The sequence below is a fragment of the Chaetodon auriga genome, chromosome 3 (assembly GCF_051107435.1).
Source record: "Chaetodon auriga isolate fChaAug3 chromosome 3, fChaAug3.hap1, whole genome shotgun sequence".
Taxonomy (NCBI): Eukaryota; Metazoa; Chordata; class Actinopteri; order Chaetodontiformes; family Chaetodontidae; genus Chaetodon; species Chaetodon auriga.
In genome coordinates this window covers 587,135-731,313 of record NC_135076.1, presented here as the reverse complement: position 1 = coordinate 731,313, position 144,179 = coordinate 587,135, and the positions used below count along the sequence as shown (strand labels likewise).

General features: G+C 41.5%; 4 protein-coding genes across 5 annotated transcripts; 2 read left to right on the top strand and 2 right to left on the bottom strand.

Annotated features, from left to right (window-relative positions):
• Nucleotides 1-20,189: 20,189 nt before the first annotated feature.
• LOC143318717 (uncharacterized) lies at nt 20,190-36,735 on the bottom strand. Its single transcript, XM_076727182.1, has 22 exons — nt 36,211-36,735; nt 35,950-36,063; nt 35,787-35,856; nt 35,461-35,564; nt 35,097-35,369; nt 34,829-34,922; nt 34,592-34,659; nt 34,239-34,457; nt 34,065-34,130; nt 33,823-33,951; nt 33,558-33,635; nt 33,350-33,430; nt 32,988-33,065; nt 32,814-32,891; nt 32,649-32,732; nt 32,338-32,424; nt 21,448-21,515; nt 21,302-21,374; nt 20,807-21,201; nt 20,637-20,710; nt 20,436-20,500; nt 20,190-20,322 (listed from the first exon to the last, which is right to left on the bottom strand). Exons 1-19 carry the CDS (start codon nt 36,301-36,303, stop codon nt 21,142-21,144), a joined length of 1,917 nt encoding a protein of 638 aa, XP_076583297.1. The 5' UTR covers nt 36,304-36,735; the 3' UTR covers nt 20,190-20,322; nt 20,436-20,500; nt 20,637-20,710; nt 20,807-21,141.
• A 35,964-nt stretch (nt 36,736-72,699) lies between these two features.
• On the bottom strand, nt 72,700-102,581 carry ctns (cystinosin, lysosomal cystine transporter). 2 transcript variants are annotated; one of them, XM_076727305.1, is made up of 12 exons: nt 102,450-102,581; nt 100,825-100,882; nt 95,831-95,939; nt 95,317-95,395; nt 93,280-93,370; nt 92,095-92,198; nt 89,770-89,907; nt 84,917-85,016; nt 78,785-78,904; nt 78,191-78,361; nt 77,483-77,600; nt 72,700-75,691 (listed from the first exon to the last, which is right to left on the bottom strand). In XM_076727305.1, exons 3-12 carry the CDS (start codon nt 95,910-95,912, stop codon nt 75,543-75,545), a joined length of 1,152 nt encoding a protein of 383 aa, XP_076583420.1. In that variant the 5' UTR covers nt 95,913-95,939; nt 100,825-100,882; nt 102,450-102,581; the 3' UTR covers nt 72,700-75,542. The 2 variants fall into 2 exon arrangements, with proteins under 2 accessions (XP_076583420.1, XP_076583421.1); XM_076727306.1 differs by having other exon boundaries at nt 75,250-75,691; nt 95,837-95,939.
• Nucleotides 102,582-114,017: 11,436 nt separating this feature from the next.
• On the top strand, nt 114,018-117,576 carry mrpl55 (mitochondrial ribosomal protein L55). The gene is made up of 3 exons (XM_076721517.1): nt 114,018-114,158; nt 114,488-114,710; nt 116,173-117,576. The coding sequence occupies exons 1-3, from the start codon at nt 114,106-114,108 to the stop codon at nt 116,320-116,322; spliced, it is 426 nt and encodes a 141-aa protein (XP_076577632.1). The 5' UTR covers nt 114,018-114,105; the 3' UTR covers nt 116,323-117,576.
• Nucleotides 117,577-128,978: 11,402 nt separating this feature from the next.
• ndufa11 (NADH:ubiquinone oxidoreductase subunit A11) lies at nt 128,979-138,447 on the top strand. Its single transcript, XM_076727238.1, has 4 exons — nt 128,979-129,126; nt 131,825-131,917; nt 132,845-132,967; nt 138,255-138,447. The coding sequence occupies exons 1-4, from the start codon at nt 129,048-129,050 to the stop codon at nt 138,365-138,367; spliced, it is 408 nt and encodes a 135-aa protein (XP_076583353.1). The 5' UTR covers nt 128,979-129,047; the 3' UTR covers nt 138,368-138,447.
• Nucleotides 138,448-144,179: the final 5,732 nt, after the last annotated feature.

Genomic DNA, 144,179 nt, shown 5'->3' with positions numbered 1-144,179 from the left:
ACAGGTGCACAGGCAGCTCAGCGGAGCAGACACACAGGCATTCAGACGGAGAAACACAGCGATTTGCTGCCCCTGCGCTGGTCTCACATTTAAACTGATTCTGACAAAACGGTAGCTCCTATCAGAAAAATACACCGACCATCATCGCTCTAAGGACTTCCTGAACAATTCGGCGTTAGTTCGGCGTTTCTACACCAAATATTTCGTCGACACTTGCAAGTTAAAAACAGGAGTCCGGTTCCAGTTCACAGACACCAGGATGAACGAGTTCAAAATAACGTGCATCAGCGCGTTCAATTCACGTTCGTCTAAAATATGAACGACTTCACGAAGTATCGTACAGTGAACGACCATACACACACACACACACACACACACACACTGACACGGGTGCACAGGCAGCTCAGCGGAGCAGACACACAGGCATTCAGACGGAGAAACACAGCGATTTGCTGCCCCTGCGCTGGTCTCACATATGAACTGATTCTGACAAAACGGTAGCTCCTATCAGAAAAATACACCGACCATCATCGCTCTAAGGACTTCCTGAACAATTCGGCGTTAGTTCGGCGTTTCTACACCAAATATATCGTCGACACTTGCGAGTTAAAAACAGGAGTCCGGTCCGCTTGTCTCAGAAAATCTTTGTATTGGAGTTAATGGGGAGAACAGACAGACGTGGCCGCACTTCGACGCTGCTAATTCAACTTCGGTAAATCTCTCACATTTTTCAAGCACATTGTGAGAGACAGAACACATGTGTCTACAACTGTGGAAAAAATCATGCGCGTAGAGTGTAAACTGCGGCTGGGAGGAGTGTGGAAAGAGCGAAAATCTGAAAGGTTTTTCGTCTCTCTCCCACTCTAACAGATGACGTCATCCGCTCAAGCTGAAACGATCGATGCCATACACACTCATTGGACGGTCGAAAAACACCATAAAACTTAAAAAATGATATCTCGGAAACTATGACAAATACCTACACGATGTTTACAACCTTTAAAGTAGCACTTGTTGTGAGCCATTTAAAGGTTGAATGAAATTTGTAGCTCAAATTATGAAGGAGTAGTTAGAGTTCAAAGAGGGCTGGGTTGGAGCTTTTCCAAACGGCTCTCTCATTGACTGCCATTCAAAAAATATTGTGGATAAAAATTAATTATTGGAAAAGTACAAACGATATCACAAAGTTGAATTGTGGAAATATTTTACGAGGTAAGGGGAACATGAAAAAAATTACTTGAGCTTTCTGGCAAGAATTATGAACGAGTTAAAAATGTTAAACCATTACTGATTTTTCAAACTTCATCCAATTCATTTTCCATAGAGAAAAAGTCGGAATAAACTTGAATAATTCCAAACCTATTCCAGATACCACCACCAACAGCAATAGCAACTTACCGGAAAGAAAGTTCCATTTTTTAACGTTTGAATTAAATTTTTAGGTTAAGAACTGTAGGAGGAGATAGGTTCCAAAAAAGGCATCGGAATAATAATAATAATAATAATAATAAGAATAATAAATAGTGGGAAGAACATAAGTGTGCAAGCTTCAGCTTGCCCACTAATAATAATAACTAGACAATTTCCCTGCGGGAAATTTTGAAAGGGCCACGGGGTCTACTGCCCGACCGCGTACATATACATTACATTATATGCCCATTATGGCTCATTGTGTGTGAGGGAGCATGAGAGAGAAGTGCTCACAGAGGTACTGAGCCTCAGAGGTTGCCACAGCAACTTCAGAGCCCCTCCCAATCATGCTCTATGAGACCCAGCTGCGCACGCACACACACGCCCCCTCTCAGCACTCAGGCACACATGCACTCAGAGAGAGAAAAAGAGACAGAGACAGACATGGCCGGGCTTAGAGGCCTCTAATTCAAATTCTGTAAGTCTCACACATTTTTCCAGCACATTGTGAGAGAGAGGACAAGGTTGTCTGCAACTGTGGAAAAAATCATGCCTGTAGTGTGTAAACTGTGGCCGGGAGGAGCGTGGAAAGACAGAAAATCTGGAGTTAAAAAAAGGCTCTCTGCCACTCTGACTACTTAGGCTCAGAGGTTGTCATGGCAACTTAAGCCGGTTGCCGTTGACGACAGGGGCAGACAGAGAGGGGCAGACAGAAACGCGGAGAAAACGAGCGATTTTCTGCCTCTGCACTCCTCTCACGTTTGGGCTTCTCCTGAGAGAACGGTAGCTCCTATCAGAAAAACAAAAACACCGTGGGCGCCTTGAGGACTTCCTGAACGATTTGGTGTAATTTTGTGTTTCTACAGCAAATATTGTGGACACAGTCGCGAGTTGAAAACGGGGCTCCTTTCTGCTTCTCTCCGAAAATCTTTGTATTGGAGTGCATGGGGAGCAGAGACAGACATGGCCGCGCTTAGAGGCTGCTAATTCAAATTCTGTAACTCTCACAGATTTTTCCAGCACATTGTGAGAGAGAGGACAAGTTTGTCTACAACTGTGGAAAAAATCATGCCTGTAGAGTGTAAACTGTGGCCGGGAGGAGCGTGGAAAGAGCAAAAACCTAGACGTTTTTAATCGGCTCTCTCCCACTCTAGCGATGATGTCACCCACTCTAGCCTCTAACTGTCCGCGCAATACACACCCATTGAAATCAGAGAATTTCTCCAAAAACGCTCATGATCATTGATGAGGGATTATTCAAAAACTACATGAGTTATCAAAACGTGGCTTAAGACACTAATAGACAAGACTTGTGTCTACAATTTAAAGTTTAAATGGAGTCTCTAGGTGAAAGTATGCCGGAGCAGTAGCCAGTAGAAAAAGTGCGACAATTTTTACCGCCTCCCATTCATTTCTTATGGGAAATTTATCGCAGTTTTTCGCGACTTACGTCGCGAAAAACTGCGATAAATCCAAGAAAAGTAATAGCACGCCGATCCCGATCAAGACGCACGTTTTGATATATCATTTGCGTGGGTGCTCCCAAAACTGTAGGAGGAGTAGCGAATCGAAATTTGACACGGAAGAGGAAGAATAACTAGACAATTTCCCTGCGGGAAATTTTGAAAGGGCCACGGGGTCTACTGCCCGACCGCGTACATATACATTACATTATATGCCCATATGTCTGTTTATTTCCATGTGGGAGCATGAGAGAGAAGTGCTCACAGAGGTACTGAGCCTCAGAGGTTGCCACAGCAACTTCAGAGCCCCTCCCAATCATGCTCTATGAGACCCAGCTGCGCACGCACACACACGCCCCCTCTCAGCACTCAGGCACACATGCACTCAGAGAGAGAAAAAGAGACAGAGACAGACATGGCTGGGCTTAGAGGCCTCAAATTCAAATTCTGTAAGTCTCACACATTTCTCCAGCACATTGTGAGAGAGAGGACAAGTTTGTCTGCAACTGTGGAAAAAATCATGCCTGTAGTGTGTAAACTGTGGCCGGGAGGAGCGTGGAAAGACAGAAAATCTGGAGTTAAAAAAAGGCTCTCTGCCACTCTGACTACTTAGGCTCAGAGGTTGTCACGGCAACTTAAGCCGGTTGCCGTTGACGACAGGGGCAGACAGACTGGGGCAGACAGAAAAGCGGAGAAAACGAGCGATTTTCTGCCTCTGCACTCCTCTCACGTTTGGGCTTCTCCTGAGAGAACGGTAGCTCCTATCAGAAAAACAAAAACACCGTGGGCGCCTTGAGGACTTCCTGAACGATTTGGTGTAATTTTGTGTTTCTACAGCAAATATTGTGGACACAGTCGCGAGTTGAAAACGGGGCTCCTTTCTGCTTCTCTCAGAACATCTTTGTATTGGAGTGCATGGGGAGCAGAGACAGACGTGGCCGCGCTTAGAGGCTGCTAACTCAAATTCTGTAAGTCTCACAGATTTTTCGAGCACATTGTGAGAGAGAGGACAAGTTTGTCTACAACTGTGGAAAAAATCACGCCTGTAGAGCGTAAACTGTGGCCAGGAGGAGCGTGGAAAGAGCAAAAATCTAGGCGTTTTTTTCGGCTCTCTCCCACTCTAGCGATGATGTCACCCACTCTAGCCTCTAACTGTCCGCGCAATACACACCCATTGAAATCTGAGAATTTCTCCAAAAACGCTCATGGTCATTGATGAGGGATTATTCAAAAACTACACGAGTTATCAAAACGTGGCTAAATACAGCAATAGACAAGACTTGTGTCTACAATTTAAAGTTTAAATGGAGTCTCTAGGTGAAAGTATGCCGGAGCAGTAGCCATTAGAAAAAGGGAAAAAAAATTTTCGTTTTTCGAGCTCCTCCCATTCATTTCTTATGGGAAACGAAAACGCGTTTTTCGCGACTTACGTCGCGAAAAACGCGTATTCTGTAGAGAAAAATAATAGCACGCCGATCCCGATCGAGACGCACGTTTTGATATAACATTTGCGTGGGTGCTCCCAAAACTGTAGGAGGAGTAGCGGTCCAAAATTTGACACGGAAGAGGAAGAATAATAACTAGAAAGATTGCATTTCCTGAAGAAAATGCGTGGGCAAGCTGAAGAAAGCAGAAAATTTCAGCCAGAAGCCGCAGCAACACAGAGTCCTCAGTTGGCACAAACACAGTGAACTCACTCAACTACTGTGTCACAAAGGGGGAACTCCACCTGGTGGCGAAAACAGAGAACAGACTTCACAAGGATTAGACCGTTGGACATATGAAAGCAATGCAACACTGTGCCTCGTCGCCTCAAAAGACATACCGGCTCCGCACCGTAATAAATGATTGGCTTCACACAAGTCGATCATCATTGTCTGGATGTCAGCAATTATTTGATCAGTTTTACCACTGTAACTACACGTCAGATTTCATCTTCATATTCAAGTTTGAATTCTTATCCAACCATGATTTACAGTAGCATTGAGGGGAAAACATTTCCCCATTGCAGCTTTAAATGTTGAATACCATGCAGTCCACACTATTAACAGCTGCAGCTTTCACCCCATGTGACGCACGCGGGGCAGTGTCAATTACATAATTCATTTTTATTTGATTAGTTTTACCACTGTAACTATGCGTCAGATTTCATCTTCATCTTCACGTTTGAATTCTTATCCAACCATGATTTACAATAACATTTAGGGGACAACATGTCCTCATTGCTGCTTTAAATGCTGCTGTCCTATCAGTCCACATTACTAACAGCTGCAGCTTTCACCCCATATGACGCACGCGGCTGGTGGTGAGAGATAAAGTATTTTTTTCGCTTCACATTAAGGCCAGTTTACGCTGTGTTTTTGCCGGCCACTCGCCTGGAAAGCGCGATAGAAATCTGGCACGCTATTGAACGGACTTACACTGTAGCGCGCAGTTCACAGACACCAGAATGAACGAGTTCATAGTAACTTGCATCAGCGCGGTCAATTCACGTTCATCTAAAATATGAACGCCTTCACGAACTATCGTTCTATCAACGCGTTCAGGCACAACACTGACCTTGTCATAAAACTCGCTGAAATGATCATACGACGCCTCCTTGTTGCTCTGTCGGCTCCGCGCTGCTGTCGTATTTTGTTTTCATGACGCGCGCGGCGGTGCCAAGCTGATTGCTGGTGTTGAGAAATAGGGTGTGTTTATCGCTACACATTAAGGCCCGTTTACGCTGTGGTTTTGCCGGCTTCTCGGCTGACAAGCGCTATAGAAATCTGGCACGCTATAGAACGAAGTTAAACTAAAACAGCGCGCAGTTCACAGACACCAGAATAAACGAGTTCATAATAACGCGCATGAGCGCGTTCAATTGACGTTCGTCTAAAATATGAACGCCTTCACGAACTATCGTTCTATCAACGCGTTCAGGCACAACACTGACCTTGTCATAAAACTCGCTGAAATGATCATACGACGCCTCCTTGTTGCTCTGTCGGCTCCGCGCTGCTGTCGTATTCTGTTTTCATGACGCGCGCGGCGGTGCCAAGCTGATTGCTGGTGTTGAGAAATAGGGTGTGTTTATCGCTACACATTAAGCCCCGTTTACGCTGTAGTTTTGCCAGCTTCTCGCCTGACAGGCGCTATAGAAATCTGGCACGCTATTGAACGAAGTTAAACTGAAACAGCGCGCTGTTCACAGACACCAGAATGAACGAGTTCAAAATAACGTGCATCAGCGCGTTCAATTCACGTTCGTCTAAAATATGAACGACTTCACGAAATATTGTACAGTGAACGACCACACACACACACACACACACACACACACACACACACACACTGAAACAGGTGCACAGGCAGCTCAGCGGAGCAGACACACAGGCATTCAGACGGAGAAACACGGCGCTTTGCTGCCCCTGCGCTGGTCTCACATTTAAACGGATTCTGACAAAACGGTAGCTCCTATCAGAAAAATACACCGACCAGCATCGCTCTAAGGACTTCCTGAACAATTCGGCGTTAGTTCGGCGTTTCTACACCAAATATTTCGTCGACACTTGCGAGTTAAAAACAGGAGTCCGGTCCGCTTGTCTCAGAAAATCTTTGTATTGGAGTTAATGGGGAGAAGAGACAGACGTGGCCGCACTTCGACGCTGCTAATTCAACTTCGGTAAATCTCTCACATTTTTCAAGCACATTGTGAGAGACAGAACACATGTGTCTACAACTGTGGAAAAAATCATGCGCGTAGAGTGTAAACTGCGGCTGGGAGGAGTGTGGAAAGAGCGAAAATCTGAAAGGTTTTTCGTCTCTCTCCCACTCTAACAGATGACGTCATCCGCTCAAGCTGAAACGATCGATGCCATACACACTCATTGGACGGTCGAAAAACACCATAAAACTTAAAAAATGATATCTCGGAAACTATGACAAATACCTACACGATGTTTACAACCTTTACAGTAGCACTTGTTGTGAGCCATTTAAAGGTTGAATGAAATTTGTAGCTCAAATTATGAAGGAGTACTTAGAGTTCAAAGAGGGCTGGGTTGGAGCTTTTCCAAACGGCTCTCTCATTGACTGCCATTCAAAAAATATTGTAGATAAAAATTAATTATTGAAAAAGTACAAACGATATCACAAAGTTGAATTGTGGAAATATTTTGCGAGGTAAGGGGAACATTAAAAAAATTATTTGAGGTTTCTGGCAAGAATTATGAACGAGTTAAAAATGTTGGACCATTACTGATTTTTCAAACTTCATCCAATTCATTTTCCATAGAGAAAAAGTCGGAATAAACTTGAATAATTCCAAACCTATTCCAGATACCACCACCAAAAGTAATAGCAACTTACCGGAAAGAAAGTTCCATTTTTTAATGTTTGAATTAAATTTTTAGGTTAAAAACTGTAGGAGGAGATAGGTTCCAAAAAAGGCATCGGAATAATAATAATAACTAGAAAGATTGCATTTTCTGAAGAAAATGCGTGGGCAAGCTGAAGAAAGCAGAAAATTTCAGCCAAAAGCCGCAGCAACACAGAGTCCTCAGTTGGCACAGACACAGTGAACTCACTCAACTCCCGGCTCACAAGGGGAAGCTCCACCTTGTGGCGAAAACAGAGAACAGATGTCACAAGGATTAGACCGTTGGACATATGAAGTCAATGTAACACTGCGCCTCGTCGACTCAAAAGACATACCGGCTCTGCACCGTAATAAATGATTGGCTTCACGCAAGTCGATCATCATTGTCTGGATTTCAGACAAGCGGATTTCATATGTACAACGGTTTCATAGTGCAGAACGGGCGACGGCCTGACAAACATCTCTGATTGTGCTGTAATAGCGATCCAGAATATTCTCCTCTCTGGGCGGGCGTTTAATAAGCGGTGTGTATTTAGGGAGAGCGTGGGTGAGATTACCTTTGTTAAAGTCCCCAAAGACAATAACTCAAGAGTCCGGGTTTGTGTGCTCCACACACAGTATCTGCTCTTTCTGGAATGTCAAACAATTAATACTAGTGACATTATGACATTATACACAAGGAGCCAGTGTTGGGAAAGTTCACTGTCTACATGAACTACTGCACAGTTCAGTTCACACATTGCAAAATGAAGTAGTTCAGTTCATCATGCATAAGTCAACATTTTCAACTAAGTTCACCGTTGTACAAATGAATTAATTCCTAGTTAATTTTTTTCCATATGTTGCTGTGAGCTATTATTTTTTCAAAATGATTGACACAGTCTATAGAACCACACACAGCAATTATTTGATAAGTTTTAACACTGCAACTACGCGTCAAATTTCATCTTCATATTCTAGTTTGAAGTCTTATCCAACCATGATTTACAGTAGCATTGAGGGGAATACATTTCCCCATTGCAGCTTTGAATACTGCTGTCCATTCAGTCCACACTATTAACAGCTGCAGCTTTCACCCTGTGTGACGCACGCGGTGGCAGTGTTAATTAAATAATAAATTTGTATTTGATCAGTTTTACCACTGTAACTATGCGTCAGATTTCATCTTCATCTTCACGTTTGAATTCTTATCCAATCATGATTTACAATAACATTTAAGGGACAACATGTCCTCATTGCTGCTTTAAATGTTTCTGTCCATTCAGTCCACATTACTAACAGCTGCAGCTTTCACCCCATGTGACGCACGCGGCTGGTGCTGAGAGATAAAGTATTTTTTTCGCTTCACATTAAGACCAGTTTACGCTGTGCTTTTGCCGGCTTCTCGCCTGGAAAGCGCTATAGAAATCTGGCACGCTATAGATCGAAATTAAACTGAAACAGCGCGCAGTTCACAGACACCGCAATGAACGAGTTCATAGGAACGTGCATTAGCGCGGCCAATTCACGTTCATCTAAAATATGAACGCCTCCACGAACTATCGTTCTATGTACGCGTTCAGGCACAACACTGACCTTGTCATAAAACTCGCTGAAATGATGATACGCCGCCTCCTTGTTGCTCTGTCGGCTCCGTGCTGCTGTCGTATTCTGTTTTCATGACGCATGCGGCGGTGCCACGCTGATTGCTGGTGTTGAGAAATAGGGTGTGTTTATCGCTACACATTAAGCCCCGTTTACGCTGTGGTTTTGCCAGCTTCTCGCCTGACAGGCGCTATAGAAATCTGGCACGCTATTGAACGAAGTTAAACTGAAACAGCGCGCAGTTCACAGACACCAGGATGAACGAGTTCAAAATAACGTGCATCAGCGCGTTCAATTCACGTTCGTATAAAATATGAACGACTTCACGAAGTATCGTACAGTGAACGACCATACACACACACACACACACACACACACACTGAAACAGGTGCACAGGCAGCTCAGCGGAGCAGACACACAGGCATTCAGACGGAGAAACACAGCGATTTGCTGCCCCTGCGCTGGTCTCACATTTAAACTGATTCTGACAAAACGGTAGCTCCTATCAGAAAAATACACCGACCATCATCGCTCTAAGGACTTCCTGAACAATTCGGCGTTAGTTCGGCGTTTCTACACCAAATATTTCGTCGACACTTGCGAGTTAAAAACAGGAGTCCGGTTCCAGTTCACAGACACCAGGATGAACGAGTTCAAAATAACGTGCATCAGCGCGTTCAATTCACGTTCGTCTAAAATATGAACGACTTCACGAAGTATCGTACAGTGAACGACCATACACACACACACACACACACACTGAAACGGGTGCACAGGCAGCTCAGCGGAGCAGACACACAGGCATTCAGACGGAGAAACACAGCGCTTTGCTGCCCCTGCGCTGGTCTCACATTTAAACTGATTCTGACAAAACGGTAGCTCCTATCAGAAAAATACACCGACCATCATCGCTCTAAGGACTTCCTGAACAATTCGGCGTTAGTTCGGCGTTTCTACACCAAATATTTCGTCGACACTTGCGAGTTAAAAACAGGAGTCCGGTCCGCTTGTCTCAGAAAATCTTTGTATTGGAGTTAATGGGGAGAAGAGACAGACGTGGCCGCACTTCGACGCTGCTAATTCAACTTCGGTAAATCTCTCACATTTTTCAAGCACATTGTGAGAGACAGAACACATGTGTCTACAACTGTGGAAAAAATCATTCGCGTAGAGTGTAAACTGCGGCTGGGAGGAGTGTGGAAAGAGCGAAAATCTGAAAGCTTTTTCGTCTCTCTCCCACTCTAACAGATGACGTCACCCGCTCAAGCTGAAACGATCGATGCCATACACACTCATTGGACGGTCGAAAAACAGGATAAAACTTAAAAAATGATATCTCGGAAACTATGACACATACCTACACGATGTTTACAACCTTTAAAGTAGCACTTGTTGTGAGCCATTTAAAGGTTGAATGAAATTTGTAGCTCAAATTATGAAGGAGTAGTTAGAGTTCAAAGAGGGCTGGGTTGGAGCTTTTCCAAACGGCTTTCTCATTGACTGCCATTCAAAAAATATTGTGGATAAAAATTAATTATTGAAAAAGTGCAAACGATATCACAAAGTCGAATTGTGGAAATATTTTGCGAGGTAAGCGGAACATTAAAAAAATTACTTGAGGTTTCTGGCAAGAATTATGAACGAGTTAACAATGTTGGACCATTACTGATTTTTCAAACTTCATCCAATTCATTTTCCATAGAGAAAAAGTCGGAATAAACTTGAATAATTCCAATACTATTCCAGATACCACCACCAAAAGTAATAGCAACTTACCGGAAAGAAAGTTCCATTTTTTAACGCTTGAATTAAATTTTTAGGTTAAGAACTGTAGGAGGAGATAGGTTCCAAAAAAGCAGCGGTATAATAATAATAATAATAATAATAATAATAAGAATAATAAATAGTGGGAAGAACATAAGTGTGCAAGCTTCAGCTTGCCCACTAATAATAATAATAAGAATAACTAGAAAGATTGCATTTCCTGAAGAAAATGCGTGGGCAAGCTGAAGAAAGCAGAAAATTTCAGCCAAAAGCCGCAGCAACACAGAGTCCTCAGTTGGCACACACACACAGTGAACTCACTCAACTCCCGTCTCACAAGGGGAAGCTCCACCTTGTGGCGAAAACAGAGAACAGATGTCACAAGGATTAGACCGTTGGACATATGAAGTCAATGCAACACTGCGCCTCGTCGCCTCAAAAGACATACCGGCTCTGTACCGTCATAAGTGATTGTCTTAACGCAAGGCGATCATCATTTTCTGGATGTCAGACAAGCCGATTTCATATGTACAACGGTTTGATAGTGCAGCACGGGGGACGGTGTGACAAACATCTCTGATTGTGCTGTAACAGCGATCCAGAATATTCTCCTCACTGGGCGGGCGTTTAATAAGCGGTGTGTATTTTGGAATTGCGTTGGAGAGATTACCTTTGTTAAAGTCCCCAAGGACAATAACCAAAGAGTCCGGGTTGGTCCGCTCCACACACAGTATCTGCTCTTTCTGGAATGTCAAATAATTAATACTAGTGACATTATGACATTATACACAAGGAGCCAGTGTTGGGAAAGTTCACTGTCTACATGAACTACTGCACAGTTCAGTTCACACATTGCAAAATGAAGTAGTTCAGTTCATCATGGATAAGTCAACATTTTCAACTAAGTTCACCGTTGTACAAATGAATTAATTCCTAGTTATTTTTTTTCCATATGTTGCTGTGAGCTATTATTTTTTCAAAATGATTGACACAGTCTATAGAACCACACACAGCAATTATTTGATCAGATTTAACACTGTAACTACGCGTCAGATTTCATCTTCATCTTCACGTTTGAATTCTTATCCAATCATGATTTACAATAACATTTAAGGGACAACATGTCCTCATTGCTGCTTTAAATGCTTCTGTCCATTCAGTCCACATTACTAACAGCTGCAGCTTTCACCCCATGTGACGCACGCGGCTGGTGCTGAGAGATAAAGTATTTTTTTCGCTTCACATTAAGGCCAGTTGACGCTGTGCTTTTGCCGGCTTCTCGCCTGGAAAGCGCTATAGAAATCTGGCACGCTATAGATCGAAATTAAACTGAAACAGCGCGCAGTTCACAGACACCGCAATGAACGAGTTCATAGGAACGTGCATCAGCGCGGCCAATTCACGTTCATCTAAAATATGAACGCCTTCACGAACTATCGTTCTATCAACGCGTTCAGGCACAACACTGACCTTGTCATAAAACTCGCTGAAATGATGATACGCCGCCTCCTTGTTGCTCTGTCGGCTCCGTGCTGCTGTCGTATTCTCTTTTCATGACGCATGCGGCGGTGCCACGCTGATTGCTGGTGTTGAGAAATAGGGTGTGTTTATCGCTACACATTAAGCCCCGTTTACGCTGTGGTTTTGCCAGCTTCTCGCCTGACAGGCGCTATAGAAATCTGGCACGCTATTGAACGAAGTTAAACTGAAACAGCGCGCAGTTCACAGACACCAGGATGAACGAGTTCAAAATAACGTGCATCAGCGCGTTCAATTCACGTTCGTCTAAAATATGAACGACTTCACGAAGTATCGTACAGTGAACGACCATACACACACACACACACACACACACACACACACACACACACACTGAAACAGGTGCACAGGCAGCTCAGCGGAGCAGACACACAGGCATTCAGACGGAGAAACACAGCGATTTGCTGCCCCTGCGCTGGTCTCACATTTAAACTGATTCTGACAAAACGGTAGCTCCTATCAGAAAAATACACCGACCATCATCGCTCTAAGGACTTCCTGAACAATTCGGCGTTAGTTCGGCGTTTCTACACCAAATATTTCGTCGACACTTGCAAGTTAAAAACAGGAGTCCGGTTCCAGTTCACAGACACCAGGATGAACGAGTTCAAAATAACGTGCATCAGCGCGTTCAATTCACGTTCGTCTAAAATATGAACGACTTCACGAAGTATCGTACAGTGAACGACCATACACACACACACACACACACACACACACTGACACGGGTGCACAGGCAGCTCAGCGGAGCAGACACACAGGCATTCAGACGGAGAAACACAGCGATTTGCTGCCCCTGCGCTGGTCTCACATATGAACTGATTCTGACAAAACGGTAGCTCCTATCAGAAAAATACACCGACCATCATCGCTCTAAGGACTTCCTGAACAATTCGGCGTTAGTTCGGCGTTTCTACACCAAATATATCGTCGACACTTGCGAGTTAAAAACAGGAGTCCGGTCCGCTTGTCTCAGAAAATCTTTGTATTGGAGTTAATGGGGAGAACAGACAGACGTGGCCGCACTTCGACGCTGCTAATTCAACTTCGGTAAATCTCTCACATTTTTCAAGCACATTGTGAGAGACAGAACACATGTGTCTACAACTGTGGAAAAAATCATGCGCGTAGAGTGTAAACTGCGGCTGGGAGGAGTGTGGAAAGAGCGAAAATCTGAAAGGTTTTTCGTCTCTCTCCCACTCTAACAGATGACGTCATCCGCTCAAGCTGAAACGATCGATGCCATACACACTCATTGGACGGTCGAAAAACACCATAAAACTTAAAAAATGATATCTCGGAAACTATGACAAATACCTACACGATGTTTACAACCTTTAAAGTAGCACTTGTTGTGAGCCATTTAAAGGTTGAATGAAATTTGTAGCTCAAATTATGAAGGAGTAGTTAGAGTTCAAAGAGGGCTGGGTTGGAGCTTTTCCAAACGGCTCTCTCATTGACTGCCATTCAAAAAATATTGTGGATAAAAATTAATTATTGGAAAAGTACAAACGATATCACAAAGTTGAATTGTGGAAATATTTTACGAGGTAAGGGGAACATGAAAAAAATTACTTGAGCTTTCTGGCAAGAATTATGAACGAGTTAAAAATGTTAAACCATTACTGATTTTTCAAACTTCATCCAATTCATTTTCCATAGAGAAAAAGTCGGAATAAACTTGAATAATTCCAAACCTATTCCAGATACCACCACCAACAGCAATAGCAACTTACCGGAAAGAAAGTTCCATTTTTTAACGTTTGAATTAAATTTTTAGGTTAAGAACTGTAGGAGGAGATAGGTTCCAAAAAAGGCATCGGAATAATAATAATAATAATAATAATAAGAATAATAAATAGTGGGAAGAACATAAGTGTGCAAGCTTCAGCTTGCCCACTAATAAATAGTGGGAAGAACATAAGTGTGCAAGCTTCAGCTTGCCCACTAATAACTAGACAATTTCCCTGCGGGAAATTTTGAAAGGGCCACGGGGTCTACTGCCCGACCGCGTACATATACATTACATTATATGCCCATTATGGCTCATTGTGTGTGAGGGAGCATGAGAGAGAAGTGCTCACAGAGGTACTGAGCCTCAGAGGTTGCCACAGCAACTTCAGAGCCCCTCCCAATCATGCTCTATGAGACCCAGCTGCGCACGCACACACACGCCCCCTGTCAGCACTCAGGCACACATGCACTCAGAGAGAGAAAAAGAGACAAAGACAGACATGGCCGGGCTTAGAGGCCTCTAATTCAAATTCTGTAAGTCTCACACATTTTTCCAGCACATTGTGAGAGAGAGGACAAGTTTGTCTGCAACTGTGGAAAAAATCATGCCTGTAGTGTGTAAACTGTGGCCGGGAGGAGCCTGGAAAGACAACAAATCTGGAGTTAAAAAACGGCTCTCTGCCACTCTGAGCACTGAGGCTCAGTGGTTGTCACGGCAACTTGAGCTGGTTGCCCATGACGATAAGGGCAGACAGACAGGGGCGACAGAAAAGCGGAGAAAACGAGCCATTTTCTGCCTCTGCACTCCTCTCACATTTGGGCTTCTCCTGAGAGAACGGAAGCTCCTATCAGAAAAACAAAGACACCGTGAGCGCCTTGAGGACTTCCTGAACGTTTTGGTGTAATTTTGTGTTTCTACAGAATATTTTGTGGACACAGTCGCGAGTTGAAAACAGGGCTCCTTTCTGCTCTCTCCGAAAATCTTTGTATTGGAGTGCATGGAGAGCAGAGACAGACGTGGCCGCGCTTAGAGGCTGCTAATTCAAATTCTGTTTGTCTCACAGATTTTTCGAGCACATTGTGAGAGAGAGGACAAGTTTGTCTACAACTGTGGAAAAAATCATGCCTGTAGAGTGTAAACTGTGGCCGGGAGGAGCGTGGAAAGAGCAAAAACCTAGTCGTTTTTAATCGGCTCTCTCCCACTCTAGCGATGATGTCACCCACTCTAGCCTCTAACTGTCCGCGCAATACACACCCATTGAAATCTGAGAATTTCTCCAAAAACGCTCATGGTCATTGATGAGGGATTATTCAAAAACTACATGAGTTATCAAAACGTGGCTTAATACAGCAATAGACAAGACTTGTGTCTACAATTTAAAGTTTAAATGGAGTCTCTAGGTGAAAGTATGCCGGAGCAGTAGCCAGTAGAAAAAGTGCGACAATTTTTACGGCCTCCCATTCATTTCTTATGGGAAATTTATCGCAGTTTTTCGCGACTTACGTCGCGAAAAACTGCGATAAATTTAAGAAAAATAATAGCATAGCGATCCCGATCAAGACGCACGTTTTGATATAACATTTGCGTGGGTGCTCCCAAAACTGTAGGAGGAGTAGCGAATCGAAAAAAGCACGGAAGAGGAAGAATAATAATAACTAGACAATTTCCCTGCGGGAAATTTTGAAAGGGCCACGGGGTCTACTGCCCGACCGCGTACATATACATTACATTATATGCCCATATGTCTGTTTATTTCCATGTGGGAGCATGAGAGAGAAGTGCTCACAGAGGTATTGAGCCTCAGAGGTTGCCACAGCAACTTCAGAGCCCCTCCCAATCATGCTCTATGAGACCCAGCTGCGCACGCACACACACGCCCCCTCTCAGCACTCAGGCACACATGCACTCAGAGAGGGAAAAAGAGACAGAGACAGACATGGCCGGGCTTAGAGGCCTCTAATTCAAATTCTGTAAGTCTCACACATTTTTCCAGCACATTGTGAGAGAGAGGACAAGTTTGTCTGCAACTGTGGAAAAAATCATGCCTGTAGTGTGTAAACTGTGGCCGGGAGGAGCGTGGAAAGACAGAAAATCTGGAGTTAAAAAAAGGCTCTCTGCCACTGAGGCTCAGTGGTTGTCACGGCAATTTGGCTTGGTTGCCCATGACGATAGGGGCAGACAGAGAGGGGCGACAGAAAAGCGGAGAAAACGAGCGATTTTCTGCCTCTGCACTCCTCTCACATTTGGGCTTCTCCTGAGAGAACGGAAGCTCCTATCAGAAAAACAAAGACACCGTGAGCGCCTTGAGGACTTCCTGAACGTTTTGGTGTAATTTTGTGTTTCTACAGAATATGTTGCGGACACAGTCGCGAGTTGAAAACAGGGCTCCTTTCTGCTCTCTCCGAAAATCTTTGTATTGGAGTGCATGGAGAGCAGAGACAGACTTGGCCGCGCTTAGAGGCTGCTAATTCAAATTCTGTAACTCTCACAGATTTTTCGAGCACATTGTGAGAGAGAGGACAAGTTTGTCTACAACTGTGGAAAAAATCATGCCTGTAGAGTGTAAACTGTGGCCGGGAGGAGCGTGGAAAGAGCAAAAACCTAGACGTTTTTAATCGGCTCTCTCCCACTCTAGCGATGATGTCACCCACTCTAGCCTCTAACTGTCCGCGCAATACACACCCATTGAAATCTGAGAATTTCTCCAAAAACGCTCATGGTCATTGATGAGGGATTATTCAAAAACTACATGAGTTATCAAAACGTGGCTTAATACACTAATAGACAAGACTTGTGTCTACAATTTAAAGTTTAAATGGAGTCTCTAGGTGAAAGTATGCCGGAGCAGTAGCCAGTAGAAGAAGTGCGACAATTTTTACCGCCTCCCATTCATTTCTTATGGGAAATTTATCGCAGTTTTTCGCGACTTACGTCGCGAAAAACTGCGATAAATTCAAGAAAAATAATAGCACACCGATCCCGATCGAGACGCACGTTTTGATATAACATTTGCGTGGGTGCTCCCAAAACTGTAGGAGGAGTAGCGAATCGAAATTTGACACGGAAGAGGAAGAATAATAACTAGACAATTTCCCTGCGGGAAATTTTGAAAGGGCCACGGGGTCTACTGCCCGACCGCGTACATATACATTACATTATATGCCCATATGTCTGTTTATTTCCATGTGGGAGCATGAGAGAGAAGTGCTCACAGAGGTACTGAGCCTCAGAGGTTGCCACAGCAACTTCAGAGCCCCTCCCAATCATGCTCTATGAGACCCAGCTGCGCACGCACACACACGCCCCCTCTCAGCACTCAGGCACACATGCACTCAGAGAGAGAAAAAGAGACAGTGGCCGGGCTTAGAGGCGTCTAATTCAAATTCTGTAAGTCTCACACATTTTTCCAGCACATTGTGAGAGAGAGGACAAGTTTGTCTGCAACTGTGGAAAAAATCATGCCTGTAGTGTGTAAACTGTGGCCGGGAGGAGCCTGGAAAGACAGAAAATCTGGAGTTAAAAAAAGGCTCTCTGCCACTGAGGCTCAGTGGTTGTCACGGCAATTTGGCTTGGTTGCCCATGACGATAAGGGCAGACAGAGAGGGGCGACAGAAAAGCGGAGAAAACGAGCGATTTTCTGCCTCTGCACTCCTCTCACATTTGGGCTTCTCCTGAGAGAACGGAAGCTCCTATCAGAAAAACAAAGACACCGTGAGCGCCTTGAGGACTTCCTGAACGTTTTGGTGTAATTTTGTGTTTCTACAGAATATTTTGTGGACACAGTCGCGAGTTGAAAACAGGGCTCCTTTCTGCTCTCTCCGAAAATCTTTGTATTGGAGTGCATGGAGAGCAGAGACAGACGTGGCCGCGCTTAGAGGCTGCTAATTCAAATTCTGTTCATCTCACAGATTTTTCGAGCACATTGTGAGAGAGAGGACAAGTTTGTCTACAACTGTGGAAAAAATCATGCCTGTAGAGTGTAAACTGTGGCCGGGAGGAGCGTGGAAAGAGCAAAAACCTAGTCGTTTTTAATCGGCTCTCTCCCACTCTAGCGATGATGTCACCCACTCTAGCCTCTAACTGTCCGCGCAATACACACCCATTGAAATCTGAGAATTTCTCCAAAAACGCTCATGGTCATTGATGAGGGATTATTCAAAAACTACATGAGTTATCAAAACGTGGCTTAATACATTAATAGACAAGACTTGTGTCTACAATTTAAAGTTTAAATGGAGTCTCTAGGTGAAAGTATGCCGGAGCAGTAGCCAGTAGAAAAAGTGGAATGATTTTTACGTCCTCCCATTCATTTCTTATGGGAAATTTATCGCAGTTTTTCGCGACTTACGTCGCGAAAAACTGCGATAAATTTCCCAAAAATAATAGCACGCCGATCCCGATCGAGACGCACGTTTTGATATAACTTTTGCGTGGGTGCTCCCAAAACTGTAGGAGGAGTAGCGAATCGAAATTTGACACGGAAGAGGAAGAATAATAATAATAATAATAATAACTAGACAATTTCCCTGCGGGAAATTTTGAAAGGGCCACGGGGTCTACTGCCCGACCGCGTACATATACATTACATTATATGCCCATATGTCTGTTTATTTGTGGAAGGGAGCATGAGAGAGAAGTGCTCACAGAGGTACTGAGCCTCAGAGGTTGCCACAGCAACTTCAGAGCCCCTCCCAATCATGCTCTATGAGACCCAGCTGCGCACGCACACACACGCCCCCTCTCAGCACTCAGGCACACATGCACTCAGAGAGAGAAAAAGAGACAGAGACAGACATGGCCGGGCTTAGAGGCCTCTAATTCAAATTCTGTAAGTCTCACACATTTTTCCAGCACATTGTGAGAGAGAGGACAAGTTTGTCTGCAACTGTGGAAAAAATCATGCCTGTAGTGTGTAAACTGTGGCCGGGAGGAGCCTGGAAAGACAGAAAATCTGGAGGTTTTTTTAGGCTCTCTGCCACTGAGGCTCAGTGGTTGTCATGGCAATTTGGCTTGGTTGCCCATGACGATAGGGGCAGACAGAGAGGGGCGACAGAAAAGCGGAGAAAACGAGCCATTTTCTGCCTCTGCACTCCTCTCACATTTGGGCTTCTCCTGAGAGAACGGAAGCTCCTATCAGAAAAACAAAGACACCGTGAGCGCCTTGAGGACTTCCTGAACGTTTTGGTGTAATTTTGTGTTTCTACAGAATATTTTGTGGACACAGTCGCGAGTTGAAAACAGGGCTCCTTTCTGCTCTCTCCGAAAATCTTTGTATTGGAGTGCATGGAGAGCAGAGACAGAAGTGGCCGCGCTTAGAGGCTGCTAATTCAAATTCTGTTTGTCTCACAGATTTTTCGAGCACATTGTGAGAGAGAGGACAAGTTTGTCTACAACTGTGGAAAAAATCATGCCTGTAGAGTGTAAACTGTGGCCGGGAGGAGCGTGGAAAGAGCAAAAACCTAGTCGTTTTTAATCGGCTCTCTCCCACTCTAGCGATGATGTCACCCACTCTAGCCTCTAACTGTCCGCGCAATACACACCCATTGAAATCTGAGAATTTCTCCAAAAACGCTCATGGTCATTGATGAGGGATTATTCAAAAACTACATGAGTTATCAAAACGTGGCTTAATACAGCAATAGACAAGACTTGTGTCTACAATTTAAAGTTTAAATGGAGTCTCTAGGTGAAAGTATGCCGGAGCAGTAGCCAGTAGAAAAAGTGCGACAATTTTTACGGCCTCCCATTCATTTCTTATGGAAAATTTATCGCAGTTTTTCGCGACTTACGTCGCGAAAAACTGCGATAAATTTAAGAAAAATAATAGCATAGCGATCCCGATCGAGACGCACGTTTTGATATAACATTTGCGTGGGTGCTCCCAAAACTGTAGGAGGAGTAGCGAATCGAAAAACGTCCGGAAGAGGAAGAATAATAATAATAATAATAATAATAATAAGAAAAAACCCGCAGGATAACAATAGTGCTCGGGGCTTCGCCCCGAGCACTACTGTCTACAGCTTTGCTGTAGGCAGTAGTGCTCGTGGCTTGCCCCGTGGCCCTAATAAGAAGAAAAAACACGCAGGATAACAATAGTGCTCGGGGCTTCGCCCCGAGCACTACTGTCTACAGCTTTGCTGTAGGCAGTAGTGCTCGTGGCTGCCCCGTGGCCCTAACTAGAAAATTTCCTCTGGGGAAATTTTGAAAGGGCCACGGGGGCTACTGCCGGAATGTATACATTATGATGACATTCTTCAGACATTTCAAACAATTAATACTAGTAACATTATGACATTATATACAAGGAGCACACCTACAACAAACGTTCCTTTTTCAAGTATTTATTTAAACAGCAACCTATGCCCTTTCAACCTCAAATGTGTGGGAGACAGTCACAAAAAACTTATGAAAAGGGGTGCAGGCAGAGTACAGTTAAGCGAGAGGGCAGTGACGATCTTCCATGTTGTCTGCAAATACACACACACAAAAAAAACATCTGTCAGACACCAACATGAATCAAGTCAAGTTAAAGTCATCAAGATACAGTACAGTTATGTACTCATGGGTAAATGTGTCTTACTTTTCTTCTGCTGGCTTGATGTCTTGATATTTGGTCCTCGTTTCCAAGATCTGTTGTCATCCTTCCTAAAATATTTAACACATTGTTCAGTAACAGTTATCGAAGTGTTTAAGCATTTATTCACCTAGATACACAGACACAACCTACATGTACCTACATTGTCATGAAATCAATGACAATGCACGGGTAAATGTCTCTTACTTGTCGTCTGTTGGGTCGCTGTCTTTAGCTTTGGTCCTCTGGAGGTCTTCTTCCTGGATCTGTTGTCATCCTCTCTAGATTAATAAAGCACAAGTTGCGGTTAAATCAAATCTTGCTTGAGCATTTGATCACACTACAGTCAGTAAAACACACTGTAAAGTGTTGCTCACTCATCATCTGTTGGGATGTTTTATCCTCTGTGGAGTCCTCTGGAAATTTGCTGTGGTCCTCTTGCAATCTTCTGCCTGGATCTTTTGTTACTCTTACAGGAACATAAAAGGCAAAGGCATTAATAAGTTACAGGTTTCAAAACATCTTGTAAATATTTGATCACAAACTGTACAAAAAAAATTGCAGTCAATTGAAACAAAATAATGAAATATCCCTCCCTTGTTGTTGTTGAGTTGTTGTTAGTGGTGAGAGATCCTCTGCAGTCCTCTGGAGGTCTTCTTCCTGGATCAGCTGTCATCTTTGGCATCTGCAGCTTCATTGTTATGGCTTCCCCTCAGACATGCAGGCAGATGTGGCAGGAGGAGGTGTGGCAATAGTACAGGGCATTAAATACCTGAGTATTCATAAAGACAAAAACAAAATTACTATAACAGACAATATTACATTGGACATTGTTACAGTGGTTTTGTCACACAGTGGTAAAGACTACTCACTTGTCTGCTGGGTAGCACTGTCCTCAGCTGCGGTCCTCTGGAGGTCTTCCTTCTCGGTCTGTGGTCATCGTTCCTTGATAGACAAACATCATTAAGTTACTTTGCATTTTAATCGTTTTAAGAGAGACATAAAGAGAGAGACTTACTTTCTGATGGAGGAGGTTGGCACCAGCAGCTTGGTCTGCATCTTCACAGTGGGAACTGATGTCATCCACTTGGGGGAAAAAAAAAATGCAATTGGTCTAGTGCAAGTTGGTCAACATTAACTTCATGTTTCACATCAAACTTAATCTTGTGTTTCCCTTTACCTGGTCCTCGGCCCTCCTCCACTGCTGTCCCTATTCAGTCTGCATCTTCTAGCTTTGAGGAAACCTGCTGCAGCTGCAGCTTCCTGTCTTGAGCTCCCTGTCTTACATTTGAATACACTGGCACTGTCCTTCTCATCATCTCAATGTCTCAGATATTGCTGACCCCATATAAAAAAATAAATAAATAAATACATACTTAAATAGATGAATAAATAGTTACATAAATAGTTGAATAAATAGATATAAACAGATACATTCATACATAAATAGATATATAAATACATTAATATATACACTTGACTTGAACTTGATTCGAATGAGCATAATCATATGACCTGACGATGTCCAGCCAACACATAACACCATGATCAGTGTGTAGAGTAACTTAAATTTGATACACTTAACAATTAAAATGAAGACAGCATGCACCCATGGACCCTGCTCGATGGGAACATGCTTAGACACAACATGTATGTCAAAACAATTACACAAGCCATGAAACAAAATGCACCCAGATATATACAAGTGATTAGATTAAAAAAAACATCCCCAGAACAATGACACTTTCGGTAATTCATATAGATTGATGATTGTGACAAGTTAAATAAATAAATAAATAAACAAGTTGAACACATATGCACCCAGAGATAGATTGTACAAATTGATGAAATGAACATGCACCCAGAGATAGATTTTACAGACAGACTAAATGAAATGCACCCAGAATGATGACAGCATTGTTATGCACCCAGAGACAGTAGATATAATGAAATAAAAGCCAGAACTTGACTGGAAATAATAACATTAAATAAATTTAAAAATGCACCCAATGAGCAATCACAGCATGATATGCGATTGATAAGTAAATAAATAATATTAAATAAATAAAGTTAAAATGCACCAAATGTGCAATCACAGCATAACTCCTGATAGATAAATAACATGAAATAAATAAAGTTAAAATGCACCAAATGTGCAATCACAGCATAACTCCTGATAGATAAATAACATGAAATAAATAAAGTTAAAATGCACCAAATGTGCAATCACAGCATAACTCCTGATAGATAAATAACATGAAATAAATAAAGTTAAAATGCACCAAAAGTGCAATCACAGCATAACTCCTGATAGATAAATAACATGAAATAAATAATGTGCAATCACAACATGATTTGTGATTGACACATAAGTAAATAAATAAATAAATAAGTAAATACATAGTTTAAATAGAACATGCACCCAGAGATTGATTTTTTCCGACAGACTAAATGAAATGCACCCAGAATGATGACAGCATTGTTATGCACCCAGAGACAGCCATTTTTTGTACCCAGAGCCTGTAGATATAGTGAAATAAAAGCCAGAACTTGACAAGAAACAATAACATTAAATAAAGTTAAAATGCACCCAATGTGCAATCACACATAATATGTGATTGATAAATAAATAAATAAATAAAGAACAGCAAATAAATAAAGTTAAAATGCACTAAATGTGCAATCACAGCATAACTCCTGATAGATAAATAACATGAAATAAATAAAGTTAAAATGCACCCAATGAGCAATCACAGCACGATTTGTGATAGATAAATAACATGAAATAAATAAAGCTAAAATGCACCCAATGTGCAATCACAGCATAACTCCTGATAGATAAATAACATGAAATAAATAAAGTTAAAATGCACCCAATGTGCAATCACAGCACAATTTGTGATTGACACATAAATAAATAAATAAATACATACATACATACATACATACATACATAAATAGTTTAAATAGAACATGCACCCAGAGATTGATTTTTTCTGACAGACTAAATGAAATGCACCCAGAATGATGACAGCATTGTTATGCACCCAGAGACAGCCATTTTTTTGTACCCAGAGCCAGTAGATATAGTGAAATAAAAGCCAGACCTTGACTAGAAACAATAACATTAAATAAAGTTAAAATGCACCCAATGTGCAATCACAGCATGATATGTGATTGATAAATAAATAAATAACATCAAATAAATAAAGTTTAAATGCACTAAATGTGCAATCACAGTATAACTCCTGATAGATAAATAACATGAAATAAATAAAGGTAAAATGCACCCAATGTGCAATCACAGCACGATTTGTGATAGATAAATAAATAAATACATAAATAGTTTAAATAAAACATGCACCCAGAGATTGATTTCTTCAGACAGACTAAATGTACCCAGAGCCAGTAGGTATAGTGAGATAAAAGCCAGCACTTGGCTGGAATAAATAACATTAAATAAAGTTAAAATGCACCCAATGTGCAATCACAGCACGATTTGTGATTGACACATAAATAAATAAATAAATAAATAAACAAACAGTATAAATAGAGCACATCAAACAATTATGTGAAACAAAAATGTCTTAATTTAACATTTCATTCAAGACATAATTAGCACATTTTTGGCAGAATGTGTTGGCTGGAGAGGCTATTAGCCAGTCAAAGTACAATAAACTGGACTGTGATAACTGTAATACGTTTCTAGAACACCTGACTGAAGACATTTATCAGGATGTGAAATATAAAAGTGATCAATCAAGGTGTTCTTCTCAGTTGTGGAGTCCGTGATCAACTGAGTGTAACCTCTGGACTGGAACAAATCTCTTATGCTTTTCTTTCCTTTTGACAAGAGATCCTCATTAAAGTCCCCACAAACAACGATGGGCTCGTGATTAAGTACTTCCAGTGAGTCCAAGAGGCTTTTCATGTTTGGCAAAAATTTTCCCAAACTGAAATTTGGCGGTTTGTAAACAGTCGCCAATAGCACTTTGACTGGAGCCTCGATTTTCACGACAACAAACTCTAAATCAGTGACATCTTGCATGTATCTGCGAGGCTCTGCTTGAATATCGCTTCTACAGTACACTGCAACTCCACCTCCATCTTTTTTTGCCATGTCCACACAGGTGTTGTATGACACCTGTCTGCTGCGTGTGAACATGTTGTATCCCTCCAGCTGGAAAACTGGGGACACAGATGACCCTGACAGATGTGTCTCTGTGAGGCACAACACAGCTGCAAGTCTGAGTTCATGATGTGCTTTCAGGTCCACAATGTGAGATGGAAGTCCTTGTGTGTTGTGGTGGATGATTGTCAAAGTCTTTAGAGTTTGGTCCATTGATTTAAAAAGAGTCAACAAGGGTCTGGCACTCTGGAAAGATGCATGATTAATACTTTCCAGAGCTGTCTTGATTTCGGGGTCAGCATATATCTTTTTCTCATCAAAGTCTGTAATGGTGAGACCTTGAAGGGAAGTTGTGCGGCTCAGAGCGACATAAGCCATTCCTGGTTCGAAAACACGTTTGAGGCACACGACTGCCGACGCCATGGTCATGCCTTGCACTTTGTGGGCAGTACATGCAAAGGCCAACTTCATTGGAAACTGACGTCGAATGACTCCTTTCTTGCTCGTGCTCTCCTCAGATCTCTCAATGTACACCAAGTCGTCTGAGGGACCCAGGATCTTTTTACGGAACCTCTGTCCTGCTGTAGGATTGTCCAGCCGCAGCCCAATCAGCCTCGCGGCTTCCGGGCCATGTTCACTCATCACAATGTGTTTGATTGTTCCAAATGTCCCATTAACAATCCCATCCTCCACATCGAGATTCCTGGTCAACATAACGCGTACTCCTTGAGCAGCCATTATGTTGTCAGGCAAGTCTCTTTTGCTTCCTTTGAAGTTGTCAGCTAAGTTCATCATGCAGCCTGTTCTAGGGTCTTTTCTGTAGTCTTGGGCTGCAATCTTGACAACATCTTCGTTGAGGGCGTCTACAGTACTGGCATTGTGATTGTCAACTTCTTTGTTTGTGGCGTAGATGTGTAGCCCGTCTGCTGGACAATCCTTGCCATCAGCCACTGCCTGTGTGAGCAACTGCCTGTCTTCATCGCTCAGAGGATCTCCCTTTAGCTTCACTCGAAGGCGGTTCAGGAGTTCAGCAAAAGCTCGATCGTCTTTCTGTCTCATGATCTCTGTCAGGTTGACCATTGTGAAGTAATCCTTCCAGAGATCGAACTCATTCTCCTCATATACACACAGTGGCTTGGCTCTGCCGAGGGGTGGCAGTTGGTAAAAGTCGCCTACAGCGAGGACAGACATTCCTCCAAATGGTTTCCTGTTTCCTTTAATCTGCTGAAATCGCCAGTGGACGTAGGCAAACAGCTCTTTGGAAACCATCGATATCTCGTCGATGATAAGAATCTCGGCATTGGACAGTGCCGCTCTGACTTCGTCTAGTGCATTTCCAAGGCCCTGATATGGTGGCTTCAGGGTCCTTGGGAGCTTCAGGATGGAGTGCAACGTTTTGCCTGAGATGTTGAAGGCTGCTGTGCCAGTGAACGCAGTCAGCAGCACTGCAGGCTGGGACATGTCGGCCTTGTCCCGGAATCTGGGGAGCTCACGCAGAATCCTTGTTGCCTCCTGATGAATGCACTTGATGACGTGGGATTTGCCACAGCCAGCTCCTCCAGTCATGAAATAATAAAACGGGTCTGGATTGTGGCCCCAGACGCGTTTAAAGCACCACTGACGCACACTGTAGAATATCGATGCCTGTATCTCGTTCAGACTCTGATACATCTTTCTCATGTAGTCTGGACTCAACTCTGGTGCGTCTATTATCGGCATGAAGCCCCTCCTATCGTTGTTGACTTCATAGTCGGGGATGTCTTCATTCTCTTCATGCTCTGTCTCCAAGGGTTCACGCTCGGCAAGACACTCCAAGCGGTCCAGTTCTACCTCGGGTGCAAAGGTGTTCCAAGCATTAAGAACTGGACCACACTGCTGAAACTGTTGGAGTGCTGCTTCGATGTTTTTGCCTCCTCCTTCATATCGTTTCTTGTTGGCGTCTACGATAGCTCTGACATCCATATCACCCGTTTTGGCACACTTGTAAAACTGTTCATAAGTGGGGTATTGTTCATCAGTCAGCTCATCATCAGATCTGTGTGGGAAATAAAGCTTTAGCAGCCGCCTGTAGAACTTCTCTGGTGTTTTCTTTTCTGAGAAGCGAGCAAATCTGATGATGGCTGGTTTGCCTACAGTTCTCTTCTGAATGAACCCTTTCTCATTTTGGAGACAAATGACACTTTTGCTTTCAGCTTGCTGGCCATACACTACCCTGTACTCTGATGCAAACTCAGCCAGACACATACCTTCGAACAGTCGTCCGACAGGTCGGTCTAAGTACTTTTCAGGCACTCCTGACATCCACACCTCCTCCGAACCTGGTTCCATGTTTTTGAGTCTGTTGATCGGGTGACTCATTTTCAGACCGTCCTCATCAGTCTGAAGGAACACAACGGAACGAGAGCACTTCTTCAGGGGTAAGCTGCAAGTGCGAGCTGCAGCTTCTTGAGCGCTGACCTCTCTGTGTTTTGCGTACGCCTGCATGATCTGCTTCATCTCATCGCGCTCATTGACTTTGGATTTTTTGACGTTTTTGATGACCGAGTTGAGGAATTCGGTCATCTCATGCTCTGGCTTGGAAACATAGGACATCATGTACATTATGCAGCTGAAGTCGTCGACAACGTACTGGATGTCCATGTTGGCGTTCCAGGCTCGTAGCAGGTCCGGATTGTAGTTGTTGATCCAACAATCATTTGGATCACGCTTCAGCATCACTACATAGCTGCTTGTCAGAGCGATGACGTGGTGCAGGTACTCTTGTTCTGTCATCTTGCATTGGCGGAGCATGTCTGACAAGCTGCTGAACCAGGTGTCTGGTTGCATGAGCAAGTCTCTTAGTGGCTGAAGCTTTGACTTGGCTTCCCTTTGCATCTTTGATAGCTGTCTCTTCTGCGCCTTCAATTGTGCAGCTGGATCTGGGTTTTCATCTGATTTGCTGTCTACACTGGGTGGCCTGGTGATAATTGTTTCTTCCATGGGCAGTTTAGGGAAGCCAAATCTGCAGGCAACATTACCTTTTTTGCATGATTTTGAATGTTTCCTGCTGTGTACCTGAACCTCGGATACAATTTTGTGAAGCTCTGGGTCTCTCTTGGGGTCAGGCATCTTGCACGATATGTACTTATCGATGAATTTGGTGACGTGGATGTCAAGACTGTCTTCAAACCTGGGTGCATTTTTGATCCAAACCAGCATGTGAATGTGTGGGCTTCCTCTGGCTTGAAACTCCACACGGTAAAAGTAATCCTCTACTTCACCAATGGGCTTTGCTGGTGAGAGGATGAGGCTGGTCATCAGAGCGTCTACTCTCTTTTCAAACATGCGCATAACTGTGATGGGGTTGCTGCGCAAAACGTCACATTTGGCGTTCCAATCGAGCTCTGAAAAATCCCCTAGTTCCCCCTGCTGAGCTTTAATGACCTCCACAACTTCAGGCCATCTCATCTCAGCAGCGGAGAATGTCAGGAAGAATGTTGGTTTGCCAATCTGCCTGACCATTGCGTGGACATCTCTCAGTGTTTTCTCCCAATAAGCTGGAGTGCCTCTGAGGGGTTGCATGAATCGTGTTGCATCCTTGTTCATAATAAGTCTCTCCAGCTCTTCCTTGTCTTGCAGCATCAAGTTGGTAACTCTGCGGCCGTCCTTGGTTCTGGATTTTCCTTTGCGCATTTGAATAGACATACTGTTTGTGGCTAAGTGTGTCTCTGTGACAAACTGCGCAAAGAAAAGGTAGCTTTGGTCACTGGCAAACCGTGTATCTGCAGCAAATAGTCTAGCATTAAAGTACATGCTGGGGGACAGTTTGATGGTTCTGGCTTCATCTAAAGTGTTCTGTCCTGTTGGAAACTGCACAGGAAAGGCCATGGCTTCTAATTTTGGTATGGTGAAGAAACCTACTGGTTTGTTGCCTTGGGCGGGAGCAATACTGAAAATTCCATCACCATACGAAAGGATTTCCTGTGCAATATCTGGGGGTTGCATGCAGGTGTCCAGAGCCAGACCAGGTCTCAGCTCCTCCTTTTCTTTGTCTGCGTCCTTGTCGCTCTGCTCTGTCTGTGCTGCTGCACTGGACTGGTCTGGCTCATTTTGGCTGTTGAACACCTCCTCTAGATCTATGTCAGTCTCTATGTTTTCCTCTGGGGTGCTGTGCTCTGGGGTGCTGTGCTGCTCTGGCTGCGCAGCAACTGCAGTGTTGTGCTGTGAGTCCTCTTCGTCGGCTGACTCATCATCTTGTAGACTCTCATAAGTGGCACTGTCATCAATAGACACATTTTTGTACTCGGAATGTAGCTCTTTGAGTTTAGCCAGGCCAGCTAGCACATTCTTCATGTTGACAGTGTAGAAGTGCTGGTGTCCTTTGTATTTAATGCGTCTTTTTAGTTTTACTTGCAGTAGCTGTGCTTCAGTGCTGGGCCTTGGGAGACTGTTCACGACTGTTTCCATCTCTGATGGAACACACACAACAGCTCCATGTACAGCCCTCTGCTGTCCTTTTGGCAGAGCGATTATTTTAGCAAAAGGCAGGATTTTAGCAATGAGCTGCCTTTCAAGCACATTAAGCATAGCCAATTCTGGGGGGATGGGTGCTAACTCCAGATCGTTTGCTACTGCAATGGGTGGCATTCTGCCTCTGCTCAGGTGGTTGTCACAGGTGTGGCAGATCCACTCCTGAAATCTCTCTTGTGGAACAGAGCAGGGGGAGCAGTCATCACAGAAATGAACATAGTTTCCTTTCAAGCAGGCTGCTGCCATTTTAGCCCGTTTGCTATATTTGCCTCTCTTGCATAGCTTGACCTGATTGGGAAACAGTGTTCTGTTACAGACTGTGCAAACGTATGTGGGTCCGTGTCTTATGGTTTCACGGAAGGACACTATGGCTGCTTCCATCACAGGATCCATCGGGGGCTGGGGAGTTTCCTGGTGGTGGGTAAATATGTGTCTGTATTTTCTTCTAATTCTAAGTGCTCTTTGTAACTTGTGATGAATGCAAAAGGCAGCATTTGTGGACAGTTTGATTTTTCTCTTCTGGCTTGCACGTTGAATGCAACATAGTCTAAACTCTGGGTCATTATGATATTTTAAGTTCAGATTTAGCATCTTCTTTTGCCTGTAGCTCTGGTTGGATGCATAATGTGTTTTCATGTACATTTTCCGTCTGCTTCGGAAAGCAGGATCGGTCAGGTACCTGTCAGTTACATTTTTCTTGTGTCTGCTTCGGAATGCAGGATCGGTCAGGTACCTGTCAGTTACATTTTTCTTCTGTTTGCTTCGGAAAGCAGGATCGGTCAGGTACCTGTCAGTTACATTTTTCTTCTGTCTGCTTCGGAAAGCAGGATCGGTCAGGTACCTGTCAGTTACATTTTTCTTCTGTCTGCTTCGGAAAGCAGGATCGGTCAGGTACCTGTCAGTTACATTTTTCTTCTGTTTACTTCGGAAAGCAGGATCGGTCAGGTACCTGTCAGTTACATTTTTCTTCTGTCTGCTTTGGAAAGCAGGATCGGTCAGGTACCTGTCAGTTATATTTTTCTTCTGTCTGTTTTGGAAAGCTGGATCTGAAATGTACCTGTCAGTTATATTTTTCTTCTGTCTGTTTCGGAAAGCTGGATCTGAAATGTACCTGTCAGTTATGTTTTTCTTCTTTTTGTTCCGTAAAGTTGGATCTGTCCTGTATTTTCCTTTGATTGTTTCCTTCTTTTTAGTTTGTAACTTAGGATCTGAATAATAGTGTTTAAAGGACAAAAGTCGTCGTTGATGATGACTTTCTTGGGAATATGTAGTTTTTGCAGCCTGAATTTTTTTCATTCTAAATTCTGGACAGCTGGCATACTTGTTTTTTTCATATTCAGTGCTTCTTTTCCTCTTCTGTTCATAAGACAATGGTGCATGTTGGTCTTTGCTGGCACTTGCATTCCGCCTGGTTTTTTGTCGTCGCTCTTTACTCAGCTTGGAGATACTTGCTGTTTTGGGGACAACTTGTGGGACTGCTGAGGAAATGCTGATGTGAGCTGTCAGAACCTCTGCTTGGGGTGTGCAGGCGAGAGTTTCAGACTGGGTGTCTTTGGTTGGGTCAGCTGAGTGTTGACAATGTTCACTGGAACCGACAGCATCAAATGAAATGGGCACAAACTCGTAGCTGGCATGAGCTCCACGATTTTTAAAAAGTTTGTGAAGGTGGTCAGCCAGGTCACTGAGCTCAGAGAAGGTCATCATGATTGCAGTTCCATAGTGGTTTGGTAAGCCTGCTGCATTTCTTGTGTGTGAATCAAAGACTCCATACCTCCCTGATTTGTCACGGAAAACTGCAATGCACTCGGGAGTTATCATGATCAAAGCCTGGCTGACTTCTGCTGACAGACACTCTAGCTGTGTGGCAAGGGACTGCCCCCACTGCTCACTTCCTGGGCTGGGTGCTTGGGCTTTAAGGGGGCCGAGTCTGGCTAATGACATGTGGACATTGTACATATTTGTGTCTGTCAGCACTTGTTTAGGCATTTCCTCTAATGTCAGATGGTTACTTTGGAATTTTTTGTCCAGAATTAGCTGCTGTTTAATTCCAACATAGAGTGCGTCACCTTGTGCCATTACTTTGTCGAGGGCAGTCCCGTCGAACTGACTGCCCTCATTCTGGTAAGCAAGGAAAGTAAGGGACATGCAGGTGCACTGGTGATTTCTGGAGAATATTTTGTATCGCCTGTCATTCTGACTATGACTGGCCCTCACAGTTTTAACACGTTGATGTTCTGTCCTGTCTGTAACCTGAAATTATGATATAAAATGATTGTTACCATTTGCATTACTCTGTTTTACATAGATTAGCATTATTATTATTTATTTATTATTATTATTAGTATTATTATTGTAGTGCTGGTTGTATATTTAATGTAATTTAAACTGACTAAAAAGTAAAGTAAGGCTTTCTGTAATGTTTAACCAGACCTTAAAGGGACAGTTCAGCTATTTTTGAAGTGGGGTCGTATGGTGTACAAATGGCCATTATGGATAATGACTGCAGTAGAAAGGCCTACACCCCCCCCCCCCCCCCCCCCCTTTTTTTCCGATCAGCTGATGCATTTGAAATGTTTATATTGTACTCTTAAACTGGTGTATTGTTTTGAGATTTCTCGTAGGCAGCAAAAACGCGCTGATTAATTGTCCCTCATTCACAACAGTGTACTGCCTGTGTCTTCATGCAGCATGATATACTGGTGTTTCTGAGTAAGAAAGGGGGGTGGGGGATCCTTCTACTGCAGCATACTTGATGGCCATTTGTACCTCATACAACCCCACTCCGAAAAAGCTAAACTATCACTTTAAAATGTAAATATATTTAACCAGTTTGCTTAAACATGCATCTGTGTCATTTGAAGATAATTCAACAAAGGAATCTTCCACACAATGATCATTATTATTAGTAGTAGTAGTAGGACACTACATGCTTGACTATAACCTTTCAGTGTGAAATTATTACATATGTTTTATATCATACATCATTAAAAAGTGTTCCCAACACTGGTTTATATCAGTTAATACCATCATGGCTCCTTTCTATCACACAATTTTTTTTGCTTTATTATTGTGTAAAGTTTACATTTGAACTACATTTTTGCATTCTCTTTTCAACTGCCCATTGATAAAACATGTCATTCATTGTTTATTGTGCTTTTGAGTTGAAGTAAACCACACACACACACACACAAAATCACTTTATTTAACCCCGGATGTACCCAGATGTAAAATGTCCTGCACGTGTGTCAGCTGGGGAGTAGAGAAACTTACTTCATTGGCTGGGGATCGAGAGGTGGAGGGTGCATCAGAGATGAACCAGGGCCAAGCAGCTGATGAGGGAGTCGGTGTTTGGGGTGCCTATAACAAAAAATAATACCAATGAATCTTTACACATAAGGCAACATAATGGACTATACTGATACAAAAAAGTTTACCAAATCAATTTGAATTACCCAATGGTATTTGTGAAATGCAAAGAAAGATAATGGTATCAGAGATTTAACATGGACCACAGTTTCATTTAGAAGTAGCTCATTGTACTGTAAACATTTTTTGTGTGGACTGAAGAGGGAAGATAATACCTTAGCAGGGGAGGCAGGATCGCAGCCTGCATCTGTAATGGTCCAGGATGGTCCAGCTGGTGAAGGGATCTTAATCCTGGCCATCTGAGAAGACAGAGCAAAACATTTAGTAAAATGAAGACTTTGATGAGACTATACACTTTATTCAGGAGGAATAATATTTACCTTTGCTGCTGGTGAACAGCAGGGGGTTGCTGCATCACCCAAACTCCAGGACAACCTGGCTGGGGGTGATCCAACCAGCTGTGGACGCATGATAATAAACATATTAAACTTCACATGTCTGTGTGAACACACTGCTATGTGTGATTGTGTCTGTTGTAGCAGAGAGTAACACACGTTGTTCACTGAAGTTTGGGTGCGGGGGGGGTGTCCATCCTTGGTCCTGGACCGTCTCACTGCCACGGGGGATGCCGTCTGACACACCAATCAAAACATAAGATCACTTACACTAAACATAAATATAATTACACGAGATACTCACTGGGCATGTAAATGAGTTCATTTAAAAGCTAAATATTAGTGGTAGTATTATTACAGCTACATTTGGAAAACATAAGCATGTCTTGATCTCGTCTCAATCGACAGATACAATTTCAATCATGCAAGTAACCTCTTGTGCTGAAGAAGAGCTGTGCAGACAACTTAATTGAAAAAAAAACAAAACAAACAATCATAGAAAAAAAACAACACAAACATACCATCTGAGCCAAAGCAGCTGGGCTGGCAGGGGCCTCCTCCTCCGAACCCCAGGACAACCTGGATGGGGGTGATCCAACCAGCTGTTGACACATGAGAACAAATATATAAAAACTCAGACAGAGCAGACAGTTTAGTAATGTCTCTGTGAAGACACTGTAATCTGTAAACATTCAGAGTGTGTGTCAGTTGTGGTAAAATGTAGCATACGTCATGCACTGGAGACTGGTGCCTGCGGGGGGGGCGGTCCGTGGTCCTACGGCGTCTGGCTGCTGCTGAGGAGGCCACCTGCACCAACAAATAAAACACAACACCAATTAAGCCTAAATCATGTTACAATTATGTACATCTGTTCAAAACGTATTACTAATATTAATAGTATTGTGATTATTACTATAAATTGTACGCAGTGCTGACTGTTCAGAAATCAGGCGAAACTTTATAATACAGCCAAGAATAGATATTCGACAATTACCCTCTTGAACTTTGGAGGAGGCTTGCAGTCCATGAGGCAAGACAGGTGAGATGGAGAGACATCCTCCATAGCACGCAGGACTGTGCTACTGAACCAGACTGGGTTCAGTGGAAGGAAGCACTCCTTCTCCTGTGAAAGAAAAACACAAAGAACAATGAAGATTTAAATAGTAAGTTGAAAAGTTTAAATAGTAACCAATAAACACGTCCTAAGAAAAAATAGCATATAGCAATATAACACACCAGCTGCTGAGCCATCCTGGTCTGGGCTGAACCCTGGGACTGTGAGGGTTCACCAGGCTGGCTCTTCTGGAATGAAAAAAGCAGAGTCATATTGGATTAAACAAATAGATGCTTTTTAATGACTTCTGAATCACTTCAGAAAAATGTACAAACACATTACACTGTAATAATTACCTTGCCGCCCTGACCAGCAAGCCTCCACTCAAAGGGGTCAGGGGACGGTGGAGCAGGGACCTCTCCCCTCACTACCACCTTAGGAGAGACTTTCCTAAGTGGCTGTGAAGGCCTGGGAGAGACCCGGGGTGTTGGAGATGGTGTCTCCAGTTGCTGCTTGGCAGCGGACCACAGCAACTGCACGAAGATCCCCATCCCCTCATGATCGCTCAGATGGACCTGCAAAATGACATTTCATGTCCATTTGCACACAAACTTTGACTCAAAAAAATTAGCTCCACTGAGCATTTCATATCAACACACAAGACATGCAAATTTGATTTTTTTTTTTCAGACACAGATATTCTACTTACACCATCTCTGCTCCACAGCTCCTGGCGCGTAAGGGGGAAGTGCTCCACTGTAGAGAAGTACTTCACACCTAAAAGTATTTTAAAAAATTAAATGAATAACAGTCATTATAGTGTCCATATATGTATTATGACTTTTAATTCATAATATATCTTAACATATATTTTAAGTACATTTCTTTTCATTTTTTATCCTCTTCTACTATTTTTTCTCACCAAAGATGATATTTTTTTACATACCCATACGAGCTGCCACCCGGTGGTATTCCTGTCGAAGAAGGTCCTGGTAAGACTCCTCGACAGTCAGGCGGGGAGGGAAGTCGACCACGAAAACCTGTGGAAAACAAAACATGATTGTTACCAAATGACATTTTCATTCAAAATCATACGCATGTTACAATAAATACGCATTATCTTAAAAAATCTCATACATTTAATCTAATTACAGTAGTCACTATACTTAAACTAATAAGAATCCAGAACAAGCAAGAGATAAAACAAAGCGTACCTTCGACCAGCGGCTCCTCACAGCAGTGAGGAGCTTAGCGTAATCGACGGCAGCCTCGTCGATGGTCCTGCTGGTGGTCAGGTTGTTGCTGGGAGCCACCACACAAACAGCCTCAGGGATCCGAGGAAGCACAGCGTGTAGCACCTCGGTCCGCAGCTGAGAGGCAGAGGCCCCCGGGGTCGACATGACACCAAAGGAAAAGCTTCCCTCTGGCATCGCGACCAAACCATCTACAACGGCTCGTAGATGGGAGTCTCCGACAATCAGAACAAACTGCAACAACGAAGATCATTTTTTTAGCATGAAAATCTTTAATTCCTCTCAAAATCAACTATTTCCTTTCTAAACTGGACAATAATCATACCTTCTTGTCAGGAGTCTCAGGTGGGATGGCCAATTTGTGGCTGTGCCCAGTGAAGGGGGAAACTGGCCATCTCTGCACCCGGTGGCGGTAACCAGTACCGCGGCCTGTTTATAAAAAGACAAAACAGATAAAAAGTAAAAAATAATGCAGGAAATCCAACCAACAAATGTCTTGACAACAGCCATTCTTTTCTATGAGTTAAAAAAAGTACACATAAGAAAACCAGTTTAAAAACTCTCAATATACCAAAATTAAATACATAAGACTGATTAATGATTAATTATTAATTTATGGATCATTTCAGGATAAAGCAGGTGGATACTCACGTGCACGAAAATCGGCACGCACATCATCCGGGCTCCAGAACGGTCTGGTTGGTGGTGACGATCCAACCAACTGATGACAGATAAAATAAACGCTTTTAACCTCAGACAATGTCTCAGTGCAGAAACCATGTGTATGTGTGTGAGGGTTGTGGTAGGAACATACGTTGCTGACTGGAGCTCGGGAGCAGGGGGGGTGGGTCTGCCTGGTCCTGGACCCTCTACCTGATGGGTTGGGCTCTCTGGACTCTCCGGCTGGGGGGGGCATCCTCTGGACAGTCTAATGAAACATTAACACCAAATAAATGTAAGTCATGGCAGTTAAATAGTAACTCACCAGTTAAGAAGAAAGTGATAACATTTCAACAGTTATTTTCATGCTAACAGTTGTCACTATAACAGAGAAGCTTATCTACTGTGTAAGTACCTTCGGGGGGGGACTGGATGGACTCAGCTCCTCCAGGTTGAGCTTCCTCCATCGCAGCTTCGCCGCCGTTGAACGCCTTCCCTTCCTCGGCATCCTGCTGGAGTAAACTTGTAGACAAAAAGAGGAAAAAAAACTACTTCCCAAAAATTAATAAATTCAAAGTAATTTGTTCTAAGTAAAAATATATTAATCTTCTGTAATTTTCGTTAATCTATGATGTGAGAAGATCCAATCTAACCTATCTAACTAACCTAAACCTAACCTAAACCTAAACCTACCTTATCTAAACTAAAGTATCTAATCTAAAGTAATCTAAGTATCTAATCTAAAGTACTCTAATCTAAGATATCCTTATGTAATATATATAAAGTGGGCAAGAGATTTGAGGATAGAAGAGAGAAATAGATTTAGTGAGGAAGAAATGTGTGATGATGTTGTGTGTGATGAGATGAAGCTGCTCCGGGAATCCTCAAGACGATGAAGACAAGCGCTCAGAAAACCTTCGATCGTGATCAAAGAGAAACTACAATAAAAAGATAAACTTCCTTCAGTTACTTTCAGTCAGTGTTAGCAACAAGCTAACAGCATAATAGACATTACTTTTCATTGTGTGTGTGTTAGTGTGTGAGAGAGCACAGAGCAGTGCCTGCTGCCATTTATCAGTAAACTATTTTTTTCCCGAGCTAAAATATTTTTTTCCCCAGGACAGAGATTCCTATAACACTATGAACATATACTCTCAATTAAAAATAAAGCTATTAACTTACATGTGGTTAGATGGACGGTAGATAGATAGATAGCTTTTAACTTAGTTTAAAGTATTTGTATGAAAAAGGCACAGTTACAGGCATTAGCTTTTAGCTCAACTTGATATTCTTGTCTAAAAACGAACAGACTGTAAATGTTTAAAATCCATTTTTATGTAGACAGACAGATATATAACTTTTACACACAGGCACAGTTAAAGCCATTAGCTTTTAGCTCAGCTTATATTCTTGTACAAAAACGGACTGTCAAAATTTAACCTATTCTTACCCAAAATCATAAAACAGTAAAGACTCTAGCTTCAATAATATCATTTTTGCTAACGATTTATGCATGCTAGCGCTTATTAGCTACCACAACTGAAGAGACAAAAGATCCGTATTCTTACCTCTGACGTGATCAAAAGGGACGAGTAGGAGGAGTAGTTTTATTTTATATCCAGTCCAAAAATAAGTGTCCAATCAGAGTCCTCCTGATCCGTATCCTCGATTTACTGTCAAATCAGATGGCTGACATTTCCGCATACATTGTTGTCAAGCAAAAAATAATTCGCGGGCAACGTGATCACGTGAACAGTCGAGATTTATTGTCAAATCAGATGACTGATATCTTGTTGTCAGGCAAAAAATAATTCGCGGGCTACATGATCACGTAAACAGACACGCGTACGCATGCGCACACACACTGTTGCCACGGCGCACAAAAAGACACACGCGCATGCCCGTGCACACACACACATTCTAAACCGCGCACAAAGACACAAGACACACACACACACACACACACACACACACAGCCGACATACACGCATGCAGGCGCAGCAGGCAACGCACATATACACAAACTGTAGCGCGCACACAAAGACACGCACACGCTCACTCACGGCGACAGAAGTGACTCTCACGGGCGTCCGGATAGTCGCGTAATTACGGCGCTGCGCTTTGCAGAAGGGGACAACGCGCAGCGCCGTAATTATGAACCTCCCGTTTCCTTTCATTCTTCCCCGTCCGTATCAAAAAAGGCAAAACAAAAAAAAAGCAAAAAATAACATAAATGACTTTCAGACTTAGTTAAGGGGGTTGATTATCGCATATATGCACAAATATGTATATGTATAATATGTAGTTTCACACCTTGTCTGTGTCTATCTATATGTCTGTCTGTGTTGTATTTCTCTCTCCCACTCTTTCTCTCAGTCTGTGAAGTAATTTACACAGAGAAAGTGCCAACAATTCAGTGATTAAAACTGGACAGAAACTATAGAAATGTGTTTAAATTGTTGTCTTGTTGTTGAAATAATTGATGAAACACATAGAAATCAGAGATCAGACTCCTGAATCCATCAATTGCTGTCAGCTCTGTACCTGTAACCTGAGGTCAGAGGTTGCCATAGTCACTTGAGAGGTTGCCAGTGATGGCAGCCCCACAGCCATAGCAGAGGCAGGCCAAAATATCAGAGATACTATGATGTTCACCTGGAACCTGTGCAATAACAACACATTTGTGCAATACTATTTTCTTACTTCAATTCAATACTCCATTATGTGCAATAAGAATTTTTGAAAGTAGAACTGAGTGACTGTGATTTTTGTGAGTAGTTTAGATTAGTTCTGGTCTTATCGTTTTTGTTTTTCTTTCTTTTTTAACATAACTGTATTTATTGTATATTTTTCTTACAGACTTTTATATATATATATATATATATTTTTTTTTTTTTCATTATTCTTTAACTGAGCCTTATTTCATTGTACAGTGGAACATTGTTGCAATGACAAAAAGTTTTCCTGATTCCTGATTTCGTCCTGATCTTGAACAAGCCCTTCTTAGAGTGTCTGCTTTTTTTTTTTTTTTTTTTTTTTTTTTTTTTTTTTAACTCATTGAATAAGTCAGTTGAGGCTACGTCCTGCCAGTGTTCATTGCTCAGCGCTGCATCACTAAAAAAACACTCAGACTATGTATTCTACTATTGGTAGTTAACTACTTAGGTCGCTGACCTTAACTACTGAGGTCAGTGTTCTGTACTTTCTGTCTGTGTTCCGTGCTTCACAATGAACACTGGCAGCTCAGCACTGCATCCTTAATAACAAAAATCATGCAGAATATGTATTCAGCTATTGGTAGTTAAGTGTTCAGTGCTTCACATTGCTGCCCTTAAAACACACACATCTCAGCTGTTTGTGTTAGTAAACACCACAGACAACACTGCTTGAGATCCTTGTAAATGCTATTGAGGTCTACTGGGCCACATTTGAGGATTTTAACCTTGGTTACATGTGTGTTGGCATTTGTGTGTGTCTCTGTGTATGTATCTTTAATCACATGAAGCTTCATATGTGTGTTTGCGTGTGTGGGAGAGGAGTGCTCAGAGAAGTACTGAGGCTTAGAGGTTGTCACGGCAACTTGAGCTGGTTGCCATTGATGATAGGTGCCCACCAGGCAGGCAGACAGGGGCAGACGGAAAAGCAGAGAAAAAGAGCCATTTTCTGCCTCTGCACTGCTCTCACATTTGGGCTTATCCTGAGAGAACAGTAGCTCCTATCAGAAAAAAACACAGACCATCATTGCTGTAAGGACTTCCTGAACGATTCGGTGTAATTTTTGTGTTTCTACAGCAAATATTGTTGACACAGTCACAAGTTGAAGACAGGGCTCCTTTCTGCTTCTCTCCGAAAATCTTTGTATTGGAGTCAATGGGGAACAGAGACAGATGTGGCCGCGCTTAGAGGCTGCTAATTGAAATTCTGTAAGACTCACAGATTTTTCCAGCGATGTAAGTTGAGCCTCAGAGGTTGCCACGGCAACTTGAGAGGCCCTCCCAATCAGGCTCTGTGAGACACAGCTGCGCACGCACACACACACACACGCCCACTCTCAGCAGTCAGGCACACATGCACTCTGAGAGAGAAAAAAAGAGCCATTTTCTGCCTCTGCGCTGGTCTCACATTCGGGCTTCTGCTGACCAAACGCTAGCTCCTATCAGAAAAAAAACACACACCGTGAGCGCCTTGAGGACTTCCTGAACCATTTGGTGTAATTTTGTGTTTCTACAGCAAATATTGTGGACACAGTCGCGAGTTGAAAACAGGGCTCCTTTCTGCTTCTCTCAGAAAATCTTTGTATTGGAGTCAAGTAGAGCAGAGACAGATGTGGCCGCGTTTAGAGGCTGCTAATTCAAATTCTGTAAGTCTCACACATTTTTCCAGCACATTGTGAGAGAGGGGACAAGTTTGTCTGCAACTGTGGAAAAAATCATGCCTGTAGTGTGTAAACTGTGGCCGGGAGGAGCGTGGAAAGACAGAAAATCTGGAGTTAAAAAAAGGCTCTCTGCCACTGAGGCTCAGTGGTTGTCACGGCAATTTGACTTGGTTGCCCATGACGATAGGGGCAGACAGAGAGGGGCGACAGAAAAGCGGAGAAAACGAGCGATTTTCTGCCTCTGCACTCCTCTCACATTTGGGCTTCTCCTGAGAGAACGGAAGCTCCTATCAGAAAAACAAAGACACCGTGAGCGCCTTGAGGACTTCCTGAACGTTTTGGTGTAATTTTGTGTTTCTACAGAATATTTTGTGGACACAGTCGCGAGTTGAAAACGGGGCTCCTTTCTGCTTCTCTCCGAAAATCTTTGTATTGGAGTGCATGGAGAGCAGAGACAGACGTGGCCACGCTTAGAGGCTGCTAATTCAAATTCTGTTTGTCTCACAGATTTTTCGAGCACATTGTGAGAGAGAGGACAAGTTTGTCTACAATTGTGGAAAAAATCATGCCTGTAGAGTGTAAACTGTGGCCGGGAGGAGCGTGGAAAGAGCAAAAACCTAGTCGTTTTTAATCGGCTCTCTCCCACTCTAGCGATGATGTCACCCACTCTAGCCTCTAACTGTCCACGCAATACACACCCATTGAAATCAGAGAATTTCTCCAAAAACGCTCATGGTCATTGATGAGGGATTATTCAAAAACTACATGAGTTATCAAAACGTGGCTTAATACAGCAATAGACAAGACTTGTGTCTACAATTTAAAGTTTAAATGGAGTCTCTAGGTGAAAGTATGCCGGAGCAGTAGCCAGTAGAAAAAGTGCGACAATTTTTACGGCCTCCCATTCATTTCTTATGGGAAATTTATCGCAGTTTTTCGCGACTTACGTCGCGAAAAACTGCGATAAATTTAAGAAAAATAATAGCACGCCGATCCCGATCGAGACGCACGTTTTGATATAACATTTGCGTGGGTGCTCCCAAAACTGTAGGAGGAGTAGCGAATCGAAATTTGACACGGAAGAGGAAGAATAATAATAATAATAATAACTAGACAATTTCCCTGCGGGAAATTTTGAAAGGGCCACGGGGTCTACTGCCCGACCGCGTACATATACATTACATTATATGCCCATATGTCTGTTTATTTGTGTAAGGGAGCATGAGAGAGAAGTGCTCACAGAGGTACTGAGCCTCAGAGGTTGCCACAGCAACTTCAGAGCCCCTCCCAATCATGCTCTATGAGACCCAGCTGCGCACGCACACACACGCCCCCTCTCAGCACTCAGGCACACATGCACTCAGAGAGAGAAAAAGAGACAGAGACAGACATGGCCGGGCTTAGAGGCCTCTAATTCAAATTCTGTAAGTCTCACACATTTTTCCAGCACATTGTGAGAGAGAGGACAAGTTTGTCTGCAACTGTGGAAAAAATCATGCCTGTAGTGTGTAAACTGTGGCCGGGAGGAGCCTGGAAAGACAGAAAATCTGGAGTTAAAAAAAGGCTCTCTGCCACTCTGAGTACTTAGGCTCAGAGGTTGTCACGGCAACTTGAGCTGGTTGCCCATGACGATAAGGGCAGACAGACAGGGGCGACAGAAAAGCGGAGAAAACGAGCGATTTTCTGCCTCTGCACTCCTCTCACGTTTGGGCTTCTCCTGAGAGAACGGAAGCTCCTATCAGAAAAACAAAGACACCGTGAGCGCCTTGAGGACTTCCTGAACGTTTTGGTGTAATTTTATGCTTCTACAGCATATATTGTGGACACAGTCGCGAGTTGAAAACGGGGCTCCTTTCTGCTTCTCTCCGAAAATCTTTGTATTGGAGTGCATGGGGAGCAGAGACAGACATGGCCGCGCTTAGAGGCTGCTAAATCAAATTCTGTAACTCTCACAGATTTTTCGAGCACATTGTGAGAGAGAGGACAAGTTTGTCTACAACTGTGGAAAAAATCATGCCTGTAGAGTGTAAACTGTGGCCGGGAGGAGCGTGGAAAGAGCAAAAATCCAGGCGTTTTTTTCGGCTCTCTCCCACTCTAGCGATGATGTCACCCACTCTAGCCTCTAACTGTCCGCGCAATACACACCCATTGAAATCAGAGAATTTCTCCAAAAACGCTCATGGTCATTGATGAGGGATTATTCAAAAACTACATGAGTTATCAAAACGTGGCTTAATACAGCAATAGACAAGAATTGTTACTACAATTTAAAGTTTAAATGGAGTCTCTAGGTGAAAGTATGCCGGAGCAGTAGCCAGTAGAAAAAGTGCGACAATTTTTACGGCCTCCCATTCATTTCTTATGGAAAATTTATCGCAGTTTTTCGCGACTTACGTCGCGAAAAACTGCGATAAATTTCCCAAAAATAATAGCACGCCGATCCCGATCGAGACGCACGTTTTGATATAACATTTGCGTGGGTGCTCCCAAAACTGTAGGAGGAGTAGCGAATCGAAATTTGACACGGAAGAGGAAGAATAATAATAATAACTAGACAATTTCCCTGCGGGAAATTTTGAAAGGGCCACGGGGTCTACTGCCCGACCGCGTACATATACATTACATTATATGCCCATATGTCTGTTTATTTGTGTAAGAGAGCATGAGAGAGAAGTGCTCACAGAGGTACTGAGCCTCAGAGGTTGCCACAGCAACTCCAGAGCCCCTCCCAATCATGCTCTATGAGACACAGCTGCGCACGCACACACACGCCCCCTCTCAGCACTCAGGCACACATGCACTCAGAGAGAGAAAAAGAGACAGTGGCCGGGCTTAGAGGCGTCTAATTCAAATTCTGTAAGTCTCACACATTTTTCCAGCACATTGTGAGAGAGAGGACAAGTTTGTCTACAACTGTGGAAAAAATCATGCCTGTAGTGTGTAAACTGTGGCCGGGAGGAGCGTGGAAAGAGCAAAAATCTAGACTTTTTTTCAGGCTCTCTGCCACTGAGGCCCAGTGGTTGTCACGGCAATTTGGCTTGGTTGCCCATGACGATAGGGGCAGACAGAGAGGGGCGACAGAAAAGCGGAGAAAACGAGCGATTTTCTGCCTCTGCACTCCTCTCACATTTGGGCTTCTCCTGAGAGAACGGAAGCTCCTATCAGAAAAACAAAGACACCGTGAGCGCCTTGAGGACTTCCTGAACGTTTTGGTGTAATTTTGTGTTTCTACAGAATATTTTGTGGACACAGTCGCGAGTTGAAAACAGGGCTCCTTTCTGCTTCTCTCCGAAAATCTTTGTATTGGAGTGCATGGAGAGCAGAGACAGATGTGGCCGCGCTTAGAGGCTGCTAATTCAAATTCTGTTTGTCTCACAGATTTTTCGAGCACATTGTGAGAGGGAGGACAAGTTTGTCTACAACTGTGGAAAAAATCATGCCTGTAGAGTGTAAACTGTGGCCGGGAGGAGCGTGGAAAGAGCAAAAACCTAGTCGTTTTTAATCGGCTCTCTCCCACTCTAGCGATGATGTCACCCACTCTAGCCTCTAACTGTCCACGCAATACACACCCATTGAAATCTGAGAATTTCTCCAAAAACGCTCATGGTCATTGATGAGGGATTATTCAAAAACTACACGAGTTATCAAAACGTGGCTTAATACAGCAATAGACAAGACTTGTGTCTACAATTTAAAGTTTAAATGGAGTCTCTAGGTGAAAGTATGCCGGAGCAGTAGCCAGTAGAAAAAGTGCAACAATTTTTACCGCCTCCCATTCATTTCTTATGGGAAATTTATCGCAGTTTTTCGCGACTTACGTCGCGAAAAACTGCGATAAATTTCCCAAAAGTAATAGCACGCCGATCCCGATCGAGACGCACGTTTTGATATAACATTTGCGTGGGTGCTCCCAAAACTGTAGGAGGAGTAGCGGTCCGAAATTTGACACGGAAGAGGAAGAATAATAACTAGACAATTTCCCTGCGGGAAATTTTGAAAGGGCCACGGGGTCTACTGCCCGACCGCGTACATATACATTACATTATATGCCCATTATGCCTCTCTGTGTGTGAGGGAGCATGAGAGAGAAGTGCTCACAGAGGTACTGAGCCTCAGAGGTTGCCACAGCAACTTCAGAGCCCCTCCCAATCATGCTCTATGAGACCCAGCTGCGCACGCACACACACGCCCCCTCTCAGCACTCAGGCACACATGCACTCAGAGAGAGAAAAAGAGACAGAGACAGACATGGCCAGGCTTAGAGGCCTCTAATTCAAATTCTGTAAGTCTCACACATTTTTCCAGCACATTGTGAGAGAGAGGACAAGTTTGTCTGCAACTGTGGAAAAAATCATGCCTGTAGTGTGTAAACTGTGGCCGGGAGGAGCCTGGAAAGACAGAAAATCTGGAGTTAAAAAAAGGCTCTCTGCCACTGAGGCTCAGTGGTTGTCACGGCAATTTGGCTTGGTTGCCCATGACGATAAGGGCAGACAGAGAGGGGCGACAGAAAAGCGGAGAAAACGAGCGATTTTCTGCCTCTGCACTCCTCTCACATTTGGGCTTCTCCTGAGAGAACGGAAGCTCCTATCAGAAAAACAAAGACACCGTGAGCGCCTTGAGGACTTCCTGAACGTTTTGGTGTAATTTTGTGTTTCTACAGAATATTTTGTGGACACAGTCGCGAGTTGAAAACAGGGCTCCTTTCTGCTCTCTCCGAAAATCTTTGTATTGGAGTGCATGGAGAGCAGAGACAGACGTGGCCGCGCTTAGAGGCTGCTAATTCAAATTCTGTTCGTTTCACAGATTTTTCGAGCACATTGTGAGAGAGAGGACAAGTTTGTCTACAACTGTGGAAAAAATCATGCCTGTAGAGTGTAAACTGTGGCCGGGAGGAGCGTGGAAAGAGCAAAAACCTAGTCGTTTTTAATCGGCTCTCTCCCACTCTAGCGATGATGTCACCCACTCTAGCCTCTAACTGTCCGCGCAATACACACCCATTGAAATCTGAGAATTTCTCCAAAAACGCTCATGGTCATTGATGAGGGATTATTCAAAAACTACATGAGTTATCAAAACGTGGCTTAATACATTAATAGACAAGACTTGTGTCTACAATTTAAAGTTTAAATGGAGTCTCTAGGTGAAAGTATGCCGGAGCAGTAGCCAGTAGAAAAAGTGGAATGATTTTTACGTCCTCCCATTCATTTCTTATGGGAAATTTATCGCAGTTTTTCGCGACTTACGTCGCGAAAAACTGCGATAAATTTCCCAAAAATAATAGCACGCCGATCCCGATCGAGACGCACGTTTTGATATAACTTTTGCGTGGGTGCTCCCAAAACTGTAGGAGGAGTAGCGAATCGAAATTTGACACGGAAGAGGAAGAATAATAATAATAATAATAATAATAAGAAGAAAAAACACGCAGGATAACAATAGTGCTCGGGGCTTCGCCCCGAGCACTACTGTCTACAGCTTTGCTGTAGGCAGTAGTGCTCGTGGCTGCCCCGTGGCCCTAATAATAATAATAAGAAGAAAAAACACGCAGGATAACAATAGTGCTCGGGGCTTCGCCCCGAGCACTACTGTCTACAGCTTTGCTGTAGGCAGTAGTGCTCGTGGCTTGCCCCGTGGCCCTAATAATAAGAAGAAAAAACACGCAGGATAACAATAGTGCTCGGGGCTTCGCCCCGAGCACTACTGTCTACAGCTTTGCTGTAGGCAGTAGTGCTCGTGGCTTGCCCCGTGGCCCTAATAATAAGAAAAAACCCGCAGGATAACAATAGTGCTCGGGGCTTCGCCCCGAGCACTACTGTCTACAGCTTTGCTGTAGGCAGTAGTGCTCGTGGCTTGCCCCGTGGCCCTAATAACTAGACAATTTCCCTGCGGGAAATTTTGAAAGGGCCACGGGGTCTACTGCCCGACCGCGTACATATACATTACATTATATGCCCATTATGCCTCTCTGTGTGTGAGGGAGCATGAGAGAGAAGTGCTCACAGAGGTACTGAGCCTCAGAGGTTGCCACAGCAACTTCAGAGCCCCTCCCAATCATGCTCTATGAGACCCAGCTGCGCACGCACACACACGCCCCCTCTAAGCACTCAGGCACACATGCACTCAGAGAGAGAAAAAGAGACAAAGACAGACATGGCCGGGCTTAGAGGCCTCTAATTCAAATTCTGTAAGTCTCACACATTTTTCCAGCACATTGTGAGAGAGAGGACAAGTTTGTCTGCAACTGTGGAAAAAATCATGCCTGTAGTGTGTAAACTGTGGCCGGGAGGAGCGTGGAAAGACAGAAAATCTGGAGTTTTTTTTAGGCTCTCTGCCACTGAGGCTCAGTGGTTGTCACGGCAATTTGGCTTGGTTGCCCATGACGATAGGGGCAGACAGAGAGGGGCGACAGAAAAGCGGAGAAAACGAGCGATTTTCTGCCTCTGCACTCCTCTCACATTTGGGCTTCTCCTGAGAGAACGGAAGCTCCTATCAGAAAAACAAAGACACCGTGAGCGCCTTGAGAACTTCCTGAACGTTTTGGTATAATTTTGTGTTTCTACAGAATATTTCGTGGACACAGTCGCGAGTTGAAAACAGGGCTCCTTTCTGCTCTCTCCGAAAATCTTTGTATTGGAGTGCATGGAGAGCAGAGACAGACGTGGCCGCGCTTAGAGGCTGCTAATTCAAATTCTGTTCGTCTCACAGATTTTTCGAGCACATCGTGAGAGAGAGGACAAGTTTGTCTACAACTGTGGAAAAAATCATGCCTGTAGAGTGTAAACTGTGGCCGGGAGGAGCGTGGAAAGAGCAAAAACCTAGTCGTTTTTAATCGGCTCTCTCCCACTCTAGCGATGATGTCACCCACTCTAGCCTCTAACTGTCCGCGCAATACACACCCATTGAAATCTGAGAATTTCTCCAAAAACGCTCATGGTCATTGATGAGGGATTATTCAAAAACTACACGAGTTATCAAAACGTGGCTTAATACAGCAATAGACAAGACTTGTGTCTACAATTTAAAGTTTAAATGGAGTCTCTAGGTAAAAGTATGCCGGAGCAGTAGCCAGTAGAAAAAGTGCGACAATTTTTACCGCCTCCCATTCATTTCTTATGGGAAATTTATCGCAGATAACTTTTGCGTGGGTGCTCCCAAAACTGTAGGAGGAGTAGCGGTCCGAAATTTGACACGGAAGAGGAAGAATAATAATAATAATAAGAAGAAAAAACACGCAGGATAACAATAGTGCTCGTGGCTTGCCCCGTGGCCCTAATTATTAGAAATTAATGTTTTGTATGGCCTCCTTTGGCCTTGGTAACAGCTTGCATCCTTGCTGGCATTGTTTTTATGTACTATTCGACGGTCTCTTTTGTTATTGAATTCCAAATAGTTTCTAGCTGTTCCCACAGACTCGCTTTAGATGAAACTTTTGTGCGATCAATCTTTGAATCTACTAAATCCCAAATTTGTTCAATAGAGTCTATCAGTTCCAGTTCTCAAGATTCCTTTTTCTTGGTCAAATAGTCTTGTAGCAGAACTGGTCTGTAGCTGACCCTCTTCTCACCTCTTTGCATTGCTCAGGAGAAGTGTAGTGATAAAACAATCAGACTTTTAAGAGTTATTGACCATCTGGAAGGTTCACAGAAAGGTGTGAACCCAGGCAGAGACAGGATGTCTGGTTTAGAGACCTCTTCTCACACCCTTTCAGGGCAACAAGAGTCACTGATAACACTTTTACTTCTAATTTACATCTGGTCAAGACGTTCTCATGGAGGTGCTAACTCTTTCTTGATAGCCTATGGGAGACAATAAAACTGCCTGGATGGACGAATGCCATGTCTCAAAGGAATCTTCAAACCAGATAATGCTGATGGGTTGTAAATTAAACATTCCTGAAGCAAACTGTTCTGTATGTCTGTGTGCCTTTTTGCTTAACCTACCAAATTAACCAAATCTCTATGTTTGATTTAACTGTAGATGTTATTACATTGCTAAGCTCGTGATCAGTACAATAACAACGCTTTCCTGGTTTTCCTAACTTACAGGATGACGAAACTGTGAATTTAACCATTTCAAAGGTTTTCTCTGAATTTCTACCATGTAACTATACCGCCATCTAGAGGTTCATAGCGGTTAGGTTGAATGTGCTTAGCGGAAGACATTTATTAATACGTAACTATAATAGCGATAATCATTTCGGCAAATATAGTCTGCCTTCTTTGTTCCTTCATCATATTAAAGTTGTTATACCCTTAGTCATCATGTTTATTGGGATTAGTATTAGAAAATGTTACCATGTTCATTGTTTAATGTTGTCGTTATTCATAAGAATTGTCTAACGCATGTAGTGAACACGCATGTCGTTGTTGAAGTGCCATTGAAAATTGATCATTTAAAATATATTCGATTGACCATAGTGAGAATCAGATGAGCCCTCGTATGAATCATTAATTAATTCTCGCTCTGTGAAATGAAATCACGTTGCGCGTCTGCGAACCATCCTACATGCGTGACGTCCTATTGATTAGACACGCCCTGGAGCGATGATAAAGTTAGCCGCGCGCAACAGACGCCAGTTTTAGTTTGAGTTCTAGTTCTAGTTTTCCTTTCCTTCAGTCTTGTTCCTTTTTTTCCTTTCTTTCAGTTAATCTAATTTTTGTGTTAAGTTCTTTGTCTTTAGTTTTCAAGTATTTTTCCGCTCCGTCGTTTTCTCAGTCTTTTTGTTGCTGCTCACAACTACACAGAGTGGCCTGATTTAATTCTGCAGAAAACGTACTTTTCTAATCTTAGTGAAACTTTCATTTTTGCTCGCCCCGCCAAGCCGCATAATTTCTATTTTTGTTGTTCAAGTCTAGTCACGTAATAATAATTTTGAAGACATTTTCGACTGGCCATCGAAGAGTTTCTCAATCTTATTATTAGTAATCAAAAGCCTTGCCAAACGGCCAACAACTAACTGACCGCACCGAAGACCTGTAGCCTGCTGCTGACCCGCTGGTCCGGGTTAAAGAACCATCAGAAGCCGTTCCTCGTCTGTAACCGACACCGAAGACCCTCAGCTCCCGAGACATCCCTGTCCAGCACCAGTTCTCATCAGTGGTTCGCTTGATTCGTCCAGCAGACTGCTGTACGGGCCAGAGTGACGGACTACGAATCGGAGCCTCTTCGTGTTAGTTCGGGGCAGACATCTACAGGAACATCGCTGACAAAGTAGGCATATTTAAGCGATTTTGAATAAGAGTTGGTCCGTGAAGTTGAGATATTGTTAATTTGTCTAAATTCTCTAAATCGTTCATTCAACAAGTTAACTTCATATTCGTGTCACCATTTCCCTTTAAAAACCTACTTCTCACTATCGCCAAACTCATTTTACCATTCTCTTGCCATAAGTTCCTCTGTGCAGTGTTTGTGTTAATTTACCTCATCCATATAATCTATCGTATTATTCATGATTCATATTAATTACATTATTATGTTTAATAAATAATCTTTTGCATACAAGTCGTTGTCAGACGGTGTCCTTTTGAGCTGGATATAAGCAATCCCTGTACTGAGAGTTTACGCCTTAGATTATCAGACTGATCTACTGTTGGTTCATTCGTTCACTACATCAGCATTACCAGATATGATATACAAAATCCTTCTTAGCTGAGGAAGGTTGGTGCCCTGTAAATATTAACGAAAGTAACATTAATTTAGAGGTATTTCCCCTACAGTCTCTTCACAGCTTTGAAGTATGCTTGGGGTCATTGTCTTGTTGGTATATGAACCCACGCCCAATCAGATTCAGTCCAGAAGGGATTCCATGATGCACTAAGATGTTGTGGTAGACGGTCTTATTCATGATACTGTCGATTTTCACTAATTTGCACACACTGTCTCCAAAAATCGAACCCCATACCACAATGGAATCTCCACCGTGTTTCACTGTGGGTGTAATGCATCTGGCATCAAAACATTCTCCAGCTTTTCTGCAGACATAAACACAACGATACTGACCGAAGAGTCCATACTTGGACTCGTCCGTCCAGAGTACCTTCTTCCAGTCATCAACAGTCTAGTGTTTGTGCTCCCTGGCAAATCTGAGGCATTTCTTGATGTTTGCAGGCCTCAATAATGGCTTCTTAGCAGCTATTCTTCTGTTTAAACCTTGTTCCATCAGTCGTCTGCTTATGGTCATTCTGGAGACTTTCTCAGACTCTGATCTGGAAGCATTCATCTCTGCCTGAAGATCAGCAGTGGTCTTCCTTCTGTCTCTGTACTTAAAATCTTGAGGTGTCTGACATGTGCTTCAGTTAACTTTCATCTTCTGCCTCTTCCTTGGCACATTTTGTAAGTACCAGTCTCGGCAATTGACTCCAAAGCATACTTGACCACACTGTGAGAACACTTTATGCCTTTCCCTATTTGTCTCAGAGACCATCCAGCATCATGAAGTGCTTTAATGCGGACTCTTTCATTTTCAGTGAGCTCTTGATGTTTTACCATTTTGAACAGGAATGAGAAATTTCAAACTGAATTCACCTTTTTATACTTCACTGGGCTTCTCTGAGAAGTGTAAGGGAAATTCTCCTTGTCTTTAATACATGCAGCATGGAGGGAAGATTCATGCAGAGTGTTCTCTCCAGATCTCTACAATGTCTTGGCATTTATAGAGTTCAACAAAAAAAGACAACTGGTTGTCACATGCATCTGGTTATGATAAATCTTTCCTTCAAAAACAATGATCATTTGGGGGAGTTCAATCATCCTGTTTCCCAGGGTTCATACTATACCATAAACTCCTCAGGTACAATGAATTGCACCCTAAACTTCACCCTTCATCCTGTTTCCCAAAGACTTTTACAATTCAGAGACTGATTCCTGGGATTAGCAAGTCATCTAATTCCTACATTCCTCCCTTTTGATACAAAGTGTCAACAGAACATATTAAGGAATTACATCAAAATCTCAAATTTGAAAAATCATCAATACAGATCCTGATAAAAACAAACCAGGATTACAAAATTCATCATCTGATTCACTATAAGGGTTTCCTGGTGCCCATTCTAACATAGGGTGCAACTCTGGTTCATCATTAGTACTTAGTTCAAGAGGTATTTTAACATACGGGGATGTTTTCTCTTCCCCAACTACCCCATTTATCCATTTATGTATCAGGGCCCACATACAAGTAAGTAGGCCGGTGTCTCTCCACTCTCCTGGATGTTCTGCAGACAAGATGCTCCGGCCCTATCTCCTCCCCCATCATCCCCCTACTCCTGTGAACTTTGTTTCTGGATCAGGACAAATTTTCTCGACTAAGAGACTGGGTAAAGGAGAGCCCGCCTGCCCTGACGGAACGTTTGCAGCCGGATACACGATGGACTCCTGGGAGAAGTGGAGGATCGTGTGCCTGTCGATCCTTTCCGTTGAGGATGTTGAAGACGTCTTCATAATTGGATTTATGATAACAGGCTTTCTGCTGTCTGGAGTTGGCAGTTTCCTGATCTATCGCAAAGTTCAGAAGATGTTGGCAGCACCTTTGGCAATCGAGAAGCTGCCAGTCTTGATTAAGGGAATGAGCAGGGCTGTAAACACTCAGACTCAAGTGATGTGTGAGTTCGGTCGCAAGCCGGATGCGATTCTTGATCAAAATCGCAAGCTGGATGCGATTCTTGATCAAAATCGCAAGCTGGATGTGATTCTTGATCAAAATCGCAGGCTGGATGTGATTCCTGAACTCTTTCGCAGGATGGATGCCAACTTGGAGAAGTTTTCAGCTCGGCTCGAGTGAAATTGGCCACCAAATTTGGATATATTTGAACAAAGACACTGGGAGACGCAGAGAGACTCAAAGGCAGACGGAAAATTTGCAGTGTCGGCCTGCCCCAAAACAATTGTTATCTTCATTGGCTTCCTGAGATAGCTGGCCTTCCCAAGGCCGGTATCTCTCCACTCTCCTGGATGTTTTGCAGACAAGATGCTCCGGCCCTATCTCCTCCCCCATCACCCCCCTACTCCTGTGAACTTTGTTTCTGGATCAGGACTCTCCGAGGTCGTCTCCACGGCTATGGCTGTGTTTTCGTCATCAGTTATCAGACGGCAGAGACAATGGGTTGGACTGAGTAGAGATGAAGTACACGGGCTTACACATACACACACACGAAGACACATATGACACGCACACAACCTCAAACTCAACGCCTTCGTAGCTCCCACCCCCCTCCCTCCCTTGTCGCAGTTGCGAGGCACTCAAATGTGGCTGCATGCATGCGCCCCCAGTGTCTGTACGGCGACACCTACCCTCTCCAACTCCCCCCACCCTTCCCACATGTGCAAGTCCTTGAGATTTTGTTGTAATGTCTTACTATGTTGCTTATGTGCCGAGGTGTTTTTTTCCTAATCCCACACTGTGCCCCCCCCACAGGAGCTTAGTTTGGGAGTTGTTTTTTTACCCTCTTCTTCCCTCTTGTTTTTCCTCTTTCACATCTAAGGAAATGGGGCGCTCTCCATGTGTGCAACCCACAGTTCTCCCGCTCCTGTCCTCCCCTGTTATGTGTCACTGTCTTTTTTTTGTGTTTCTTGGACGGGATGTAACTGAAATGGAATTTCTCCTTCGGGAGACTAATAAAGGCATTCTGATTCTGAAGGCCGGAGTGTAGAACAAAAGGCTGTTTACTTGAACAGACAGGCTTTAGAGGAAAACATGACTTTAGCAGCAGATCGTTACTATATCGTACATTTCAGTAGTCGCCACCTTGATTCTCCTACTCAGTATTACAACACTGCCACCTAGCTTTATGGAGGGGACACAACATCTCCTCTCTCTGTAAAAGAACATGCTCTCAATATAAGGTGAATGCCAGTATAAGAAACAAACAAAATAAGTAAATCTTTCTGTAATGAGGTAAGGCTGTAGTTGTCGTTATGGGAATGAACACCAATAATCAAATACTCTTATGTTACCATTAGCATAGGGTATCAAGAATAAGGTAACTTTTACATAAGGCACATTAAACATGTAACAGTGCACATCATTGTAGATAAAATAATTACTCTCAACTTAACTTCAGTAATGTCTAGTGCATAACCAGTAACAGTAAGTTGAACCTTGTTAGCTGTCTTAGCTGTAATAATCAAGTTACTGTGATCATCTCAGTTTTCTTTTGGTCAAACCTTGGCATGACATAATCCTTATGCCAATTGGGCTTGTGCTTAACACGTGGCACTTTGTGAGAGGGGGAATGATTAACACCTGTGTGTAACAATCCAGATGTGTCACAGTCTTGCCCAGCCACAGGAGGAGTGTGGGCTAGATGAGAGGCATTCCAAGTCTTCCCATCACTCAGCAAGAAGGAGTTTGGATCCATTCTCTTTCTCACAGTTGCAGGGGAAGTGAATCTGGGGTGAGCTTTTGGGACATGGTAAGGCTTCCTTATCCTCACACTTGCATGCGTGCACCACGTTTAGCATCAGTGTAACGCTGCATTTTACCCTGATGTCTCTGAACTGAATGACGAGCAGAAACATCCAGTGGAGACATGGCAGACGGTAGGGGAAGAATATCCAGTTTGGTGTGCATTTTTCTTCCATAAAGAAGTTCATATGGTGAGGTGGAAGTTGCAGCATGTGGTGTTGCATGATACACCTGGAGCCAGTTCATTACAGTCTCTTTCCATGGTTGTGACTGTTGAATGGCAGTTTGAATACAGCCTCTAAGGGCATGATGGAACCTCTCGACAGCTCCATTAGCAGCTGGATAGCAGACAGATGTTCTACTATGGGAGATACCTTGGGTGTGCAGGAATGAGGCAAAAGCTGCAGAAGTGAACTGTGGACCATTGTCTGTGACAATGTTCTCTGGGTTACCGTGACGGCTGAAGACAGATGTCAAGAAGTGAATAACATCCTCAGTAGTGGCAGTATGTGAGAAGGCAAGCTCAGGCCCCTTAGAATAATAGTCTGTCAACGTGATAGCGTATCTGCAGGCAGAAACTGCTGTATCAAAGGGTCCAACAATATCAAGGCCAAGTTTCTTCCACGGCCCGTCAGGTAGTGGGACTGGTTGCAGAGGAGCAGGGTGAGTGTGGGCTGTTTTGTCATTATCTTGACAGAGTATGCATGCAGAGATGCAGGACTGTACTTGTGAGTCCATCTTTGGCCACCAGTAGAGGTCGCGCAGGCGTTGCTTTGTGCGGACAATCCCTTGATGACTCTCATGTGCAAGTGTGATCAGTGTGTGTCGCAAAGAGAGTGGTGCAATGAGCCTTGAGCCTCTGAAGATGTAGTTATCCTTGACTGAGAGCTCATCTCTGATCTTGTAGTATGGGGCCAGTACATCACTTACTGATTTAATGCAGGAAGGCCAACCACTTTCCATTTGCGAGTGCAGGGCTGACAATTCAGGACAAGAAGAACAAGCAGAGTCAAAGTCAGGCACTGGAAGGGAGCTCAGGGTAGCAGAAATCTGTGCCACCATCTCAGGTTCTGCATCTGGGATAGAGTTAGAAGGCACAGGCAAGGGAGGACGTGCGATACAATCAGCTGCGTAGTTCTGGGAGCCTGGTCGATAGACAATATCGTAGTCAAAACAGAGCAGGCGTGCGGACCAGCGGGCAACGCACATTCCAGCCCGACCGATTCCTTTTGTGGTGAGTAATGTCGTCAATGCCTGGTGATCTGTGCAGAGAGTAAAACGACGTCCCCACAGATAAGTTCTCCATTTTTTTGTAGCCCACACACAGGCGAGTGCTTCTTTTTCAACGGTCGAATATTTTCTCTCCGTTTCAGTCAGTGTGCAGGAAGCAAAAGCCACTGTCTTCTCTGTGTCATCAGGCTGTACTTGTGCAAAGACAGCGCCAAGTCCATAATCACTTGCATCCGTGGAAATCACAGGTCGCAGAGAAGGGTTGAAAAGAGCAAGTGCAGGACTGTTCACTAGAAGTTGCTTGACTTCCTCAAAGCTGCTTTGGGCTGCAGTGGTCCATGCAAATGTATCTTTGTCAATGACACATGCACACATAGGAGCCACAACTGTTGCAAAGTTGGGCAAAAACTTTGAGTACCAGGATACTAGGCCCAGAAAGGATCTTAGGGCAGCAGCATCAGATGGGGAAGGGGCTTTCAGGACGGCATCAATGTGTTCTTGGTCAGGGAGGATGCCATCTGCCGTAACTGTATGACCTAGGAAGCGTAGGGAGGTCTTCCTAAAGTGACATTTGTTCTCATTGAGCACCAGTCCAGCCTCCTTCAGCTTTTGGAGGACAGTACTGAGGTTCTGGTCATGCTCAGTGGGGGTGTTACCATAGACGATGAGGTCATCCAAATAATTTTTTGACACCTGGGAGGCCTTTGAGTATGTCAGCCATCATTTTCTGGAAGGCTGAGGGAGCAGACGCAAGACCGTAGGGAACTCTGCAGAATCTGAACAAACCATCATGTGTGATGAATGCTGTGAGGTCTCTGCTATCTTCATGGAGAGGCAGCTGGTAGTATGCATTAGCCAGATCGATTGTAGAAAACATCTGTGCACCTTGTAAATTTGCAAACAGTTCTTCCACATGTGGTAGGGGGTAGCAGTCTGTGACCACAGCTTTGTTTGGTTCACGGAGATCGGTGCACATCCGTATTCCACCAGTTTTCCGTCCCGTGACCACAATAGGTGAAACCCAGGGTGATGCATCGATTCTTTCAATCATGCCAGCTTTCAGCAAATGGTCCAGTTCTGCTGAGACAGAAGCTCTTACAAGCTCCTCTACTCACTTTGACATGGAGGCAACCAAGCACAGGGATTCTCTTCCTTGTGTAGGTCACTAGCCGACTAACAGGTGGAAGCAGTGGTATGTTGTGTAGGTACTGGACATACATGTAGTGTGGCAAAATAGACACTGCAGATCCTGTATCAACAACCAGTTCATGCTCTTTGGTAAGATAAGCAGGTGCACTGATATTGATTTTGCACTTAAGCGTGTCTGGCTAGGGTTGTTTAAGTAAAGCACAGTCAGGTTATGTAGCTGTATCTCACCTACATCACTGGTCTTGGATAAGCTGGATGATTGACAAACACGAGCAAAATGTCCAACTTTATGGCAAGACTTGCAAGTGGCTTTGATTGCAGGACACTGGGGAGCATTAGCCAGATGTTTGTCAGAACCACACCCGAAACAGCTGCGGGAAGATGTAGTAGTGGCATTGGATGGCTTATTTGGACGAGTGTGCTGTTTGTATTTCTTTTTAGTGAACTGTGGACGCGGCTGTAAAGCTTGTACTGGGACACTGTCATTTGCTGTAATTGCTTTGGCTTGTTCAATAGCGGATTCTACTTGTAATGCAATTGTGAGGGCTTTATCCGGTGTCAAATCTGGTTCGAGCAGGAGCCTCTCTCTTATGTTGGAGTTAGTCACGTGTTCAATCAACTGATCACGGATCATTTCATCTGTTTTATCATCAAAACCGTATTTTGAAGCAAGATCACGCAGCACGGTCATATACTGCGCAATAGTTTCATGGGGTGCTTGTCTTCACTGTCTAAAGGCATGTTGTTCCACAACGACGTTGACTTTGGGTGCATAGTGTTTCTCTAGAGCAGCGACAGCAGAGGCGAAAGTATCACCTGTATCTGGTAATGAGTAGAAAATCCGTTGTCCTTCGGCTCCGAGACAGTGGAGTAATGTAGCTCTCCTGCGTGCTTCTGGCCAAGCATTTCCCGTTGCATTAATTACCAGCATATTATTGTTGAAAATCCGCAGCCATGCGTCAAAGGGTGTCGTCGGCTCTCCCGGGCATGGCAAAAACATCGGAGGTGCAGGCACATTTCCAGCCATGTTGAGTCAGCAAAAGATGCAAAACACAAAACGTGAGGTTCACTCGTCGCCAAAATGTAGTGTTGTAGCTCAATAACAAGGCCGGACTGTAGAACAAAAGGCTGTTTACTTGAACAGACAGGCTTTAGAAGAAAACATGACTTTAGCAGCAGATCGTAACTATATCGTACATTTCAGTAGTCGCCACCTTGATTCTCCTACTCAGTATTACAACACTGCCACCTAGCTTTATGGAGGGGACACAACAAAGTCATCAGCTTGCCCTTTTGTGGAGTGTCCATCAGGGAAAAATTGGCCTTTTCCTAATTCCATCACCTGAGCAACAGTTGATGTTTTTTCCAATGTAGCATGTCTTGTGTCTCCACCATTTCTGGTCCGTACTTGATTATATCCATCACTGCCAAAATGAAGCCATCCAATTTCAATCTTCCTGAAGTCTTCTCTCCTGCAGTATTTCTTTGTCTGGCCATTGTCCGTTGGGGTTAATCTGGGGTACCACACAATGCTCCTTTTGTCGTTGATTTCATTTTCCGTGCCCCTATTTGATCTTTTAGCCTTCATAAAAGAGTGTGTTTATTGGTGCTGCACTGTGTTTGTTCACAGAAACTTAGGACAGCTACTCGGTCACCATGTGATGTTATGTATCTTGCCATTTGCTCATCAGTCATGATACGCAACACTGCCTTGTCAACCTACAAACGAGAAAGAAAGAGATAATAGTGTCAATGCAGTGTTGCGGTGGTAACCAGCCACTGGACATAGCTGGTCTTACAGTAAATACAGTAAGAGATGGTACATAGATACCAGATAGAAAGCTGGTTTCCATTATGTCTATTTCTATGAAGCAGAAATCTAGTGTAGTCCTGCAAGTGACATCCCATTTATTTATTCACATGTATGTATGTACTGTACCACAAAACGTCTATATTATTTTCTCTTTACTATGATAAATCACTGGCAAGGGACAAGTCTCTATAGCAGGGGTCACTAACAGGCGGACCGCGGTCCGAGTCCGGACCCAGACACCGTCCTATACGGACCCGGACCTATAACCAGTAAATTATTAAGGGATTTCAAATTTTGACGGGACACTTATATTTTAACCGGCACAACTTTTCTAGTCTTTACGGCACCGGCTTAGCGGCTGAGGAAACGCACAAACCAATTGCATGCGAGTTAAGCCATCCCACGTGATGCTACCCAGCCAGTCGCATCTCTGCATTGCGGACGATAAACATAGCAACTCTGACTGCAGTCAGATGAGGAGTGAGAAGCGAATGGAGAGACGATAGAAAATTAGAAAGTTAGAAAGATAGAAAAAGAAAGAAGCGATACAGGGCGAGAAGACGGAGAGGCGAGTGAGCGAAAGGCAGGAAGAGACAAAGAGGAAGAGACGAGTTAGCGGGAGAGAAGACAAAGAGGATGGCCTTGACACCATTCCAGCCCAGGTTTAAAATCCTGGCAGGACAAGCTCGAGCTCAGTTCTCTCACTGAACAACAAAAAGTGTGGAGAGTGGGAAAAGAGGGAAAGAAAGAGAAACTGTATAACTGTTCAGCTGTTATTTTCAAATTAGTTGAGACTGTTAAGATGTGAAAGTTAACAAAGAAAAAGGAATATTCAAGCTGTTGCTTCACTTTTACTTTTTCTAAAATTAAACACTTTCTTTTATAATGCACAATTTTTCAAAAAACATTTTATTTTCTCTATTTCATTTTTAAATTCAAATCTGCCTGGTTTAATGTTAAGTGACAATAAATACTGTCGAAATGTTTTTGAATTGTACTTTCTTTATTTGATCAGATGTTGATTACATGCAGATGTTGATACAACTACAAGGCTACTTCAGTATATATATCACACAAATCATAACGTTATGACATTATGATGTTCCGGACCTTTGCTTTAGGAAATTTTCTCTAACCGGACCTCTTTGAATTTTAGTTGAATACCCCTGCTCTATAGTATGCACGACCAGCTATGGCGTCCAAAGTTACCATGGCAACCGTGTTCTTGACGCAGTGCAATGACGTGAAGATGATGGAGAAGTTCTCCGCCGATACTGTCTTGTTCATATATAAAAAGGTTTATTAAAACAAGTAGAGCATCTCAGACAGCATACTATGTCTGGGTGGTTTCAGCCAATTGAATCAACACACCCCCAGCACCTCTTCACTTGAGTTATATAGGGGAGCTGTGCTTATTCAACAAACAAAGAGCATATGCTAAAGGGTACAAGGATACCTAATATGGTCATGACATCTCAACTGTAAGTTAAAGGTTAAAGGTTACATCTGGGATAGAAATTCTCTATGGAAGAGCAGATACTACAGTTGTAATTTTCAGGCTCGTTGAGAACTCCACTCTACATAAAGTAAAACTAATCAGCTATGACCATAACGACATAACGTTAGCGTTATGGGACAAGTTAGCGCAGGGAAGTGATGAGCTAAGCAAGCATAACATTAATGCTAACTCTGTGTTGCTACAAATGCTACATTGAGTTACTGAATAAATTTTATGTCCACCTTGTCTCTCTTCATCCACATGACGTCTTCTTCTGGGACCTCTCTTGAGAGCAGGAACCACTCCAAATCGTCCTCCATAACTCTCACTGCCACTGGTGATGTTGGGAGCTCCATCGTTGTGTAGCTTTCGGTTCTATGTGGTTCACTTTGCGAGATCTCACAAAGATTCGTCGTTTTTTTTTTTTTTTCCACCCATCAATTTTTTTTTTCTCCTCCGGGGGCTCCGTAATATACACCCTCATTAACCAATTATATTGTAGGAGTCTCAGGCGGGTATTACCTGTCCCTGTATGGGCTGCTTCACAAGCCTTATGCCAATGTTCCAATCATAGTTCCTCCTGTAAATCTGTTTTCCATGCATTAAATTTAAACTCAGAAGAAGAGAGAAGTCTTTCAGTAAACCATAAAATTCAGAGATGATGCCCTTTCCAAAAGAATTTCTCCGGTATGGTTAATGGAGGGCAAAACATATAGTGGGTTTGTTTTGTTTTGATAAAACTCCTTAGCTGAAGATATTTTAAAAAATATTTGCGAGGGATGTTATATTTTCTAATTAACTCCTTAAAAGTTAAAATATTCCCATTGTTACCATAAATATCTTTTACTTGTGAGGGAGGGAAGGAGGGGGGGTCTTTCAAGTATTTCATAACTTCTTGCCAGACTCCAATCATGCTTTTAACTACAAGATTAGAACACAATAATTTGAGTTTTTTAGGTACATCTGAGTATAGATAAGTGGGGAATGGGAGATTTAGGGAGTATGATTCAATATTCTTCCATGACAAGGGTCCATCTGGGGTGAAGTAAACATAAACATTTTTAGCTGTACTGCCCAAAAGTACCACAGCAAGTTAGGTCACTGTAACCCTCCTCTATCGTAGGGAAGACATAAAAGAGACAAACCAAGCCTAGGGTGTCTATTATTCCATAGAAAGTTATTGAAAATTTTTTTTCATTCTGGAGAAAAAGTCTGAAGGAAGCGGCAGGGGGATATTCTGAAATAAATATAAAAGTTTGGGGAGAATGTTCATTTTAAGTATATTAATTCTATCAGTCCGAGAGATAGGAAGACGGGACCATCCCGTGATTGATTTGGAAATAGATGCCACCATTGGGCTGTAGTTAGCTTTTACTAAATTTCCAGTTTAGGAACAATTTGAATACCCAGGTAAGCAAGGGAATTCACTGTTTTAAAATGGCGAAAACATGAGTGGGTGGATCTGACTGCTCCCTTGAGTTGAGAAGCATTATGGAGGAGTTGAATTATTGATTTTATAGCCAGATAATTTACCAAATACCTTAATTTGGTTCAAGAGGGATGGAATAGACTTATCTAAATTTCTCAGAAACATACTAACATCATCAGCATAAAGAGCTATTCGATGGTCAAAATCTCTGATACCTATACCTGTGATTCCACTATGTCCTCTTACAGCAATGGTGAATGGTTCAATTGCAATTATGAAAAGTAAGGGGGACAGTGGGCAACCCTGTCTACAACCTCTTTTAATTTTTATCGGTTTCGAAATATTGTTGTTTGTGATAATTTTTGCATAGGGATCATTGTACAAAAGTTTAACCCGGTTACAAAAACCCTACCCCAGGCCAAAGTGTGCAAAAACCTAAAATAAATAAGTCCATTCCACCCTATAAAAGACCTTCTCAGCATCTAATGCTAAGAAAGCTGTGTCTGATGCTCTTCCCAGGGTATGTAAGATGTTCAGGACCCTTCTCACATTATGAAAGCCATGACGTCCTGGTAGTACAGGTTCAAGTCTTTTTGCCAGAATTTTACAAAGAATCTTCAAATCCAAATTCAGGAGGCTGATCAGTCTCATATTTTCGCACTTATCATTAGATTTACCGGTTTCGGGAGAAGAGTAATCAGAGCACCTCTCAGGGAGGTAAGAAGTATCCCATTCTGAAGGGATTCTAAAAACATTTGCAAAAGGGGAGTTCTAATTTTTTGATTCAAATTTTTTATAGATATCTATGGGCAGTCCATCTGGGCCTGCTGCTTTTCCAGATTTCATGCATTTTATTGCTGCTGAAATTTCCTCTACTGTCAAGGTTGCCCCAATGTTGACCCCTCACACTCCTCTAATTTGGCGAAATTGAGATCATTTAAGAATGACAATGAGCTCTCGTCCACTAGCCCTCCAGTTACTTCAGAGCTGTAGAGTCTTTCATAAAAGTCCCTAAATTCATTGTTTAGGGCCACCGGGTCTATGATGAATTCCCCCTTCTCATTTTTAAGATTGGTAATAGATCTTTCAACTTGGAGTTGTTTTAAGCGCCAAGCTAGAATCTTGTCTGCTTTTTCTCCTTGATCAAAGACGCTTTGCTTAAGTTTTAAAAGGTTAGCAGCTGCCTTGGAAGCTGAAATTTCATTGTACTCAATATTAAAAGCTGTGAAACCACAGGTAACAAGCTCCATCAGCCTGCTGATGAACGAGTGGGGCAGGGACTCGCGCTTGCACACCTTTGATTGACCTGCCAACGCGCTGGCAATGCATTGTGGGACTTGTAGTACTAGTGGTGTGTTCGATATATAATATTGGTGGGCCAGCTCTAATAATGATTAGATATTGTCATGCTAATTCCATCGCGGGCTGGTTTTGGCCCGCGGGCCTTGAGTTTGACGTGTGCACTACATAGAGAAAGAATCTTGACCCTCACTGGACTGTTCCTTACAATGTTGTCTCCTCAGATGACAAAGGACTCCAGTACAGGCTATCGGATTTGAGACGTCCTCAAGTTGGACCTAAAGTTGTCCACTATGATCAGCTGAAACCATGTAGATCCACCTGGGACAAATGCTCAGCTCAAGTGAACCAATCTGTGGTTCCACAAAATATGGACACCCTCCCCAGATATTCGGCATTACCTGGTTCACTCCCTCTGTATCCAAGATAACCTGAAAATGGACAGGCTTTTGCCCTTGCCTGACCTTCTGTTCCCCTGCTAAGGAGACCTTCAGGATGGGTTTCCCAAGTCCTGCCACAACAAAATCAATGGTCTGGTGCTGTTCAAGCAGTGCCTGTTGGGACACTTGGCTCATGAACAACTCATTCAAGGCAGATTGTTCGCAGACCTCAGTGGGTCTTGTTGGGACCAACCCCACTTGTTCAAGGGACAAATATGGACTGAATGTACATTTGATGGGACAGTGTTTAGGTTTTACACTAGTTTTGTGTATATGGACATTGTTAGTCGTCTCGCAGGTTCCCATGGATAGTGGCTGAATCTGGATTGTGGATTACAGGTACGTCTCCTGCCATGGCCCTGCCTGACATCCACTGCAACTGCTGCTACTATTATTACATCCACTGTCACTGTTCCTGTGATTGTATTTCTGTCTGTCTCTCTCTGTCTGTCTGTCTCTCTCCGATTGGATTTCTGTCTGTCTCTCTCTGTCTGTCTCACTCTCTCTCTCTTGCTCTCTCTCACCCAACTGGCCGCCCACCCAGAGCCTGGTTCTGCCTGAGGTTTCTGCCTGTTAAAAGGAAGTTTTTCCTCGCCACTGTCACCAAGTGCTTGCTCATGAGGGAATTGTTAGGTCTCTGTAGATAAAAGAGCTCGGCCTGTACCAGCTCTATATGGAAAGTGTCCTGAGACAACTCCTGTTGTGATTTGGTGCTATACAAATAAAATTGAATTGAATTGAATTGTTAGAAAGAAAACAAGAAAAAAAAAAAAAGTAAAGACAAAAACAAGTGGTTCATGTTACCTTTAATGGAATTACAGTAATGAAACAGACTGTTACTGTTGTTTTCATTTAATATTTTGCACATGAATGTTTTGTAATGGAACATGTTTTTCAGTCATTCTAAGAGACATAAGTTATATTGTTTTCTCACTCATGGGTCTGTTGCATTGTTTTAGTTAATTAATTTTAATTAATTAATTTTCTCTTTACTTTGGTAGATGAGATTTATTTGAAATGAGGACATTTCATTTGAAGACAGGGAAGAGTGTAAGATGGGAATTGTTTTTGCAAACATTTAATTCGAGGACTCTCATTTTATGTTGATTAACTTTAACACTGTTTATTGTTCTAAATTTAATATTGGCCCATATTGTTTTCATGCTGTGTTTAAGATTGCTAAAATTCAGTGGAGTGATACATCACACCTGAGGGATGATCTTTTTGAGTTGTTGTAACAGTGCATTGTTGGTCGTAATGAAGAAGTTGCTTGTAGTGGAGATTAAAGTATACACGTGTAGGGGAATTATGTCATTAAACCTTTGGGTTTAATGTTTGCACTCGTTAATATAGAAAGGGGCACCAACCTTCATCAACTCAGAAGGATTTTATTTATTCTTTTCTTTTAATGCCGATTCAATAATTAATGAATTAATTGTAGATCAGTCTCATCATCTAAAACGTAAGATCTTGATACAGTGATTGTCTATTTCCGGCTCAAAAGGACATTGTCTGGCAACAACTTAAATGAAAAGTATTATTTATTTGGCATAATAGTGACAATGGATATGAATAATGAATGATACAATGAATAATATGGATTATACGATGTAATACAAACAACTGGATGAAGAAGCTATAGCAGGATAATAAAATGAATGATTTGGCGTTTTTGGCGGTGAGAAGTAGTTGTGAAGAGAATGAGGACACAAATGTAGTGTTAATTTCTTGAATTGATGACTAATCGAGTCTAATGACAATTAAGATTGTTATAGCCTATGACACCAACTCTTATTCAATGCAGCATGGAGAATGCACACTTCTGTGCCGCGGTGCTCTGATGACGGACTGTCCTGAACTGACACAGAGGGACCCCAGGCAGTCGCTCATGGCTCCGATCTGCAGAACGGTCCAACGGGAAGAACCAGTCGAGCTGCGGTGTTGAGAGCCAATATTGGACAGAGACACTTCAGAGGCTGGTCCTTTGGTGTCGGTAACAAAGAGGAGCTGCGCTTTCAGTGGCCATTTGACCCAGACAGATGGGTTGAGACTGGCTGCTGGACCTCGGTCCAAAGAGGTTGATGATCGTATGGCAAAACTTTGTGTCTAGTAGTAAAGTTGAATTACGTGATTGCCTTAACGGTTAAAGAAGAGACGAGTTCGGCTTTAATTTTGAAAAAGTTATGCAGTTTAGCATGCCAAGCAAAAATTGAAGTTACAAGAAGACTGGAAAAAGAACGAGTGAAAAACATTTTTCTGAAGAGAACAGGAAAAACAACTATAGAGAAAACAAACGCAACTGAAGAGAAAACAACAAATTTAAAAACTAAAGAAAACTGCAGAGGAAGTGAAGTGAGTAAAGAACAGACTATTGTGGTGGGCTGCTGGGAATATATCCTCCAGCGTTCCGGTGCATGTCTCTGACAAACAGGCCTTCACTTGCTTAAGAATGAGATACAGGTGAATGCTGTTATTTCATCCTAACAAAAAAAAAAAACCAAACCAAACCAAAACAAAAAAAACCCCATTAACTAATGGTTTTGTCTCTCACTATGGTCAATAACAAAGTTTAAATGATCAATTTTCAATCACACTTCAACATTGTTTACAGCATATATGTTGGCACCAATATACATGCATCAGATACACTAACTTATATGATAATAGTATAACTAACTAATAGCACAAAGAAACAAGGACAGGCAGATTACATTTGGTGAATTAAGCAAGACTAATTATAACTGTCTCATGTCCTATCTGAAACCTAACCGCTTCTAGTCTCTAGATGGCAGTATGGTTCCATGGTAAAAATCTGGACAAAAATGCTAATGAGAATTAAGATCATTGTTTCATCATTTTACAAGCTAGAAACATGGGAAAAGCATTGATACCATACAAATTATGAGTTTAGTGCTGTGGGAACATCCAAAGTTGAATCAAACATATAGTTTGCATTATCCTGATGCGGTAGAAAAGAAAGCACACAGACACACAAAACAGTTTGCTCCAGGAATGTCTGATTTACAACTTGTCAATGTTATTTGGTTCTAGAGGCCTCCTGAGATCTGTTAATTGTCCATCCTGATGGTTTTAAAGTCTTCATCTGGTGTGGAGCTGTAAGAAAGGATTAGCATCTCCATGAAAACAGTTTAAGTGATAGGTAACCCTTTCTAGTTGGAATGTCTTTCCTCCCCACCTTTCCTGAAGGAATGTGGGAGTGAAAGGTCAGTTGCAGGTCTGTTCTCCTACACAGGTAGCGACATAGAAGTTGTCTCTGTGCTATTTCTTACCCAAGACCCAAAAGAGTTATTTTAGTAAGAGCTGGCAAAGTCACAAAAGCTACCAGCATTACACTTATTATGTTCAGGAGCAGTCAGAGATAAGTGTCAACAGGATATCAGTTGTGAAACTTGATGAGCTGTGGGAACAGCTCAAGACTGACCTTCCTGAGTATGATGATAACAACCAAGAACCCTCAAGAGAACCCAGGCAATTTTTGGATTTGGTCTCAAAATCTGCCAAGCTAGTTAATGGGCATTATTGCATTGGATTGCCTTTGAAAGAAAAGTGTTGCTGAAAAACAAAAACTGACCTTGAAGAGCATTCAAAAAAGATTCTTCCTTTTTTACAGACTACATCACCTTCAAGTCAGAAATAATATCGAAAGGTTGCACAAAGTGCCAGACAGTGTCCTGGGGCATAGTGATGGCAGAAAGTGGTATCTACCTCACCATGGAGTCTTGCACACACAAAAGAAAAAGCTTTGAGTGGTGTTTGGCTGTGGGGGAACATTTCAGGGATTTTGATTGAATTCTCAGTCCTTACAGGGACCAGACCTAACCAACCATTGGCTAGATTCTGTAAAGAACTGGTTGTCATCATTTCAGATATTGAAGCAATGCTCCATCAGGTGAAAGTACCAAATGAAGATGGTGACTTGTTGCAGTTGCTCTGGTGGCCTGATTGAGACTACAGTGGGGACATGGTGGAATACAGATTGCATCTATTTGGAACATTCAACTGACCTGACAGTAATCGAGCCTGTTTGAAATAAAGGCATGAATCCGTTTTTCAGCATCTTTTTGATTGAGAAATGGTTGTAATTTAGCTATGTTTCTAAGGTGAAAAAAATGAAGTTTTCATCACCATGCTGATGTGAGGCACCAAGACTTGTAACCTCTTAATCTGTAACTTGCCCATTGTTCTTAGCAACAGCAAAAAGGACAGTAAATTGAACTCAATGTGGAACATTCATGCAGATGAATTTTGTCTCCTCAAATGGATTCTCCAACTGCGACAACTCCATTGGATGAATGTAACTGAAATCTTGTTTTAAATCTTGCTGTGTCCATGTCTTAAATTTCTTGTTTGTCTCATTTGAGTTTTAAGACAAATCTGTCTAACAAAGCATTTTTAAGATAAGACTTTATTGATCACATACCAGGGGCCCGTTTCACAAAGGAGGTTCAACAAACTCCGAGTCTAATCCTGAACCCTGAGTTGATCTAGCCTGAGATAGGAAACTCCGAGTTTCCGGTTTCAGAACAGGTGATTTGAGTTAGTTCAATCAACTCAGAGTAGGTTAACTCAGAGTTAAGCGCGTGCACCACGACTATAAAAAGCCAACATCAATGGAGCCCCTTCGACGAGTCACCATGGCGACGGGGAAGAGGAGGGCTGCGTTTTTACCCCACTGGAACTCGAAATCTTAATGCACTCATACGGCGAATTTGAGCATGTTTTTAGAAAAAAGTGTAACACCGCTGCAGCTGCAAAAGAGAGGGAGGCGGCGTGGGAGAACATTGCTGCTCGGGTCAGTGTGTAAGTTTAAATGTAGTCCTTTGCAAATATTACAGGGGAAAACTGCTTGAATGGTAGCTCATTAATTTATTTCATGTAGGTGCAGTCCCGCGGGGGAGAAGAGCACTTGGCAGCAGCTCAAGATGAAACATAAAAACATTGTTCAAACAGGTAAGACACGGCATAATTTAATGGGGGTACCTCATTTTGATCATGTGTTACATTGTAAAGTAAATATTAAGTGGCTGTTTGACTGTGCAGTTGTTTTATCACCACCATAATGCTGCGCAAAGAAACGCAGCGCAACACACAATATCTGCTGGGATGTGAGAGCATGACTCCGGCTGGTAATGTTGCAAATGTAAGGACGGATTAAGTTGTGTATGTAGATGATGGACTGTGACGTGAAACGGTACCGTTCAAAAAGATAATTGTCTGGAAATGCCAGAACATCTATGTGCGGTCTGATAACCATCTCCCGACGAATATTTAATTCCCTGCGCAGTAATGCTGCACCTTCATCCACGGGATCGTTGTCAAAAGGACATGCCATGTTAGTGAAAAAAAAGTGCCTACTGACTGATTTTTTTAAATAACAGACGGCAGAACTATGTTATCCCAAAACTCGCCTGCTGACGAATGAATGAGGAAATCAAATATCGTGCGTGGCTGACAGAGGGCGGAGACAGAAAGAAACTCGAGGTTCATTGAGAAAAACCTGGTCCCGACCAGGTTAGGTTCATAGAGTCTGTTACTATGGTAACTGTCCGAGAGCTTAAGTTACCTCTCTCTGTGAAACAGGCTAGAGTTACCCCTCTTTCTCTGGTTTGAGTTACCTCCCTTTGTGAAATGGAAAACTCAAGAGTTTCCTTCATTTCAGGCTTAACAAACTCGGGAGTTTTCACTAAACCTGCTTTGTGAAACGGGCCCCAGGACATTAAGTCATTACAGCCAGGAAGTATTGAAAAAGAAAAGAAAAAAGAAAAGAAAAAAAGCGAAAACAGTGGCACAGAAGGGTCAAGATAAAGAGTATACAGGATATAGAAAAAAAAAATCAACTACACTATGTTGCCAAAAGTATTGGCTCACCTGCCTTGACTCGCATATGAACTTAAGTGACATGCCATTCTTAATCCATAGGGTTTAATATGATGTCGGTCAACCCTTTGCAGCCATAACAGCTTCAACTCTTCTGGGAAGGCTTTCCACAAGGTTTAGGAGTGTATTTATGGGAATTTTTGACCATTCTTCCAGAAGCGCATTTGTGAGGTCACACACTGATGTTGGACAAGAAGGCCTGGCTCTCAGTCTCCGCTCTAATTCATCCCAAAGGTGTTCTGTCGGGTTGAGATAGGACTCTGTGCAGGTCAGTCAAGTTCATCCACACCAAACTCTCTCATCCACGTCTTTATGGACCTTACTTTGTGCATTGGTGCACAGTCATGTTGAAACAGGAAGGGGCCATCCCCAAACTGTTCCCACAAAGCATGGAATTGTCCAAAATCTCCTGGTATCCTGAAGCATTCAGATTTCCTTTTGCTGGAACTAAGGGGCCATGCATGTGCATTACATATTTTTTATCCTGTACTGAGCCTATTGCAACAATATGTTGTTTGGTGTACACTCATTGTTTACTGAATGCCAATAAAGTTTTTTAAGTCTACGGTATTGCACCAGATGTAATGGGTAATGTGAACATATGTTAGCATAGATAATAGTAGTGAAAAAAAAGAAGAAGAAGCAAGTTTATGATGTAGAACATCAACACAATGCTAAATTACATGATGCTGGAATTAAGATGATATGGCCAGAGATGATTGCAGGGCCCTTCCATACCTCTCTGGCATTGTTCCCCTGAAGGTGCTCCTCCAGCGTCCTCCTGTAGCTGTCTTTGCCTCTCCTTATCTCCCGCTTCAGCTCCCTCTGCACCCTCCTCAGCTCATTTTTGTCTCATGATCTAAAGACCCTCTTCTTCTCATTCAATAGGGCTTTCAGTTATGGGAACACCCAGGGTTTGTTATTTTGGAAACACCGTACCATCCTGGTAGACACAGTGTTTTCCACACAGAAGTTGATGTAGTCCATGATTAGATTAGATTAATTTGTCCTTCTGCTAGGAAAATTGTTTCCACCTTCCAAACAACCACAGAGTACACAAATACACACATCAAACTGGACAAAAAAAACTTGACAGATACATACATGAATCCCACACAACATCAGAATACAACCTCACAGTGCACAAATACATCCAACCGGACAGGATGTAAAGAATTGACAAATGCATACATGAATCCCACTCCATACACCTTTTACCACCGCATTCTCAAACTTTATATACACAAACACACAAACTCAGGCACATTATAGTCTGGATGTTCTGTTCAGTTCTGTTATGGCAGAGGGGGCAAAACTCCTGCGGAATTTCACTTTCTTCCATGCCAGCGACCTGTAACGGTAACCAGATGAGAGGAGCACAAAGTGTGGGTTGAGGGGGTGACTAGGATCAAGTGCTATGGTGTGAGCTCTTCGTGCAGTGGCTGTGCGATTGAGGTCTGGGAGTTTGGGGATTGGGAGGCCAATGATCTTGACAGACCTGTGTGTGAATTGGGAAAGTCTGTTCTTGGAGAGGGTTGACAGCATATTAAAGAAGCAGGGGGAACAGCAGAGGAGGATCGGTTTTGTTGGCAGCATTTCTGGATGCCAATTGTGTGTAGTTCAAAGTGTAGTTTATTGTCTAGAGTGATGCCGAGATATTTGTGGCTCTCACCATTTCAACAACTTCACCATTGATGCTGATGGGGGTGTGGGTGGGGTTTGAGACTGACGTGCGTGTGCTGGAAGGGTTGGGAATCAGTTTTGGAGACATTTAACTGTAGGTGATATCCATGCACGACTGTGTGAATACTGCAGCGTCGTCTGAGTATTTGATGTACATGATGATGAGTGAGGGACTGACACAGTCATTGGTGTAGAGTGTAAACAGGAGGGGGTTTCAGGACACAACCTTGTGGAGCTCCAGTGTTGGTGATGGAGGATGAGGATGTTGTACTGCCCACTTTGACGGATTGTCTTCTGTCACTGAGGAAGCTGTATACCCAGTGGATGAGAAGTGGTGGAACATTAAGGTGATGGAGTTTCCTGATCATCTGGTGGCGCTGGGTGGTATTGAAAGCTGAGCAAAGTCAATCAGGAGGAGTCTGGTGAAGTTGCCGGGTGATTCGAGGTGTTGTAGGAGGGGATGGATTCAAATTCAGATTCAGATTTTATTTGTCACATACATACAATGCAGTGAAATGTTACAGTCGGCTCCATGCTAAGTAAAAACACAGAAACAGCCACAGAAACAACCCACAAAGACAGTAACAGAGGAGAAAACAATACATTCAAGATGTCAGGAGGTTATTGCAGATAGGGGAAAGTGGTGAATTGAAATATAATAAATACTTGTGCCTATTTTCCAAAAGTGCTTAATCAGTGCCATTCAGAAATCGGACGGCTTGCCGCCAATGTGCAATATCTGCTTCCGGAGCAGAGAGAACATACCATAGTCTGGGTGGCTGGGGTCTCTCAGGATTTTGGTGGTCTTGTCCTTGCACCTCTTGATATAGATGTCCCCTAGGTTAGGGAGTTGCCCCTCTATGGTGCGCTCAGCTGAACGCACCACTCCCTGCAGAGCCTCACGGTCCTGCATGGTGGCATTTCCATACCAAGTGGTGATGCACCCAGTCAGAATGCTCTCAATGGTGCTGGAGTAGAAGCTCTGCAGGATTGTTTTGGACGCTCTGAATTTCTTCAGCCTCCTGAGATGGTACAGTCTCTGCCTAGCTTTCTTTACCACGGTGTCCAGGTGGGTAGACCATGTCAGATCTTCGGTGATCAGGACGCCGAGGTATGTGAATGTATCCACCCTCTCCACAGGGGTCCCATTGATTCAATTCAATTCAGTTCAATTCAATTCAATTCAATTCAATTCAATATTCCTTTATTAGTTCCGCGAGGGGAAATTCCAGATTACAGCAGCATCAGTAGAGCAGATAGAGTAATATAAGAAGTGCATGCAAATTAAAAACAACATCAGTATATATACAAAAGAGTGAGAATTTTAAATAAAAATAAAAAGAAAGAAATTGTAAAAAATTGTAAGCAATTGTAAATAGTATTTACAGACTGTTATGTACATGTTTTATAGCATTGATGGATAAGGGAGTGTAGTCCCACCCTGCTTCCTCCCAAAGTCCACCAGCATCTCTTTGGTCTTGCTGATGTTGAGGTGGAGATTACTCTGGCACCACTCAGTCAGGCATCTCACCTCCTCCAGGTAGGCTGTTTCATCGTTGTTGTGGATTAGGCCTACCACTACAGTGTCGTCAGTAAACTTAATGATGGTGTTGGAGTCTGCGGTGGCTGCACAATCGTGCGTGTACAGGGAGTACAGAAGAGGGGACAGAACTGAACCCTGGGGGGCCCGGTGCTGAGGGTGAGGGGGGATGAGGTGTGTCTGCCCGCTTTCACCACCTGAGGTCTCTCTGTCAAAAAGTCCATGATCCACCTGCAGAAGGCGTCGTTCAGCCCCAGGCTCCTGAGCTTTGTGATGAGGGTGGAGGGAAGAATAGAATTAAAGGCTGAACTATACTCAACAAATAACAGTCTCACATAGTTCAGCACTTTCCCCTTGCTCTTGTCCAGGTGTGATAGGACAGTGTGTAGTATGTGAGCAATGGCATCCTCAGTAGATCTACTGGGCCGGTATTCAAATTGTAGAGGGTCCAGGGTGTTGGGCAGTGAGGAGCAGATGTGGGCCTTGACCAGCTTCTCAAAACACTTCATCACCACAGAGGTGAGTGCAACTGGGCGATAGACCGTTTGACAGGCTGGTCGAGGCTTTTTGAGTATGGGAATGATGGTAGACCTTTTAAAGCATGTGGGGATGATGGACTGTGCCAGGGACAGGTTGAATATAGCCGTGAACACTGGTGCCAACTGGTTAGTGCAGACCTTGTGAACCTGCCCGGCTACCTCATCTGGTCCTGCAGCCTTCCTGGTGTTCACTTGCTTGAATGTCCTCCTGACATCATGTTCAGAGAGAACGAGTGGTCTTCCGCTCCCTCCTACTCTGCCACTCTCCCTCCTTGGTGCAATGGCCACTTGGTCACGGCAAGTGTCGAAGCGTGCAAAAAAAGTGTTGAGGTTATTCACCAAGACCTTACTTGTGCCACCTGAGGAGGGGGACGGGGCTTTGTATTCAGTCATGGTTTTTAGCCCCTGCCATATGCTTCTGAGGTCTCCTTGCTGGAATTTGGACACCTTCTCTCCATATTCCCTCTTGGCATCCTTCACTGCTTTTCTGACATTGTATGCTGCTGCTTTGTAGTCATCCATATTGCCAGTCTCCAGTCCTGATTTATATGCAGCCATGCGTTGTTTTAGGGCATTTGGGTATTTTTATTATTTTTTTTATTTTATTATCTCCCTAAGAAGACATGCTGCTGCATCCTCAGTCCCCCTTCTGGCCTTGTAGGTGACCTAGTTTGGGTCCAAGCGTGGTATGACGGTTGGAAGGATGATGGTGAGAACCAGCTTCTCCAGGCATTTCATGATTATTGAGGTGAGTGCAACTGGGCGGCAGTGGTTTGGTTCTGACGGGTGGGGTTTCTTGGGTATGATAATGGATGTTCTCCACAGGGTGGGCACTGAGACAGTCTTGTAGGACTCCCAGAAGAGGGAGTGCATAATCAGAGAGAGCTCCATGGCACACTCCCACAGCACCCATGCCTAGATATCATCTGGCCCTGGAGCCTTGCGTGGTGTACAGCAGCTCAGCTGCTGGCATACATCCTCCCACAGTAAACGGAGCAGATTGGGATGGTATCCAGTAATGCCTTGCAAAAGTGTTAAGGTTTTCAGCAAAAGAGGTGGGGTCAGTTATTGCAGCTAACTTGTGTTGTGAATCATAGGCAGTGAGTGTTTTAACTTTCTGAAAAGCTTCTCTTGTGTTCATGGTGCTGAATTCCAGCTCCAGTTTTTCTTTATACCCGAGTTTGGCTTTGAAGATTTCGTTTTTGATTTGGTGTGTTATGATTTTGAATGAAACCCAGTCCTGCTGTTGAAAGGCTTTCTGTTTTTTCTTTGAGGCTGTGCATGATATGTTGAGTAATCCAAGGTTTTGGGTTTGGGTATTTCTTGTAAAATTTAACTGGGATATACAAAATTTAATATAGTCTGTGATGACAAAGAGGCTCTCATTCAGACTACCACCCGAGAAAATGTCCCAGTCAGTGCAGTGGAGTGAGCCCTGCAATTACACAATACTGTCCTCCGTCCACTAGGGTTTTGGACGCTTCAGTTCTGTTCTGTTCTGTAATACGGAAACAGGAAGACAACATTGTGGTCAGAGAAACCAAGCCGTGGCTGGGCACAGCAGATGTATGCCTCATAGCATTTCCATAGCATAAGTCCACTGTGCTCCCCCTCCTTGTTGGGATGTACACATATTGCTGGAATGAAGGCAGGATGTTGTCAAGTCTGCAACTGTTAAAATCCCCTGTGACAAGCACCCGAGCCTCGGGATATCTCCCCTGCATGACACTAATGGTATTAGCCACCAGCTCAGCAGCAGTAGTATTAACATTAGCACTCGGTAGAATATACACACAGCTGATGACAACAGTGGGAAATCCCTTGGAAGGTAGAAGGGGGGGAGGAATAGTGTCAACATCTCCACATGTGGAGTGCAGATCTTGCTCTGGATCTTAATGTTGTTACACCATCTGTTGTTGACAAACATGCAGACCCCTCCACCCCTCTCCCTACTGGACTCCTTTGTGCGGTCTTCCCGGGCGATGGTGAAGTTGTTGAGGTCCACCTCGACATCTGGGATGGTTCTGCCCAGCCGGGTTTCAGTCAGAGTGATGACACAGGCTTCCTTCCACTAGGCACTTTGCATGGAGTATATCCATTTTGTTCCAGAGAGACCGACATTGGACATGATGATGGAGGGAAGAGGGGGTTTAAAGGGCTGCTTCCTCAGCTTGGTGTGAACCCCTGCCCACTTTACTTTTTTCTTCCGTTGAACTTCTGGCAGCAGAATATGAGGTGGTTTAATCCTGCAGGGTATGGAGGACCAGAGTTGGAGTGAAGCCTCCCAGGTGGACAGTTTTCTTGTCAAAGGCAAAGAAATCCTTCGCATACTGTATAGGGTATACCAGTGAGGTGCCACTGTACTGATGATTTGTCTGCTTTGGCCTACAACCTTGAGCGTGACGTAGTAGATGTAGCATATCCAAGTCCATCATTTTATCAAGCATATACTTTGAGAGTGAACTTGAGGTAACCAAGTGTCCCAGAATTCATTTTGCACCAAATGGCACTGTTGACTGAGATTTTGCGCCAGGCTGGTACAGTACCAATAAGAACACAGACTGGGAAAGGCAGAGTGTATATGACCAATAAGGGGTTATCATTCAGATTTAAATTTTCCATTTTGATATAAGATGTTTCCCAGTCCCAGGAACTACTTTTCCCAGAACCAGTCCCAAGAACTACTTGTCAAGGAACTAAAAGGTTCCTTCAGCTCATTGTTGTCTGCATTTCCTTTCTAAAGACCCGTGAAGATTAGAAGAATTGTTATGCTGATGTATGAAAAAGCATTTTTGCGCACAACTACACAACAAGGCCTGTGCTTTGTTGTTAGTACATCTGCATTCTTCTGTAACTCCATGTTGTGTCAAAGCCCAGTTAACAAAAAAATGTTTTGATGACAGTGGTGCAGAGCACTGTCTTACAAATTGCTCAAAAATCTTTCACGGGTGTTCAGTTGGGTTCACATCTGGGGACTGTGAACGCCCAAACATTGTCATACCGAAAGCACCAACATCAAAACAAAATTACACAAAATTAAAAATGATCACCCAAAAAAACATTAAACACAGTGTAAAAGTAAACTTGTCAGTGTTCTTTGGCGGACAAACTGTGTAATGGAGATACGGTCTTAAACATATGTTAGACATCTGTTGTTGTGAGATTGCATTTAATAAAAAATGTTTCCATTGACATCATTACATCAGTTTTACTTATACCTTCTATCAACCAAAAAGGGCAAGTGTTGATCCTGAGATATTTAAGAAATAGGCACACTGTGTGTAACTTGATCTGGAGAACTCCACAACATATCATGATGGAAGTCAAAAATGACAACTGGATGGCCTGCCTTTAGCACCTTGAATCACATGCTGGTTAATCAGGTAACAACTGACAGAAATCAGTTGAGTACTCCCTTATGATTGTGTGTTTTATCCACACAGCACTGATCAGCATCAGTCTTCTTGTTGCTCTGAAACAGCTTCATATTCTGGTGGCCGTCTGTAGAGACAGTAGTGCTGAGTCATGAAGAGGATGTCAAACACCACAGAGAAGAGACCCAGACCAAACTTTGTAGGATCACCAAATATCAGCTGCCACTCATCTGAGGAGAAACACACATTAATTAGTACAAACAAAATGCTCATGTGCATCAGATATACAGTATACAATTTGTTTTAATAAATATATGTGCATTATCATCAGCAGGTGGTAAAAGTATTTTCTTTCTTTTTTCTTTTTTCTATTCATTTTAATGTTTCTGCAAACACTGTCCTCTGCATTAATTTTCATGGCTGATATTCCCAAGTAACAAACACGCATTGTCTGCCTCCTGTCTGGTGCCATGTATTTTAATTTCTCTTCCCCAGTCTCTCAGTCTCAGAGCTCCAATCATTTCCTGAACAATTTGCTAAACAGTGCTCTGTTGATTCACAGGAGACTGTGTTCTAAATGTAGACTGAATCCATAACTGTGGAATCCTCATTGCACACACATTTTCCTTCTCCCCTCGTTTTTCTCCCTTTGTCTCTAAGAGTTCAGAGTTCAAGTGCACCTGAAGTGGGAGAGGTTTTTCTCTCAGAGCTCTAATAAACTGGCATCCAAAACAACCTACTTAACAGTCTTAGCAATTTACATGCTTGTACTTTTTTTTTTTTTAATTTTAGTTCAATATTCTACTTTTGACTACTCTTGATTCTGGCAAGAGATACAAAGGCTAAGAACAAGGGAAAAGAAAATATTTGTCTTTCTCTGTTGGAATGCTGCTGACAATGCCAAATTGTGAGTAATCAATGTCATTCTTTTTTTTAATTTCGATGTTAATAATCTTTTCATTATATCCTCAATTGTGAGGCATTTTGTAAGTGATTATCTTTCTGACGTTTAATAATGTTGATTGGGATATCAACACTGATGATGGTTTACAGGTACATGTAATAACCTGATTGTATGGGTCACATTAATAACCACAAATGAAGCATAGCACAAGTTCAGGCAGGCCACAGAGGTCAAACTCATTGGCTGATGGCTCAGCAGATCTCAGGCCTCACTCCTTATTGGCACAACTCAAACAGCGTGCTCTATTTAAGTTGTCATATCCTGCTCACCCTTTGCTGCTTCCTCTGCAAGCCATTTAAAACTGAGCTCCACCTTTATGCAATGTCTGAGTTTATCAATGTAATTTCTGTTGTCAGTGATGTCTGCTCTGTTCTGTTCCCTTGGGGGTCTTTGCTGCTGTTCTCCCTGCTTATAGCCATTCCATGTAGCCACATGGGAGAGCAGAGAGGTGCTCTCTTTGTTTCAGGCTTTTCACGCAAGTATGTTAAAGGGCAGAGCCATACCCCCAAATGCTGTATTAATGTATGCTGTATTAAAAATATACTTTGACTAAAGTGGTCCTGACTGAACTGTGCATAATGGTTGCGCATAATGACAGTTGTTCAGGTGCTGTTGGAGAACACAACCGATGCAATACATCCAGTAGAGTCAGTCACTTTGCTGTTCTTCTTATTGACTGGTCTAATAAGTGATTACATCCTATAAAAAGAAAAGCTGTACATAGCTTTATATATACATATGAAAAAAAGTTTATTTTACCTTAAAGAATATACTTTGCCTCATTTTAAAATAAATCAATCTCTTTTTAAAAGTTATCTCTTTTTTACAAATATGGCGACAGAGTCTGTTCAGACATCATTTAAAAACCTTCTTTAGACCTTCAAGTCCAATGGAGCTCTTCAAAAGGATTCTTTGATATTAGTTATGCAACCACAGAAACTCAATTGACATTTTGTCAAAGGTAAAACCTTTAATTTCATTTAAATATGTGGTTGTCCTAAATGCTACAAATGTTACCAAATGAAGTACATCACAAAGTATAAAGTACAGTAGATACCGTTATTGTAAGACTGCAAGATCATCTGTAGAATGCTGAGGATTCCACCAGTGAAGTCCAGCAACACATTGCCAATACTCCACCCCTCAGTACTCTGTCTTCTGTAGTTCATGTACACCTTGAAAAAGAGCCAGAAAACCAACAATACTGTATCCACAGATGTCAGGCATAATTAATCTAATGAACAACAACAAATAAAAAAATACAACAAAATAAAATACTGGATTGAATTTGGAGCAATAGCATTGAAACAGACTCTCAAAGCATATTGCATATTGGACGTTGTATTGACCAATTTTACAATAAACATGGTATCAAGCAAACTGTATAACATGCTGTTAATCAGTGTATTTTCTATGCGCAAAGGGAGTAGAAAAACAGTGAAACATAGTCTGTACATTGTAATGCATTTCAATTCTTTCAATCAATTCACTCACAGATCCTGCTTTTATGAAACTTTAGCTGTTGACACTGTCAGGAAGGTGTAATTGTAGTTTTATCTGTTGTGTACTGAACCTTATCGGATTATTTTAAATTATTTTTTGAAGAACAAGAATGGCATAACCTCAAGTACAGTATCAAAAAACTGACGTGAACTGAAAATTTTAACAAAGGTAGTATTTACTGCTTGGCTACTGTACTGAAATGCATTACACTTTCCAGGTGTTTCAATTTTTTGTGCCCTCACTGTGTATGTGTACAGCTCACCTGTGGCACATATTTGACCAAAGTGACCGCTAGTTTAATATAGGAGAAATAGTAGAGGTAATCCAACCAGGTTATCTGTTTGGCTACAGCAAGAAAGAAGCTGACCACAGCAAATGTCCAGCCGATCAACAACAAGAACACGGCCATGTGGGAGACCTTTTGACCCCCGCTCTGGAGGAGAGAGGAAACAGAGGATTATGAACCGATTCAGAGTTGAGATACATCCTGTCAAACAATGGCAGTTCTAGACATTCATACACAAACATATTACTTAAAGAAAATCTGCAGATATATTTAACATTGTCCTAACAATTGTCCTGTATGACGGAATTTTCCTTCTTTAAAGCTGATAAGGCTTGCCTGTCTCTGTCTTCCAGGGGGTCATATGCTGCACTCTGCCCCAGACGCAACAGACTGACTGAGTGTCGCCCTTTAAAATGTAATACATGTGACCTGAGTGTACCATACTACGCAACTTAGGAAGGCATAGTTTCTGGTTTAGGATCCAAAATACAAAATGAATACTGAATATTTCAACTTCATATATTTTGAGCATCCACTTATCACAAGCTTCTCTACATTATAGACACACACCTCATATATTGCAGCCTGGTTAACGTAGATCAAACACAGCAGAACAGCATGGAGACTGAAGAAGACATCATTTGCATTGACAGGGTTAATTCCATTCGGGTTCCTCTTCAGAAACTCTTCCTATAGGGCAGGCAAACAGCAGCTTAATAGACAACAGACATCAGACATGTTTCACTCAAATCCTACCATAACTCTAAACCAGACATGTCAAACCTATTCCACAAAGGGCCATGTGGCTGCAGGTTTTTCCTCCAACCAATCAAGAGCATGCAGTCTGACCAATCAGCTGTCTGAAGACTGAGATCAGCTGATGAAATGAGTCAAGTCTGGTGTGCTGCTGCTTGGTTGGAAAGAAAACCTTCAGCCACTCGGCCCTTGGTGGAATAGGTTTGACATATGTGCTCTAAACAAAGGAAAGTTGTTGAACAACTGAACCATTTATGAGCTGTTGAAAGTCTTTATATAAATATGAAGAAATGCCCATATACTCTGTGGCTATATTGTGTTGCTTAAATTAAAATATAAAAACAAATGTGTTTCTGAGCTTTCATCCCCAATTTTAACATACTCCACTGTTAACTGCCCTGAGATTCAAACCTTGAACACTGACCTGAGTACAAAATTTATCAGACAAAAATGTGAAAAAAAATTGTGGACCGGTTTGACGCATGGAGGAGTAGGTTGCAAACCGGGATTACTCTGTTCACATTTGATAGAAACTCCTTTTAAAATCCGTCTAATATCACTCATCTATTGGTGCAAACGCTGAATTTCGTGGACACAGAAAAAAGTGAAAGAGAAGCAAGAAGATGGGTCAAACGGCAGACCAACTAATTAAAGATACAAAACAAGCCGACACAGCTAAGCCAGCGCATGAGGATGCTGAAGCTAACACTCCACTAACCCTGCTGGATATGGAGAGATTGCTAACTTTAATGGAGGATCGCATTATAGCCAAACTTTCCGCTCAACTCTCAGCTGACCAAGCCATTATTGACGAACACCATGAAGCCATTCAACAGTTGGAAACCTTGGCTAATGACACTCAGACAAGAATTGAAAAACTTGAATCCACATGTGCTGTGCTATTTAAAAACAACGAAGAAATGAGAGTAAACCTGGATGATCTTGAAAACTGATCCAGGCGAAACAATATCCGCATCATAGGACTCCCTGAAAACATGGAGGGCCAGCATCCTACAACATTTATCGACACACTGCTGAGGGAAACATTTGGAGCAGAAGCTTTCCCTACCTCATCTATCGCTGACAGAGCTCACTGGATCGCCAAGCAAAGAAGAATTCATCAGACTCCAGACCATGTCCCCTCATTGTACGAATTCACCACTTGCAAACCAAGGAGCGCATCCTGGAGCTAGCAAGAAAGGCTAGTTTCAGGATGTGCTCCGGCTAGCTCCGTCTCTTTTTGAGGATCTGAGATTCACTTTTTCCTGGATTTCAGTGCTGAGATCTCCAGGAAGAGAGCCGCTTTTGTCCCAGTGAAATCGCAACTGAAGAACGCCGGATTGAGCTACAGGATGATGTTCCCTGCCAAGCTTCAGGTTACTGACAAGGACGGGAAGACGCATACTTTTCTCTCCCCTCGAGGAGGCGACCAGTTTGTGAAGAGATGTGTTAACTGGGTTGAATCCTGGTGGTGCAAGTGGGCTACATTGGACTGGTGAGTAGTAGTGTTTGGATCTTAGTCTACTATAATTTAAACGGACATTTGTCTATATACTTTGATTTCTATGGGATGTTAAAGGCTCTGGTGGATTGAATAGAAAACAACAAGAGGAAAAGACCGTTTTAGACTCAGGTTATGTTGTGATAAGTTTGGTTGCCTGCCAATGTGACTGTATTTTGGTCAATTCATTTTGTTTTACTTACTGACACCTGAAGAGTGCCTGTTTTTTTTTTTTTTGTTGTTGTTGTTTTTGTCCTTCCTTACATTGTTGCATTATAGGCATATGGTGCGGTGTGGGCCATATGATATCTTCTGAGTTTAGACTAATTGACAAATGCTGCCCATACCCTTTACTTATGCTATTCCTTAATTATATCAGGAATTATCTTTTAATGATTTTGAGTTCTGCACTTAACCTTCAAATTTTCTGTGATAACAGAGTAGTTTTGAGTATTTAAGTATAGGTAGCAACACATGTTTTTTGTGCTTTTTACCGGAGCAAGTTCTCCAGCCCAGCCTTTTTGTGTGTGTGTGTGTGTGTGTGTGTGTGTGTGTGTGTGTGTGTGTATGTGTGTGTTTTGTTTTTGATGTTTTCTCACTCAACTATATGGGAGACGCTGAAAGCCTTCCAGGGCAGATAATTGCATACTCCTCCAGAATGAAAAAAGCTAGAGAGGCCAAGCTTGAGAACATCTCTCTTGCTGAGACTGATGAACAACATTCCTTATCTCCCTCTCCAGACCTTTATAAAGAAAGGATATGTCTACAAACAGAATACGATACATTGACAACTGACAAAGCCACAAATCTTCTCACAAAGGCCTGCCACAATATCTATGAATCTGGTGATAAGGCTGGCAAGTTATTAGCACAGCAAACCCACCAAGCAGCCGCTTCTCGCCTCATACCCAAGGTTCTTGATAGAAAAGGTGAGATTGTGACGAACCAATTGGAGATTAACAATGTCTTTAAACAGTATTACAAAGACCTATATAGCTCTGAACATGACATCAATAACCCAAAAATTGAGAGCTTCCTTGGCAAACTTTCTTTTCCCTCCACCCCCCTCAAGTCTAATTCATCCCTTGGAGGAGAGGTCTCAATCTTAGAAATTTTGCAAGCTATAAAATCATTAAAAAATAATAAAACTCCGGGCCCAGATGGCTTCACCTCAGACTTTTATAAAAAGTTTGTAACTGAATTGTCCCCATTACTCCAAGCTATGTTTAATGAATCCTTGTCATCTGGACAGCTTCCACCTACTCTACGGTAAGCTGCAATTACACTCATCCCTAAAAAAGGCAAAGATCCACTCCAGTGTGCCTCATAGCGTGCCATCTCTTTACTAAACATTGACTATAAAATTCTGTCCAAAATCTTAGCTGTTAGACTGGAAAAGTTAGTGCCACAAATAATATCTACAGATCAAACAGGTTTTATTTTAAATAGACACTCTAATTCTAATATAAGAAGGGCTGCGTAATATTGTGTACTCCCCCTCAGCTTCTGTCCCTGAAATGGTGATCTCACTTGATACCGAAAAGGCATTCAATCGAGTTGAGTGGACCTACCTGTTCTCAACACCCAGACAATTTGGATTTGATGAAGTCTTTATATCCTGGATAAAACTTTTATGTGCTCAACCCTTGGCTGATGTAATTATCAATGGCCAGTAGCCTGAATATTTTTTCTTAGCGTAGCTTCCTTCATCTGGAATGGTAAATCACACAGAATTAAAAGGCAATCTCTTGAAAGGCCTAAGAGACTTGCTGGTCTGGCCTTGCCCAATTTTATCTACTATTATTGGGCCTGTAATATCCAGAAAATGCTATTCTGGACAGAGGACAATCACCCTGACAGGAGTGAGGCCTGGATACACCTTGAGTATGCAAACTGCCCAGTCCACCTTGGTTCAGTCATTTGCGCTCCCTCCCCTCCAACTCCACAAAGCCAATTCTTTTCCAACCCAATTGTCCTCAATTCAATAAAGATATGGTCACAATTTAGAAGACATTTCAACCTGTCCATAATGTCAATTCATTGCCCAATTATTAATTACTACAGTTTTCCACCCTCTACGACTTTTACAGATATCTCTAAATAAGGCATTTTGTGCAGAAAGACTTTGCCTTTAGATAATCCTATTGACAATCTTCTCTCTTTGTTGCCACATCAAAGAGGTGCGATTTCAGTCCTTTATAATCATATTTGCAACATCTCCCCCCAATCATTACAAGGAATTAGACAGCTTTGGGAGGATGACTTTGGGGAAGTAATGAGAGAGGATCAGTGGGAGGCTGCATTGGACTTAGTACACACCTCTTCCCCCTGTGCTAGACACAGCTTGATTCAACTCAAAATCCTTTTAAGAGTTCACTGGACCAGGGCCAAATTGGCCAAGACTTCCTGATGTTGACCCCTCTTGTCCGCTTTGTAAAAGTCAATCAGCTGATCAAATACACATGTTCTGGTCCTGCCCACATCTCAGAACATACTGGGCAGACATTTTTCAGGCCTACTCTACAATGTGTTGTGTGAACATTGCCCCAAACCCAATATGTACAATTTTTGGCTTTACCAATGAAACTCGCTCTCTTAAAGGCAAATTCCATGTTGTCATAGCTTTCACCTCTCTGCTTGCCAGACGTCTGATACTTCTCATGTGGAAGGAACAGATACCCCCCCACATTTAGCATATGGATTAGAGACACCATGTCATTTCTGAAATTGGAAAAAATTAGATACACTCTGAAAGGGTCCATACAGAGAACCTGGACCCCTTTCTTGATGTACTATGAGAGTATACAAAGTCAAACAGCAGACCACTTTCAGTCACAGACTGATGCAGCTCCGCTGGGACAAGGACTACTACAGGAGGTCTTTCCTGTCAGCTGCCATCTCCAAGTACAACCAGTTTCTTCTGTGTCAGGAGGGGGTGTCGGGGTCCCCCTAACATACCAAGACTAATACAAATACTCTCACCCTGGACATCTTTCAATTATCTGATCCATAATTGTACTACAACTTTACAGTTAATTTGCATTCATTTTAAACTATTTGCACTTTGTCCACTTCACTAGATTTTACTTCACTACAAATGACTCAATTGACTACAAATGTGGCCTTTATATTTAAATTTTTAATTTGCCCTATTTTTTGATGTGCTCCTATTCCTGGGCTGAGCAACCCCTCAACCCCTCTTTATTTCACAATAAAACACTTTGAGCACTTTAAAGGTCCAGTGTATAGGAGTTAGGTGGATCTGCTGGGAAAATGTAATTTTCAAAATTGTGTTTTAATTTGTGTATAATTACCTAAATATAGGAGCAGTTGTTTTTCACCTTAGAATAAGTTCTTTATTCTGTATTCTTCGACAGACAGAGAGTGTCCTCTTCCATGGAGTCTGCCAAGTTGCACTGCCGTGTTTCTACAGTAGTCCAGAAGAGTTAAACCAAACACTGGCTCTAGACAGGGCCTGCCCATTTTTTTGCAGCCACTGTAGGGGAGAGTGAGGTGAGGGGTGTTCATTTGGTTACAATCTACAGCCTCACCACTAGATGACACTAAATCCTCCACATTAGATATTTAAGGAGCACAATCTTTTCACTTTCCTGAAACTTGAATAAATTAAACTTGATTTATGACCAATTGTCCATTTCCCCTCAGAAAGACTGTTCTGTAGCTATGACTGCAGTAATAATAATAGTTAATTTAATTTGTATTGCACCTTTCATACAAGAATTGCAGCTAAAAGTGCTTTATAACAGGAAATCATCCCATTGGAGGGGCCTGAGAACAATCTCAAGTCACAGCAGCGACAGTGGGAGGAGCCCAGAATCTGGAGATCGGGAATGGGCAAATGAACTGAAACTGTTTTTTAAACAGATTTGATTCTACCCCTGGAGAATCAAATCTGGTAAAGTTACCGGGTGTTGTAGGAGGGGATGGAGGAGACAGGTTGATGAGGTTTGTGAGCCTCATCAGCTGACCCAGTGGCGTTAGTAAACATCCATGGCAGCATGTCAGCCAAGCCTGTGACAGGATGCTCACATATACAGCAGCTACATACAGAGTCAATGATTTGCTCATTCTCACTTATTTGTTGAAGTGTTTCAATCTTCTTTTCAAGCTGTGCAATTCCCTCAATCAGTTGCTCACATTCTGTGTACCATATAAATTTAAGTCCAAATGACATATATGTATATAGGATCCACATTCCACAACTTTTGGCAAAAAAAACAAGAATATCAGCAAAAGAATGCAAGCAAAGCAAGCAGAAAAAGCATCTAATCTGTAAAAGAGCAGGTAGACAGATAACGTACACTGTTGATTGAAGAAGTACCCTAGTAATTTTGCTTCTGAAAGGTTTTTCCAAGATAGCTGTACGAAACACGACTAGAAGGCTGATCTTCCTGTGTATGAACAGTGGAGTGTTTGAAAGTTACCTTTACATAAGGCACCCAGAACAGGCCTATATTGAAGACGCTGTAAGCGATGAAGCCCGTCAGGTTGAGAGCCAGGAAGTCAAAGTTGAGACCTACAACACTGAAAACATTAAATTTTTTAGTATTATTTGTTAGTATATTTAGTATTATTTGTCTAGTTTGATTTCCTATCTGTCTGTCTTAAGTTGATAAAAAAAACAAAATCAAAAATAAATTATTTTGCTGGAGCATCCTGGCAGCCAAGGGATTTAATATGCTTCCATGTCACTGGAACATCCTGGTTTGAGTTCAGCTGTGGACCTTAGTTGCATGTCATCCTCCATCTCACTCGCCTCAGCTACAGTATCTACTGTCTCTATAATAAAGCCAGCAGTGCCCCAAAATACTTCTGGTCAGGGCTAGAGAATGGTGTCAACTGTTAAGCCTCGTTTCCACAGCATGATATAGCTCGGGTCCGCTCTTCTCGAGTTAACTCACTTTTGGTATCGAGTGCTTTTCTTAATTGCCTGATGGTAGTAAGAAAAAAGTCTGAAAAAAAGGCAGACAACGAGGTAAGTCTCGAGTCACGGTAGTGACCATTCTCTCTCTGACCAATCAATAGTCTGCAGTGTTTTCACTCTACCTTTAAATATCCACTCAGCTCGCTTGGAACCTCTACCAAGATGATATCAAAAAATGAATCCGGTACTATGCAAATCTTTTGTCAATGGAAAACCAAAAAACAATGGTTACAAATGAATCGAGTCAAGCTGAGCCATACCATGCAGTGCTTGCATGCTTCTAAAAGTCCAGACTTCGGTCCCCATCTGGACCGAATGGCAAGTCAATCCAGACCCAACCCATTTTTGTTAACTGACAGCCCACAGGTTACATCCAGCCCACCAGAGCTTCAAATCCAGCCCGCTGAGTATTAACAATTTCAGAAAATGTGCACACCTAACATTACTCACCAGTTAAAGAGGCCCAGTAAATCCTAAGAATGATCGTGATTATCTTACCAACCCTGGCAACAAGCCAAAAAGTCCATAAATTAATATATATTAAAGTACAGTTCACCCATTCTACAGAAACAGTCTTCACAGAGAATCACTAAGCTTGTTTATTAGATGCAAGATTGAGTCTCAAAATGAGTTTTTTTGTTGAGATAAGTGGACTGCCTCCTTGGTGGAGATCTGGGGGGTATTCCAGAAAGCGGGTTATGTGAAAACTCAGAGTAAGTTAAAACTCTTGAGTTTTCCATTCCAGAAAGAGAGGTAACTGAAACTCTGAGTCAGTCACCATGGTAACAGACTCTGTGAACATAACCTGCTCGCTGGCAGGTTCACTATAAGAAACCCTGAGTTTCTACCTGTCTCCTCCCACATGAAGAAAGCTGTTAGACATTGATTGCCCATTCACTCCCAATCGGATTGATATTGAAGTCCAACTGATTCGAAATGCTTTACGTCGCGAGAGAATCTTCCGACCCAGATTAGATTTCCTGTCATTTCCATACCACTTTTCATCAAATGGTAGAATTTATTAGGATTATTAGGATTAGTTAGGATTTGGAATATAGTTCCAACCATTAACATATTTCACCCTAACCCCAACCCTATTTTATATAGTTTCATATATAATTAGTTTTATATATAAGTTTTATTTTTTAAAAAGACACAACTGTACACTTGCATCTGATGTAGGCACTAGTGTCCTGGGGGGTGACAGGCTCAGATGAGCTTCCCCTGGGGATGCCTTCAGCCACCATCGGTCACGGTTTTGGCTGAGGGCCAGCTCCTCAGCCTCTGTCAGAGGTGGTGGAGGTGGCCCTCCACCTGTTTTTTGGGCCTCTGCCTTCTTTCTGTTGCTGAGCAGAACTCAAATGTTAATCTCTTTTAAATTAGTATTTTATTGAGTGTTCGTGTACACATCGTCACATTTTAAATGACTTCAATACGTATAAAATAAAAATGTGTAAACATTGTATCAAGTGTTAATCTACTCTGTGGGGTATTAAGTGAGATGACGTGTTAAAACAACATTTTGTTCGGGCTTTAAATTACTACTTGAAGTAGCCACTGCATTAATATTTACTTTGTTTAATAGTCTAAGTCAATTAAAAAAAATAAAATTAAAATCAATGTGAGGTACAATCATAGCCTAGCAAAATATGCCTTACCTTTTTGAATGATGTTTTTAGATTTCATTTTTAGCTGCTTCCAAGTTCATTTCTCCCCTGTTGGATTGCACCCAAACGAAAATCAGATTTTATTCCTATTTATATTCATAACTGTATGCTATGATCATAAGTATGGTTAAATATTATGTCAGTGGAATAGTACATTCAAACTTATGCGTTGACTCGGGTAGCAATTTTCTCCCATGCTGTTTCTGTCTCCTTAGCTGCTGCAGCGGTGTTACATTTACGCCGAAATATGTGCTCAAACTCCACATAGGCCTGCAATAAGACCTCCAACTCCATCAGAGGTAAAATAACTTGATATTTTCTTTGTCAGTTGTCATGGTGACTCATGGTATCGGGGCTCCATTGACGATGCCTTTTTTATAGTGGTTCTGCGTGCGCGCAAATTAAGGTGAACATACTCAGAGTTGACTGAACTAACTCAGATCGGCTGTTCTGGAACCAGATACAGTTGTCCTTCACTATAACGCGGTTCACCTTTCGCAGCCTCGCTGTTTCGCAGATTTTTTTTTGTGTATTTTTGCATGCTTTTTTTTCCCGCGTACAGTATGAACGCGCATTGTGTTCGGCGTCCTGATTGGCTAAGGGAGAACCGCACATGTGTTCTGCGTCCTGATTCGCTAAGGGAGTACAGAATCCGTAGGAAGAGGAAAAAGACGTTACAGCGGAGTGGCGCCAGGACAAAGAGGCACCGTCAGAGGAACTGTGAAATATGCGAGTTACTGGTAATAACTTCTTATGTGTCAAACCTCGTAGATTGATCATTAAAATTAAATTTGTTAAAAATGTTTGGGCTTGATACCAGGTTTTGATCTTTGGTTTCATTTACTAATATTGTACTTATTTTTTTAAATCTGCGAAAGTTTGAACTTTGAGAGTGTTTAAATAAGAGAGAAATGTGAGAAATGTTAATGCCTGTCTGAGAAAAATGTATAAAAGTGTGTGGTTAGGGGTTTTACGGCCTTAAAACATGTATAATAATTGTAAAAAATAAAGCTGATTACTTCGCGGATTTCGTCTATTGCAGGTTATTTTTAGAACGTATCCCCCGTGATAAACGAGGGACCACTGTACTCAGAATTTCCCATCTCAGAGTAAGCCAACTCAGAGTTCAGTGATAGACTCAGAGTTTGTTGAACCTCCTACCTGGAATACCCCCCAGAAAGCATCTTCTAGTTAGGTATCTAGTTATCATTATGGATCTCCCATGTTTTTAGGAGTCTGTTGACACTGATATAGGCTCATAAAAATAACATTAATTTGGCAAGAGAGTGACAATATTTAAGAATAATAGCTAACTTAGGCCAAAATAAGTAAAAAAAATTTTCTTTTCTTTTTTTTTTTTTTTCGAAAGGCCGGTCCCCATAATGTTCGCTTGGAAAAATTCTGGCTCTTGGACAAATGTACTTGAGGACCTTGCATTATGAATAGGCTAAAATACTAACACTAATACTATTAAGTATAATGTTTTTGTTATTTTGCAGTAAATTTTCTATTGCTCAATAAATTGTTTGCAACGTTACATATACAGTGTAGCTGAAGATCATTAACAGTGATCCTGTCCTCAAATGAATTTGGCTTTTATGTGGCGTATTTCCCTATAGTTGACATCATTGACATGGCAATGTTAACTGCTAGGGAGGGTGCTGTGTGTTGTTGCTGCCGAGTTCACACAATGACATTACACTGCAGTTTGCTATCAGCTCATCAATCACAGACACAGAATGTGTCTCCTTCGTCTAGTACACAATTGTTAAAACCAGCATAAATGTAGTTGTAAGAATATGTTTGAATTAGAAATAACTATGGACTAACTGCTAGCCAAATCACAAGAGATTTTATGTTAATCAATTGATCCAATTTTATTTTGTTATTGCTAATCGTTCCAGACCACTGACCATGAATATAAATCAGATGCAGACCTTTGGGTTCTAAGTTTGAGAACCCCTGCTTTAGAGGGTTGAGTGGATTTCTGACAATACCCACTGTAGGACCTAGTGAAAAGTCAAAACATCATGGGCCTCCATAAGAATGCTTACCTAGATTTTGGCACATTTTTCAATATACAAACACACAGATCAGAACTAATAAGAGTCTTGTTGTTAAGCCCCTGTGGCTTAAATCTGGGACTAAAATGTGACCATTACTGCAAAACTTTGCAAATGTAAACCTTTGAACTACTTTTCACAAACACAATAATTTAGGAAACATCCATTGAGAATTAATGTCAGATCAAATAGCTAACTACAGAAAGCATTAACATGATGATCCACCTTATGAACAACTACAAAAAAGGTGCTGCAGATTTAACATAAAGCATGTTTCTGCATATGCATGGCATACTGTTAGGCTTACAATTGTTCAGAAAATGACTCTTGTGGATAGTTTCATTTTCATTTTCACATTTCCAGTGCAGAAACCATTTGTCATTTTGAAAAAATGAAGGATAGGGCTTTGAGCTAGAAGTCTGTTTGAGCAAGAGTGTATTTGAGTGAATGCATATGGTTTCATATGGTATATCTGTGTCTCTAGATGCTATTTAACCATTGATCATGATGTTGATTCTGACAGGATAAAACACCATTCTACTATAGTTCACTTTGGCAAAACTGCAAAATATCCCAAAACCTAGATAATTGAAGAGCAGGGCAGTGGACAGACAGAAAACTACCTTTTCCTTTTCCAGTTTTCCCAGGCTTGTGGATAGAAGGAGACTGACCAGGCCAAAAAGTAAATCCAGCCAATCACCTGATTGATTACTGACAGGACGTTGCTATGGACGACCATAAAGCGGATCCTGACGGACAAACTAGAAGAGAGAGAGGCAGGCTTACAGACACACAGGGTAGCAATGACATGGCATGTACTGTTGCTGTTTTTATTATTGCGCATAAAATTTAGTTCATCTGTCCATGGGTGGTGTGTAGCTGTGTGTAAAAGCAGCTAAAGCATAACTAATGCTCACTACAGAACAGAAAATGATTGGAGAGTTGAAAACAGTCTTCTGTGTTCAGGGTTGAGGCATTTGAATTAGATCTGTCCAAACAAGTTGCCAGTCACCAAGTCACCAAATTCTTCTTGACACTTCACAGGGTAAGTTAGAGAAAATGACAGCTGACAGATGTGGTACACAGCTGCTGCTGCTTTTCAAACATTTTCCATCATTATGAAGCGTTTGACCAGTGTTGCTGCCTGACAATACCGACAGGCCTTCTGCTCCTGGTCGTATTACACATGAACTATGTATGTAACAACTAAACTGTTTATTGTTGACAGGGTACAGAACATAAGACTTTAGTGAGGAAACTTATGTCATGTTTGTCCTGAGGGTGGGTATAGAGAAACACACTCTTAGACATACAGGACTTTCTGCACTACAGAGCAGACACATTTCTGTGTGCTCTCTCCTTTGCTTACATTCTTTCGCTAAGTTTTTATATTTTCATATTTTCTTTAATATTTAATTTTCAAGAATACATTGTCATCTGGTTGAAATGCTGTGGCCGGAAAGTATTCTCCTCTTGACCAACTACTCAACACTGCACCCCACCTGTGCAGAGTTCTGAATAACATTATTCTTCACTAACAAAATAATGTCAAATGAAGGCACCATTGCTGTTGATGTAAACACGGATTACCTCAGCAAACCCTGTAAAAAAAACATGTAACGATGCGAAAAATTAACCTACATTAACATTAAGTTCTGCACGATTGCTACTTAGTGTAACTCCTCCAATTCAAGTATCGATTCTGTATCCAGAGCATCTTTAAAGCCGGTGTTCAACGTAGTAAGGACGTAGAAATACATCTCTACAAACAGATACCTTCTCAGATGCCTTCAAAACAGCTGCTGTAAAACCCTTGTTAATGCCCCAGATTACGTCCATGATGGTAGGTGAGTCTACTTAAAGGTGAATGAATTTGACTCATGAAATAGTAACCACACGAGTGCTATAATGTTAGCTAAAGGTATCAAGATTCAGATTCACAAGAAAGAAAGCAAAATGAAATCTAAAGTGTATGATGGACAGATTAATCAAAAGGACAAAAAGAAAAATGCTATGCTCATCCACAAAAAATATGGCAAATATCCTTTTTCAAAAAGAGTCACTTGAGGGAGCAAACACTATGCATTTTCAAAGATAACATGCATTTGTGTGGACATGACTACTTTTCTAAAGGAACACTGAAGGGAAGGCAGAGCATTGAAGAGTGAGAATAAGGGCATTTTCACAACTATTGTTCATTTGCTGTGGTCAGAATTAGTTGATGAGTTTGTAACCTTGAAGCATCTTTCCCTTATTTTGGTTTCTTGGCATATTTCTGTGAGAGAAACATTACTGTGCTATTTAACATGTAGCAACGGCACAGTAGGCATTTGCTCAAAACTGTGGTAATTATCTGGGCAATATACCATGCAAAACTATACCAGCAGAATGGTGACTGCAACTTGTCCTGACAATACTACACTGCTTCACACTTTGCAAAGAAAATATGCTGCCTTCAGATGACTGAGCAGAACAAGGAAGCTAATAATGGAATGTACAACAATCTATTTAGCTCACACTTGCAGAGTACCTCTTTAGAGTTTGTTTTGCACCCCCCCCGGTCTTTTTGGCCCACACCGATTGCTGTGTTGACGCCCAAATGAATCACACCATGGGGGAAAATGACCCAGTCAGATTTAAATGGACTAAAAAGTGCAGGTGTGAAAATACCCTAAAGGAAAGCCATCTTTGCTGAATCATCCTAATATTTTAGTCTCTCACAGGACAGCTGGCATCTCAAATATTTTCTGTACTGTAGCATAGGCTGTCCGACATCACTGCATCACTATCAACAAGTGAAATCCACTGTTAATTTATTGTACTTAGTAAATCAAGTGATTCTTAATGTCATGCTGGACTAAAAGAATAATGGACCCACATCAGAATTAATGAAAGAGGGAGAAAGTTGAGTGTTATGTCAGTGTGTGCTGAGTCTGTGCGCTACCCACTTGTTGAAGTCTGTGTGGTTGCTAAACAGGTATGTGGTCACCTGACCAACATCATGAGCTGTCACATCGAAAGTGACTGAAGTTGTCTCCACTGGCAGCAAAACCTAAATAAAAACAAGAACATGAATCCAAGAGGTTTTAGTCAATAACATATTGGCACATTATCCATTTCATCTGGTGCAATACCTTCACATCTTGTGCAATTTTTAAGTTGTATACTGTTTCTCAACGGTGCAATATATACTTATTATCCATACTGGCAACACTGGTTTTATAAAATCTGCATATTGTGCAGAATACATAGACTCGTGAAATTCAATGTCCTTTCTATGCAACAGTATTTTTCAAGTGCAACACAACATATGACATTGGTAGTTTTCTCATAAGATTACTGGAAAAAGTATTTTTATGGGCAGTAGTTTTTTTTATGGCATTTAGTTTTCTTATAATCTGTATATAATGTTTTAATCTCTTCTATATGCTGTATACTTTTTATCTTGATCCTTCTGTGCCACTGTTTTTGCTTTATGCAATATTTGCTGGCTGTAACGACTTAATGTCCCTGGCGTGGGATCAATAAAGTCTTATCTTTCTCCTGAGGGGAAATTTTAAATAATACTGGCTTATGAGGCTTTTTGTTTAGTTTTTTCCAAATTCCTTTTCATGGGAGTCATACTCAGGGGTGAACATGCACAACTGGATACTTTACCCAGATGACAGCAAGGTCACCAAACAGTTAAGATTTCAACTGATTCATCCTCTTCTCTGTTCCATCTCTTTATCATCTTTGGTGCTCAGAGATTAGCAGTTTGTCCAGAGGATAGTTAAAAAGGGTAAACCTAGAAATGTCATTGTTTTGGAAGCATGTAAACTCAACATCACAACTGGGTGTGGTGACAACTATAACAGACCACACTTACTACACAGGGAGAGGGAGAAGCACTTTGTCACCACTACTTAGCAGCGCAGAACAGATTAATAGACAGGGTGCAGTTACTCTTTAATGGCCCTTGGAGTGAAGTGCTAAACTCACTACTAGCTGTCTATATTGTAATCATTTCAACTGGTGCAAGGTTCAGTGATACATAAACAAAACATACATAAGCTTACATTCAGACTTGCCCAGACTTTTCACTACTGCAATATGCAACACAACTTTTTTTTTTACTTGGATACATGTGTTACCTGCTCAGGCACTGTGATTACAGATGAGTAGTTCCACCTGGAGCTGTAGGTTACATTTAATTGAATCACAGTCGACTGGTTGACAGGGGAACTAGAGAAAGACACAAAAATCAAGTCAGAACAACACTGATCTTGAAAGCTGTTTTTAAAATAGGATATATATAGGAACGATACCAGGATCTGGATTTTACTTCTGTGATTACTTCTTTTTAGGTTTTCCCTGCTTCATATTCACATACACCAATAGCTTCAGTACAGCTGTGCTGTCGGCACTGTAGTAGTTTGTAAAGTGTGATATGTCTGCCTTTTCCGTTTCAGCCCTGATATTTATGGCAGTTCCAGCACTTTCTTCAGTCTGCCATCATACTCACTTCTTGTAGTGAACCTCATCATCCCAAAAAATTCCTGCCATACTGTAAAACTGCTGAGTCTATGGTGCATTGCACATCTTCGATGCTTTCTCATCCAGCGACATGTGACGTGACTATGTTAGTTGACAAAAGTGTCTCTCGGGTCCATATGCAGTTTCGAATATCCATTTTTCTTCTCAAGTATGACCAGGGAACTAACCCATTCATTGGGTTCCTCCACTTTTTTCACAATCCCTTAGTCAATGAGATTTTTCAGCTCTTTTTTCTGTCTTTCTTTCAAAACTACTGGTAGCTTCTTTGCTGAGAGTATGACTGGTACAGCATTATCCTTTAGCTGATTTTGTACTGCCCTGGCAAACAGCAAATGCCTTAGAAAACATCACTGTATTCCTTTACTATTTCAGCAGTGGATGATGAAATACCTGTCTGCTTTCCCAGCATATCATCCAGGGCTGTTGATGACATCAAACTACTTACCGAGTCCAGTTTTCTTACGGTCTTTCAGTACTAGAATTCGCTTTCTATATCTCTCTACCAAAATAAACTTGGTGTGAATTGAGTGGCTCTCTTCAGATAGAGAGAATATGAATTCACTGATGATGAATTCATATTTACTCTGAAGAGAGTGGGCTGTTTTAGTACATGTACATTCAGTAATTCAATTTTCACTTCTGGTTTCTTAGTCAGCCTATTGTAGTTTTTCACTGGCAGTAAACTGGCACAGACTTGCAGTTCAGCTACCAGCTCATCCTCATTGTCTCTCCGATTACTTGCACATCTTGTTTAGTGAAACAGCATTCGGCAAAGTGATTCTTTGTGCCACATTTATGACAGTCTTTTCCATACAGTATTGTTGGCATTATATTAGCAGCATGTTTGGTATCACATCATTCACAGTTTTTCCTTTGGCCACTTTTTGTGTTTTGTTGGCTTACTTCCTTTGTTTTTGCTAATTTGCACAACCTCCACAGCCATGGTTTCATTATCAAGTCCTCAGCTGTAGCTTTGTGCTTGCAAACTGCTTGGCAATTTTTTTATTTCCTTGTCCAAGGTTAAGTCTGTTCCTTTTAACAGGAACATTCTTAGCCATTTGTCTTCTACTCCTTTGACTATCTGATCTCTGATTAGAGAATCAGCCAGTGTCCAAGCTGCATCAAGTACTGTCGCATAAACTGTGTTTCTGCACACGGTTTCTAAAAACATATCTCTCGTACACTGTATTTAGCATGCAATAGCTCTCAGAACATATCTAACACTGCAGAAAACGTATCTTATTTCGCTTCTGTGAAGACAAAGGTGTTGTCCACACCCAGCACAGTGACCAACAACTGTCAGGAAAAGAGCGATCTTTTTTGTCTTTTCCCTCCTCTGCTCCTACAGCAAACAGGCACAGCTCGAAACTTTGACTCTTCTGGCAGTTGAGAGCTACTCATGTTAAAACTATTTTTTATGAAATTACTTCTGGTTCCATGCATTGAAGAAACAAGATATTGTGACTATTGACTATGACAGGTGACATTATGACAGGTAGGTTAGCTCCCACAATCTCCCTAAGTCCCCCCAAAAATACAGACCATGGCAAAGCAGTGCATGAAACTTGCTTTTTTGCTATAATTTGAATGCAACTTCTCTGCAACTTTTGTGCAGACTTTGTTTCTGTGGTTACCTGGACGTAATAGTGATGTTGGCTTTGGAGTATTCCTCAAGTGTGACAGCATCAGGAGCAAACAAATACACTCTGGACTCTGGAGGGCAGACAAAGAAATGTAAAAAATGATAATACCAACAATAAAATAAAAATAGGACAATCAATCAAAGATGCCCACAGAAACAAACAGTGCATAGTTTGGCATGAAAATGTAGCATAGATTGGCATCATCATAAAGCATATTTATTCACAATTTTACCCTTATCATAATCATCAGATTATTGTTTCAGTGTTGACTGAACATGTGTAACATGTCAAGAACCTGTACATCTTGAACATCTTGTTTTCCATTCACTGAATGGAAAAAACAACCGGTTCCATGTCAAAATATAGCCATGTTAAACTTTTTTGAAGGACACCACATTTTGTTTGTAGTCTGTGTCAGTGCTCCTACTGTGTCAACGTAGTTGCCTAATTTAAATTAATTTCTGATAGTGAAGCTGGTGGATTCAGTATAAGTGCTGTAACAGACCGTCACCAGATATGTAGGTCAGCCTCCACAGGAGCAGCAACCAAGGGGGTAACCATCTCTTTGTCAAGCCCAGACCACACATTTGTGCAATGTGATGGACACTGTCAACCTAGAGGACAGAAGCCAAAAAAAGCTTCTTAGTAATTAGACAGGGCAATGTCATTCATATTAATAAAGCAAAATTATTTAATTGGACAGCTACTTAGGCTGAAAACTGCCAGAGCAAACAAATGACCTGGTCTATAATTCTAAGTTATTTTCCAGCTAATTTCTGGCAAAACTTAACAAGAAATAAAATTCAATAAATAAAAACATGTTTTACAAATGCCCAAGGATTCATTAACAAAAACAGATTCAAAATTCAAAACACCAATGACGAACTAATGCATTTGTTTTGCGAATACAAAACATATAACATCAGTTGACAACAAACAAAACATCATAGGAAACCATCAAAGAAATATATGTATGCCTTTGAATAAAATGTTGAAAACATTTTTCAACATTAGCTTAATTTTCATCTGTAGTGAGCATGCTAGCATGCAGTAATGTTACTAGACACTTAACTCTTTACAGATTGTCAATGGCACTTTGCAGAAGAAATTCTAACTTTATCTTCTCTTTTAATCATGACTTCCCAACCGAACAACTGTTAGGTGTCAAGGCAAGGCAACAGCGACAGCGAAGTGCATGTGGTTAATCACACTTGGGTATCACTGCCTGTAGTTTTCTTGGTGAACCAAGGCGGAGGAGACTTTTAATTATTGCCGTGCCCAACCAGCCAGTATTGTGCGATATTGCCAATGAACACTACAAACTGCCCCACAAGAGATGCTGTCATACCAAGTAAATGGAAAATTCATCAATCACATCATATTTTGTGGCATTTGTAATAGGGATGAGCAAGTACACCACTATCTGTATCTGTATCTGTTCAACCATCTAAATTATCTGTATCCGTATCTGTACTCGGAGTGGGCGGGGCATAACGGAAATGGGTGGGGCTTAAATCGGTACATTATTTTAAGTCTGAAATTGATATACAATAAAAATATTAATATAGGCTACTTTGTGTGTTCAGCTATATGTGTGTAAGTGTGTAAGTGGTCTGTAAGACTGTTTTCTTTTATGATCTGTGTGAACTTGGTGATTAATGCAAACATCCAGTGATGGCAAACAGGGAAATAATATGTCTGCCTTGTTCACTGTATTCTTCTCAAAAGCACCGCGTTCAGTATGAGCAAAGTTTTCCAACTGACTTTATATCACCAGCCAAACTAAGAGTAAGCAGACCGTAAAAAAAAAAAAAAAACCCGACCGGAGTGGAGGCAGTGACCGACGCGACACCAGCCGTTTTCAGCTCTGTCTTATCAAATGCACCGCGTACGTTATGAAACAAGTTCACCAAGTAACTTTAAATATCATACAAACCGAAATAGAGGTGAGCTGAAGAAAACCTAAGGAGTACTGAAGAGAGCAACGTGAGCTAGAGACGTGTCTGTGTAGGGAGGGGCGGGCGCTGTGTGTGACTGGCCAATCACAGAGCGTGAAGACAGTCAGTTACCCAATGAGAATTTTCCTTCAGCACGAGCACGGATAGTGACGAGTTTCACTCGTATCATGCTCTTTTTTTTTCTTTTCTTTTTTTAAATTTATTTATTTATTTATTTATTTTTTTGAACAATTGAAAATACAAACTCTCAAAGAGGATAATAAAAGTACAGATGTAAGTTAAATTCTGTACAAAAGTGCAAAAATGTAACATTAGGGGATTCATGAATCACAACAAAACAAAACAAAAGCAAAACAACACCAAGTAGTAGTAAAAGGGATAAGGTGCGAAGACACATTTTATCAGGCATTTAAATTTAATATAAAATGGAGGAGCGGAATAATAAGTTATAATTTAGAATAGCAGAAGATGGGCAAAGTCCAGGCTTAATTTCTAGGCATATTTGTTTTTTATCTTTTTAAGTGATAAAAAAATATCTTAAAATCATTAATAAAACTAGGGAAGGAAGGCTTAGCGTTCTTCCATTTAGCACAATGGATATGATATTTACCCAATAATAGGATGATGTTAATAATGTCTGAAACAGACAAGGCTAGATGATCCATATAAAAAAATAATATGATGTAATTCAAATGGTGGCACATCATTAATTTTTAAAGAGATCCAATTTTTTCTATCACACCAAAAACATTGTGTAATAGGGCATAAAAAAACAGATGTTCCAGAGTTTCATTTTCATCACTACAGAAGGAACATTGATCCACCTCAAAACCAAATCTTTTTTTGAGAAGTTCTGCCACAGGATAAATTTTGTTTATGACTTTAAAGTGTGTTTCTTTGACTTTAGGTAAAATAGGCCATTTGATAAATTTTGAGTATGCTTTGTCTAATGTACTTGAAGTAGTAGAAGTAGATCCCTGCCAAATAAACCTTCTGTCATAGTCATGAAATAATTTGGCTTTCAAACACCTGCTAATAAATTTATTGTTACATTTTTTATCAATCAGATTATATTGTCCTATGAATAAATTTGGTAGTACTGATGGAGAATTATTGTACATCATAAAATTTTTAATCAAGTGAATCAGAGGCAGTGGAATCAGTTTACATAATTTGTTATATTCTCTTTAAGAACAGTTTAAATTATATTTTTCTGTAAAGTCTGTGTAACTTAAAATGACATTGTTATCATCCATTAAATCTGTTATATATATAATGTCTTTCTTAAACCAACTGCTCTTGAAGATTGATTTTCGATTAAGTGATATTACTCTATTGTTCCATAAGATTGAGTTATGGGGAGAAAAGTTGTGGGTAAATATCATTTTCCAAAAATGCAAAACCTGCTTGTGAAAATTAGATAGCTTGATCAGGATCTTGTTCACCTCGAAATCACATCTCAAAATAAAGTCTAAACCTCCTATTTTTTCAAACAAGGACCTTGGAATGTGGAACCACATGGAGTTTGACTGTGACAGACAAGATTTTATGCAGTTAATTCTAAAGGTGCCAACCACAGATTCAAATTCTGGAGCTTTGATGCCACCTTTATCATATTCTTTCACAAGCAGCTTTAGATAGAATGGTTCTGCCAAAGATAGTAAGGTCCCTGGTTAAACAGTGACTAAGTGATTTTTTCATATCCATAATACGGTTAGAAATATTAGTGTCTTCTCGTCTAATTAAGTTTTTAGATATCGTCAGCCCTAGGTATTTAACTTCAGATACAACTCTAATTGAAGCAATAGAGGAGTCAGAATTTGTATGAATAGGGAGTAGTTCGCATTTTTTGATATCAAAAGATACACCAGATGCTTTAGAGAAGATTGAGATAATATTTAGTTTTATCTACCATTGATTTATCTTTTAAAAAGATAGATGTATCATCTGCAAATTGACTTATTTTAAACTCTTTGTTAAAAATTGTTATTCCTTGTATGTCATTGGAATAATTGATTAGTAATGTTAACATTTGTGTTGCCAATATGAAAAGCTTTGGGGAAATAGGGCAACCCTGTCGAATTCCACGTATCACCTTAAATCCAGGAGTCATTCCTGGGTTCAGAGAGACCGTGCTACTGATGTCAGTATAAAGCATTTCAACGATGTCACAGAATTTACTTCCAAAGCCCAAGAACTGTAACATTTTCAACAAAAAGGGATGTTCAATTGCGTCAAAAACCTTGAAGAAGTCTAAAAACAACACATAACTGTCTGTTGTGATATATTCTCTATAATCTAATAGGTCAAGAATCAGTCTAGTATGGTTATGTATGTTTCTACCTTTCACAAAGGTTGACTGGCACTCATCCACTAATTGTGATAACCCCATATCCAGTCTATTAGAGTATATATGTGCTAGTAACTTGTAGTCATTACATAATAAGGTAATTGGCCTCCAATTATCCAGCAACAGTTTAATCTTATTAGGCTTTGGAATTAAAGTGATAACACCCCTTTTCATGGTAGGGGACAGATGACCAGATGAAATACATTCCAAAACGGTATTATAAAGCAGTACTCTTATATCATTCCAAAAATGGATATAAAATTCCACTGTTAACCCATCCAGTCCTGGGGACTTTCCTTTTGACATCCGCCCAATCGCTATATCTAACTCTTCAATTCTAAGCTTATCCTGCATATGTTGACTAAAATTCTCATCAATGATTTTGCTACATTCCCTAATTTTTTGGAAAAATATTTGACAGTCATCCATTGAAAATTTGGATGTATACAACTTATTATAGAACTGTCTTATTTCCTCATTAACTTGGTCTTGGTTGTCAATGCTCATATTATTAAGTAGCTTATTAATTTCTTTTTTGTTTGTCTTTGCTTTTCTAAACTAAAGAAATAGGAAGTATTTTTTTCACCTTCCTGGAGCCAGCAAGCTCTTGAGCGTATAAATGCTCCTTTTGCTTTTTCCAGATATAGACTGTCCAGTTGGTTTTGTAGATTATTTAATTCGACTTGTTCTTCTAAGGATAAGTCTGTTTTTTGACAGAATCTATTCATATCATTAATAATGTCTTGTTGTTTTTGTTTTTTAGCTTTAGAGATTAATTTACTCATTTTAATGGCAATTTCTTTAGTTTTAAATTTAAACCACTCCCATTTACTCAAGGGTGACATTTCTAATTGATTAATTTCATTTAATAAGTTTTTGGTTTCATTGCAAAACTCGTTCATTGTCTAGAAGGCTATTATTAAACTTCCATAAAGAGTTAGGGATAGGCTTAACCCCACCTAGTTGAAAAGAAATTGAAACAGCACAGTAGTCAGTTAGGGGTGATGCTGATATTTCACATTTAAGGACCTCATTTATCCGGTTGGTAGAGATTAACCAAGAGATTATTTACTGTCATTAACTTGTACACTAATGTTTGTACTCCATATTGTCCATTAAACTAAAACAAATGAGACAAGTGAAGCATGTATTTGCAATTCAGCATATGTAGTTATTCATTTGTAACCTTACTTAATAGGGAGCAGTCACCAGCAGCCAGTGCCAGGGGCCAGTCAATGTCAGCAACAACCTAAAAGAAAGAGAGTGTCAGCAACAAGTACAACTGAGGAGGAAGATACTTTTGAGTTGAGTTGATTAAGTCATTTTGTCCAACTTTTGCCCCCTGCCCTGTGCTAAATCGATGCACTAGATCGATGGCTACACACCAAAATGTGTCCTGCCCTTGAATCTGTGCTTTCTCCAGCAATTGATCAAATTGCTGCAAATAAAGCCTGAAGTACTCTGTGAAGCATATTTCGTCTTGCCGCAGCTCCAAAACAAGCTGGAGATACACTCCAAGGTCTTTTCTTGCTCTAAAGGTTGTATGCACCCACAACTTCCTCTTGCCCATGACAACCTGTCTCATTCTCCTCCTGACAAGCAATGTCAGAATCTCTCTGCTCTTCAGTATACATCTTCCTGTTGCATAACCAACATCACATCCACTCAAATGGACTACAAACCAGAAAAGGTTTACTCACTGACTGCTAAATAGCGTAGTTAGTGTTGGGATCTGGTAGGAGCTGGATGTGTGTAAATGATGGGATTTCCTAGGATAGTGGTAGTACCTTGAAGGCATTGCCACTTTCAGAGGGTAGTTCAATTCTTAAACACTGTTGTGGATGTTTCTACTTTTCTGAGTGTCCCTCCTGTTTTATTTAGATATTAAGCAGATATTATACAAACCAAGTAGATTTGGTGCCTCAACCTTACAGTTTCGAGGGTGTATCACATAGTAGGGCTGTCCTGTGGCAATTGTGAGTCCAAAGGTAATAAGTCAAATTGGCTAGACATTGGAGAGAGCCTCAATATTCCATGTCATTCATTCTGACTGATCTCAGTGTGAAGGAAAGGATGCGGTAGTGGCCACCCCTGAAATGAAAGTGAAAGGCAGGACCTGTGTTTGAGCCAATTATCTGAGGAGTGTTTATTTTCGTATCATTCTCTTCCATAGCCTACTTTTGGGGGTACAATTTTTTAGGACTTAATAAAGTCTAGAGGCTTTATTATATTGGTATTGTGCCACTATGTTGTGTTGTGATATTAATAATTAATGATATTATTTAATCTTTATTTGGTTCAATGTACAGTCTGTATGGGAAGATTAGGGTCTTCCACAGACGAGCAGTGTAGGCCCACAGTTATCACTCTTTACACACAGATTTACATCAAAATTTTCTAATAACCCTGCTCTCTGTCAAAATATAAAAGTCCAACGTTAGTCTAATCATTTAAAAAAAAAAATGAAAGACAGAAATGATTTATTAACGTTAGTAACTAACAGTAGTAGCAGATGGCATCAGTGCGTTAGATCAGTCCCGCGGCTATAGCGCTTAAGAGGTGATATAACGTTATATCGTTATAGCATCTCCAGACACAATTGAACGTCAGGTGTCCAAATTCCTTGATGTTTGACGAAAAAAACTTGCACTGAATAAACCTAGATCATTCTTCTATCTGCGCCCTTTGTTCTCGGAGAATACGTGAAAGCTACAGATGCATTTTACAGTTAGTTATCGACGTCAACAGCATACTAAATGAGCATAACGAAAGTTTACATTTGCTTTTAGAGAACCAGTAAAAATAATGAAACTTACAGCAGTCCTTTCAGCCACTTCCTCATAAACAGGTCATATGACTAGCAGTCGTCTTCTTCTTCTTCTTCTTCTTCTTCTTCTTCTTCTTCTTCTTCTTCTTCTTCTTCTTCTTCTTCTTCCTCTTCTTCTTCTTCTTCTTCTTCTTCTTCTTCTTCTTCTACTACTACTACTACTACTACTACTACTACTACTACTACTACTACTTCTTCTTCTTCTTTGGTGGTTGGCAAACAACGTTTGGTGCATTACCGCCACCTTCTGAAATGGAGTGTGGGTCTGGATACTCCTATATCACAGCCTCTTGATTAACCCAGTTCTCCCAAAAAATAAAAATAAAAATTTAAAATATAATTCACAAGAATTCTACTGCATTATGTCTCTAGTCCTCAAAGGAACTCCCTCTCCTTGCAGTTGCTGTATTAATTGTTGCCTTGCCTGATTATATTTAATACATGATGCTCTATGGTATGATGCTCTATGCACATGCTCTATGGTCTCTAATGTCTGAGGTCTACACTCACTACAGTAGCCATTATCATGTTTATTAATTAAAACCAATGTATTATTTAGACCAGTATGACCAAATCTCATTCTGGATATCATATCCTCCTGCTGTGTCGTCCTATATGTACCTATAGCATTGCCCACATACCTTGGTATGTTATAATAGCCTCTGCCCGTGCTTGCTCTATCCCATTCTGATTGCCAGTTTTTCTTCAGCTTGGACTTAACTATGCTTTTTATTTCTGATTTACTATAGGTAATATTTAGACTGACTTCAGGCAAGGTGGTAGCTTCTTTAGCATTCTTGTCTGCCAGTTCATTTCCTGATACTCCTCTATGAGCTGGCACCCACAAAAAGGCAATGTTAACCCCAGAGCATTGCAATCTATGCACCAACTGCAAAATATCCACTATAATGTTTTTCCTGGACTTTGAAGTCCCATTCTGGATACTTAGCAGTGCAGAGGAGGAATCTGATGCAATTACTACCCTCTTTGGCCAATTATCCTCTACCCATGAAAGTGCAGTGAGAATTGCTACTAACTCTTCTTTATATACAGCTAGATTGTCATTTAGCCTTTCCCTTCTGCTAATCTTGTACCTAGGTATAATAAATGCTGCACCCACTGTTATTTTCTGTTTTTGATGCATCTGTATACACTATTACCCTATCACCATAATTATCTTTGATATACAGCTCTACATCAGAGCTATTGATTTCCCCAGTGTTTTTGAGTTCTATAAGGTCTAAATCAACTACAGGGCTTTCCATCATCCACAATGGGACTGCTGGGAAGTTGACTGCAGGACTCGCTTCAATGTTACGCAGATGCATTTCTTCAACTTTTTGAGCTATAATCCATCCAAAACTTCTGGTCTGTTTTTTGTCTTTCTCCTGACATTTAAGAAGGACAGAATGGCATATATGATCTTCTTTGTGCCCCTTTAGGTTTGCCCAGTACACTAATGATAACTGATCCCTCCTCATATAAAGAGGCATCTCCCCCATCTCAACCTGCAATGCATTTACAGGCGTCGTCCTCCTAGCTCCACAACACAATCTCAATGCTTGATTCTGAATGACATCCAGTTTCTTTAAAAGAGTATTGGCTGCTGATCCATACACTACACCCCCATAGTCAAACACTGATCTTATAAGTCCTATGTATATAGTTCTCATGGCTGGCCTACTTGCTCCTCATTCCACTCCTTGCAAGCAACGCATAACATTCAACACTTTTTTACATTTGGCTATCATTTTCTGCATATTCACAGACCATGTTAACCTCTTATCAAACCATAAACCTAGGTATTTCAAATTGTTAACTCTTTCTGGAGCTTTACCTGAAATTTTTAGAACTACCTCTTGATTAATATGTTTCCTTGTAAAGAACATAGTTTTAGTCTTGTCTATGGATATTCTGAATCCCCACTCAAGAGCCCATTTCTGGACAGCATTTACTGCTTGCTGCATCTTACCTACAACATGGTTGACATTCCTTCCTCTCTTCCACATGGCTCCATCATCTGCAAATAAAGCCACCTTAATAGACCCATCTATACTCTTAAACACATCATTAATCATTAACAAAAATAATACTGGACTAATAATACTGCCTTGAGGAGTACCATTCTCCACTGAATACTCTTTACTATAAAACCCATTGATCTTAACTATGATCTTTCTCTCTGATAGAAAATCCCTGACCCATTGGCACATCCTTAACACCTAACATTTGAAGTTTGATGAGAAGGCCCTCCCTCCACATCATATCATAGGCCTTCTCTACATCAAAAAAGATCGCCAGCACTGTCTCTCTATTTATCTGTGCCTTCCTTATCTCGTCTTCCAGCGCAACTACTGGGTCCATGGTTCCTCTACTTTTCCTAAAACCACTCTGGTAGCTCTGCATTAGACCTTTTGTCTCTAGCCAGAAAACCAGCCTATCATTGACCATCCTCTCCATAATCTTCCCTATTTGGGACATTAGTGCAATTGGCCTGTAGTTACTTGGATTCTTACCATCTTTCCCTGGTTTCCTAATTGGGATGATTATCGATACCTTCTATTCATCTGGAATAACCCTTTCTATCCAATCCTTATTAAACAGACGTAACACTACATCTTTCCCCTTGACACTTAAATTCTTTATCATAGCATAACAAATCCTATCTTTCCCTGGCATAGACTCACCAACTTTCCTCAATGCCCTATTGAACTCCTGTATAGAAAATTCTGTATTTAACATCCCACATTGCCCATCATCCTCATATAACTCACCTCTATATTTTGCTATTGTTGATTCCCTCCCATTATACTCTGTTGTGTATAAATGATGCAGCAATGAAGTGAAGATGATGAAGAAGTTCTCCGCCGATACTGTCTTGTTCATATATAAAAAGGTTTATTAAAGCAAGTACAGCATCTCAGACAGCATGCTATGTCTGGGTGGTTTCAGCCAATAGAATCAACACACACATACAGCATCTCAGACATGAATTATATGGGGGAGTTGTGTTCATACAACTAACACAGAAAGGTTGAAGAAGACCTAATATGGTTATGGCAGAGCATATACTGCAAAATAAAAGAGAGCCTAATACAGTCATGGCCTCTCAACGTTTATGTTAAAAGTTTACATTATATACAGGTGGAAAGATTCCTCAAGCCCAGGAGGTAAGAGTTTCCTGCAGAAGAGCAGATACTACAACTCCTCTTGCGTTAAATGTCCTGAACTGTGCACTTTAACTAACACCTTTGCTACTGCCTCAGTTTTCTCTCTGCAATTAGTAATAATCTTTTGATCGTCAAACTCCTTTCCATTCCCCCTCATTTTCTTGACCATGCCCCATACTCTCTGTATTGGGGTGGTTCTCCCAATAGAGTCACAGAACTTCTTCCAGTGTTCTCTCTTGGTCTTCTTTATAGTACACCTTACTTTCCCCTGACACCTCTTATATTTGATTAAATTTTCATAATTATTTCTTTTTTAAAATTCTAAATGCCTTATTCCTGTCTCTAATAACTTCCCTACATTCCTTAGACCACCAAGGAACAACTCTACTCCTTTCTTTTAGCTCTGTCTTAGGAATGGTACCATCTGCAGCAGTAATTATACCATTAGTTATATCTCTACACAACAACTCAATACTTTGATTTTTGTTAACCCTCAGTAGCTCACTCTCACTTATCTCTGAAAATGTATCCCAATCAGCCCTCCCCAGAATCCACCTACCATCCCTCACATTATGTTCTCTGACCAGTTCCAATTCTATTTGAGTCACTGCAGGATAGTGATCACTACCTATAGTACTTTCCCTTAATACTTCCCAACTACACCTATCAGCCACTTCTTTAGTGGCAATGGTAATATCTATTGCTGATTCACTACCTTTTGTCACATCTATTCTTGTGTATGTTCCATCATTCAAGCACACTAATTCATATTCATCCAAAAACTCTTCTATCACACCACCATTGACATCATCCTTATCTCCCCAAAGAGAAATGTGCGCATTAAAATCCCCACACCAAATTACCTCCCCACTTAAATTTCCCCAGATCTCATCTAATTGCCCCTGAACTAATGGTTTACAAGGATTGTAAAAATTGATGACACTCACACCTTCCTCTTTTGTCCACACCTCTGTAACTATGTATTCCAGTTCTTTACCTCTCTGTAATTCCCTATACTGCAAACCTCTTTTAATAAATGTAACACATCCTCCACCATTTCCCTCTCCCCTGTCCCTTCTAAGGCTTGAATACCCTTCAATAACAAATTCTTAAGACTGCTTTAGCCAAGATTCCTGAACACAAATTACATCTGGCTTGCTTTCCAAGTCCTGCACAAACCCTTTAAATTCTTGACCATTAGCAATAAGGCTTCTAGCATTCCATAGCACTATCGTTAAGAATGATTTATCGATGGTGAAGGTGATGGTGATACAGGCTCAGCTGACTCGTCCTGCATAAGATCTGTCTGAATCTTTTCCCAAGACAGATTCCCCATATTCAAAAATTTTGCTGCTGCTTTCACAATCATTTTTATTTTCTCCGTTTTCGTTTTCACTTGGTCTACACAATTTATCACATAAGCAATAAATAATACTAAATTCTCTGTGCCGACTATAGGTGCATCACTCTGACTTTTATTTGACACTTGTGCTCCCACTCCTTTAGACCTAGGCTTACTCCTCTCATTCACTACTTTGACCGCCTCAGCATAGGATAAATTCCTATTTGTTCGAACTTGCTGTACTATTACCACCTGCTTTTAACTGGGCAGCCGCCGTACGCTGCTGTATGATCTCCACCACAGTTACAACATTTTCTCCCCTCCTCCTCACACTCTCCATACTCATGCTCCCCTCCGCATTTCCCACACCTCTGTCTTCCTCTACAGACTTTTGCTATGTATCCATATTTTTGATATATAAGCAGTGTGTGTGTGTGCGCGCGTGTGTTTTTTTTTTTTATGTCAGTGTGAGTTCAGTGTTTTATATTTTCATATACATTCCTGTTGTTACAAAAGTTGTTTGTTGTGAGAGTGAGCTTGTGAGTGGGAAAGAGTGTTAATGTGTGTGTGAGAGTGAGATTGTGTGAGTGAGTTTCTGTTCAGAAAGTTCAGTGTTTTTCTAGTTTTCTTCGTATAAAACTGTTTTTAACATAGTTAACATAGTTTGTCATAGGTCACATTAAAAACAATTATGTCAAAAATCATGTCTGTTGTGGAAAATCCATGTAGAATGTTGCCAAAAACGTATTTTAATGACGTTTATATAACATTGAAAGTTAAACATCTATTCAGCGTCTCGAAAAGACGTAAAAATAACTTTCATTCTGGCTACCTATACAACGTCTGCTTGACGTTCATTAATTACGTACCAAAAACGTATTTTAATGACGTCTATATAACATTGAAAAATTAACATCTATTCAACGTCTGGAAAAGACGTAAAAAAAACCTTTCATTCTGGCTTCTCTGAGGACGTCTTCTGGATGTACGAAGAACATGTCTTTTTGACGTTTTTTGGACCACTTTTTGCTCACTGGGAAGTTGATCTTATCTCATGTATGTTGTTTTAGCATATATAAAAGTGTGTGTGTGTATAAACATGACTGGGACATGGCAGCAAGTCAAGAATACAAGAACATCTTGCAGAATGGTAAGCGCCCTGACTAATACTTAAGAATGCACAATAACCACTTTTTACATCATAGCTGTGTCAAGAATGTCACTCTATTTATGAGGTTGTGATGATGAGATTTTGTATTGACAGGTGAATTCTCTGGTGTCTTGCTGGGGGACGGGGTATGCCTGCCAGCCTTTTCTCCTGACACCGTACACAGACCCCCAGGAAGCACAGCAGGCCTACAATCATGCCCATGCCAGGACACGGGCCAGGATTGAAATGACCTTTGGCCTCCTGAAGGCACGCTTTCATTGTCTTCATGACTTACGGGTCAGCCCTTTGAGGGCATGTGACATCACTGTGGCCTCTGCTGTCCTCCACAATGTGGCCTGCCTGAGGAAGGAGAGGGCCCCCAGAGTGCCATCACACATGGACTGGAACAATCCTGCCATCTTCCTTGATGACGACAGTGGTCGGCTGGTCAGGGACCAATATATGTTGAATTATTTTAGTTAACATGCATGCTTTAAATTTCAGTTAAATATGTCCTGCATTGGCAGAAATGCATGCTGTGAATTTTGGCAGATGAATTTGTGTGTTTTTTTTTTTAAATTTAGATTGATTTGGCCTCTTATGTTTGTGTGTGTAAACAAGCTTGCAGGGAGGCTACTCCATCCATTCGTTTGTCTGTTCATTTGTTGTGTACGGATTTGTCCTGCATTTATTTGTGTAGACATGTGGGGTGTATTATATACAGACCTTTGAATGTGTATTTATTCTTGTGTTGTATAATATGCTTTGATTCTGTTCTTTCTATCTTGTCACAATCTCGGTCTCTCATCCACCTCCGATCACTCAGCTGCAGTGTTTTTTCCACTCTCACTCCCTCTGCTCCACTCTACCTGCCAGCCGCGCCCACCTCATCAGCTCTACTCTGATCACCTGCTGACACAGCTGCAGCTCATCATAATCAGCCCTGCATATAAGCCTCTCCAGCACTCTCACTCGTTGCCAGATTGTTTTTCTGCAGTATGTGAGATTTTCCAGCGCTATCCTGTTTGATCACCCGTTGCCGACTTTGCCTGTTCCCGACCTGCTCTCCTCGTCTGCCTCCCGGTAAACTTACCTGCCTTCCGTCCCTGACCTCGTGCTCTGCCTCAGCGTTTCTGGTGTCTGACTGCTCTGCTGGGAACGATTCATCCGCCTGGCTTTGGCTTTCCTCTTGCCTGCTCCCCATCGGTACTTCTGCTTACGTGGACTGCTCATCTGGCTTCGACCCCCCCCCCCCCCGCGCCTCCGGCTACTCCTCTTCTCTCTGCCCGCCGGCACCGCTGCTCGATCAACTGTCTCTTCGGCTGCGGAGCTTCCTCCTCGTCATCAGCGGCTTTAGTAAGCTACTTCTCTTTCCCTCGCTTGAGCCCCAGAGACATTGTGAGAACTCTCAGCCCGGAGAACGAACTTAATTCCGAGTTACTTACTCTGATCCATACCTTGTTTCCTGTGGTAATAAATAAAGGTCATTACTAAGTGTTCCTGCTCTCCGTTGTACTGCATTTGGGTCAAAAACACGCCCAATTCATATCTTGTAGAGACTTCAGTTTTGAAAGGAACTGATGCTTTGATTTATCCTTATTCAATAAAGGAACATCATGTTACTCTTTGATGTGTATTTATATTTATATTGGATGTGTATTTTATATATAGTCTATGGGAAACTGTCTAATGATTGCAACATCATCTAAAATCATCATTTATCTACAATGATTGAAATTAATGAAATTAATTAAAATTGAAATGAATGATTCTTATGTTTTGTGTTAATGTTTAAATAATGACTGGATGAGTGGATCTAGTTGAATGTGATAACAATGTGTAGTGGGCAGTAGAATAACTATTGGTTTCCGTTTGTGATGACTGCTGACTGAGATAAGGGATGAGATTAAATAGATCCTGGAACTTAGCCTGGTCTGGAGCAGTCTAGCTCCACAGAATAAATCTCCACGGTAACTTATCCCATAACATATCCCACTTTCCACTATCCTGCTTTTGTGCAACCGGATCACAGATAAGTTGAGCCAGGATAACCAACATATCCCGGCTTAATCCCTTATCGTAGTTTTGTGCAACGGGCCCCTGGCTCTCACCACTCATGTTATCTTACAACTCTGGATGGTACAAGGACATTCTTGGGTTACACAAATGCAATGGAAGACCACAGGATGAGAACACATAAAATCACATGAAAAGACCAAATTGTTGCACGGTACTTTTTGTTGTCTTATCACCTTCTTCATTCCCCTGTACTTCTACGTGCTCTGCCAAAATTTATATTGTTAGATCTGGTATGGCCCCAATTTTCCCACATACACATAAACATAAAATATATGCAATAAAGTATAAGTATGAGAGTAAAACTAAGAGAAAAGAATGTTTATAAGTATGTAAACATAGAATAGCAGCAATTCTTAAAATATAAGTATATAAACATAAAGTAATAGTAAATGTTAAAAATACAACAAAAATATAAGCAACAATAACAGCAATTGCACCAATCCTAAGTTGTAGCATACCAGAATGACAGGGAGAAACTCAGCTAAAAGCCTCTACCAAGCATTGCCACCAAACGAAACATAATTCATATCCCAAAAAATTATATGGTATCATATGTAAGCAGAGAGTCCAAAGGTCCTGGTTGTTTACATAAAGAGGAGGGGGTTTCTGGAGTGGGGGGAGCGCTCATCATTTGATATACTGTCTCTGGGGTTACTTCCTTCTGAATTGTCATTGGAGTTTCTATGGTGAACTTTGGTGCTGCCCCTCGAATCTCTTGACTCTGACTGGTCGATAGAGGTGTCAATCATTAAATTGGACCACTGGGTTGCTGAGACATTGACCGGTGTAACGGTGCTGTTCTCGCTGCAGAACGCATGCAACATTTACAGGGCTGACTATGGCCCTTTACAGCAATGGGGGATAGAGCAGTGAGTTTTATCTATAATAACCTACTTAACTTCACTGTTCATACACCATAATAAACTAAATATAGTAAGCCAATGCCACAAATTCAGATCTTTTTTTTTCTTGGACATATAGCCAAGTTTTTCCTAAGCAAATACTGTATATTACACATGAAACACTTTACAGATATACACTGAAAATGTATTGACTGCAGTCATGAATATTTGCACATGGAAATACAGTACAAGTCAGGTATTTACTGACTTCATATTAGAAAAATGTGAATACAGATGTTGACATTGTAAAACCTGTTGACTAACATAATGTTCAATTTTCTCAGTCATTACAGGTATTTAGCTTATAGGAGCTTTGTGAGCTAGTACTGGGGCTTCCATGGGCGGAAGATACATGTAGTCATCCCATCATGCATAGTACTTCGGATACATCCGGAGTTTCCTGGCACCCAGGGAAGATACAGAGGCTGATTGAATCTTGACACGTAGCTGGCGATGACCTCCTCCTTGTCTGGATGCTCATATTGTGAAGACATGTCCGGCGGGATGTTTACCTTCAGAATCTGAGCTCTGTACGATGATGACTTGACAAAGACCTTCTCCATGATCATGTCCATCAAATCATCAAAATACCCTGTGCAATACACAGACAAACACACACACACACACACACACAAAAGTGAATCACTAGTATAATTTACTAGACTATTCAACAACTGTTAACATAGTGACATTTTGCACTTTGAATTTTGTAGTTTCTCAGGTATTTAAGTGTGTATTTTTTGGGGGGGGGGTTTATTTATTGTGTTGAAAGTAACGAGTTGCGGTTCTTTGTGTCATGTGCAATATAAATGTTTATTTTTCATGTGAAAAAAAAAAGAAATGAACACTTATGGAATGTTGCCTCAGTCTTCACTGGTTTGGCTCTGCACTCTCCCTTCATGGATTTTGGAAAGCTCAGTTTTGAAAGAGGATCCCCTGATGGTTTGGTGACTTGTCCTCTATCAGCATTCTTGTTGTAATGCAGTGCATTACAACATTAGTCCTTGCAAGACACAGTAGCAGTTGTATCAAAAGTATATTGTTATAACAGGGCATACTTGGGAGTAAAACATGACAGCACTGTTACAGTATAAACTCAAGCACTAAAAGCTGCAACAGCTCACTGCTACACTTGACCAACAGCAGGTAACTGTAATGACGCACTGGCCTATATAAAAAAAGAGAACTGACATCAACTTCATCTTACATGTATAGCTAGGCCAGCAGCTACATACAGCGTAAAAAAGGATCACTCTTAAATAAACTCCAAGAGAAGAAACTCATTGCACAGAATGGTTGGCTTGGAGTGTAAATTGTGCTGTGATGTAGCAGTCTCAACCATACATTTGTTTTGCCCTGGGCTATGCTAAAATGTTCCAGTTTAGAAATATTTCGAAATGCAATATTTTCATAAATTCCTGAAGCTTAGACCCAGGGATGATGATGGATACACTAGTATGTGATATGAAATGAAAAGAGGGATGAAAGAATGAGGGTTGAGGGGTGAAGGGATGAAAGAATGAAGGTTGAGAGATGAAGGGATGAGGGGATGGGGGTATGAGGGTTGAGGGATGGAAGGGTGAAGGGGAGGAGGGATGAGGGATGGTAGGATGAGGGGTGAGGTTAAAGAGGATGAAAGGGGAAGGGGAAGGAGAAGGAAGAAAAGGACAAAAGAATGGATGGTGGACTCCGGGCCTTGGATGTATGGGGGGTGCGATGTTAGATTGGTGTTGGCTGCTGGTTTGGTGACAAGAGGAGCCCGGGGAAGGTAGAGACTCAGGGTGGGGCAGCTGTCTCTTCTGATGTCCTTGGGTTCTAGTTAATCCCCCGGTGGTTCCTGTATTGAGATGGGAGAGAAGGGAGAGAGAAAGAAGAGAGTAGAAGAGGGGGGTTTAGGGGGGAGGGGTGCAGAAAACAAGTCAAAGGGGAAATGAGGGAATCAGGAGTGCTTAAATACCTTGCTGATGTGTTTAAGGCGTGGTCTTGTTCCTGAACTTAGTTGTTAAACTTAATTTAGCGAACATTACTTTTTTAACAAAACATATTGATGTAAGTACATACATATGTTTATGTAATTATTGTAACTTAGTGCATTTAGTACTAACTGGCAAAAATTGCAGTTATATCTCTTTGTACTGACACATTCAAATTGCCTGCCGAGAAGATCTGAAATCTATGTGAAACAAAAGACAATCAAACATTTTGAACTTGGTTGTTGTGACTCTCTACTCTTCTGTGTTCGAAATTGCATACTCATGTGCATCTTACTGCCATGCCCTACTGCCATAAAGTACTATTGCCAATATTCTTATGAGAAAAACTCCTGATGTCATATTGGACTTGAGAAATACTATTGCACTTGAGAAACACTAAGTCTATGTATATGCATAGTATATACAGTTTATAAACATACTGTCGCCAATATGGATAATAAATGGAGTTATGCACAGTTGAGAGAAATATACAACGACTTAGAAATCGCATCAGATGAAATGAATAATGTGACAATATTTTACCCTTGTTAACAATGGTGCAAAACAAAGTGGATATATGATGTAGAATGGGGAAAGATATACATCTGGGTATTTATATGGACTGCTGCATCAGATATATAATATGATTGAATTTGCCAGCAGATGTCGCCATTTTTGCATGTTTTTTTATAACGTGCTTCCAAACAGCGAAACCTTGTTGGTAATAATTGATTCAAAGTGATTCACAGCCCCAGTAAGCAGTTTTTCCCCACCATTACAGTTTATGATTATACCAACGGCCGAATCCTAAATGTCAAAAATCGTGAATGAACACAACAAAATCAAAATTTCAGAGAGACCGCTCGGAACGAGTCTTCGCATTGTTTCAGTAAGACATTTACTCTGTGAACTCCTGTGTGTGACTTTATAGTTAAGTGCTTCCTGTTTCCTGACAGGATAAACGACTGCACCAACCACTGGGTTGTTGTCAGACGATTAACAGTCGAATCTTGATTTACTGATTTCTTAATGGCGAATATGTTGTTAATGAACCTTCGTACTCAACAGAGTTTATTACCATGGTAAGACTCGCAGAATAATGTTTTGAAATGCATGTTTGCTAAGTAGAGTTCTGACAAGAAGGGCTCGTGTTCGTTCTCAAACGTTCTTTAAATGAAGGTACGGACACGTCAAATTTCGCTAAACCCAGTCTACTGTTTTGCTTCCCTTTGTCAAATGGCACAAGATAGCTATTTGCTAATGATACGTAACGATAAATATGGTCTATATTTTGATAAAGGAAAAGTACTTTAGCATGTTTTGGCAATGGTAACTGATAGCTACATCCGACATTTACAGTATATTTTTTTGTGTGTGGAAATGGTGGTCCTTTGTATGAACGGGCGAACAGGACCAGAGCAGGTTGCCTGTTACTGTTACCACTCCGTGCACAGACTGCAGGGCTCGTCCAGGCTTCAACTGTCCACACTCAAATTCCTCAGTTCAACTCAAACAGGACGTCAGTGGTACGCTGTGGTCGGCAGAGATATGAGAGACTGTACCCCGTGATCCTAGTCCGGCCTGATGGTTCTACAGTCAACATCAGATACAAAGAACCCAGACGCATCCTCATGGTTAGTGCACCACCTCATTCACTCTCTGCTCTGTTTCTGTGTAGGGCTTTCAAGCAATTTGTGAGAAATTAAATTTAAATGTCTCATTTTCACACAAAATTCAATTTCCAACATGGTGTAAAATAGTTTTGTCCACTCTACTTGCCCATGCTATAACAATTAACAAACTGCATTTTCTGGAGCAGTTTTTGATAGAAAATAAGATTAATTTGATTTTTCATTGGGATCTGGACCAACATCAAAATACATAGTGTTAGATAATCACAAAATAAATGTCAGCCAGCAGCTGCAGTTAATGAGTCTCACACTGTTAAGACACCCTTAAAGAGGTACTCTTTAATCAATTTTGATATTCCACTTCCATAAATTTGTTTCGATCAAAAAGAGGCTTCAAAACAGTATGTCACTGTTGCTCCACCAGCACATGCCAATCTCCACTTGCTTTATGATGATTCTTACTAACATGCCACTGTGCTATGCCAAAATGTAATACACATATACCACTTCTTACATTAAATTTTCCTTTTACAACACTAGTCTGCATTCACCCTTTCACACACACATTCATACGATGGTGAGGCCACCTGCTCATTACAAGCTTTTTAACCATTCACACACACACACACACACACACACACACACACACACACACACACACACACCAATGACACAGCATCTGGGGCAATTTAGAGTTTAATATACTGATGTAGACTGCTGAGGCCAGTGATTGAACCACCACCCTACTGAGCCACAGCTGGCAACTGTTAACCACCGTATAGCAAGCATTAATGTTAAATCTTTGTCCAAGACCATCCTCACGATCTAGCCATATGGCTATCTGAATAAGCCAGCCACAATAAGTGGTTACCTTATAGTATGATGTTGTGGTATTAGCTACAAGCTTTTACACCGTGCCTGCCTATTTCTGTGGAAGGAGAAGAAGAGGAGAGACAAGCTGTTTTCTTTCTAAATTTGGGGACATCCAGAGACACTCAAAAACAACAGTCAACATTAAAACAACAGTGGCTGAGATATCCTGACTTTCAGTCCCTCGTGGGTTGAGTTCTGTTATGAATTTGTTGTCTCCAGATCAAAGATTAGTTAACCTGATGACATCGTGATGACCTCATCTTTGTTATTTTGTCAGGCTTGACAAAGCTCCGCAAGAACCACAGAGCTGTTTTTCCTGTAGGAATAGTACTTCCCATAATTAATAAACAGGAAGTTATGATATTTATTTAAATCTTTTAATTTATAACAGGTTTTTGAAACATCTTGCTATGTCACAACCCCAACCCAACCTGTTAATACTGACATCTAACAGATGCACAGCACCAAAATCATAACCTGCATGCTCAAGATAATGACATGCACTGATCATATATCATATGAATCCATGAGTGTGTTAATATGTATTTTATGTTTTGTAAGTTTATTGATGTTTCTTCATGTTTTTTAAAAGATGCCAGTCAATATGTCCACGCTGTCTGACGAAGAGCGTCGAGCTCGACAGAAAAAGAGAGAAGTGAAGAAGACAAAAAAACAGACAGCGGTCCACTATGAAGAAGACTTCAAAGCTGATAAATACAGCCACTTCTGGAAGAAGAAATAATGTCTTGATATGTGAATGTAAAGCACAACTGGGGCATCATCCTTAAAAATCACTTCTCACTCATTCTGAAGTTTCCATTTGTACACAATATCTTTAACTTGGATTGTTTTCTTGCCAAGAAGGTGATTCCTCCAGAAGATTCAGTTGTGGGATATTCAAACCCAGACTAATGACATTTGGCAGGATGACTGACTGAATACCATGTGTACCAGGGGTAGCTCTGTTGCTGAGTTATACTATGAGTTTGGGGTTATTTTTCTTGAATTGTAAATAACCCATTAAAGCTGGAGACTGTAACAATGATAAAAGCTGTGTTTCCATGTGGTGAATTTTTTATAAAACACACAAATTTGTTTTTTGAAGCAGTTTGTACATACAGTGCTACTGTGATAGTGAAAACAGGAAACATCTTTCTAAAATTTAAAAAGTATGTTGGTAGCAGAAGTGGGCCATTGTAATCATTTAAGGTTGGATCATAGACTCTTCGTTACACACTTCATAAACACCCAGTAATAGAAGTACAACCCTGTTTCCAAAAAGTTGGGATGCTGTAAAAACAGATTGCAATCATTTGCAAATCCTTTTCAACCTATATTAAATTTAACACAGTACCAAGACAAAATATTTTCTGTCCAAACTGATTACTTTTTTGTCTTTGTATATATACAGTCATTCTGAATTTGATACTGGCAACACCCCAAACATATTTCTGAAACAGTCCACGAGTAAAAAGGTTAATTGATAGGTGATAGGTGACAGTGTCATGATTGATTATTTAAGGGGCAACCTCAAAAGGCTCAGTTGTTTATAAGTAAGGATGGGGCAGGATTCACCACTTTGTGAAAGTCTGTGTGGGCAAATAGTCCAGCAGTTTACGAATGTTTCTCAATGCACAATTACAAAAAGTTTAGGGATTTCACTATCTACAATCATATCAAAAGATCTGGAAAAATCTCTGCACTTAAGGGGCAAAACTGAAAACCAACATTGAATGCCTGTACTCTTCAGTCACTCAGGCAGCACTGCATCAAAACCTACATGATTATATAAAATATATTACTACATGGGGTCAGGAACACTACAGAAAACCATTGTTGGTAAATAGTTTGTTACTTTATCTACAAATGCAGGTTTTCCTCTGTGAATTAAAAGGGTGAAGCTTATGTTGGCATATTGGGTTAATCTGCAATGACATAGTAGACCACACCTTGTTGTGTATAAATGATGCAACGATGAAGTAAAGATGATGAAGAAGTTCTCCGCCGATACTGTCTTGTTTATATATAAAAAGGTTTATTAAAATAAGTACAGCATCTCAGACAGCATGCTATGTCTGGGTGGTTTCAGCCAATAGAATCAACACACACATACAGCATCTCAGACATGAATTATATAGGGGAGTTGTGTTCATACAACTAACACAGAAGGGTTGAAGAAGACCTAATATGGTTATGGCAGAGCATATACTGCAAAATAAGAGAGGGCCTAATACGGTCATGGCCTCTCAATGTTTATGTCAAAGGTTTACATTATATATGGGTAGAAGGATTCCTCAAGCTCAGGAGATAAGAATTTCCTGCAGAAGAGCAGATACTACAACCCAACAAAGACCATATTGCAAGAGTTTTGGGAGCATAACAAGGTCAGATTTTACAATTTTGGTTGGATAAGTAATGTTCACATGCTAAATGTACGCCTATGTAAACTAAAACTAAGCCCCTCTGTTCTATCATCTGCCATACCTCCTTAACAATTGATTATGCCATCCTTAGATCTACGTCTACAGCAAAAATGAAAAGGGAAACTCACACTTGTACCAAAGTGGAGAATAGTACAAAACTATATTGAGCAACACCAAGACAAGATACTCATATGTACAGAGGGTTGAAAAGAACTGGAGAATGGGTGTACATGTAAACCATGTTTCAGTGTACACAGCTGAATTACTCTGAATTTTATTAGCAATACAGTGGGTGGAAGAAAATAAACAACCCAGTGTTGTAATTGCCTCTGATAGCTTGTCAGCACTTTCAAGTATCAGGTCTGGAAAGCTGTCATGCAGGCAGGATATGGCGTATGATATCTTTCATGTGCTATTCAGGCTTCATTGTAGATGATTCGATATCTCTTTCCTTTGGGTTGTTGCTCTTGTAAGGGTGGAAAGAAGTGAGAAGGTTGACTACCTTCTCACTTCTTTCCACCCTTACATTTTTTTAGCTAATATGTCTACCGTAGACATATTAGCTAAAAAAAAATAATTGAAGCGACAGCTAGTTGACATACATGTGCAGCTCAGTAAAGTCAAGGTTAAAGCTATAATAAAGAACTATATCCACAAGACTTGGCAAGAACATGGACTTAAGTGATGCAGGAGGACATTTTTATAGTAAGCAAAAACATGTAGGTGTTGGTGGAATATAGGAGCAGAAGCCCAAAGGAAGAAGTCATTACCTGTCTGTCAAACACTCCGTGTAATAGGTAAGCACTAGGGATGTCCCGATCACGTTTTTTGCCCCCGAGTCTGAGTCTGAGTCATTTGATTTTGAGTATCTGCCGATACCGAGTCCCGATCCGATACTTCTATAAAACATTATGAAACGAACTAAGAGCAAAGAATAAGATCCAGGATGTCCCTTATTTTTATTTTTTTACCAATGGCTCTTATATTAACATGTAACACTTATGCACAATTGTGCATGGATGCAGTGTATTGTAAACTTCTATGAGGTAGCTTGAGTCTCAAGTCAGAACAGAACACAGAAATAAAATTTTATTCACATTAGGAATAGTGCAACATGAAAGACTCAATAGTCTAGTATTAAAACAAATAGCTGCTTAACTTAAAATAGGCATCCAAATATCAAATGCAAACAAATAAGCAACTTGCTGTCGATCCATTGCGCAGTGAGACTTAGTAATGACATCGGACACACAGACGAACTCCAGATGTCTGTGGTAAACGGGACATCAGACGCCTCTGATAATTGGACAAGTAGCTTGTCGCGGATCTTTTTCTGGAGCGCTGGCAGTGCTTTCTCGACGAAATAGTGGCGTGAGGGCATGTCGTACCGTGGTTCCACATGCTGCATAAGCAGGATAAATCCAGGTTCTTCTACCAGGAAGAATGGCTGGTCACTCAATGCTATGATTTCTGCAATCTTCTCTGTTATCTTCTTCGCCTTTTCACAGTCACGGGGCATTTTCTCTGTCTTTTTGAAAGTATCTTCCAGTGTGGGCTGGCTTGTCTTCGGCTTGTTTGCCTGAGTAAACTCTGTGTATTGTGTCGGGTGTTTGTTTTTGAGGTGTTGTATCAAGTTTATGGTGTTAAAAGCAGCTTTGTCCTTCCCACCTCTCGAGATCCCGATATCTCACAGTTTGCAATTGCATTGTTTTCGTCGTTCACTTTGAAATATTTCCACACAGCAGACATAGTAGCAGCATATCACGTGCCTCAGCTTCAAAACAAACTACCGGCCTTTCTTTCCTTCTTTCTTTCTTTCTTTCTTTCTTTCTTTCTTTCTTTTTTCTTTCTTTCTTTCTTTCTTTTTCTTCTTCTTCTTCTTCTTCTTCTTCTAAGTAAGCACCATAAGTGAAGCAAGAATGCATAAGAGAGGAGGTGGAGTTGCCATTTTGTTTAATGATAGCATTCAATTCAATAGAGTCTCTTATGGTCAGTTTGAATCTTTTGAATATGTTGCCATTCAATCAAAGTCTCCCTGTCAATCAGTCTTCGTAACCATCTACAAGCCCCCAAAATACAATGAAAGTTTTCCGATGAGTTTGCCAATCTACTGTCTGTTTGTATTGATTTTGACTGTGTTGTGTTAGTGGGTGACTTCAACATTCATGTTGATAATCTCAAAGATGGATGTGCTAAAGAACTTTTAAACATCTTGGATCATTTTGGCCTATCTCAGCACGTAACACATTCAACACATAACAAAGGGCATATATTAGATTTGGTTATTTCCAAAGGGCTTAATATCTCTGAGGTTGTGGTGATGGATGTTGCTCTTTCCGATCATTACTGTGTGTCATTTAAAATGGCCACACCTGCTATTCTTAACAAAAGTGGAACAGAGGTAATCAAAAAGCGTTATATTAATGATAACACCTGTGCAGTCTTCACTCAGTCTTTTACACCATCACCAACACTGCCCTCAGCTTCAACTGATGACCTTGTAAATAGTTTCAGTTCCAAAGTTATGACTATTATTGACTCCATCGCCCCAGTTAAGACAAAAGTTTTATCAGGAAGGAAAAGGGCACCTTGGAGAAACACCACACTGGTCAAAGTTCAGAAAAGAGTCTGCAGACAAGAAGAGCGCAGGTGGTGAAAAACCAAACTCCAGGTTCATTATGAGATTTACAAAAACAGTCTCCACACCTATAACCATGAACTAAAGAAGGCAAGGCAAGCATTCTTCTCAGAGATTATCAACAGAAACTGTAATAATGCCCGCACTTTGTTTTCTGTTGTGGATAGACTGACAAACCCCACAGCATCAGTCATCCTGAGCTACTATCCAACAAGTCATGCAATGAATTTGCAGCCTTTTTTACAGATAAAATTTCAAGGATAAGACAAACAGTGTGCAGCTCCAGCTCAGGCAAAATGATAAGTCCACCTGTGCCCTCTTGTTCTCCAGTTAATCTAGCACATTTTAACCTTCTAGATCATACAAGGCTGACCGAAACTGTATCACAGTTAAAATCCACAACATGCTGCCTTGATACTCTGCCAACAAACTTTTTTAAAAATGTCTTTAATTGCATAGCTCCAGATGCGTTGCAGATAATAAATAATTCTCTTCAGTCTGGTCACTTTCCCCAGGCCTTGAAAACTGCAGTAATAAAACCTCTCCTAAAAAAGACTAATCTGGATGCTTCAGTAATAAGTAACTACAGGCCAATATCAAATCTTCCCTTTCTAGGAAAAATTATTGAAAGGGTTGTTTTGCTTTCATGATGCAGAACAATCTTTTTAATGCATTTCAGTCTGGATTTCGTCCACACCACAGCACTGAGACTGTACTTATCAAAGTTTTAAATGACATACATCTGAATAATGATGCTTCCAAAACCTCAGTCTTAGTATTATTAGATCTCAGTGCTGCCTTTGATACAGTTGATCATGACATACTTCTTAATAGACTGGAAAAGTGGGTGGGACTTACTGGCACTGTACTACACTGGTTCAAATCTTATTTACAAGATAGAGACTACTTTGTGTCAATTGGTGAGCATGTGTCTGAACGAAAAAAGATGATGTGTGGGGTGCCACAAGGGTCCATTCTCGGACCACTTCTTTTCAATATCTATATGTTGCCCCTAGCTCAGATTATGGAGCATCATAATATTTCTTATCATACTTACGCAGATGATACACAACTTTACATTTCTGTGTCATCACATGACTACAGTCCCTTACTTTGACTGAGTGAGTGTATTCATCAAATCAACGAGGGGATGTGCTAGAATTTTCTTCAGCTTAATGCAGATAAGACAGAAGTGATTGTATTTGACCCCAAAAATGAAAGGTCAAAGATCAGTGCTCACCTTAATTCAAGTCACTCACAACAACAGATAAAGCCAGAAATCTTGGTGTAATTATTGATTCTGACCTGAATTTTAACAACCATTGAAAGCTCACTACCAAATCAGCCTACTACCACCTGAAAAATATAACCAGAATTAAGGGATGTCTGTCCAAAGAAGACATGGAAAAACTTGTTCATGCATTTATTTTCAGTAGGTTGGACTATTGCAATGGAGTCTTTACTGGCCTAAACAAAAAATCAATTAGGCAACTACAGCTGATTCGAAATGATGCTGCACGAGTCCTTACAAACACCAGAAAAATGGACCATATCACACCAGTCCTCAGATCACTACATTGGCTTCCTGTGAGTCAAAGAACAGACTTTAAAATCTTACTGTTGGTCTACAAAGCATTAAATGGTCTAGGACCAAAATATATTCTAGATTTATTAACTCCATATGAAGTATCCAGACCTCTCAGGTCATTGTGATGTATTACAGAGCTGTCTGTGTGTCATGTGACAGGGGTTGCTCCAGTGAGGCGCAGGGCTGGGTGCATGCGCAGTCGAGCCACGCTCAGGGAACGGGAGGCACGAGTTGTTCGGTGTTTAAAGTTGAATAAAGAAAGCCGTAAACAAAGTACCGAGAGTCGCCTCATGATATCCACCAGAAATAACACATGGTACCAGGAGTACACGGACCCCGACACTCGTGTAGCATGAGGTGAAGGAGCAGCACTTAAGCTAGCAGGTGCTAAGGCTGGCTACCGTTACTACAGCACCTGAGACGCCGGTGCGGACTGCCACGACAGAGGGGTGCAGCGACTGTGTGAGCCTTGACGGCGAGATCGGGAAATGGAGCAGCTAAAACCTCCCACCGAGCTGAAACTGACCGGTAACGTAGAAGACCAGTGGAGACGATTTAAACAACGCTTCACGCTCTACCTGACGGCGATAGGAGCAACAGAGAGGGACGACACGTAGAAAATAGCACTCCTTCTAACGGTTGCGGGACCCGAAGCCATTGACGTCTTCAACAGTTTCCAGCTGACAGCAGATGAGCAAAAGAACTATGCCACCGTGCTAAGTAAATTTGAACAGTTTTGCATGCCAAAAAGAAACGAAACATATGAGAGGTATGTGTTCAACAGCAGAAATCAAACAGAGTCAGAGTCAGTCGAAGAATTTATTACTGACTTGAAATTAAAGTGCCAGTCATGCAACTTTGGAGAGCTGGCAAGCTCTCTGGTCAGAGACAGGATAGTTATGGGTGTTAGAGATAAAGGAGAGAAATTGCTGGGAGAAGTTGACTTGACTCTGGAAAGGGCCATACAGATATGCCAGGCCAGAGAGGTCATGCAGCAGTGCCTAAAGTCTATAGATGGCGGCACGGCGGCGAGTGAGACAGAGTGCAAAGTTGAAGCAGTTCAGACCAGCCACACCAACGTGCAAACAAAACGAGCAGCCAAGGGAGATGCCAGCAGGGACCAACAACTACGCGCATGTGGCAACTGTGGAGGAGAACACCGGCCTCGTCAGTGTCCGGCATTTGGAAAGGAATGTCGGCTCTGCAGGATGAGGAATCACTTCGCCCGTGTATGCAGACAACAGAGGCCGAGAGAGAGAGAGCAGAAGGTGAACCTGGTCCGAGGTTCAGACAGAGCTTCAGACGACGAGGACACAGAGGACCTCTTCGTGGGCTCAATTGACAGAGCAGCATCAGATGAAGAGTGGACAGAAACCTACAACGTGAATGGGACTGACATAAAATTCAAAGTGGACACTGGAGCCCAGGCAAACCTCATAGCTGAGACTGAACTGCCAAATCTACGGGTAAAACCCCAGATTAACACAGAGACTAAAGTAAGACTGAGGGCATATAATAGGGATATCATACCTCATATTGGAAAATGTAAAATGGTGTTGAGAGATGGTAACAAAACCCATGAACTTGATTTTGTCATTGTCAAGGGCAAAAAAGCATCCCTCCTAGGCCTAAAGGCAAGCATCCTGTTAGGATTGGTGGGGGGAGTACACAAAATTGACAAAGATGGAATTGTGCATAATATAGAGGATGAATACACTGATGTATTTCAAGGAATAGGAAAACTTGGGATGGTACATAAGATACAGCTAGAAGACAACTATAAACCAATCATCCATGCACCTCGCAAAGTACCACTAGCTCTAAAAAAAAACCTTAAAGCCGAACTTCAGCGGCTTGAGGAGCTAGACATTATAGAAAGAGTTGAAGAGCCCACAGAATGGGTCCACTCACTTGTAATAGTAGAGAGACAAGACAAACTGAGGTTATGTATAGACCCAAAAGAACTGAACAAATACGTGAAAAGAGAACACTTCCAACTTCCTACCAGGGGAGAAATTTTTGGAGACTTAGCAGGTGTCAAATATTTCTCCAAGTTAGATGCCTCCTCTGGTTTTTGGCAAATGTGTCTGGACAAGGAGAGCTCTAGAATCTGCACCTTCAACACTCCTTTCGGGCGGTATTCTTTTAAGAGACTGCCTTTTGGCTTAACATCCGCCCCAGAAGTCTTTCACAGAACGATACACCAGATTTTTGAAAGGGTGCCAGGCACAAAGGTTTACATTGATGACATCTTGATCAGTGGATCCTCCATAGAAGAGCATGATGCCAGGCTAGCTCAAGCTTTAGAAGCTGCCCGTACACATGGGTTGAAACTAAATGCAAAAAAATGTGAGTTCAGAAAAACTAAAATCACCTACTTAGGTGAAGTGCTGACAGCGGAAGGTGTCCAAATAAGTGAGAGCAGAGTGAAAGCCATCAAGAACATGCCGCCACCTACAGACAAAGAGGGTGTACAACGCTTTCTGGGCATGATAAATTATGTAGGTAAATTCGTGCCTAATCTAACAGCACACACTGCTCAGATGAGGAGCTTGCTATGTAAAACCACTGAATGATGTTGGAACAGTAACCACCAAAAGGAGTTTGATGAACTCAAATTGCTAATCACTGAAGCCCCTGTTCTTCGGTATTATGATGAAAAACGCAAAACTAAAATCTCAGCAGATGCATCTAAATCAGGCATAGGGGCAGTCTTGCTACAAGAGTATGGTAACCGATGGAGACCAGTAGCATACACCTTCAGAGCTCTTTCTGCCGCAGAATGTAACTATGCCCAGATTGAAAAAGAGGCATTAGCTCTGTCATACGCATGTGAGAAGTTCCATGTTTTTATATACGGTAAAACAGTGTGGGCAGAGACTGATCATAAACCCCTAGTCACTATTGCAAAAAAGGGCTTGGCAAACACACCACCCAGGATACAAAGACTATTTCTGAACATGCAGAAATATGACCTAAAGCTAGAGTTCAGCCCAGGCAAAGAAATGCTCGTGGCAGACACGCTCTCCCGGGCTTACGACAGAACAGAACCAAATGCCATATATGAACAAAAAGAAACTGTGCATGTAAATCTAGTCAGAAAAAGCTGCCCAGTGTCAGATGAAATGTGGGAAAGAATAGCCCAAGCCACCGCTAATGATGAGGTGCTACAAAAAATAATACGAGGTCTGGTGAAGGAATTAGCAGTAAAACCAGACATTATTTGTGTACAGGAAACATGGCTCAAACCAACTTTGGACTTTATTATTAAAGGATACTCTAGCATTCGTAAAGATAGACCTAGTGGAAATGGTGGGGGATGCGCAACTTTTATTAGACAAGATATAAAATTCAGGCAAATAATGACAGCACAAGAATGAGAGGTAGTAGTCATTGAGGTGTGGATAAAGGCAGGAAGTGTGAAAATAATTACTTTTTATAATCCCTTTAAGCAATTAGACGAAGAAAAGATGGAATCCATCTTAGATGATTGGAGAGGAAAAGTAATCTGGTGTGGAGATTTTAATGCGCACAGCACAGTGTGGGGAGACCAAGATGACTCAAATGGGGAAATTATAGAAGAAATTCTGGAAGAGAAAGAGATGGTATGTTTAAATAATGGTTTAGGCACCAGGGTGAACCTGGCAAGGGGCACAGAATCAGCAATTGAGCTCACTTTGGTCTCACAATCTCTTGCAGCAATAAGTAATTGGGAAGTCTTAAGGGGGAGCACAGTGGGTAGTGATCACTATCCGATATCTGTTTTCATAGGAAAAGAAAAGGATGTTGACCAGAATAAGGGAGAAGGGAGATGGAAATTTGAGGAAGCAAATTGGAACAAATTCAGAGTATTAAGTGAGGGCAAAATGCAAATGATAGATATAAACCAACCAGTAAATGAACTGAACAATGACATTTGTAAAAGTGTAGTGGGAGCAGCAAAGGAGTCCATCCCAAGAAGTAGTGGGAATAAAAAGGAAAGATTAGTCCCATGGTGGACAAGTGAATGCACTAAAGCAATAAAGGCTCGAAACAAATCCTTTAAAGCCTTAAAAAAAATCTTTCTATTCAGAATTTAATAATTTATAAGAAACAACAAGCAGTAGTGAGGAGAGTAATAAGGAAGACAAAAACACAGTATTGGAGGAGATATTGTGAGTCACTAGGAAGGAGTACTCCATTGGATAGAGTGTGGGGTATGATTAAAAGAATGTCAGATAATAGGAAAGAGTATGGATACCCAATAATGGAAAGTGATAGGAAGATGGTAATAAATAATGAGGAAAAAGCAGAACTATTAGCAAAGACATTTGTTAAAGTACATAGGAAATTTGAGTGATGAAGAAAAGAGAGGTAGAGAAGGGACAATATTAAGAAACATGGAAACTATGCAGGGTGAAGAAGTGTATGAAAATACAATTAACCTGCAATTCTCAATGACAGAGCTGAATAATGCCTTAAAAAAATCTGGAAAGACAAATCCGGGAAAAGATCAAATAAGTTACTGTATGTTAAATAATCTTAGTGACCAAAGTAAAAAGATTTTACTGAAATTATATAATAGGATATGGGAAGATGGGAAATTGCCAGATCAATGGAATGAGTCCATAATTGTTCCTATCTGTAAACCAGGTAAGGATCCAAGTTTGGCAGAGAGTTACAAACCGATAGCCCTAACATCGCATGTTGGTAAAATATGGAAAAAATGATTAACGAAAGGCTCGTCTATTATTTAGAAAGGAGGGGAGAGATAAAGTGCTATCAGAGCGCATTCAGGAAAGGAAGGAGTACTGTAGATCCCGCTCTGTGTTTAGAACATGAAATAAGGAAAGCTCATGTAAATGAAGAGAATGTAGTGGCTATGTTTTTCGATGTGGAAAAAGCCTATGACATGATGTGGAGGGAGGGGCTACTAATCAAACTGTATCATATGGGGATGAGGGGGAAAATGTGCAGGTAGATTAAGCATTTTTTAACAGACAAGATGATATCAGTGAGAGTGGGAAAAACTTACCGTGGGAAATACATAGTAGAGAATGGAACCCCTCAGGGCAGTATTATAAGTCCAGTTTTGTTTTCAATGATGATAAGTGACATATTTAGTCATACAGACAGGTCCATAGGAACCTCATTATTTGCAGATGATGGGGTTATGTGGAAAAGGGGACGGAACTTGGCATTCAATGCTAGGAAATTCCAGGAACAAATAAGGAAGGTAGAAGCTTGGGCTTTGGAATGGAGCTTTAGGTTCTCAGTTACAAAGACAAAGGCAGTTATCTCTTCTAAAAAGAAAACACAAAACCAAATCAGTCTTAAACTACATGGACAAGATCTAGAAATAGTAGATTGCTTTAAGTACCTAGGGATTTGGTTTGACAAGAAGATTACATGGAAAATACCAATTGAGAAAATAGTTGAAAAGTGTAAAAAGATATTAAACATTGTTAGGTGTTTGAAGGGGGCCATTGGAATTGAGAAGAGAACAGATTTCATTAAACTATTGGGCAAACCTAAGAGGACATGAGGAAAATCATTCGGGTCAGAATATGATCAAACCATGCCAAGAGAAAGGAAAAGGACAGGTGAGGAGTTTCGGATGGACAATTGAGAAGCGGGTCAAACTGTTCCTCTCTCTGTCGTGCCACCATGGACAATGGAAGAAGTGGAAGTAGATTTAAAACTGTTAAAGGATCAAAAAGGAAAAAATTTAAGTGCAAACAAAGTTAAGAAGTACATAAATAGAAATTACTCACAGTTTGTTAAAGTATACACAGATGCATCCAAGTCACAGAATAATAAGGTAGGAATAGCTTTTGTAATACCAGATTTAAATATAATGTAAAGTAAAAGAATTAGTGATGACTTAGCAGTGTATACAGGGGAGTTACTGGCTATTCTGCTTGCACCGAATTGGATAGAGGAGGTCAGACCACAGAAAGTCTTAATAGGATCAGATTCGAGCAGTGCATTAGAAAGTATTAGACATAACCATTCAAATACCAGGCTAGACATCATACTTGATAGGCCAAAAGATACACAGAATCAGGGGGATAGGGGTAAAAATTCAGTTAATTTGGGTTCCAGCACATATTGGATTAGAAGGAAATGAACTGGCAAATAAATATGCTGAGTGCAACATGGAAGAGAGAAATAAATATGGTTGTAAAATACAGTAAGTCTGAGATGAAATGTATAATCTATTCAAAAATAAATAAGAAATGGCAGGAACAATGGGACAGAGGGAGTAAGGGTAGACACCTCTATAGTATTCAAAGGAAAGTTGGAGAAATGAGAGAAAGTCATAAGAGCAGAAAAGAAGAAGACATAATATCCAGGATGAGATTAGGTCATACTGGCCTGAACAGTACACTATACGTCATAAAGAAACATGCTACAGGGAACTGTGAATACTGTGGATCACAGGAAACAGTGGAGCATGTATTCTTACATTGTCCAAGGTACCGACAGCAGAGACAAACACTCAAAACAGCACTCCAGAGGAATCAACTAACACTGAGTATGACAGAGGTATTAAGGAGGGATTCAGGAGATGTTGGATACAGGGCTATATTTCAGGTTTTTACAGAGCCCCGGGGTTATTATTAGGATCTGATGTAGAGTTACAAGCTATCCTGCTCCAAACTCCAGTCCAGAAGGTGGCGGTAATGCACCTGACAGTTGTTTGCTAACCGCCAGAAAACAACAGAAGAAGAAGAAGAAGAAGAAGAAGAAGAAGAAGAAGAAGAAGAAGAAGAAGAAGAAGAAGTTGTTTCTCGCGAGAATTCCGTTTGTTAGATCGCGTCCTTGCTGAATTCGGAATGGGTTACTGGGACACACCAGAGGGCACAGACTGCGTCGAAAAAACATGGATCACGACCAAACTGGGCGCGGCTTTGGGTAAATATCAGCAATGATAAAAATCATATAGGTGGGCATTGTGTTGGGCATTGAAATTCAAGTAATTGTGTTAACCTAGAGGAGTATTTAAGCTAATGCTAACGTTTGTGTGCTAACAGGTTAGCCCATGACAGGTACGAAGTAAGCGTACCTGAACTAAGTTTGTTTTGCTTAATTGCGCGAATTTGCCGACAGAGGTGGCTTGCAGCCAGTGTTCCTCAAGTCACAAACAGTGAATCTGAGCTCCTCTACCGCGGATGCTGCAAATTTCTAACGTTAAAGATTTGTTGCACAGTTTGAAGTTTAACTATTATTTAATGTACCAATATAAGTTGGCGTGAAAGACTAAGAACAAGGCTTTCGCATGAATCATAACTGAGTTTAGTTTTAGTGTTGATTAATAGGCCCGAGTCAAAAATGGCTGTAACTACACCTCCTCGCCCAGTGCCTCAAGGAATGTGAGTATTAATATGAGTTGAGGGACTAACTTCATTTAGGCTAACATATTCTTTATAGAACAGCCAGGTTTCAGTATGACAAAATAAATCATTGTTGTATTCTGATATTAAATCATTTAGCATCATTTGACCCTGTTGTTAGACATGATGCACAGGTTGAAATGGTGTAATTGGGTGCCCATAATGGGCAGTGAATTTGATCGGCCTAATCATAGAATTTAATCTTTATTAAGACATGGTGTAGGTATGAATACTATTATGTATATTGAATATCTCTGTTAAACAGACTGTAAGCCGTGCTTTAAAAGTAGCGTACAAAATGTTTGAAAAGAAGGCATATTTGTGAAGTAACCTATACATATGCTAATGTTATGTTTATTAGCGTATGCTTTTTATCATGCTGGTAATTTCACAACCCAATTTCCAAAAAAGGTGGGATGCTGTGTCACATAAATAGAAACAGAATGAAAATTTTATCCTAATTTACAATTTGATACCAGAGAGGCTGACCGTTCCTAAGGTAAAGATGGGTAGGGATTTACACACAGCATTGGAAAATAGTGCGACAATCAAAGAATAATATTTCTCAATGTAAAATTGCAAAGAATTTTGGAATTTTCATTGTTTACAGTACATAACGACAGTCCAAAGAAATCTCTGTATGCAAGGGACAAGGCTTAAAACCAATACTGGGTGGCTGTGATCCTCAAACCTTCAGGCGACACTGGATTGAGGACAGACACGATTCTATAGTGAACCACTGCGTGGGCTCATGCACACTTTCAAAAACCATTGTCTGTGAACACAGTTCATCACTGCATCTACGAATGCAAGTTGAAGCTCTACCACGCAAGAGGAAACCATATAGATCCAGAAATGTAGCTGCATTCTCTGGTAAAGATGGACTGAGACAGACTTTAGACTGCTTCTTTATTGATCCCAATCTGGGAAATCGTTTAAAGAGGCAAAGTGGAAAACTGTCCTGTGATCTGACAGGAAAAAATGTTAAATTCTTTTTACAAATCATGAATGCTGCGTCCTCCAGGTTAAAGAGGAGAGGTGCCCTCTGGCTTATCAGCACACAGTTCAAAAGCCAGCATCTGTGATGTTAAGAGGGTACATTAGTGCACACTGCATGGGTAACCTGCATGTTTGTGTCGGCACCATTTAATGCTGAATGATAATACAGTTTTTGGAGCAACATATGCTGCAAAGTAGACATCTTTTTTCTTGCTTATTTCAGCAAGACAATGCCAAACCACTTTCTGCATATATTACGAAAGTGTGGCTCTGTCCTTAAGGAGTTGGGGTGCTAAACTGCCTGTGATCTATGTGATCACAATGTTAATGAAGGGAAATAGCTCAGCTATCATCAATTTCTGTGATTGTTGGCCATCAATGGCAGATGCTGTACTTAATCAGCTTAATCTGGGTGTACTGCTATCAGTTTTCCACAACTAGAAGCTGTCTCCACACTACATCTGAGCTCGGTATAAACGCATCACTTACCTCAACATTTTATGTTTCACTTATAGGCTGTGTGAAAATATAACAGATTTAATAACCATATTTTATACATCTATGACTGACATCAATAACATTTTGTAAACAACAGATGTTTGCACTGTGGTCAACAGCCACCAACACAGTTACCCACCCTGTAATTCCCTAGTCTTTGCTTCACTTGTCCTGAGATTGCGATTACAACCATAGCCTCACACACGTGGATGTCACCAGTTAATTCTGCACACTGGCTGGTTCCGTAGAAAAGCTCAGGGAAACAGCTGTGGGCTGCTCTTTAATGGAGGTGGGACAGTTAAACAGACATGCACTTGCCAAACCAACCATCTAAGTCTCTTTGAAGTCTTTTCTCTTGTAAAGCCAAAAAGCAGCGTTTGAACACATTTCTAATGAAGCACTGCTCCTTCACTGAGCTTTTCTATGGAACCATCTGGGACTTCTCCCACACTGTGGATGAGACAGTCCTGAACAGGATGTTTCAGAGGTATTTTTCATTTTTCATGAATGCCTCTGAGGACAGGTAATCCTTATACTGTAGTCTCAATCAATTTCCTATCATAAAATTAAGATTGGAAAATGAGAAGAGGGCTTTTTAATTACCATTGCTTGTAACAATTTTTAAAAATGGAAATAGTGCTAATTTTCATTGAGAGTTGATGAGAATTGTGACTTTTTCCTGTTGATTTCAAGTTTGTTTGTGTGTCTTTATGTGTTTTTAGGTCTTGTTGGTTCAGCCTATCACATTGTGCTTTACCAGCCTGATTCCGCATTGGCAGCGGTACAGAGGGCTACCAACACTACTGTTACCATGGGTAAATATTTTAAATATTTTATTAAAAAATCCACAAGTACACTGTTGTCTGCTCTAATACTTTAGATCAGTGGTTCCCAACCTGAGGTCCACGCCCCCCCACTGGGGGGCGCCAGAGATCGCAGGGGTTGCACACAGTTTTGTCTGCGCTGAGGTTGTGACATTACCAAAATTATATTTGTGCACATTAAATTTAGAAAATCCCAATAGCACACCCAATTGGATAATCAAAACTCTGGATAATCCAAATTAAAACATATTTTTGGTCCACATTTAAATTCATTAAGCTATTTATTACCTCTGACCTTTTTTGCAAATAAAAGTTTGGAAGTAATCGCTTTATTCTTTTAGTGTATGTATATGGGTAGGAGTTGGGGTGGTGGTGGTGGTGGTGGTGGTGGGGGGGGGGGGAGTCCTCTGTGTTGCACTGCCGTGTTTTTGTGGAGCCCAGAACAGACAAACCAACCACTGATTCTAGAGAGTGCCTTTTGTATTTTTAACTGCTACCGTAGAAGATGGTGAGGCGAGGTTTATGAAGTTGGTTGCAAGATGCCACTAAATCCTACACATTGGACCTTTAAGGGAGCTACATTGTGCAGACCTGTTTTTCATGTTTTCATTGCCGTCTTCAATTGGTCCATCACCTGCCTTTTAAGGTATTTGGAGGTGCACGACTACTATACTTTTGTGGCTGTATCTTAATTATTGTCTTCCTGCTGCATTATCTGCAAATTTAAGTTTATAGTAGGCACTTCAACCTCATTGTTTGATTTTAAATCCAAAGTGCTGCAGTACTTTGATGCATTGTACATAATACATCATTTTGACTAAAACATTTTGATCTAAATGTGTTGACTTACTGATCTTTGGATTCTACAATTTGCATCAGATTTTATAATACTGATATGGGTATCTGTCTGTGTTCTAGCCACCATGGGAGCCATCTTCGGCATGGCGACGTGTCTCAGTGCTCAGGCTCGTGAAGCCCCAAATGACCCACTGAATTACTTCATTGGGGGCTGTGCCTCTGGGATCTTCCTGGGAGCCAGAAGTAAGTATCAGTCCTGGCGGAGGAAGCACCCAGTGCTTTCCTTCCATTCAGCTAATTCTACTTCCACCTGACCCTGCTCCTCCAGCCTGTCGCCCTATCGATCAACACCCGCCATCACTGATAATATTCCAATCCCTTAAAGGTCTTATATTATGAAAAACCCACTTTTTTCTGGGATTTGGGGTGTTATTTTGTGTCTCTGGCGCTACCACACGCATACAAAGTGTGAAAGACCATCCAAGCTTTTTTGAGTGAGATACGGATTTGTGAAAGCACCCTTCCAAACAAACCGATCGAATTCGGGGAGTACTGTTACATAACAAGCCCGCACATTTGCATGCTCCCACCCACCAGCCACCACCCCCTACTCCTCTCCCCGGTGTCTCTCCACCCACCAGATACGAAAGGATTGTGTTAGGAATTATGTCAAGCCGCCACACCCAGTGTTCTGTTGGTGGCTGTAAGTACGAGCACAAATCGCTCCATTGGCTCCCAGCTGCAGAGGACAGAAGAGCGGCGTGAATTGAATTTTTGAAGGCAATGTCCCCGCTACAGTTGGCAAAAACCCGCTGGTGTGTGCTAACCACTTCGAGGCTGACTGTTTCTCCAACCTCGGTCAGTACGAGACAGGATTAGTCGGGAGACTTTTTCCAAAGGAGGACTCACTTCCAGCTTCGCGTGGAATACATGCAGACGAGGGACATGTAAGTATACAAATAATTAGCTGTGTGTTTCTTTAGTAGATTAGTGCAAACTCTTGCGTGTTGTAGCGTGTGTGTTTTGCCATTGAGAACGATGTAAGGCTAACCACTAGCTTTGAGACTACGACTTCAGCCATCAAAGGTTAGCTCGCTGCTACCGTAGCTTTTGGTACATCACATCCCATTTCTGATCTTGCTGATGATTCAATACATGTTTGAGGGAGATACCAGCATTCACAAATATTAAGCTGTGTTCATTTTGCAGTTTTACACGAATTAACCAAGAAGTGCTTTGCCACACAGCACAAGCTAACGCTAACCGCTAACTTCTAGTTAGCAATCAGCATGGTCTCCATATGCAAGCCCAGCGACCTGGTCAGTCAAGCAATGCATACATAGATGCTCCGCAGGGTCTAAGCTTCGGGAATTTGAGAAAATAATGCATTTGGAAACGTTTTCTAAACTGGAGTATATTAGAAAAGCCCAGGGCAAAACGAGCGTATGGTTGAGACTGCTACATCACAGCACAATTTACACTCCAAGCGTTTTTTCACTGGAGTTTATTTATGAGTGACCCTTTTTTACACTGTATGTAGCTGTTGGCATAGCTATACATGTAAGATAAGGTTAATGTCACTTCTCTCTTTTTATATAGGCCAGTGAATCATTACAGTTACCTGCTGTTGATCAAGTGTAGCAGTGAGCTGTTGCAGCCTTTAGTGCTTGAATTTAACTGTAACAGTGCTGTCATGTTTTACTCCTCAGTATGCCCTGTTATCATAACAATATACTGTTGTTACAGCTGTCCAGGTTACTGTGTCCTGCAAGGACTACTGTATCTTCCCTGGACGTCAGGAAATTCCCAACTTACCTGAAGTACTACGCGTAATGGGATGACTACATGAATCTTCTGCCCAAGGAAGCTCCAGCACCAGCTCACGAAACTCATAGGCTAGATACCTGTAACGACTGAGAAAATTGAACATTATGTTAGTCAACAGGTTCTGTAATGTCAACATCTGTATTCACATTTTTCTAATATGGATTCAGTGAATCCTTCACTTGTACTGTATTTCCATGTACCATTATTCATGACTGTGGTCAATAAATATTTTTTGTATATCTGTAAAATGTTTCATGTAAATAAATGTATAATATATAGTATTTGCTAATGAAAAACCTGGCTATATGTTCAAGAAAAAAATATGACTGACTATATTTAGTTTATTATGGTGTATGAACAGTGAAGTTGCTTATTATAGATGAAACTCACTGCTCTGTCCCTCATAGCTGTACAGGACCGTATTCAGCCGTGTAAGTGTTGTATGCATTCTGCAGCAAGAACACATTTAGGCAAACGTGTTCTTAACCTGGATGGTCGATCATGCATGGAGGCCTTTCATCCAGCTGCTGCAGCCATGTTGTAACCTATTATGCATAGCATAAGGTGAGTATGTGCAGTGGCATGTTATCTGCAGTCATACACTGCGATCATACTGTAAGTGCAGGTAAAGATAATGTGATCTGTGGCACCTCCTGGCGGCACATGTTCTCAGGCTCTGACTGCATTGTTGCACAATTTCCACACGTACACTGATACAAACAAATAAAAAATCATGCTTGTATAAAGCTAAAGAAATATGAAACCTTGCATGCCAGCATTTTCAACCAATAACAGCACCCACGTTTTACATTTGAATGTGTGTGCTCTAGCTTGCTACTTTTTCTCAGCCTGAGGTGAATGGCCAGTAGTGCTGCTCAGCAGTGTCGCCTGTGTGTGCTCTGCCCATTCATGTGTAAATGAGACGGAGTGCTTGGTTTACACTTCTGCGTCGCGGCAACGCCGTACCTACGCTGTCGACGCAGACCCCTACGCGGACCCTACGCCGTAGCCTGACGCGCACCTCCAAAAAAATCCTGACTACGCGTCGTGTCGACGCGTCGTGACGTGAACGTCGAGGAATGTGATTGGTCCGTTCAGAACGTAATTTTCGGTTCAGTCGCAGCCCTACGGTCGCAGCACAACAACACCGCCATTTTCAAAGTTTCTGTGGTGAGAGCTACAAGAAAAACTGGACCAAGCCGAAGAAAGAATTATCAAGGAGGTACGCAAGTACGACCACCGCTACAACTCCTCTTCGCGGCAGCAAGAGCCCCCCGAAACCATACAAAGACACAGCCACACCCCCCTAGCGGCTTGGCGGTGAATTGCGGAGCAACGCGTTCCCTCGACGCAGAACTATGAATGCTCAGTGACGGCGTAGGGTGTATGCCGTAGGTACGGCGTCGCCGCGACGCAGAAGCGTAAACCAAGCTTAACAGCGCAGTTGGTCAGTGTCTCAGCAAACCAGTGATTGCTAGAAACCCCCTCCTCTTAATGTAAACAACCAGGACCTTCGGACTCTGCTTTCATATGATACCAGGCTTGTGTGGTTTGTGTGATGTGGTGAAATCAGCAGACACGCTTAAGTGGATATACGCTGTTTCCGTATTTTCGTAACATGCGCATATCATTTATTGCAGTATGAATTATGTTTCGTTTGTTGGCAATGCTTGGTAGAGACTTTTAGTTGAGTTTCTCGCCGTCATTCTGGTATGCTACAAGTTAGGATTGGTGCTTCCTAGCGGAAGCATTGACCACCTGAACTACGGGTCTCTCACACTGCCACCTGTACAGGCGGCATTTGTATTGAAAAAGATAGAAAGACGTTTTTTGACTAACCTTTCAGGAGCGTCCTGCTGATGAATTCTCTTAGGTTCTGTAGGAGCCTTCCCTCCTTCAGGATCCAATTCAGGTTCGAATATGTACGGTTGAATTACTGAAGAACTCGGTCTGTTCACTGCCGCCATGTCCGCTGCTTTCACATGGTAGTGCTACGTGAGTCTACGCTCTCCCCATTACCATGGTGACATGGATGGGACAGCAGCAGCTCATTTGCATTTAAAGCTACAGACACCAGAAACAGCACATTCTGAAAGGGACTGAAATAGAGGGATATGGGGGGGGGGGGGGGATCTTTTCCTGAAAGCTATTTCCAGAAAACAGCTTCAATAACATATTTTATGGAAATCATAGACCTATGTAACTTATTGAAAAAGCTTCATAATATGTCACCTTTAAATGTGCCTCACAGGAGATGAGGAGAGAGGAGGCCTTTTTACAACTGGCAACGACCTTATTATTGAGATTTGTTTATTTGTTGTTGTGGTCATCTGACCACAGTTTGGGGCTGCACTTCTGCAAATGGAGTTGGAGATTTGGTCAGGATTATAGGTTTCCTCAATGCTGAGAAATACAGGCAGATACTTATCCATCATGCAATACCATCAGGGAGGCTTATGATTGGCCCCAAATTTATTCTGCAGCAGGAAAACGACCCCAATCATACAGCCAGTGCCATCAAGAACTATCTTCAGTGTAAAGACGAACAGTCTTGGAAGTGATGGTATGACCCCCACAGAGCCCTGATCTCAACATCATTGAGTCTGTCTGGGATTACATGAAGAGAAAGAAGGATTTGAGGGAGCCTACATCCACAGAAGATCTGTGGTTAGCTTTGCAAGATGTTTGGAACAACCTACCAGTCGAGTTCCTTCAAAAACTGCACTTTGTTAATTGTTGAAAATAAACTATTAACACCCTAAGCATTCTTAGTTTACAGCATTTTTCCACACCTGCCTAAAACTTTTGCACAGTACTATATATATATTGGCAGCCATTGCTTTAAAATACCCAAGCAACAAAGATTGGATTAACTAGTTTCTACATTAAGTGAGTGACTAGAATTAGGTGGTCAGAATCAGATACCTGGTTGAAAGTCAAATGCCCTCAACGTCTCTGTATTAAAATACATGAAAACAGAAAATAGCATATAAATTAAACACTTAGTTTAAATAGGTATTACTTGAAGGACATGTACACATTGCTTTACACATTATGATTCAATTATGATTTTGAAAGAGGCTACTGGCAAGTGAGACAATTGGTAGGAGAGGGTGATTATAAAACGGGATGGGAGAGATAGTATAAATGCGGGCATTGGCGGAGCATGTTTGTGTGCCTCTTGGACACGCTTGTGCTTGGCAGGTTTGTGGCTTTTCCCACCATTTGGTACATTAAAATCCATGTGACCTATCTTACAAAAAGCGTGACTTTAACCAAAGTTGCTTTTCAGTAACGACAGGTACGCTTCCTCCCATTTAGTATATACTTGCACAAACTTTAAGCCTGTTTGGCACCTGCTGTATTGAATTTAGTAAACACATCAAATAAACGGAAAGGGTAAAATACAGGGTTTCCTGGGAAAACTGGAGGGTTGACAGGTCTGGAAACATGTTTAATGAAAAAAAGTTTTGTTTCCACGTAGTATTTGCTGCATTACTGCTGCCCTGCTTTGAGAAACAGGATGCCAGTACAGCTTGGCAACCGCTTCGCTTTTTTTTAAAATTTGTACTGTTTATCTACTGTTTTAACGCAGAGAAACTGTAAAAGTTAAGCTAACTGGAACCTCTCCCTCTCCCTCTCTCTCTCTCTCTCTCTCTCTCTCTCTCTCTCTCTCTCTCTCTCTCTCTCTCTCTTTGTCTAGCCCACAGTGCTATGACTGGTACGTCAGCCTGTCTGGGTCTGGGCACACTGGCCTTCTTCACAAAAGTCGGCAAGATGGAGGGCTGGAAGCTAGCTGGACCCCCTGAACTATGAGGAGGAAGGTGGCTGTAAGATGAACTAAATGTTGTAAAAAGAATTAATGTAATAAAGATCTCTTGAATGACAAAACTAAGTCTTGAGTCAGTATACTTGATTTCATCTTGCCATAGTGCTATAGTTATGGGAGGTCAAAGAAGATGATTTGGGGAGTTTAATGAATTTAGCAATTTATTCTCAAGTAGATGTTTCTTGTTTATTATTTTTCTAGACATCTTGATCGTGATTTTGTTATTATGCATTTTTTTTTATTAATAAAGATTGCCTTACCACCATTACGTTGTGCAGGTAGACATCGTATCCTGGTTTTAGAAACCTGGGTGGGACCTTTTCTGAGTTTTGAGAAAAAAGCTATTGAGGGCAGAATCTTTACTTTGTGTGTGTGTGTGTGTGTGTGTGTGTGTGTGTGTGTGTGTGTGTGTGTGTGTGTGTGTCTGTCTGTCTGTCTGTCTGTCTGTCTGTCTGTCTGTTCAAACAAGTTGGGCCAGGGACAACAAAAGACTTGGAAATTTGTTGAATGCTCAAAAAAAAACAAAAAAAACAAAACCTGTTTGGAACATTCCACAGGTAAACAGGCTCATTGGTAACAGGTGATAGTATCATGATTGGGTAGGGGCATCCTTGAAAGGCCCAGGGTCCAGGCGAGGCAAGGTTCACCACTTTTTCAAACACATGATTGTATAAAGGATATACTGTACATGGGTTTGGGTACACTTCATAAAGCGTTAAACACAGTTGCAAATGATTGCTTTCTGTGTTTATTTACATTTTACACAGTGTTCCAACTTTTGTGGAATTTGGGTTTGCACATCTGTCTTTCTGATAACAGTTGGAGTTTTATACCTGGGCGTAAGGACATTTTGGCTGGTCCTCACTTTTGGACAGAACCTTCAAAAAGCTGTTTGAGGGTTCACGTTTGGTTTTACAGGTCAAGTTAGAATTTACTTTAGGATTAGGGTTGGGGTGTGGCATTTAGTTGTGATGGTTGGTTGGTTCACAGCAAGAAGGTCCCGGGTTCGATTCTCGCTGCAGGCACCGGGGGTGTGTCCTCCACCATACCTTCGGTGCCTGCTGCAAAAAAGAGGGCCTTTCTGTTCACCTGGGGTGTCCTCCGTTAAAAAAAAATATACCCCCACTAAAAGCATGCAAGAAGATCACCACCTGACCAATGGTGATGGCGAAGATGGGTCCCCGGGCGCCGGTCTGGCTGCCCACCGCTCCTGGTCTGCCGCGGAGGAAGGACGACCAGGATGGGTGAAATGCAGAGGACAAATTTCACCTCGTGTGCAGTGCGTACATGTGCATGTGTGTGACAAATAAAGGGGAATGTCTCCCCCCGATTCTTCTTCTTCTTCTAGGCGGAGACCTTCTTCTTCGCCGCCGAGACCACCCCGTCCCAGGCAGACAGGAGGCCCCACACCAAGGTGCAGAGGCCTCCAGCCATCCAGGCCAGAGCCGTCCCCTCGGCAGCGCCCCCATCAGTAGACCAAGAGCAGCTCCCAGTGTGCGGGGCCCCCATGAGGAAATACTGGAGCTAAAAACCAAGGGCCCCCATGAGGAAACACTGGAGCTAAAAACCAAGGGACTAAGACATAAACATAAAATAAAATAAAATGAATAAATGAAATAAATAGTAATTAAACATGTCGTTAAAACATGCAACTAAAATAAGATACGAATAAAGATTAAATATAATAAGAAGCCTGATTAAAGGAATGAGATAAATCAAACAAATCAATTGAAAGCCTGATTAAAAAGGTGGTTCTTGAGCCTCTTTTTAAAAACATCAACAACGCTCAGTCTAATGAGATCTTAGTTATTGGTGATTTCAATATTCACTTCAGGCCTTGACCCTCTAAATAAAGCTTTTTTGGCACTTACTGATACTTCTGGTTCCACTTAGTTTGTACAGCACCCGAGTCATTGCCGTGATTACACTGGACAGAGGTGCCATGACTGTTTTCTTCTGTCTTGTCTGTCCTTGTTAAGTTGGTACAGATGTTTTTACTATTTGTCACATTGGCCTTACAACTAAAACTGCATTTCATGAAGATTTGCCTGCTGTCTGGGCTCCCTTCACGACAGATTCTATTGAAAATTCTACTACTAGTACTACTAGCACCCTTGGACTCAACTCCCACATCCCCCACAGCACCCCCTCCACTAGCACCATCTGAAGAAGAGGTCTCCATCTGGCCCCAACGACCACCAACCTGTTGCTTGTACATCGCTCATGATGAAAGTGCTGGGGAGGCTTGTCCTGGCCCACCTCCGACTGCAGGTGAAATCATCACTTGACCCTCTACAGTTCGCCTACCAACCCCATCTGGGTGTGGACGACGCCATCATACACCTGCTGCAGCGTGCTCACTCCCACCTGGATTGTAGCGGCAGCACTGTGAGGATCACTTTCTTTGATTTCCCCATTTAATACCATTCAGCTGTTACTCCTGGGTGAGAAGCTGTGAGTGATGGGAGGTGACGTGCCCACAATCTCCTGGATTACTGACTACTTGACAGACAGACTGCAGTTTGTCTGACTGGCAATGTTCTGTCTGAGACAGAGTACAGAAGCACCCCAGGGGACTGTTTTGTCTCTTTTTCTCTTCACCTTGTACACAATTACAATTAGTCATTTGGCAGATGCTTTTATCCAAAGCGACATAAATATGAATTCACACACTGTTGGCAAAGCATCAGGGGCAGCTTTTGGGGTTCAGTATCTTGCCCAAGTCTAAGTTTAAGTCTAGTGACTTGAATTCAGCACTTTCTACAATTCTGGACTCAGTTATACCTCTTTCTACTGTAACCTTCTCCAGACCTAGGGGTATCTGAACCGGCAACATGTGATACACAGGATAAACAGCACTGTGGATCTGTGGATCACTGTGGATCAATGAAGAGACACACGACGGGTTGGCATCTTCATCAAGCCAGTGCCATTTTATTTCTGCATACCAAGCTCATTCAAAAGTAAATTAAATGCAAAATAAATAAATTAAACAATAAATTGGATTTGTTCCATTACTGAAACATCAATCTACAAGCATCAAAATACCAAATTCACAAGAAACAAAGACTTTTGCCATTACTGTAGCAAATCATATTAGGCTAATTTATACTCATACTCTGTTGGCAAAATGCACAATATGGCAGTTGCGACTGACCAGGAATGTAAAAGTTACTCTAGAATAGAGCTTATAGTAAAACTCATTTGGAAACACTGATAAAGTGGTAACACATTTTTAGCAACGTAAAACCACATCTCTACATTATAAACCATTACTGACTATAGAATTACATTTACAACATCACATAAAACAGGTAACTAGCATCTGAACTGCGTTTGTGATTCTCGTAAATTCAATCAACTAAGTATAGACCAAAACAATACATATGTATGTCACAATTGCCCAAAAACCTAACAAAACAGTACCTTACTTATTCCCCTTTATGTTAGGATAAACTAGGGAGTTTGTAACATGTTTTTGCAGTACCTGTGGATCAATGAAGAGACACACGACGGGTTAGGATCTTCACCGTGCCAGCACCATTTTATTTCTGACTTGTACTAGATTGGGTTTAAAGGAAATTTCTGTCTCTCTGCCTAATCCACAGAAGTGTAAGACCGCCATCTACTGACTTGGTAGTATAAATCCACACCGCATTTAAGTTGACCATTAGAGTAGTTCTTAATATTCTTTAATAATAGGGGGTGCCTGTTTTATATTAAAACAACTTTTTCTCAATCCCTTACACTACCAAAGCTTGAATGTCAAAGAAGTCTACACCCTAGCATACAGAAGCATGCGCTCTTAAACCAAAAATTGCAAATGGTCTTGTCAGGGTGGGACAGTCTTTTTTTTAGCTTTTATCCACTTGATCCTACATTTGCATGTTTGTTTTACAGTTTGGGTTTTATCAGTATTTATATTTTACACTTTGTTTTATTATTGTTTATTAATGTTTTGTTGCATGGTTTTATATTATACAGGTGCGGAGGAGGAAGAGAAAGGAAAAAAGAGAGAATGGGGAGGGCACCAAGGCAGCAGGAGTTTTCACCCACAGCACGGAGTTTGGGCCTCGGAGATGCCGCTCCACTGAGGAAGGCTGCAGACGACAGACAGGGCTACAGAACGGAAGCAAGGCTCAAGAAGAGGTACTGGACAAGCAACCGTGGACAAGCCAAACGTGAGGCAGAAAGACTTGGTTCAACACCTGCTATAACTAAGCAAAGGAACATGACCAAGCTGACCAAACCTGTGTGTGGGTGAGAGACCCTGTTAGTGTGTGCCCGTGACTGAGGGTGCTTTGTTCTTCTCTGCAGTGGCCGTACAGTTCGAGGGAGGACAGACCACATGGCGAGGGATGGGACGCTGACGGACCAACACTAGAGGAATCAAACAGGACAACAGCCACACATAGCTCCTCCCACGCTACCCCCGGAACATAAGTAGAACACTCCCATTCCCACACAATCTTAGTACCAGTAGAGATATATGGACTTTGGCACAGCCATTTTAAGGGCAGTTATTTATGGTGTTTTAATTTAAGGACCTGTAAAACTGCTGTACCTGGGTACATCTTAGTATTTTAGCTATTTTCAATATCTCCCCTTTTTTAACCTGTTATCACAAGTGGCTGTCTTTTATTTATTTTAGCTCAGAGCATCATTTTTAATCCTGTATTGGGTGTAATAAATACTTTAAATCTGTGCAGCTGTGTTCTGTTTCTTAAATAGTGGAAACACTTTTTTGTGCTGGTAAAATTAAGAACCTCACACTATTGTGTGCCAGTCTCACCCCTTCATATCTGCCTAATCTCACTATACCTTGTATCTCATACTGTGGCATACACTCTCAGAATACAGGGCTCCTGTCTGTACCCATTTTTGTGGCAGCAACCCCCATCCCCCACAGCAATTGTGCATTTGCTGGATACGCTACCAGAGTACTCAAATAGAAACCAGGATACTGTGGCATGTAAACACCTTATTCACATTTCTGAACATTCTTAGTGGTGAGATAGTGAGAAAAAATAGCAAATAACATTTGCAGAATATGATCAAAGCCGGGATAACACTCAAAACCAGGATACTAGTGTGCATGTAAATGCATTCTATGAGTATTTCCCCTTTTTTTTAATTATTTGGACAGTACGTATATGTGCAAATATTAGTGGTGTGTCGGTCGCGAACGAAATGGCTCTTAGAGCCAGCTGTTTTAAGTGAACGATCGGAGCCAGCTCCTGCCTGGGAGCCAAAGCGGGAGTCGCTTTTTTTTTTTTTTTATGTTTTTTCTGTTCAAGCTGCACGTGATTGGTCAGCTACATGACGTCTGGTGGCTTCTATGTGCAGGAGGGGGAGGAGCGGGGGTTACAGACACAGCGCGTGCGCACACACACACACACACACACACACACACACACACACACACACAGCCGGGACAGAGACAAAAGACTGGAAAGGTGAGAAAATGAGGTGAGTGATGAGTGTAAAATTTCATATAAAGTATGTTTTATACATTAGTAATTAATTTTACACAGAATTTTACATTATTTTGGTAATAAATTCATTTAAGCAACAAAAAATCTGAGGAGCCACTTGGGAGCCGAAAGAGCCGGCTCTTTCAAGAGAGCCGAGCTGTGAGAACCGGCTCTCTTAAAAGAGCCGAAATTCCCATCACTAGCAAATATACCATAAACCATAGAAAGTCACCACAGAGCAAATAAAGCTGGCTGATGTATGAAAAGCTGTGCTTTTCAGAGGAAGGAAGTCATCTCTCTAAAAACGTGTTTCCTCTCTCTTGCG

Bases quoted from the DNA above. Each gene is read 5' to 3' on its own strand.
- LOC143318717 (XM_076727182.1), bottom strand. From the start codon at position 36,303: ATGCCGAGGAAGGGAAGGCGTTCAACGGCGGCGAAGCTGCGATGGAGG. The intron at 35,857-35,949 runs GTATGTTCCTAC...ATCTGTCATCAG, and splicing joins CCCGAGCTCCAGTCAGCAAC to TTGGTTGGATCGTCACCACC. The intron at 33,636-33,822 runs GTAATTGTCGAA...TTGTTGGTGCAG, and splicing joins CTCCTCCAAAGTTCAAGAGG to GTGGCCTCCTCAGCAGCAGC.
- ctns (XM_076727305.1), bottom strand. From the start codon at position 95,912: ATGTGTGGTCTGGGCTTGACAAAGAGATGGTTACCCCCTTGGTTGCTG. The intron at 93,371-95,316 runs GTAACCACAGAA...GTCTTTCTCTAG, and splicing joins AACATCACTATTACGTCCAG to TTCCCCTGTCAACCAGTCGA. The intron at 89,908-92,094 runs GTGGGTAGCGCA...TCTCTCTTCTAG, and splicing joins AACCACACAGACTTCAACAA to TTTGTCCGTCAGGATCCGCT.
- mrpl55 (XM_076721517.1), top strand. From the start codon at position 114,106: ATGGCGAATATGTTGTTAATGAACCTTCGTACTCAACAGAGTTTATTA. The intron at 114,159-114,487 runs GTAAGACTCGCA...ACGGGCGAACAG, and splicing joins CAACAGAGTTTATTACCATG to GACCAGAGCAGGTTGCCTGT. The intron at 114,711-116,172 runs GTTAGTGCACCA...GTTTTTTAAAAG, and splicing joins AACCCAGACGCATCCTCATG to ATGCCAGTCAATATGTCCAC.
- ndufa11 (XM_076727238.1), top strand. From the start codon at position 129,048: ATGGGTTACTGGGACACACCAGAGGGCACAGACTGCGTCGAAAAAACA. The intron at 131,918-132,844 runs GTAAATATTTTA...TCTGTGTTCTAG, and splicing joins CAACACTACTGTTACCATGG to CCACCATGGGAGCCATCTTC. The intron at 132,968-138,254 runs GTAAGTATCAGT...CTCTTTGTCTAG, and splicing joins GATCTTCCTGGGAGCCAGAA to CCCACAGTGCTATGACTGGT.